General features: G+C 38.4%; 4 protein-coding genes across 4 annotated transcripts; 3 read left to right on the forward strand and 1 right to left on the reverse strand.

Annotated features, from left to right (window-relative positions):
• Positions 1 to 13412: 13412 nt before the first annotated feature.
• On the forward strand, positions 13413 to 42338 carry LOC139730728 (uncharacterized). Its single transcript, XM_071641593.1, has 8 exons — positions 13413 to 13689; positions 25660 to 25719; positions 27658 to 27930; positions 29006 to 29149; positions 30548 to 30647; positions 34669 to 34815; positions 37782 to 37843; positions 38710 to 42338. The coding sequence occupies exons 1-8, from the start codon at positions 13483 to 13485 to the stop codon at positions 39232 to 39234; spliced, it is 1518 nt and encodes a 505-aa protein (XP_071497694.1). The 5' UTR covers positions 13413 to 13482; the 3' UTR covers positions 39235 to 42338.
• Positions 42339 to 49881: 7543 nt separating this feature from the next.
• On the forward strand, positions 49882 to 60741 carry LOC139730729 (myosin regulatory light chain 12B-like). The gene is made up of 6 exons (XM_071641594.1): positions 49882 to 49969; positions 54900 to 55004; positions 55605 to 55680; positions 56483 to 56584; positions 57308 to 57386; positions 58464 to 60741. The coding sequence occupies exons 1-6, from the start codon at positions 49967 to 49969 to the stop codon at positions 58630 to 58632; spliced, it is 534 nt and encodes a 177-aa protein (XP_071497695.1). The 5' UTR covers positions 49882 to 49966; the 3' UTR covers positions 58633 to 60741.
• Positions 60742 to 86067: 25326 nt separating this feature from the next.
• Positions 86068 to 95479, forward strand: LOC139730721 (vesicular integral-membrane protein VIP36-like). The gene is made up of 8 exons (XM_071641588.1): positions 86068 to 86325; positions 89070 to 89185; positions 90451 to 90565; positions 91734 to 91816; positions 92154 to 92315; positions 92905 to 93019; positions 93667 to 93780; positions 95316 to 95479. The coding sequence occupies exons 1-8, from the start codon at positions 86202 to 86204 to the stop codon at positions 95477 to 95479; spliced, it is 993 nt and encodes a 330-aa protein (XP_071497689.1). The 5' UTR covers positions 86068 to 86201.
• An 8335-nt stretch (positions 95480 to 103814) lies between these two features.
• On the reverse strand, positions 103815 to 117710 carry LOC139730722 (BLOC-1-related complex subunit 7-like). Its single transcript, XM_071641589.1, has 5 exons — positions 117608 to 117710; positions 115695 to 115757; positions 115238 to 115281; positions 105223 to 105243; positions 103815 to 104161 (listed from the first exon to the last, which is right to left on the reverse strand). The coding sequence occupies exons 1-5, from the start codon at positions 117698 to 117700 to the stop codon at positions 104110 to 104112; spliced, it is 273 nt and encodes a 90-aa protein (XP_071497690.1). The 5' UTR covers positions 117701 to 117710; the 3' UTR covers positions 103815 to 104109.
• Between the last annotated feature and the right edge of the window lie 3108 nt (positions 117711 to 120818).

Genomic DNA, 120818 nt, shown 5'->3' on the forward strand with positions numbered 1-120818 from the left:
AAAAGGTTTCAGAAATGTGAGCGGTCAATTACTTCAGAAATGAAGCTCACGTGTCTTCAGTGATGGCAGTGACCTCAAATACCGTATGTCCCCCCCCCCCCAAAAAAAAAAAAAAAAAAAAAATTACAACGGGACCCTCCGCAATGATATCTTTAAAAATATCGAATCAATCTAAATACAAATTCAGGGTATGAAAACTGTACCTCATTGCCCACATCTTACAGGAAACCCCATTCGATTTGCTTCAGTGGTCAAAGAGAAATGAGGAATTTTATAGAAGATGTCAGGAATTTCTTCCCTCCAAGTTCTGTCTATTGTATTCACACACAGAATCATCGAAGTATACTAAACTTGGAAGAATCAAACTCATGACATGCTTTACAACAATCCCCATTTCTCTGTGACCGCTTAACCAAATCGAATGGGGTTTACTGCAAAATAGAGCTAAAATTTTATATTTTAAGACCCTGGAGTAGCATTTAGACAATTTAATCATATTGTGTGTTATCAATGCGAAAATCTAATTGTATTTCTTCTTTTTTTTGGGGGGGGGGGGGACATACTGTATAATATTCATGTTTGGGTTAGTTGTGCAGCCTAGCTTGCATAAAATTATGTGCAACATTATCAAATTTGCACTGGACAAAATTTGTACGCTTAAACATGGAAAGTGGGGAGAGGAGTACCATATTTTGGGTTGATGCTTTATAGTATGTGAACAGGCATATGGCAAAGTCCCTTGAACTGGATGAAAGGGTGAAAGATACTAACCAGAAAACAACAGGCCCACCTCATCAGGTGTACGTCACAAGTCAAACAACTCAAGAGTCGTACAGCCCATGAGTTACGCAGCTCATGAGTCATACATCCTGTGACCTAAACACTAGATGAACAAGGTCCATGAGCTCGACATCAAATATAATAGGCCCACAAGCTGTGCGGTCCTCGAGCTCGACACTCGAGGAAAACTTGGCACACGGTACGAGATTAATGTATGTATTTCAGATAGCTTAATCTATTCAGTGTATAGGTCTTGTGGACTCCCCCCCCCCCCCCCCCCCATGTGTCGAACTCTTATGGGCCTGGTTTGCCTAAACTTATAGTGTCAAGCTCATGGGCATGGTTCCGATGAATGACTCATGGTCCTGAAGCATATACAGTGACGTCATGGACCATTTGGAGAGATACTGTGAGGCCTAACATGCACTCCACATTAGTAATCCTGTGTCTTGCTATTGTCATCCACTTAAGTTTAGGTCATTAAGTCAGGCAACTTGGGGCATTTTTTGTAATGACATCTTTAAGTACCTCACTTCCAAATAGGAGTGGAACTACTATACTACTAAGGGCTATCGAAAGCCGTTTAAACAGGGGAAAGTTAATAAACGCAGCCTGGTCAGAGGCTGCGTTTATCAACTTTCCCCTGTTTAAACGGCTTCCGATAGAGGCTGCGTCTATTAACTTTCCCCTGTTTAAACGGCTTTCGATAGCACTTTCCAAAGCCCTTTAGAAACGGCTTTCAAAATAGTTGCGTTTATCAACTCTCTTCGCGAACACGATTTTTTAACTGGCCTGTCAATGCACAGCTACATTGCGCTATTCGACCCGAGGAGAAGTACAAGTACTGAAGTACAAGACTACAAAGCCGTTTCAAAACAGCTTTGCGTTTATCAACTTCCAAAAGGCTTTTACAAACAGGTTTCTGAAAACCTGTTTAGGAAACCTGTTTGGATAGCCACAAATTTGGGGCTTTCGAAAAGGCTTTCCTAAAGGGCTTTCAAAACAGCTTTGCGTTTATCAACTCGTAAAAATTCCTTGAAAGCTGTTTGGATAACCTGTTTCTGCCGAGAAAAGGAGTTGATAAACGCACCCTATGATGGGTGCATTGCGCATAGAGTATACAGGATGCTTGAGATGATAAGAAAGCTTCTTTTTGACTCGCGGTATAGGCTACAATCCTGTCACTGGCAAAGGTTCTGAATTATCGGATCGTGCTCAGTCTGCACACAGTGAGCTGAACACCATATCAAGTATACGTGTGCAATGATTGTGTGTAAGGATACGGGAAAATGCATGGAGAAATCAAAATACATATGTACATGTTTATGTATTTTACGTGGAATCAGTTCCCGTCTGTTGTCTTCATCAATCTTGCAGTGTTGTTGATTATTATTTTCCCTCTCCATCACAAGTATAATATGGAACGTGTTGATTATTTCACGTGAAGTTGTGATGTCGGAAAATGCGAGGCTGTATTGCAGGTGGCCTATTGCAGGTGGCCTTCAATTTGTTTTTCACATTATATTGACATGTTTAACAGACTGTAACTAACCAAGATGCCTCTTGAAATGTTTTGAAAAACTGCTTGATTTCACACGAGCGGATGATTATCAGTTGTCTTTCTGCTATCATCGTGTGTGAAACAAAGTATTGTTCCTCTTCAAAATTAATCTGCAATTACTGTTGGTGCTTTATATTCCAACCCACCTCCAGTCTAGACATCCCCGTAGGCGTTGTGGTGTAGAGCGGGATCTGAACATCTCTCGTGAAGCGAGACTTCTCTTTTCTTTTCTTTCCTTTTCGCCACTAACAATGTGAAACAAAGTATTGTTTCTCTTCAAAAGATAGCGTGCCAATTAATCTGTACTTAGGTTGATGCTCTAAACAAGACATTCCAACCCACCTCCAGCTTAGATATCCGTAGGCATTGTGGTGTAGACATGGTAGAGCGAGACCTTTCTTTCTTTTCCCCAATAACAACTTAGTTTAGCAGGAAGCATAGAAGCATTCTTACGTACTGTTTACATTTCCCATCGCATGCTTTGAACATCGGAATTTTCACGTACACATATTCCCTAGAATTTTGCCAAGAACTTTTCAACACAATACATGTTCAAAAGAAACCATTTGGTTCATACATAATTTGATTCATTCATTTCATTCATTTCATTCATTTTATTTTACCACGGATAAAAAGCCCAATCAGCAAATATGCTGTTTTTCAATGGGGCCGTGAATCAGTGTACACAAATCATATTAACATGATAAGAAATGATTTAAGTAAAAACAAACAAAAACATCAACATTTGTTGCACTTCATCCACAAAAGTAAAGTTTAACATGATAACTTACATAACACAAATCTACACAATAATCACAGAATGAACATAGATATAACAAACTATGTATCACCGTCCCACCCTCCCAAAATTATGTATATACCCCCCCCCCCCCAACATCCAAAACATTTACAATTTATACCTAAAAATTCATTAAAACATCAATATGGAATTATATGCAGTACTTCAAAAAAAAAATATATATGACTTATCTGTCATGTCATTCTAAACAATTTCTTATTTTTTTCTTGAAAATAGATATGAATCTTATACTTTTGAGATCAGTAGTTAGATTATTCCAGGCCACTGCCCCCCTGTATCCTAATCGTCTTTTCCCATAGTTTGTTTTGGCTCGAGGAACACAGATGCTGTATTTAAAGGGGCTTACTTATCACCGTCCACGTACTCGAACAGTTTTCGCTATTAAAGGACAAGTTCACCTTCATAAACATGAGGATTGAGAGAATGTAGCAATATTGGTAGAACACATCATTGAAAGTTTGAGGAAAATCAGACAATCCGTTCAAAAGTTATGAATTTTTGAAATTTTTGAGCAGTACCCGCTGGATGAGAAGACTACTGCAGTGTATGAATAACTTAGATATCACATGCGTACAACAATATAAGGAAAATATAAAGAGAATTTCACAAAATTCCATCTTTTGAAAAAAGTACACATTCCCCTGACTCGTTACCGACAAATGTTATGGGTAATATTATTCCCCCTGCCTTTAGAAAGAGGCAAGTCAAGTGCTCTTTTATTATGCGAAAAAAGTGAAAATATGTTGAATTTTCTTTTACATTTTCTTTATACTGTTGTACGCATATGACTCACAAGCTGCAGTAGTCTCCTCATCCAGCGGTTCCAACACAAAAATTTAAAAGATTCATAACTTTTGCATCGATTGTCCAATTTTCCTCAAACTTTCACTGATGTGTTCTACTAATATTGTTGCATTTTCTCAATCCTTATGTTTATGAAGGTGAACTTGTCCTTTAAAGATACAAGTATGTTTACAAGACTGCAAACAGTAGAATGATTTGCCCCTTAACAAATAAGACTACATCTCTTGAAATGTCTTCAAACGTAAATTAAAGTCATTCCTCTTGAACGATTTCTCTCTTATATATACACACATATTGAAGAGTTTGTTCGCAAAAACCGATAAGTCCATATTTGCCAAGTGGAGATATTTGCGATTAAAGGTCAAGAAAAATAAAGAGAACAATAAGAAAATTTTTGCTTCTTTTGAACATAACTTCAAAAATGTAGATACCTTCATATGTAGTGACCAATATATCATTTAAAAGGTATTATTTTGTACTTTGTGACAGAGACCGTACTTCAAAAACTTCAAACATGGACTTATCGGTTTCTGCGAACACACTCTCATCATATATATATATATATATATATATATGAAGACAACGTCATTATTGTGTAAGTTCCCAAAAGCTCCTTACGACTTTCTCTGAGCCGGCGACCACATTATTGTACAAATACATAGATACTGGATTTGTCATCACATTTACAGCTTGCCACTCTAACTGATTTCTCGGCTCAAACGTTTTTTTTTTTTATAATAAGTAATCTGCTAACAAACTTCCTTTCCCTAAAGCATTTCATTGGCTCAATCTTATATTGGGGTGTGGTGTTCACTAGAAATGAATTCTTTATTGGTGGGGCTAAGACCCCCCCCCCCCCCCCCGGCACCTCCCCTTAGCCCCACCGTCGGTACGGGACCAAGCAAAAATTTGCAAGTGTAAAAAGCCCTTTAGAGGGATAAATTCTGGCGGGAGGGCGACCTTCCAGCTCAGAGGATCATTTATGTTTGGGGATCAGAGGGTAAGAACACGCCATCATGTCATTCCCCGTAATTTGGTGTGGGACTTTGGGGATGAAGAGCCATTGGAACTGACCACTAGCGGGGAAAGTAGCCAATGTCTAACTTATAAATTCCTATGACCATAAACTTTTCTTGGGAGAAGGGGTTTCGACAAAAAATAGCTGATAGGAAGATAAACGGTTTCATAAACTCCAAGAAGGAGAAAATACTGAGCATATTGACGTCACAGAGTGACTAGGAAAACGAATGCAGTGTTCTGTTTTCTTTTACTCTCTATCCTATTATATTCTATTCTATTCTGTTCTATTCTATTCTTTATTTTATGTGCTAGTAGCCACCTGGGCTACGTTGTAAAACAGATGTTTGTGTTGTACATCCTCTAAAGATCACCAGAGGTCAAAGGTAGAGCCCTGTCTGTGCTCTTTGGAATATGAAGACAATTTCATTGTAAAACAGATATGCATGTTTTGCACATCTTAACCATGTTTATCATTAACTAATAACATAACAGATCAATATTATGGTATTTTGAGGTCATTGACCTCTAAAGGTCATAAGGGGTCAAAGGTAGAAACCTGTCAATGCCCTGTGGAAACGGAAGATTTGTAGTACAAATGCATTATTTAGTGCAGCGTAACCAAGATCTAGGCTTATCATTCACAAATGCCTCCAAACATCAATATTCTGATATTTAAAGTTCATTGACCTCTGGAGGTCATCAGAGGTCAAATCAAACTTAGCTCCCGATCTTAAGATGAATCTTATGGTATGTACTAACACTGGAGAAAGTTTCATGCTTTAGTCAAATTTTGCACAATTGTCATGATTTTGAGGGCTTAACTGCTCTACTATCGGGCTTGTTGCGTGTAGGGATTTTTCAGCATATACGGGACAATTTCTGAGGGCGGACAAGGATTTCGGCGAATCAGTGCATGTGTCTTACTGGCTGGACGCGTTCTACTTAAATTCTACTTGCGAGTTTACTGTGTGACCCTTGTACCAGTCGCGTTCTGTGGACCTCTCCGGGCATCCCCGCGACTCGCCCGGAAAAAAATTTTTGGTCATGCTCAAAACTTGGCTGGGGTTAAATCGGACTTGCGTGCGCACCTCCGGGCAACTACAGGCGAGATACGCGCTGGGTACTGTCAAGTGCGGACCAACTGCGGAGAGCTCCGGGTAGCAAATTCGTTTCCCCGCAAGTCAAGCCTCAAAACTTCCCCAGATGCGGTATGACAAGGCCTTGAGCATGCTTAAAACTTGTTCCGAGTGAGTCATGGGGGTCGCTCGCAGAGGTACACGCAGAACACCAGTATGAGACCCTTACCAGCAGCACCTCGCAGGCAACTTCAACGCAAGTACATCTCAGTACCTGTAAGTCGCTCCTAACAGAAAACGGATCGGTTTCAAAGCTCTCACGCAGGTCACACGGAATACACGCAAGTAGAAGGTAAGTAGTACGTGTCTAATAAGTATAAGAAACAGGTGCGAAACTCGCAAACATTCTTGTCCGCCCGCGGAAAATTCTCCTATGTGTGGAAAATCCCTCCTCGAAACAAGCCCGGTTAGCTTGCCCGGAAAGGTGTGACACGGCCTACATGTGAAAGTGCGTGCCAGCGTGCGTTTGCCGACTTTTTTTTTTTTTTTTTTTTTTTTTTTTTTGGGGGGGGGGGGGGGGGGTCAGTTTAGTTTATAGAAAGAAGAGACAAAACACTTTATATATTTACTTTCTCGGGGTTAGGTTTAAATAAGGCCCATTGTCTTCTCATTAACCCCTTCACTCATTGACAACTTTGGCTGTTTTGTTTGCTTGTTTGTTTGTTTGTTTTGTCACATTGTCATGTTATACTTGTCATATTGTTGTCACATCTTTATGTACGCATGTTTTATTAAGTAAAAATAAATGAAATGAAATGATCATTATATTCAACATCGGCTGTGGCTGCGATAACGCTCTGTATAGTAAAGGTTGTGATAAAAAATAAATGTCCTATCTCGGTCTGCCCCATGCAGTCATGATATAGGCCTACAATGTGACGTGTTATTATGAGTGAATCATTAAAGGCATTTTATACCATTTGCAGGTGAAACAAAAATCCAGCTTTAGTGCTTCAATATAGTTCTAAAATGTGAGTATAGGGATAGATATAATAATAATGATAATAACAACCAATATTAAATATAGCGCTTTTTCTGAACAGATGCAAAGCGCTTCAACAATAAAATACATTGTAACAAAATACAAGAAATCAACAATATTTACCAAACAAAACAAAACAGAGAAAGGACAAAGCAAAACAAATAATAATGACTTCAAACTTGTCAGATCACGAGCAGTGGAATTAAGTAAGAGCTACACTGAAAGAGGTCTTTACCAATGTAAAATTTTGAATCATTGATAATCAATGTTATGTATCGTTAGATATACAAAATGTGAACAATAGTTATAATAAAATTGTTTCTAGACTAAACCGTCTATACAGTAGATGGTTTTATGAGAAAAATAGTGATATCTCCTTATATTTCAGGTCTCATTGCAAATTTTTTATGTGGTGGGATGTTTTGTGATACATCTGACCAACACATATGCATCAAATGTGATAACTCGAACATTTTTTAAATCACTGCTCCCAATGGTATAAACAATACCTTTAAAAACATACGTCATAATGCACTGACGTACAAATAACAATTAGTTATCGGGTATTATATTTCAAAGCTATAAACACCATAATGTTATGAAGAGAGACAGAGAGAGAGAGAGAGAGAGAGAGAGAGAGAGAGAGAGGTATAATAGGCGGTATATCGGAGAAAGGAGAGGGGCATGCAGGAGAAAGCAAACAAGCATATAATAATTTGATAAAAAGTATTGTGAGATGTTTATCAACGCCCACAGACAAGTTACTGAAGTGTTTTGATTAGAGCTTCCGAGATCTTCCCATATCAGTGATTTGCATAATCTGAATGTACGATGTATTCGAATTCATGCGGTGGTGGCGTCAGTCCCACAGTTTCTCCTATATGCACGTGTATGACAGTGTTCTCAATCGACGGCGCCACTTGTATTGCTTTGAGGCAGCAAACGAGCAGCGTATAAATGCACTGCACAACGATGGCAATAGCAACAGCAACAACCATGAACAGATGACAGGCAACGAGCAGTATCCTACACCGCTGTTTTCGAGCTTCTCCTGATGTCCTGGAATGCTTTGTATACCTATATCTAAAGTGCGCGACAAAAAAAAAAAAAAAAATCACCTCATCATGCTAACCTTGTATATGAATCATTTGAGTTACTGGCTACATATAGCTCTATTTCATATGACGAAACAGAGAATGTGAATTATACAGCATGAATAACCTCATGCAGCTATGAGGAATTTTGGTTATAATTTCCCTATAGGCATTGATAGGGGGAAAAAAGAAGAAGAAAGAGATGAGTGTGAATATGATATAGACCGTGTTTATCTTATATGTCTCTGGTATGTTGCCCGCATGTGGCATTCATGCCCAAATGTTGACTTTATACCCTTTACAGTGAAAATGGATGCAACAAAATGTAATAAAATGGATTTTTTACCGAAGTTAAAAAACAAACAAACAAACAGAAAGGATTGTCGATGCAGTAACCGTTTCAACGTTAAAGGCATGATTTACCATTTGCAGATGAAACAAAAACCCAGTGTTTCAAAATAGTTCTAAAATGTGAGTTAGGGATAGAAACAACCAATGTAAAAATTTGAATCACTATAATGTTAAATATATTTGTTAAATATACAAAATGTGAACAATAGTTATGATAAAAATGTTTCTAGACCAAACCGTCTACAGTTATGGTTTGAGAAATATAGTGATATCCCCTTACATTTTAAGCGTTATTGCAAAATTTTTACATGGTAGGATGTTTTGTGATATAACCGATCTGTACACATATATGCATCAAATGTGATATGATATATATCTTAAATCACTGCTCCCAAAGGTAAACTGAAAATAGGCTGTTATATATAGGTTTGATAAGTAAGGTTTGCATCATTCATTATCATTACGCGGGTTTCCTCGGGCGTTTGGATGCAACACAATGTTGGTTCTTTAATTTAATTTCAACACGTGTAACCCCCCCCCCCCTCCCCAAGTCACGTTTTGATTGTCACTGACTGTAACGAAATCATTTGTTTTTGTTTCGTTACTTTAATGTCAATGTTCTTTTTATTGGTTGGAAGAGGTTGCCAGGACGTGGCAACTTGCCACCTCCTTATAGCCAGCAAGTTGCAGCCTACAAGCTCAGCTTTTTAGCATTCCTCCCCATTTCCAACATTTTCCTATACCTACAAGTTTTCTGTAAATTTATCCTTTACTTTGTATGATGAAATTTATGCACTGTATTCAATTTTTGTAATATATTTATATGTTTCTGTTGGAAATGAAAAATAAATGAATGAATGAATGAATGAAAGTTCCCTTGAATTGTTCGTATAATGGTGTACGTCTTATCCTCTGTCTGCTCGAATTTCGACTTCTAATGCCATCCAAGTTGCACCTCGATTATTCATTGGTAAATAGAACCAGGGAGGTGTCACCTCCCTGGTAGAACCTACTCTCTAAAAAAAATCGAGTGAAAATGTTCACTCTAAAAAGAGTGAATACAAAAAAGAGTGAATTTCGAGTGAAATTGGAGTGAATTTTGAGTGAAAATGCTCATTTTCACTCATTTTGGAGTGACGTCAGGGATCACTCGAAGATTTTGGAGTGATCCCTGACGTCACTCCAAAATGAGTGAAAATGAGCATTTTCACTCAAAATTCACTCAAATTTCACTCGAAATTCACTCTTTTTTGTATTCACTCTTTTAAGAGTGAAAATTTTCACTCGATTTTTTTTAGAGAGTAGCAAGCCAGTGGCGTATCGGGGGGGGGGGGGGGGGGGGGCAAGGGGGGCACGTGCCCCGGGCGCCACTCCTTGGGGCGCCAAAAACGGAAAAAAAAAACGGGGGAAAAAAAACAAAAGAAGAAGAAAGAAAGAAAGAAAAAACTCCCCCTGACGGGGGGAGGGAGAATGGGGGGGGGGGGGGGGGTGGGCAGAAAACCAAATCAAACAAGATAAAAACAAAATATGATGATGACGCGGACAAAATGACTATGTTTATTGTGTTCACACAAGAAGTCCATGTTTTGTAAGCTGAAATACACAAATTTTCGGTTCGTTCGCTGCGCTCGCTCGCCAAAATTTATATATAAAAAAAGAAGATAAGAACAAAACGTGATGACAACGCGGACAAAATGACAATGTCTATCGTGTTCACACATATCATTTTATATTCAGCAGGCAAAATGTTACACGGAGCAGCGGCTGCAATTTCTTTCGTTCTGAAGCGATCGCCGATTGGATCAAAAGAGGGCGCCAACGGTTTCGAACATGGAAGTGCCCGGGTGGGGCGATGGGGCGAAGGGGGAAAAAAAATGCATACTCTATAGGGCTCACACCCATAAAATATTTCCCCATAGGGATGTGTGTTAAAAATCAAATTTCAAAAAATTCTGTAAAATAGCTGGGAGAAATGAGGTGTTTCAGCTTCACTAACCTGGATAAGTTAGATATACCCTTTCATCCATCAAATTCTCAGGGTGGATAATTCAGTTCAAATTCTGTCCAGAGGTCCGCAAAGCCAGACTACGAGTTCTTGTCACTCAAAAAATCACCCATTTTCCGTACACGTACCCAATGAAATATAGTCCCATCAAATTCCACCAGAAAAGCTTTCATCTTCCAACCAAAATGCAATTGTAGAGGAATGATTACTCAATATCTACACCTATTCAGTTTTTTGCCAAACTACATCATTGATTTTTAATTAATTTTTTCTTCATTTATTTTGGTATCTTTGGTACGAATTTGTGAAGGGGTCTGGGGCATTCCATTGTATTTACGGGTGTGAGCCCTATATACGCTTATTTTTCCTCCTGTCCTCCTAGCCTTTCTCTTCCCTCTTCATTGTAATTTCAATGCAATATTTTAAATTTGTTTGTATTAAATGTATGTATTTTATGTACATATATGGTATAAAACTCATGTTAAGTCATTTCATTATTTATATTCTTCATTTATGCACCTTTATCTTTATGTATGGCCGAAAACAAATTTTATGTATATTTCATACATGACAATAAATTATCTTGAATCTTGACCATGCATAAACGCCACGAGTATGAAAGATGCAGAAAACTATAATTGAATCATCAGCTGGGTATGATCATAATTACCACTTTGGCCCGGGGAAGTCCACTGCAGGAGTGAACGCATAACTAAAAATAACTGTAGCAAAGTAACGAAGTCGATTTAAAGAATTTTATTTTCAGAGAGAGGTAGGTCACCCGCTGTCCTTTGAGTCTACATGGCCATAAACAACTGACCAAGGACCCCTACTAGCATTTTAAAACATGTATTTACCTTTTCGTATGGAAAAAAAAGGGGGAAAAATAAGAAAAGGAAAGGAAATTTATAGAGCAGTGTTTGATGGCGTAAACATTCTAAAGAGAACGGAAAACGCCACTAAACAGAAAACAACAACAACTACTACTACAACTCAAGATGACAGTAAGTCCAGAGGGGGCAAACAATGAATGGCCATTGCTGGATTGTTTGCTTCGTTGTGCATGCGCGAGTCAGGAGTGCATGCGATCATTGCATGCTGTGGACCGACCCATCGATAGTCGGTATCGATAGTCACAGATTAGCCTCTTCCCAGTCGAGTAGAGGATTTTTTTCGTTCGTTCTTTTTTCTTTCTTTCTTCCTTTTAATTCTTCCTTTCTTTCTTTCTTTCTCTCTTTTTGTCGAAGTTGATTTTCTTACCCTCCTTAAAAGTGGACATGAGTAAAAAAAAAAAAAAAAAGCAAAAAACGAAGATTATGATATGCAATGATTGTGCCCAAATACCTATACGCAACTTTAAATGAGGCAAAAAACATGTGTGAGTGACTAAAGTATAAGAGACTGGGAAAAATATAAGTATGTTCTTTATAGGTGTGATTATACCCTTTTAGAAATCACAGTTGCATCGAGTGCAGATGGAAATCCTATCAAGTTATCATGAATCAAAAGTAATTCAGATTCAGATTCGAATTCTTCTTTATTGATCCATGATAGGACACATAGAAATTTTGCTTCCATTGACACTTGTACAATGCAAACACATCACTGCAACTTGTTTCTATGATTGACAGTTACTGAACGTTATGAACATCACATCAACTAAAAATGTCCCTATGATCAATGTGCCTCAACTATGCACAAACCCACTCAAACCGATCAATAAATCACCCAAATACCCTTTCGACCCCATTCCTCACTCAGATTGTGTTACGTGCAGTTAATTGTGATTGAAGCGACGTATTCCAGAGGTTTCTCAAAAGAATTCCAATGTTCTGTCTCAGCTATGCACATGTGTGCAAAAGTAATACCTCCCAAGCAAAAAAATATCGGCCATATACAAGAATTAATAAATAAATGAATGAATAAATAAATAAATAAATAAACAATTAATCATCATCACATGAATTACTCTCTAGACAGTATTTGTTTATCATTTCAAAAGCTTGATTGATCGTCAGCTTTATATCACTTTTGTCCTTGCCCCCCTTTTCATGTCAGGTGCAAACTATACCAACGGTATTCTAACATGGAATCTCCAAAATGCCATTATATAGGCCCATATTTTTATATAATGTTTCCTTCGGTTTATGCATGACGCGTCGGCAACGAAATGACATATCAGTACAATTCTACAAAACGAAAGTTACTCTTTTTTTACGCTGACCTCGATATTCCTGCACGAACAGCGTTTTCCTTTAAAAATGATTTTTATCTCTAGAGGTGTAAAGATTTGTCTTCCAAATCAAGTCAAGGTGCAAAGTGTGGAGAGCCTTACCCTTCGAGAGAAGGGCCTCAAGTCCAAGAAATGAAATAACTCACGCACGGCCCTGGGAGACGAGTCCAAGGGTCGATCTTGGATGATCGTTGTTTGCGCGAACCGAAGGGACCATCTCATTCAACATAAAGGTTAATTTTCTACCTAGTCATTAAATACATATGATACTTTCGAAATAAGAGACGCTAACTGAGTTTACATTCTTCAATATAATAATGGTAATAAAACTGATTTGAAATTCTTGATGTTAAAGCGCATTTTTGCTTAATACAAAAATACAGTATGAATTTCGATAGTATTTTATACCCTCTATTATAATGGAACGGCCAACAGGGCACGATTTTCAAAACGGGTTAAAGGCTAATTTGCATAGAAAGTGCATCTCATTATCTTCGTGCTCTGTTGCTCGTTCGTGTTTTCGATCGCCAGGCGCATGCTAAGGCGCTGTGCATGGCATTGCCAAGATATGTAACAGCTGATTGTCAACGTCCAGTAGTTATACTGTAACCTGTAAACAGTTACACAGCACAGAGTGGGGAACTACTTGTAACTTGTGAAGTATGTGAAGTGTTGCAGCTCCTGAAATACGTGAAAATGAGGCTGGAAGAGTCATCAAGGTTTTGCATGATTTCAGTCTTATTCATTTTGGACGTTATTTCACATTCTGAAGCAAGAATCTTTTACCAGAATGTCACCCTGATGTACGGACTAGGAGATGCGAGTGTCGAATCTCTGCGATCGGAAGGGTTTGGCTTCGCGAACATCGGAACTTTGGAGTTCCATGTTTCGTGCCCATTGCAGGTTGGTAAAATTGTGTGACATTGTATGTTATGTGAAGAAGAAACTATGACTAATATCTCAATACCTCTGAAAATGTAACTTTCTTAGGATGACTTAATTGTTGCAAATATTTTCGCATCATATGGACTAACGGTGAGACAGTGACTTGAAACCAAAATAACTTCAAGATTTGGCTGTGGGGGCAGTTGCCTGTGTAAGAAACTGAGTGTGATCGACCAGTGCCCCTATCGGATTTGGGCATATTGTGGTCAATGTGGACATCAATATTTCTGCATTTCTAACCTCAAGTTAGAAATGCATTTTGATCAGACTTTTCCCACACAATCACATGAAATTGACAGCTTTTCAATTGTCTGATATATTCTTTATAGGCTTTACCTTGAAGGCTTTGGTTGGTGATATTGGTTGGAAGCTTGTGCGTTGCAGTGCCAGTAGCGCCCTGCGTACGATCCTACCTTGTCTCAGTTAACTTGATTTAGAGCTGCCAGCCTTGAGGCTGTCTACTAAAAATCTTGCATTCCCGTGGTTTCACAGGCCATACACAGTTTTGAACTCAAAATTACTCTGGCTGATATTTGGTGGTTACACTAACTAAGATTATCACATTTCATTACGTACGTGCAGAAGTTCTATTCACCTTCTCTACAGGGCCAGGGTCATGACAATCCAACTTTGGTCAAATAATATCTAGATTCATTGACCGAAAAATTGGTCTGTACACGTATGTCGGGGATATGTTCCGTGGAGACTGTATCTGGCTTTAAGGAATCCCTGCATGTCTACAGAGGAGAGCTGTAATTTGTGTAAATGTCAAAAAAATGATTTTAAAAAACTTCTCCAGACAGACAGATTTTTCTGTCTACCAGATACACAGCCTGTTGCCTCACAGCATATTGCAATAGATACACAGATACAGGCTGCATGTAAAAATCACAAACAATGGGTTAATATTTTGCTCCCTATTATTGTGTTACTGTGTATGGATATCAGGAATAATAATATGCGCATTTAACAAAATGTGGATGCCTGGCATTGCTAGCCCTGTCGCTGTACACAAGTGTTGCACGGGTCGGGGTAGCCTGACCAGACACTGTGCTGCGCACAGGCAGCGCTGTCGCTTCGCGACAGCGCTGCGTGTAGTTAGGGTCGGGGTAGCCTGGCACATGCACTTGTTCTTAATTCACAGGGAGTAGTACAATTTACAGTAAGTGAGTTGTGATAACTACTGGCTGTTATTTAGGGGATACCTGTTCTAGTGTTTCTGCATGAATTCAGCATTATTATGGTAATAAAACAAATTTTGTCATTATATGGCCGGAATTGGTTTGTAATATGGCAACATTGAGAATCTACATGCAATGTACAGTACCATTTTTAAAAACTAAAATATCAATAAGTGTGGCTACCTCAACTTGGAGGAGTAAAATGTCATATGCTCTGATTTACATGTATATTGCATGTTTCCAGGTTGGCATGCTTGTACAGTGACGGATGTTTAAACTGCGCATTACTTGAATATGAGACCGTTCTGAAGCAAATAATTTTCACACAACAATTATACCAGGTATAATGTACAATGTACTCTTTAATGAATTCCACAAGGATCGGAACAATCATCCCCCAGCGTTCCCACTGATTCCCAGTCCCACTGATCAGTTACTAGCCATCCCCTTTAAGGCTTCAAATGTGAATCAGTTAAAATCGTTTCTTGAGAAACACTAGAACAGGTATCCCCTAAATAACAGCCAGTAGTTATACCTGTAGGGGCAAATAAGCACTGCTTTGTGTACAATGTACGTCCATGTAAATCAAAGTAAGTTGTAGATCACCTAATCAAGCACATGACACAATGCATTCAGTAGAAAAGGATGAATAGGGTCTAGCAGTATGAATGCTTGTAATTTCCAGAGAGACCTTCTTCATGAAGCATTTTCCACAATGTTGATAGAGCAGTGATATAAAGTTGGCCTACATATGTGATGCATCATCATACACACACACACACACACACACACACACATGTAATGTCGGGAAAATAATTTTCTGGTTTTGTGCAGATATGAATTCGCCAGATGCTAAGCTTTAGCACATATCGGTTCTATGCTTCATTACATTGTACAAGGAAAATATTTACAAAGATGTTATGTTTATTTACAGTGTAGTTACAGTAGTTGTACATGTCCTGTATCGTACATTTGTAGCTCCTATAAGAACTCTGTCTCTCGGGTTGCAAATATCAATAGTTTGTAGACTAATGTTTTTGGACAGAGTGGAAAATTGGCAGAGATTTTTTGTTGTTGTTGGGGGGGGGGGGATGTGATCAGTGACACACAATTGGATGATTATATTAGTGTTTTCATGTCGGTGTTACGTGTAGATTTCTAAGGTACAAGCCCTTCTCACTAAGCTTTAAATTGCTATATCTATAGTAAAATCTTCAGTGTGACTCTTATTTTGTCATTACAGGGGTAATACTGAATTTTCCTTTTTAACTCTTTGCAGCTCAGGCCTTTTGTGTTTTTTTCTTCATTTCATTTTTTTATTTTTTTTATTTTTTTAAGGACTCCAGACAAGAGAGATGGATCTGGTAGATCCACTGAATAGTGAAAGGAAATTCATAAGCCATGCAGGTCCTTCCTGTTTTGATCAGTCATCTAGCTGTATCTCAACTTAACCTCATGGCATCCTGATGTTATCAAGGAGCTACAGTAGTGTACCAGGGTTTTCTTATTGTAAACGTAATTGCCATTGAGTTAACACTTGAGGAACATGCAGCCCACTTCAATCTGTAGTACCAGACTCAGCTGTATTTTTTTTTAAAACAGTGTTTACAGTGTATATGAACTCTCCTACAGTTTTTAAGTATTTCCAGGATAGTGATTACTTTGAAACATTCTTTGCTTGCGAAGGTGGTGCTGAAACTGAGGATACTTTCGGGAATGCTCCCCCACCTGTACCATTTGCATGGTGTGCATCCAAAGAAATTCACTTATGTGTTTGTTATCTGATTGTGCATGTTCAAGCCCAGAATATCTTTCAGCAAGACAGAATTTACAAAGTACATGTACAATGTATTACGAGTTTGTTTCAATTAAAGTGAAAACTAAGTTTCGGTAAGTGCTTGAGAACCCGTCTAGCACCATTTCATCTTTGCTTGCAATATATCGAAAGAGTCCACGAAGAAACTTACCTGGCTGACGCGGTTTGCCAGAATGATGAGTCGGTTTGGAGTATTTTGAGAAAAATGATAATAGTAGGAAAACCGACTTTTATTCCAGAAGGCTCCAGACTAACTCGGTCTCGGGAAAAATTCGACCCTACTTCAGACAATTCACACGCAGTATGTGATCGCCACATACTGGCCACTGCATAATACCAAATGAGGCCTAACTGAATGGACAGGAAAGTGCGTGCTAACGTAATCCTGTACAAAACAAAACAAAAATGACAGCGCGCGTTCCTCAGTTGCTGAGACGCGCGGTCTTTGGAGTTTTTGTTGTTGTTTATCAAGTGCCTTTGGTTGTTTTAGAGGTGCTTGATAGGCGCACACTAATTTTGCATGCGCGCAAAAGAGGTTTTTGATGCGCGCGTTGTAACAACTCGTACTATTACTGCGAGTAGCCAGAACACGAAGCGCTAGTTTATACAGGCCGCTCCCATAGGACAACACTGTACAATCAGAGGGACAACCATACACCTCATCCCGCCGTCAAAGCGAAGCCGAGTAATCCCCGAGTCCGAGTTTAGCCTGACCCCGTTCGGGTAAGTTCTGAGACTGAACCTTTTTGGTTAATATTTCGCATTTTCGTCATTACCCATCGAATATCTTGTAATAACATCGTTATCCTGCACATTTCCTAAGCATACGTTCACATTTGGGAGCAAAATTTGACAACTTTTGCAGGCGTACCAGAACTTTGTTTGGGCTTTAATCATGTCTTCAATGCAGAAGGGTTCAAAAAGTTTGCATACCATTTGTACTACCATGGTACTGTACAATTGTATATCTCCTGATAGCTGTAATAGGCATCAAAATCTTATACATGTACAATGTACAGTATGTGACACATTTTTATTGGCAAAGCTGCCAACCCTTGAAAGATACTTTGTATGTGTCAGTAAATATGTGTATCATATTGCTTTGTGGTTTGCAGCAGTCCTGTTTGTGGTTTGAGTCAGCTGTTCATGTTGGATGAGGCTGTATCAAAAACAAACATTTCGGGAAAGCCCCTTTTAGGGAAATTTAGGCCTATGTGTACCCCAAACTTGTACTTTCACAATTGTACACTCACTGTATGTTGATACAGTGAATGCAGAAATACAAGTGTTCAACACATCTGTGAAGATTCAGGGTAATTGGGTATATTAAATCTATTCATATCTAAAAATCCATGTGGCATCGTCATTAGATTGGAAGTTTAAAACAATTTGTGATGTCATGATATTGCAATATCTTATAAAGAAAATAGAAGCACTCCTTGGACTACGTAGAGTACAAACAAATTTAGACCCCGTTTACAGTGGGAGGCTCGGCCACGGCCGAGCTGCGGCCGAGCTCACCTTCATTCAGTGTAAACACGCAAAAGGCCAAATGCGGGGCCAAAATTGGCCGCGCATTTGGCCATGCTCTGGAGGTGGTCTCGGCCGCGGCTGAACCCGGCCTTTTCTCAGTGTAAACGCAAACTGGGCCAAATGCGCGGCCAATTATAGTCTGGCTTCCAAATCCTCTGCCTGTACTATTTCGCTATTCAGGATATTAACCCCCTCAACGTTGAAAACTAGTATAGTTTAAGGTGGTTTTGTCCTGCAAAGGATTTTTCCTTTGGCATAGACCTTTGCCCGAACGGCGACTTCGTCGCCACGGAATCCAGTTGGCAAAGGGTCTTAAAACCAGACTATACCAAATTGCGTTTGTTTACAAGCAGAGCCCCACTACGACAAAATATTGAAAGGTTTGAATTAAAAGCGCAGCCGAGCCCGGCAGTGTAAACGGACAAAATTGCGGGGCTAGGCCCCACAATTGAGGCTGGGCTCGGCCGCAGCTCGGCCCAGCCCTGCACTATGGGATCTTAAACATCATTGCAATTGCAACTTGAGTTTATTGGTTTTTGGCAGTCCCTTCTACTTGTATGCCTCAGGTAAGACTAAGATCAAGGGAATAATGGGGGATTTTTTTTTTCTCTCCCTCTTTGCAACTTGCATTATGCTTTTCTTTTTCTGAACTGAAATTAAAGTTTTAGGTACATGTATTCCCATTTGTACACCATACATTGTACAAGTGTATCTTGTGAAGAGAGTACGAGTCTGCAGAGGAAAAAAAAATACCTTGCACATTGTAGATGATATAGGGCCTACTGTACATTGTACGGTAACAGTCTTATTCTAGCATTCGCAAGCAAGTTGATGGCACTGTGTTTTAGTTGTATCATCTCCAGATTGCAGCTGTTTGTGATTCAAAGGTTTTTTGTTTTTTCTTTTTTTCCCTCCCATCAATTTAACTGTCTGTAATTCTTCTTGGCTTTATGGCAGTATACAACTACATACATGTTTGTACATCGTACATGTCACTACCAGTTATACATGTAGATCAGAGTAACTCACATTGTAACTTTAGATGTTTATGTTTGTATACGACACATGCTGTATAAAAGGAGGTTGTTCTGGTAGCCCTGGTTGTCTTGTGTGTGTATGGCAGCATTTTTTTTTTCTTTTTGTTTAAGATGAAGAGAATCCACTTCAAATGCATCATTAGAATGATAAATTCTAGTGATCCACACTTGAGTCATATTGTTCAAATAACGCATACTCTGCATATGTGAAAGTGGTCTAAGTCAGATTCAGTTTCTCTGACGAGTTTTTTCCAATGGATTGTATGCATTAAATCCACTATTTACCATTTGTATATTAAAAAAAAAAACACCTTTAGTGTTTCAAAATAGTTTAAACTTTGAGTAAGGGAGAGAAGCAACCAATGTAAAAATAGTAATCAGCATAATCATTGAAGTATTGTTTTTAATGCTCATTGGACAATAAATCTATTAAAGTTTATTATTAATACATGTGTATTTTTGCCTTTATTGTGAATTTTTTTATATGGTAGGATGTTTTGTGATACAACTGAACTATTCATGCATCAAATGTGATAACTCGAACATTTCTTAATCACTGCTCCAAATGGTAAACAGTGGCTTAAAATAATATCTTGATGAAAAACATGTCTGGCTTGAAATCGTGGAATGAATGTGTGAGGACAATGTAAAAAAAATGGTATCACCTCTTCATGATGACAATGGATAAGGGAAAAAACAACTTGTCAGTTTTAAACAAAATACAGTAACATGTACAGCTGAGTACATGTAACTCTTCAGAAGGTCAAATAAATGACACTGATCAAACTTGGCAAAATAATCCCATTTTTATATTTGTCATGATAAAAAACAACTTTTTACTATGGTACGTGTAGTAGTATTTCAAAGGGATGGTGCAGTTTTGGTTGAGTTAAGGGATTCATATTTTAAGTTTTTGTGAGATAACTGGAAACCATTTATTGAATATGAAGTAGTGCAATTCTAAGAAGAATTGAAAGTTATTTGAGGAAAAGTGGTCTTGGAATGGCTGAGATATCCAAAAACAAAGTAAAAGAGAGTGGCCCTAATAAAAGGTGGGTCCTACCTGTTATCAGAACCTCTTTCAAAAGCAATTTTCAGGAAATAAACTTTGAATTCCTCTTGGAATTGTATACTTTAACAAACCTGAAGCCCTATCTCAACCAAAACTTTATCATCCCTTTAAGCACTGCTTGTTGTGTGGACTGTCCTACAATGTAATTCTCTGATATATATTAATATATATATATATATATATATATATATATATATATATATATATATATATATATACATGTGTATATATATATATATATATATATATACATGTGTATATATATATATATATATATATATAATTTTTTTTTTTAAAGTAGATCTGCACAAACAAGGTCTACCAGTACTGAACAAATCTTAAAACATAGTACGTATGTAGGCTGAAATGGTACTGTAGCTCATTTATATCTGAGCTTTTAGCAAACATTGCAAAATACTCCACTTCATTGCATTGGTCTAGACCTACAGTATGTTGCTGTAGCGTTGCATGGACAGCCAAAGATGAGAAGGGGGACTGCAATGGCTGTTTGGCAGCTTAGAGAGAGATTTTTTGCTCACACTTTTGTAATTGGCATATGGCACTGACTAATCAGATTTGCTGATGAGCGAACAAAAGTGAGAAGTACATGTAGTTGTCCATCATAGGTTAGGATGTGCCTACAAGTACAATTGAGTAGGGAAGAAATAACAAGGAGAAAGGAAGACGTTACACTCTCTTGGTCTACAGTGTAATGTCTAGCAATTTAATTGCCGTTTCCTTTCTCCACTTACATCGTACTTCTCAATACAAATGAATTCAAGAAGATTTGTTTTCAAGTATTGTGTAGTGTATGAAACATACAAGAAAAATGAGGGATTCCCTGCAAGTAATATTGCAGTCACATGACTGACAATGTACGAAGTACAATGTATATGCAGGCTTTAATGCAGCTTTTTCAGAGTCCCCATTTAATACAGAATGAGTATGTAAACGATACCGGTATGTGACTTTATAACTTGAAATGCTATTGTAACTACAAATTGTATGTACAGTATTCTACATTTGTCGGAGGGATTTGCTTTCAAAATCCTTAAGAGTGCTGGGATTTTATTGCAGTTAATATACATCCAATTACGTGTAAGACCCCGTTTACAGTGAGCGAAAAGGCGGGGCTCTGCCGCGGCCGAGCCCGGTCTTCATTTCAGTGTAAACGCGCACAAGGCCAAATGCGGGGCCAAAATTGGCCGCGCATTTGGCCACGCTCTGGAGGTGGTCTCGGCCGCGGCCGGACCACGGCCGATCGCAAGCCTGGCCTTTTCTCAGTGTAAATGCAAACTGGGCCAAATGCGGTACCAAATTTAGTCTGGCTTCCAGACCCTCTGTCCGTACCTTTTCGCTATTCAGGATATTAACACCCTCAACGTCGAAACTAGTATAGGATAGTTTAAGGTGGTTTTGTCCTGCAAAGGATTTTTCCTTCGGCAAAGGCGGCGACTTCATCGCCACCGCGGAGTCCGGTTGGCAAAGGGTCTGGAAACCAGACTATACCAAATTGCGTTTGTTTACAAGCAGAGTGCTACTATGACAAAATATTGAAAAGTTTGAATTAAAAGCCTGGGCTGTAAATGGGGCCTAACTGCTGTACATTAAAATGTATGTTAATTTATCCCCTGAGCTGCTCCCTTTCTGGAGTATTGTAGCATGCAATCACTTGAGTAAAAATTTTGTGTTTGTCTGTATTTTGTTTGAGGTACTTTGAACTATTTAATTTGTTTGTTTTGATACCTGGGTGGTTTGCCCTTGTGACCAAGTCTTTTGCAACTGTCTGTTGCATTTTTCTGTTTGTGTGCAACTTGTCTTGTTATGGATCACTTGTTATAGTCTACCGGTATAATATGATTTTGGAAGGAAATCAAAATTCGACTTGGCACTACAGGGGAAACTCGGTATAACAAACACTGCTATAACGAGATATCGGTTATTACGAGAAAATTTTTCCGGTCCCAAATTTCCTTCCACACAAGTCTATGTAAAATGCTACTCTTATAGCGAGATCGGCTATAACGAAATAACTGCTATAACGAGATAAATTTTGTGATTTCCAAACAAAGAAAAACATAGCCAATCAAACCTGTTATAGCGAGGTAAAGCAAAATGTCTTCGGGTAAAGCTTTACTTCGCCTGTGCTATCATGTTCCGAGATTGTAAAGCTCGATGCGCCAAAAACTGTCTTGTACACACATATTTTCTTCAGTTCACTCTACAGCTAGCACCGCATGTTGTACGTGTATACATGTGTGTGTGTGTGTGTGCGCACACTAATACATGCAGAAAATGTGGTGGGACAGCCGTATACATGACATCATCATGACGTTTAGCAAGTGTGAGGCAATCTGATGCTGTGATTGGCTTTCTACGTAGGGAATTCCCCATCTTCACACACACGCAGTCATTATGTACATGCAGAATGTGTCACACACAGCATTGTGCAGATCATATTCAAGCTTTCCACACACAACACACACCCATACCATAACCACATACCAATCCACAGACGATCTTCACACAATCGCAAGCTATATAGATTTACAAATTCAGACATCTACAATTAATAAGAAAAACACATATCGGATTTCATTGGCGAAAAAACATCTTCTTACCCATAAAGGTGAGTAATTACCTCACATACATTACCAAGTTATCAGTATTGATTGAAAGATGATGGGTAGTCCCACATGTGCAAATTAATGTCTTTATGTTATGCTTTCTTTTATGCCTACTGATATAACGAGATATCGGCTATAACGAGGAAAACGACTCGGTCCCGACCTTCTCGTTATATCGAGTTTCCACTGTATTACAACTGCAATTCACAGAGCTACCAAGTCTCACGCATGGCACCCATTTTTCTCACTCATCGGGCGAAGTCTTCAACTTGGGCCTATAATAAGGAGCATAGCTTAAAAGATTATAGTGATAGTTGAAATTGAAGGTAAATTTCTCTTTTGTCTTCCGAAATAAGTAAAAAATAGTCACTTAAGTATGCACCTGATCGCACCATTAAGAGCTAAAAATTGAAAAAGCCCCCTACTGTGCAAAGCCACAGGGGGAAAACCCCTCCAACACCCTCGCTCGCGCGCACATTCGAGCGCCGAGATGCCGAGTCATGAAAATCTCACTCATAAAAATCTTTTGAACTTGGCATCCCTGAATTCATAAACATCCCTGGTATCAAGAAATAAACAATGTCAGAAGATAGTGAAATACATACAGGTATGATGCAGGGATGCCAAGTTCAAAAAAAATTGTATGAGTGAGATTTTCATGACTCGGCATCTCGGCATGCGAATGTGCGCTCGAGCGAGGGTGTGGGAGGGGTTCCCCCCCCCCCTCCCCCCCGTGGCCTCCCACGGTAGGGAGCTTTTTCAATTTTTAGCTCTTAATGGTGCGATCAGATGCATACTTAAGTGACTATTTTTTACTTATTTTGAAAGACAAAAGGGAAATATACCTTCATTTGCAACCATCACTTTAATCTTTTGAGCTATGCTTATTATTATAGGCCCAAGTTGCAGACTTCGCCCGATGCGTGAGAAAAATAGGTGCCATGTGTGAGATCGTGAGATGTCCCCTAAATGCTTGAGTCTCACGCAGAATTCGTGAGACTTGGTAGCTCTGATGATGTATGAATGTGTAGGCCTACATACCATGTATGTCTCTTAAACGAGTGCACGATGTACAATGTACAGCATGTACAAATGTGTAGATCAAATTCAAACATGAATGGTGATCTTTAGAAAGGCATTGTTTCCTTGAATTTTTTATGAGTGAACTTCATCAAATTCAAAAAGCATGTCACACAATTTACAATGTGTGACTAATGTACAAACAAGCAATGTGCACCGATGGAGGTCCCATTTTGCTGTTAGATTATTTTGTAGCTGCTCATGCATCCCATGTGACAATGTTGTTATATCATTTGACATCCTCATGGAATCACTGTTGTCTTGTGCTAGGCATACAATGTATTGGTTCAAACACTAAAGGTCAGCTTTGGTATTATTCTTTGAACTATCAACAATGCTAGTTGTCCGGTTGACCAAACTTTGACCCATTCAATTCATTGCAGTTTCATTGATTGAAACATTGAAGCACTTCAGGTACATACAGTAGACAAGAACAATGGATCTTAAGGTCACTTTGACTATATAGACATCAACACAGTATGCAGTATCAACAGACTAGCATTACATGGGCTTTTCGGATATTTAGAATTGTGCTAAGTAGGCCTACATGCTGCCAGCTGATATACATGTATGGTATCAATTGGGGTTTCGGTTAACCGGCAGGACCATAAGTGCATGTACTTTACATATTGTACATTGTACATGTACACATGTAGATTCATGCGTAATTTCTGCGACATACAACATTTGTATCTGTAACATCAGACAGAACAAGATATTTTGTTGTTAGAATAAGACATACACTTACATTGTTACACAGTGAAGTTATTGAGTTTCCAAACTTTGCTTAGTAAAATTGAATAATAAAAAATAAAGCAGGGATAATTAATGTACACGTACATGGACAAATACAGTGTAGGTCAAGCTCACATGCAATAAGGGGATGATGTCACTGTCATTCAAATTCCCTGTTTACATACACTCAAATCTTTACCAATTAAGTTCCCTTTTTTGTCTAGTAAAACGAAAATGCATTTTCATTGTTTTGCTGCAATTTAGTATTGATAGAAAATGATATCATGTTTAGACGGAAGATTGAATTGTGTACTGTAGATTATAAATTTCCTGTTCACAGTCATGGTTCTTTATCATACATTGTGTATTCTTTTCACAAATATGGGTTTAAAAGTAACACGTCAGGTGTCAAAAACAAACACTTCATCCACCATGCTCACCTGGCTGCAACTATGTGTATATTGTACATGCTTTGGCAGAAAAGTGAAACTAAGTAAAATTTTGTAACTCTACATCTACACTTATCTTTCTGATTTTCTGTCTGATTTTAATGAGACATTATCATTCATTAATTTTACTGTTTGTGAAGTCAAGCAGAACATGCGTGACTATTTACTATAATCCAAAAAAGTCTAGAAAGGCAATGTTTTAAGGTTTGTTAGTACATGTATTTGTACTCATTCACTGATTCATTTTATTTGTTCAACAGGCCGGTGTACTTGGTACACTGCATTTACTGGTATCGTAAAGCATGAATACACAAAGTGCTGGCAATACCATTCTGAGAATGTTTTCATATGTTGAAGGAAAACCTCAATGAAGTGTTGTAATTTTATTCTGTCTGTAGGTTGGTGGTGTGAGACCTGATCTGTGGCTTCTTGCTTGTACTTCACAGGAGTGGAGAGATGTAAGTCACACTCTTATCCTATCTGTATAATTTAATGTGTGATAGGGCCTATTACACCATACACATACATGTATGTATGTGACTATCTGTGAAATAGATAAGGATACATGTGAGTTTAAAGGACAAGTTCACCTTCATAGACATGTGGGTTGAGTGAATGCAGCAATATTAGCAGAACACATCAGTGAGAGTTTGAGCAAAATCGGACAATCCGTTAAAAAGTTATGAATTTTTAAAGTTTCTACTCAGTCATAGCTGGATGAAAAGACTACTATAGCTTGTGATGTCACATGAGTACAACGACATAAAGAAAGAGAAAATTCAACATATTTCCATTTTTCTCGCATAACTAAAGAACACTTGACTTCTCTCTTTCAGAAGGCAGGGGGAATAATATTACCCTTAACATACATCAGTAGCAAGTTGCAGAAATGTGCACTTTATTCAAAAAGTAAAGTTTTGCAAAATTCTCTTTTTACTTTCCTTATATAGTTGTACGCATGTGACATCATACAATTGAGTAGTCTTCTCTTCCAGCAGTGACTGCGCAGATACTTACAATATTCGTAACTTTTGAACGGATTGTCCGATTTTCCTCAAACTTTCACTGATGTGTTCTACTAATACTGCTGCATTCTCTTAATCCTTATGCATGAAGGTGAACTTGTCCTTTAAGTACAAAATGCAGTGTACAGATGTAGGCCTACACTGTATCTGGTTTATGCATTACTGTCATGTTTTGAGTAGCTCTTCTTTTGTAGACAGATTGCTTGTTTGTCTGTAGTAAACCTCACAAAGCTTGACTATCACTGTCTAACATCATAAACTGTCTACTGTGTGTTGTTAGATCATAAAGTTTTATGTGTTTTGATGAACACTCACAGATTGAGGTTTACATTCTGTATGTTTGAGGTCATGGTGAAATAATATCCAGAAAGAAATACCCCATATTTGTTATGCATCAGGCATTTTGGCTCTAAAGATAATCTCAAATTACATTGTACAACACCCCCCCCCCCCAAAAAAAAAAAAGAAAAAGAAAAAAAGAGAGAGAGAAAGATAAGAGATTTAACAGTGCAATGACTTTGAAGCTGTGTTTCAGGACATATCTCTGTTCAAATTTGAAAATGATATCATGATTGTGTACACAGTGTACGTGCCTCCATGTACATGTAGCAGCATTGCGAGCATGGTACACATGTATGTATATTCCCATTTGTCCTGTAGCTCACAAATTCTTGCATTATACATATATTTCATACTTTCTCTTTCTCAATATTGCTGTGTTTCTTTGCTCTTTGTTTTTAGTATACTTGTACTCTTTAATGCATCTTCTGTTTTCCGACATATTTTCACTTTTCTAGCGTAATGAAAGAGTATGTGACCCACCTCTTTCAGAAAGCAAGTGGGGAATAATGTTACACTTACAATGTAGTTAACATACAAATGTACAATACAGTGTATGTCAGTAACAAGTCAAAAGAGTGTGTATTTCTCATGAGAAATCAAATTCGGTAGAATTCTCTTTATATTTTTAGTATATCATTTCATGTACATGAAGCCACATCCTGTACATAAGTCTACTCATCCAGGGATGGCTAGCTGCAAAGAAACTTTAAAATTGCTTAACTTTTGAATGGATTGTCAGACTTTTGTCAGACTTTAACTGCTATTGCTGCATCCACCCAATGCACATGTATATTTGGATTTATTTTCCTTTTAATTATAAGGAGTTTTCATGGTCAAAATGTAACAATGTTTGCAAATATTAGGCCTACAACTTTATCAAAGTGCAACGTCACCTGGTAAGTTTAACCCTTTGCCTAATCCAGCAAGATTTGCTATGATTTTATTAGGGGGGGAAGGGAAGAGATGTGAGGTATGTCTAATTGAAGATGGTTTGTCATAATGTTTTCATATCCTTTTATGCAATATTAGGCACAAGAGCTGAAGACCAGTCGACTCAATCCTGTTTGTGAGTCGCTGCAGAACAGCCGAATGGCCTTTAGCCAGCCGCCCAGATTCTGCAAAAGCTACCAGGTCAGGTGTTCAGACCCACTCCAGGCTCAAACCAACGCACAGTGTGCTGCGTGGAAGGCCAGGGCGCTGTTTCCAGAGAAGGATTACCTCAAGTTCATGCTGTTACAATGTCCTGGCAGGGGAGAATACAACGGTACTCTGCCCCTGAAGCAGGGTGATGAGTCTTGTCGAGTAAGTCTGACATGGGTTTCATGTACTGCTATGAATGACTCTTTTAAGTCAGCTTTTGGCAGTGTGGCATCTCCTCCATCTCCTCCTTACGATTACAACACGCAGAAATGCCATACTTTTTGATGAGATTACAAATGACATCAAGCATATACACTGTATCTCTCTATCACTCACTGAGATGAAAAAAAACAAACAAACAAAAAAGGAGACAAGTCATGACTTGTCTTGAATTGGTATATAAAAGTTTAGCATAATCTGTGAAGATAAATTTGTAGCTTTATATATTAAAGCACAGTATCTTTTGATGGAGTGATTATATTTTGTTGTGTCATCAAAGATTTCCTGTTTTTTTCTGTGTGTGATGTGATTCAGAGTTGTTATAAGATGTTTGAAAATTACCCATGCAGGATCCCCTCTCATTGCCACTAATGAAAAGAAAAAAGCAATTGCTGTTAGGTTTAGTTTCCTACTCTTCCCATTTTTCGAAACTATTTCATGCCAAGATGTCACTTGGTTAGAAAATGCTGTGTAAGAAAAACAGACATACTGTACCTATAAGGAGTATAGAACTTTAATGTCTTGCTCCTTCGGCCTAGTTCAGTTCACACACACGCATACACAAACACACACAAAAAGGACCAAAATTTGATGCATGCCGTAACATTATGGTGTGATTATGAATTACAGCGTTTATGTTGTTACATGCCTCAATAAACTGTCGGTGTCGGTCATTTTTTGTTCAGAGATCCCTGGAATATTGTGTCAGTGAGGATTATACCCCCTTTTGAAAAGTGTTGATTCTGCTTCTTTTGGAGTGCAAGCTTTAGGCACACAAAGGTACAATGGGCTGCAACTAGGCATTGTAAATATATAAATATGTGGCCATTGTTGACTGGCGTCAAGCCCATGAATGTTTGGTGTGCCAGATAAATCAAAATACTGGTAGTTAAAGCATCACACAACAACTTCTAAGCACCGCCAGTCTAGCAGTCATGGTTTATGGTCACATGTGAATGGAAATGCAATCTAATCAGCAAAGATGGATAAGTTTGGTTGTCGTTGTTGTTTTTTCCAGGTAAACCTAACACTTATGAACAACAATGGTCACAGCCACTTGAGCCAAGGGGAGGAGCCGCTCCTTCTTATCCATAAAGTTCTTATAGTTGTGTGGGGAAGTCTTCTGTTCCTTTGGATCATCAACTGGATCAAGTATTACTGGGTATGTGCTGATTGAAGGAAATTATGTCACTGTTGTTACAGATTTGAGATTCTGCACCAGTCTTGCTTGTTAGATTGATTTCCATGGGTGCATAGCTGTATACATGTAAAAGAGGTATTATGACATTTTGGAAAGTGTTTTGAATAAAAGTAAAAAGACATTGATGCAAGATATGTTTAAAAATGTCACTCTTAAAGGGGAAGGCTAGTAAGCGATCAGTGGGAATCAGTGGGAATGCTGAGGGATGATTGTTCCAATCCTTGTGGGATTCATTTAAGAGTACATTATATATCTAATGTTGTGTGAAAATTATTTGCTTCAGAACGGTCTCATATTCAAGTAATAAGCAGATTAATGCCCCGTCACTGACCAGGCACGCTAACCTGGAAACATTAAACTGCACATTACTTGAATATGAGACCATTCTGAAGCAAATAATTGTCACACAATAATAGATATATAATGTACTCTTAAATGAATCCCACAAGGATTGGAACAATCATCCTCCAGCATTCCCACTGATTCCCACTGATCAGTTACTACCCATCCCCTTTAATCTTCCGCAATGTGAGCAAATAATCCGTCTTGCTCTACCACACCAAACTATGACAGCTCCTGCACAGTTCTTATTTGCTTTACACATAGAAAAAGCAGAGTATCATATTGTGTGGAATCTTTTGAAAGACACACAATCAATGCTAATATATCTTCTAGAATTATGAAGATTATGCTTTTGTTCCTTGTGCATTCAATGCCATAATTTGCCGGGAAGTCTAATGTGAGCAATGTTACAGTCACTGATCAACTCTGTCAGTCCTTGTGGCATACCATGTGAAATGACTTGTGGATATTCACATTGCCATTAACTTTTTTGCTGTTCTTGCTCTGTTTGATGTTATTTTAGTATGTTGTATTTGAGACAACTTTATCCTTTGTGCCATTTGTATGAAAGAAATAAGTAAAAACTAAGCAACAGGGTGTTACATCTCTTATGTCACATAAATCAAATCTGAAAATGTCTTTCACTATTAAATGCATGCTCTTGAAAAAATACTCATGAACATTTCTGACTTTTATTCAGGTTAATATCACTTCTTTCAGTTTATATTTAGCAATCTATTGCATATTTCTTAGTTGTCAGATCCAGTGATTTCAGCTGAAGTTTATGCACCTTTAGACAAAGTTTTTGATTCCAATCATTTGCAATCCTGCAGAGGATACTGTCTTCCTCATATTTCACTGAAGTTAGTACAGAGTATGTACATTCATTGCCATTGTATTTCAGTGTTGTAACAAGGATGAAACTAGCAACCATGCAACTGACCAGGCCAGGATCAGTGCTCTCATTGTACACACAGTATTTGATATGAATCACTCATTCTCTTTCATCTCCAACAGTACTCGAATGCTCTTCACAAAATTCTTTTCGTGGCGCCGTCGCTCAAGTTCTTCATGATCATCATCCTCATCATCAGATGGGAATATATCAATGCAACAGGTTTGTATGATACAGAAGTTTAGAGAGAGAATTACTTGGGTAATAAGGTGGATATTTTTGCTTTTGATGGGAGAACGATATGTAAACAGTAGGTCGTAGAAATTAGAATAGTCGGGTGAGATGTCAACTCAGATACTGTACGATTGTATGGAAACAGCAGAAATAATCTTATGGGGTATGTCAAAGTCACTTTCATGATCATGTGACTGTGTTATAATTTAAGAAACATCATAGCTGTTTTCATTGTGCTTATTAGAATCATAGAAGTAGTTTTGATTGAATGACAAACTTCACAAGCTTTTAGGAGGTTGTTTTCCAAGAGATCACTTTGCTTTTGGCATAACAATGGTACAACCTGTAATCATTGTTTTGTGTGATATAAGTTTACATAACCAAGGCTACTTAGATTATGAGATATGCTGATCTATTTACAGACCAAGGATACAGTGAACTCTGTGTGTGTGTGGCTAAAAAGAAAAGAGACATTTCCTTGTGAAATGTGCATGAACAGATTGCATGACACGAGTACTTGCACTATTTAACTTCCAGAAGTTAGGGCACTTTGTATGTGGCCAAATATATAGAGCAGTCGAAGTCACTTTACATTGGCCCTGTGGCTGTTCCAGTGTGTGCGTATCAGACAGATGCATTTACCCCTGAAACCTTTGCCCCCCCCCTTTTTGTCCCCGCCGAACGAGTTCGAGCAGGGGACTATGAAACGGGCTCCGTACGTGTGTGTGTCCGTGTGTCCGTCCGTCCGTCCGTCCGTCCGTCCGTGTGTCCGTCCGTCCGTCCGTGTGTCCGTGTGTGCGTCCGTGTGTGATCAAAATCTTCAATTTGCTACTTCTCTGTCATTTATGAGCCAATTTTGATTCTGTTTGCTTTATATGATAGCACTACATGGGAGCTTTGAAACTTCTACACAGAATTTCAGTCGTGACCTTTGACCTTGACCTTTGACCTATATTGTACATTTTGCTACAAAATGCTACTCCTTCGCCATTTCTAACCCGATTTCGATTCCGTTTGCTTTATATGATGGCACTAGGTGAGGGCTTCAAAACTTCTACACAGAATTTTGACCTTTGACTTCTTTGACCTTGATTTTTGACCTATATTGTACATTTTGCTACAAAATGCTACTCCTTCGCCATTTCTAACCCGATTTCGATTCTGTTTGCTTTATGTGATGGCACTAGGTGAGGGCTTCAAAACTTCTACACAGAATTTTGACCTTTGCCTTCTTTGACCTTTGACCTTGATTTTTGACCTATATTGTACATTTTGCTACAAAATGCTACTCCTTCGCCATTTCTAACCCGATTTCGATTCCGTTTGCTTTATGTGATGGCACTAGGTGAGGGCTTCAAAACTTCTACACAGAATTTTGACCTTTGCCTTCTTTGACCTTTGACCTTGATTTTTGACCTGTATTGTACATTTTGCTACAAAATGCTACTCCTTCGCCATTTCTAACCCGATTTCGATTCCGTTTGCTTTATGTGATGGCACTAGGTGAGGGCTTCAAAACTTCTACACAGAATTTTGACCTTTGCCTTCTTTGACCTTTGACCTTGATTTTTGACCTGTATTGTACATTTTGCTACAAAATGCTACTCCTTCGCCATTTCTAACCCGATTTCGATTCCGTTTGCTTTATGTGATGGCACTAGGTGAGGGCTTCAAAACTTTACACAGAATTTTGACCTTTGACTTCTTTGACCTTTGACCTTGATTTTTGACCTGTATTGTACATTGGCTATAAAATGCTACTCCTTCGCCATTTCTAACCCGATTTCGATTCCGTTTGCTTTATGTGATGGCACTAGGTGAGGGCTTCAAAACTTTTACACAGAATTTTGACCTTTGACTTCTTTGACCTTTGACCTTGATTTTTTACCTATATTGCACATTTTGCTACAAAATGCTACTTCCGGCGGGGACATATATTACGCACCGCGTAATTTCTACTTTTCCTTGTTTTTTAATGTATCCCACATGTGGAAATGTTTTGCATGGCATATGATACAGTAATGGTCAGATCAGGCCTCTTGTTACTGAATACTGTTTTTCCACATATATATGCCTGTGTGAATTATTGCATAAGCAAACAAATGCAATTAACGTAGTGATGCATGCTATTGCAGTGTATTATAAAAGGTAACTGTCAAGCCTGCCATCAATGATGGACATGTGCATTTCCTATATCATATAGACAACACATCCTGGACATAAAGTACAATGTCTGGTTTACAGGTCACTAACTTTTAAAGCACTGTAGACACGAAAGTGACCATTTCCCCTGCTGCTGGAACTCGCAAGCTCTAAACTATGTATCAAGTATCAAAAGTACTCTACAGTGCCTTGGATCTTAGACTAGCCTCATGATCCATGTATGATAGAAGCGAGAGTGCTTCAGGGCTACTCTCGTCTCACTGCTCTTCCTGTCAGTCAAAGAAAGAAAAATAAGGCGTTGGTGTCATGTATCGGATAATTGGATTGCCGCACAGACTTCCAGATTTAGTGGTTACAAGGTGACAGACCACAATAGCTGCTACCGTACTTGATAAAGGACAGGTCAAGTGAATGTTTTGTTTTGTTGGAAGAGTGAGATATGTAGCCATGACAGAGCGTCTGTGTGACATTGATTAACAGGTGTCACTTTGTATTGCTTTGTAAAAGAGTGTGATTTTTTTTAAATGGGGGAGGTGGGGGGGGGGATACCAGACATTAAAAAAATATGCTGAAATGAGCCCAAAATGCTTGCCTAATTTACATGCACAGTTATTACCCATATATCAAGTTGTAGCACACGATTAGGGAAATACTCCAACTTTGTCCAAACCACTTTGACATGGCATGGTTGGGGGGGGGGGGGGGGGGGGTCAAAACACTTGTTTCATATTTGGGTCTGTACCTGCAGTTAGTGTGTAATAATGTGAAATTTTCCAATTCTAACATGGACAAGAATATTGTTGTGCAATGGCATTTTAGAGAAATAAAACATGATTTGTTGATTTGTGGAGAAAACCACAAGAAACCAGTTTTTGAGCAAATTTGTACTGTAAACAAGAGAAATGAGAGTATATGAGGACTAGTCTTGTCATATGAAGGATGCTTAGTACGGGAGATCAGGGAACATTGAATCTGGTACCAAAATGATACATTCTAAATGAGCATGATATCAGTGCTTTTGAGCACTTAGCCTACTTGACGGATCATGTTAATTCAACAGTCAGCTAGCGGGAAAAGCATGATCATACTATTGTGGAAGTGAAGCACCACCTCCTGTTTACAGTTGTGTAATTGACTGTCCAGTTGGTCTTTTAATGAAAATGTACATAAGATTCACTACATCTTGAGTAGAATAGAAGAATTGATTTTAATTATGAGCGAAAATGGGGAGAAAAACAAGATGGTGTGCTGTACACAGAGTGTGTGAGTTCACAGCAGAGTTTTTTTCTTTTAATTTCTTACAGTGAATAATCTTTGGTTTCAATTCCTGTGAAGTGATGTTATCAGTTTGTCTCATTTCTTTGTTTGATTTTTGCCACAGGAGCTGTAAATTTTGCTAAGACTTGTTTCAGTGTGATTTATGACACAGTCTGTAAACAAGCCATTCATGAATCTATGTATGCATGTACACATATCAAGGGGGTGGGGGAGGGGATGTCAGAGTGGGCTAAATTGTAACTTCCTCTTGTTGGTTTTGCTTCTGCAGTCAAAGAAATATTTCTTTGCTGGTTCTTGTTACTGAACTTTCTGTAATCCTAGAACTGATTCCGAAGGTTTCCTGAAAACGTAGGCATCTCTTAAATGTCATGACGAGGGAATTCTGTTATAGTCTCTCGAATTTGGGAATCATTTTCCCTACTGAGCTGTGTTTAGCACACACAAGTAACTCCACAAGTGCTCTTTGGAATCCCCCTTATTTTGATATTGGAATGTTGACAGTTCTGAGATCCTTCTGTATCTGAAGCATATAATCCTAATTCTTTCTCTCATACTGTTGTTATCTTAGGGAGGGATTGCAAAGTGTTCGAGATCAGCTCCTACGTGGTGCGCAGTGCCGAACAGGCAATGCTGTTTATGGCCATGATGCTGGCCTCAGAGGGCTGGTGTGTAGTGAGACCAAAGATCAGGAACATCAGACATGCGCTCCTGCCAGGTAAGTGACATTCAAGATCATCAAAGGTCCCCCCATGTCAACTCTTTCCTTTTTTGTATTGTGGAGGAACATGACTGAATAAGGTCATAATTTTTTGCACAAGTTATTTTTCATGCTCGGTTTGCTGAGATGAAGCTCAGAGGTCTTTAATTTCTTGGACAGTCACGAAAATTGCGTAAGCACCTCAAACAGCTTACTGCTGCCACGACGTTTAATGGCTGTGGCAGCACATACTACAGTAAAAGGTAACTGGTACGCATTCCTACAGCAAATTTACTCTTGCTACACAACTAGAGAATGTGACAAAAACTACAAATAACATGGCTGTTATACCCCTACAATACGCCAACCTTTGAGATCAAAGATGTAAAAGGATATTTTGAATAACTGGTAAAATATGAAAAAATTTCACACTTTAATTTTTGCGCTAGTTTTGTGTCTCGTGAAAATTCAAACTTTTAGCGTATTTCAATGACACACTGTTATTTCAGTGCAATAGAGATACGAGTGTCTATGTGGCAGATTATTGCCTGCTTTGTGTGCTTGAGAGTTGTTGCTGTTCAAAGGTGAGAGCCACTTCATCCTACAGGAGCAAATAGAAGAGTCATTATGAGCCACTGAGGACGTGACTGAAAAAGAACAAACAAACGAAAATGGTTGCGTACAAAACATTGGGGGAATACTCCACAAATAATGTCATGGTTTTGCATGTTTGACTAAGAGACGCGGGTAATCTGGAATGTTGAATTTATCTTCTTAGAGGTACGCCTACTAGCTTTCCAAGCATAATGTGATCTTATCCATCTTTGATTTATCTTGCGATAAGTGCTTGAAGGACAAGTTCACCTTAAAGGACAAGTTCACCTAAAAGGACAAGTTCGCTATTTATGTTTCCCTCATATTGTTCTACGCTTGTGACATCATAAACTGTAGTATTCTTCTCATCCAGCAGTGACTATGTAGAAAATGCAAAAATTCATAACTTTAGAACAGATTGGCTGATTTTCCTCAAACCTTCACTGATGCATTCTGCTATTGAATAATGCTGCATTCACTCCATCCACATGTATAACTAGAAAAGCACTCTGAGAGCGCAGACCTCCGCCAAGCATGCAAATCATTTTCACCACTGATCTTGTTCTTCCATAGAGATATTTCCACCCCTGCTGTGCTGAAAATCGCTGATTTCCCAATATAGAAGCCTTTGTTACGTCATAAACCCTCAGCTGCACAGCGCACCTCACCCCAGCAGAAACTAGAGCATGCACTTTAGTGCGCGCATGCAAACCTCAAATACGCGCAGCCTGAACTCACAAGTTCACTGACCCTCCCTGCCAAAATATCAAAAATCCTTCATAAATTCCCAAAAAATTCTTGGATCACTACCAAAAGTTAATCATTTGTTACTTGTGTCATTCTCAACCTTTCCTGCAAGTTTCATCCCAATCCGTTGTGTACTTTTTGAGTTATTTTGCGCACAGACAAACGAACGAACGAACGAACAAACAAACCAACGGTAACAAAAACATAACCTCCTCCCTTGGCGGAGGTAATAAGGTGAACTTGTCCTTTAGAGCATACACTTGCCCCATGATTCTACTGAGAGTGTTGTAAAATGATCACATGAGTATAACAATGAAAGAAGGAGAATGCATTACATAGTGCTGATATGTGTTGTATGCACTGTATATATTTGTATACTCCTACTGGTGATATTAATCATTTCTACTTTTATGCCTCTGCCAACGAAGTGGCCGGAGGCATTATGTTTTCGGGTCGTCCGTCCGTCTGTCCGTCCGTACGTCCGTCCCGTTTTGTTTTTGTCGATATCTCAAGAACTGTGTGGTGGTTTTACATCAAACTTGGTATGAGGGTATATCCTGGGGGGATAATACTTTGTTTGGATTTTAGGGTCACTGGGTCAAAGGTCAAAGGTCAAAGGTCACAGGTTATTTTGTGAAAAAAAAAGGTTGAAATTTCATGTTTTTCTCCATATCTCGCAAATGGTTCAAGGCACAAATGTATCTTCATGGAACTTAGTATATATGCATGTACCGATAGGCAGTGATTATCTAGGGAAGTTGCGGGTCATGTGTCAAAGGTCAGGGGGTCAAAGGTCAAGGTCAACTCCTCAAAATATCACTACTTTCCTTATATCTATGCAGTGCCTGAAGGATTTTTTAAAACTTGATGTATGCATGTATTTCCCAATATATATTCTGTGGGAAGTTTCTTGCCAAAAGGTCAAAGGTCAAAGGTCAAGTGAAAGTGCTAAATGGCACTTTTTCCTCCATATCTCGAAAGTAACTCAAGGTATCATCATGAAACTTAAATATTTATGCATGTTCTACCTAACAGTGATTCTCTTTGGAACTGTAGGGTCAAAGGTCAAAGGCCAGGTTTAGATAATACTATTTTACTATTTGATACTGAAATTATACTTTTTCTCAATACCTTGAAAATTACTCAATGCATAAACTTATAAAAGGGTCAAAAGTCAAGTAAAAATCATCAGTTCCCCAAATACCTGCACTCTTGACGTTTTAATCATTCATCCAATTGAACCTAATTCTAGGAAAGTGAACATTCAGCACATTTATGGCAAACCTGTCATTTTGATATTTTGCCAATTGTGTGAAACTGTCATCACACATTGTCAAGACATTGTACTTTAGACTTATTAGGAGAACCATGCATTATGGCGGAGGCATACCAGTCGCCGTAGCGACATTTCTAGTTATTGATAACCCCTGTGAGGCATCAGAAACTCAAACTTCTAACCTGCACAGTTGACATTTCAAGTGGCTGTGTGTTTGGCATTTCTTTTGAGAGATATTAATCAATGTCAATATCATGCATTGCACAGTAGTCAAGTGTTGAGAAAGAGACAGTAAATATTTGCACTGATACATTATAGATTGAATGGAGCAATGCACACCTCTTATCACTTTTTGTTTCCTCTGCAGTATTGTTTCTTGCCTTCCTTGGATCTGTGATCTGTGTTGTGTGGGTCCACAGTTACTTCATGGTAAGTCCCACCTTCAAGCTTTAAAGTATGTTGCTGATCCCCACCCCCCAAAAAGAAGAGATACTAATGATAATAAAAACCATCTTCAAACAGCCTTTGTCTACCTACAAAGCACCACCAACAACAGCAAGTTTATCAAGATGTTGAAATCATTAAAATGATAGATAATACAGAGGGTAGACATTGCACTTTATATCGATAGATATTGTTAAATCTTTTGAAGAGGGTAAGAGGATTTAAAGGATGAGATGTGATGTTGGATGAGTGTTGTCATCTTCATAAATAATGCTCAGAAAGTAAGGGGTAATCACTTTGACAATTCAAAGCTGCATGCTGATATACCTCTCTTGAGATTGAGGTAGCAATGTAGAAATAAGAGTTTACATTGCCTGTAATACACTTGAATTTCAAATGATTTTAAAGGGACTGTACTGGTTGAGGTGAGGATTCAGTATGTAACGTTTTGCAAGATATTTAGAAACCATGCTATGAAATGTTGAAGAGCGTACAATTCTAAGGGGAGTCAAAAGTTTATTTAATGAAAATCGGTTTTGAAATGACCGAGATATCTTAAAACAAGGTAAAACAAAGAGATCCTAATAAAAGTTGTGGCGTGTCAATTTTATTAGGATTGCTTTTTTATCTCAGCCATTTTAAGGCCAATTTTCATCAAATAAACATTGAATCCTTCTTGAAATTACATGCTCTTTCATATTGCATAACAGGTTTCTCATTATCTCACCAAAAAATGTTATAAACCTGAATCCTCACCTCAACCAGTACTGCACAGTCCCTTTAAGGGTAAGGAATAAAACAGTTTTCCTCCTCACTGTGGCACTATTCTTTATTATTCTCTTCTCCTTCAGGCATTTGCTGTTTGCAGTATTGTTTTTGTCATCTACCGTGCTCTCAAATGGTGCTCCTACAATGTGGAACTAATCAACAGACAGATGCTGATCACGACGACCATCATGAGGCAGAAAGAAATCACGTTTAGGGACGGGATGGGCTTCAAGGAGCAGTGCATCAAGAAGAGGGACATTTTCCTCCGGCTCAGACTCGTTTGCGCCGTCTACACCATGGTGTTTGCCATCGTCACGACGATGGCGACGTTCCTCTCGGAGTACGCCTGGGTGAGGGAGATCACGTTTGAGGTGCCGGAAATCCTGGTTTTCACGGCGCTTGGCATCATCTTCAGACTGCGGGACTTCAGTGCCTATGAAAACATAGAGATCATCATCCCGCAAGAGAAATCCTCCGTGATGTTCCTCCCCTATCCAGACATGCACTGGCCGAAAAGACAAAAAATCATGATGGCCATCCCCATTGACCCACCAGCCCAGAGTGATGCTACCAAGGAGGAGGAGAAGGCACTGCTTAAGGCAGGCTGAACAAGCGCTGGTGTCGCTTCTCCGTAAATATCCATGTTCTGCGGCCAGACATGGACTGTTCACCCTGGCCGGAGAACTTGCCACTGTTTGTACAAGCATGAGCTACCGTACTTATGAGTAGGTCTACGCAAGACAGTATGTAGAAGTACAGGTCAGGTTCAGCCCAGAGGGAAGGATATAGGGCAAGAGAAATATAGCCTTAGTACTAGAACTCAAACTTCCCCTGTATTATGACTGTCTGGTCATTTGAATATTAAGAGATGAGTTCAGGCTGTCTGCAGATGTTGTGATAAGAATTATTTCTTGAAGCCTTACGAGATGAACAGGTTTAAGAAGTTCTGCAAGGGAGAACTTATCCATCTCATCTTAGATACACTGGGCCTGACTTGCATCAGTCAAACACAGTATTTGTGTATTATCACAGAGCAAGTAACGTGATTAAAGAGGAATACTTTAGTCCGTAGCTTGGCCCCCAGCTTAACGCCCTGTGTGCCACATCATGCAGTGCAAGTAATAAGTGTTCAACCAGGTCATCAGAGTCGTGACTTACACTAGCGGAGCAGCAGAATCAAACTGAAAGTCAGGCTAAGTGCATAGGGCATGGCATGGAGAACAGTGGGTGGGTTGAGCTTGGGAAACAGTACTCTCTTAAATAGGGGGAAATCTCTACCAAAGTATTTGCAGTCAGTATAGAAGTTCTTTTTTGTAAAAAAAAACAAACTGTCCAGTGGAATAGATGTACAGGTGCCAGATGATTATCTTCTGGTTCGTTTCAGGTTGATGCTGCTCAGGTTAAGTCCTCTGTGTGAAATCGAGGGGTTGTGCAAATAAAAAGAAAGACACAGACTATTTTAATGAGTATTTTTGTAGAGGTTTATGGTGAGGGAGATATTTTGCAAAAGTTGCGCTTTTTTACCACCAAAGGTGTTTTTGAAAATGTTCATAATTGAATAGCTTTCAAACAAAAATGGTATTGCACTAGAGATGATGATGCAAAAGCACTGCATATTTTTTGTATTTTGTATTTTGTTGACTCCATTTTCTGAAACTGAGTGTGCCCTGATTAATGAAATAAGTGTTTTCAAATGGCTGGGTTTCCTTCAACCAGTATTTCTAAGAAAAAACAAACCAAAGTTTACATCTTGCATATGCAGTCAACATTACATGAGTCAGAGAAATTGGGCATCTGCCAAAGTTGTAATTTTTTATCACTGTTTTGTGCAGTGGCAAAATTTAGGACCCTGAAGCAGCATCAGTTATGGCAGGTCTCTTGATTCCTGTGTGGTTGACTCGGGCAAATTCAACGTTATGTCAAGCATGTCACAAGTTGATATTTGGAACCTGGAAGCAACATCCCGGGGGTCCAGGAAGTTTCGTTGCACTTTGCATGCATGGATTGTGCCTAGCTGTGTCCAAAGTAATCTCCTCATGATAAATTTTTGAGGAACGTCACTTGCAAAGGAAACAGTGAAATCTTCATACATCCCTTGATATCACCTCTGGTAGGGTTATGATACTTTTTTTTTGTGTGTGTGTAATAGATTTCATATTATTAACCTCAAGCATAGGTCTTCTAGAGCCAAAATTATGTGCTTTTTTTCTGCATATATACTTGAAAAATATGCACCAAAGAGGAAAATGGAGCAAACCAGTGAAAAAAAAAAAAAAACACCCTGGTAACCTATGCAAATACATTGTAGCATGTAGTAACTGCCACATAGTTGATTATAAGTGCAAGAATCCCCGTTGGGCTTTAGATTCTTTACCTGTAGTAATCCTCCCAATTGCAGAAATACAATGCAATGATGAAATGATCTTATCCTTAAACCAGTTTGCTCTTATACAATACAATAGTTTATTTATTTGCTCTTGATTGAAAGCTTGAATTTGCTGTACTACAGATGAAATTAATGAACAAAAAGCTGCTGCTATAAGGTGTAAACCATCAATGCAATTCTGCCTGAGAGTTACAACACTCGTTTGTAGTATGTATGTACTCTCGTATAATTTTCCTAGAGACTGCAAGGAAAATAGTGTAGGGACCTTACTTATTGTACCATACTGCCGAAGGAATGTAACAGATTTTTTTTTTTCTCTGATAATTTTGGAAGCAGTGTATTCTGTAGGGCTTATTGTGGAGTTGTCAGATTCTTGTAAGCAAGCAAGATAGGCAATGGAGAAAGCAATCTCATTATGTAGGCGCTTTTTGTAGAAACCCCCTTCAGAAGCTGTTGGTCGTAGTTGAACAAACAAACAAAAATGCTGGACATGGTTTAACCATCTAGTTGAACATACAGCAGTAGGAGAAATATGTTACCGCAGCAGGATGAAGAATGCTGGTATTCGTCAAGAAATATAAACATTTAGTGAGCTGATGTTGTATCTCAAGCCAAATCATTGCATGTTTAATGTCTTTCCTTGTTGATGATTATTTGCAGTATGTACTTCTGTATCATTTGTATAGCTTGGTGCATTTAGCTTCCTGGCGTGTTTATTGTTCATCGATGTATTATAGCACAAGTACTTTTGTTTCTATACTACTAGTATTAATGCATGTATGTGATTTGAATGATAGCATTAGTAATGGTGTTTACACAGCTCATGGCAGATGCATAGGACTCACTTGAGGAATATGAATCTATTTTATGTGTGTGTGTGTGTGTGTGTGCGCACATGTGTGTGTGTAATCACAAATTTTGCCAGCATTACTATGTACATCGTTCAAGTAGAGTGTTCTGAATTCATCGTTTACTAATCACACTGGTTAAGCTGTGGTATGTTATGATGTTATCCACTGCGAAGTTATTGATGGCTGCCCATCTCATAGTTTCTTCAGAGATCTTTATTGATTCAAGTTAAGAGCAAAATGCACTGTGACAACCATCCTGTGTTGATTTATTTACTCGAACAGGATGCAATGTCTAAGTAAGCAGTTGTACATGTATATCAGTTTGTAAATTTAACCTACAAGGCAACTACACTACACCTACTCATGTAGTAAATCGTGGTTTGTTTGCCATGTTGCCTTTTGTGGAACAATAACTAAAAAAAAAAAACAACAACAAACAAACAAACATGCAAACAAACAAGGTATGCTGATGAGCTTAAGGGCAATTCCGCGGTTAGTAACGTTACATTTAAAGAAATTTAGATATTTATTTTTACTGCTGAATCACCATTTATTCATTTCAAGTCAAAATCATGTTAAAACATGTTCATCCTCCCCAGGTCTATGATATAGAAAAGAATGAGCACAATCCAATAAATATTAAAATTGCTATGGCAACTAAAAGGGCTGGTTAGTAATGTTACGAAAAAAGGACATGACAAAAAAAAATCAATGTCTTGTAACAAAAAGTGTGCAAAATTTCAAGTTACTTCAAACAAAGTGTTGCATTAATTTCAATTATGGCATCATGACAAATGTTCACGCAAATATTTTTAGCAGTTCGACTGATAATTCATTAGCTAGACCCCCAAATGCATGGTTAGTAACGTTACGGTTAGTAACGTTACATTTGTCCGGAGTAATTCCGCAGGTCATTTCACCCTTCTGTAATTGACAAAATGTCACATGACTTCTGGAGTATTTAAATGTATTCATCTTTTACCTTTTAGCAAAAATTTGAGGAAAAAATTTCAAAGCAACCCACTGTAATTTGCATTTAAGTGAATTTCAGCATCCCCAGTCCCACATGTACATTTTAAATGATGGTTTTAGATCTCGCAAAATCAATAAATACGAAAAATAAATTCTACTGAATTTGAAAGACCTTAGTGATTGGTGAACATCCATGGCATTAGTTGATACCTAAATTAAAGAGTAAGATAAAGAGGCACATTTCTTTTATCCATGTCATGTCCACCTAACTGCGGAATTGCCCTCAAGGATATAAAGTTGCATGAGTTTCCGTTATGGTTCATTGCATGTGTGTAGACAAAGTGCAGTATTGTGAGTGTAAGTGAGAAAGGCAAGTGAGACATTTCCACTTCATTCTGGACCCCCCTTTGCTTTTTTCTCCATGCTATCAAAGCCTATCAAATGTTGAATGCTCATTTTGGAAAAAGCATTATTCCCCAAAGTGTGTTTTTGCTTTAATGGATTTCTGAAGCAGTATGGAAATTGGTTAGAACAAAGCATGGACTTTCTTCTTCTTCTTCTTTCCTGAATAAATGGACTGCCATGGTAATCTGAAATCATGTAAAGTTAAATAGTTAAACAATATCTACTAGTTCTGCAATGTTCAGTATTAATAGATTTCACAGAGTTTTGGAATTCTTGTTAACTGTAAACTGCCTAAAAGAGGATTTTGACAATTCTAAGAATCCAGGTACTCGGTGATAACAGGAGAGAAATGAATTGTTCAGATAAGAGTGACAAGTTTGAAGACATATTGTGCGTAGGCATCAAAGAGATGTCTTTTACAGTATAAGTATGCATGCCAGAAAACACTGCTTTAATCCACATAATTATTTCATTTGTTGCAAACACATGTTAAGAATGGTTGCCCTTATGAAATGATCAGTATCCTGAGAGCCTTGTCAAAGTCATTAATGCTGGTAAAGTCATTTTGTTGTCATGTCAGATGTGTGCAGTTATTTTATTAGCAACAATTTTAAAAGACTTTGGAGATATCTTGCTTGTGTGCATGTATGTATTATGAGTTGTCCTAATTGAGAAATCTTTATGAGGATGTTTTTCGTAATTGTGCTATTCTGTTTCAATGCAATATCTGTTAAATGATCACATACTGGAAGTAAGAGCACAATACTATTTCAGAGTTGTCTGTTATCCGTAAGACTGAACTGTTGCATTTATTCTTTTATTTGGCCAGCTCAGCATTTATTCAGTAAGCGAGAAACATTCCCTGTGGTCATTGTGATTTTGGTGTAATAGGGAATGTGGGTTTGAATTGATTGAATTGAATTGAAGAATAACAATGATGACAATTTGCAACTGTAAACTCTTATGCTGGAATAGTTTTCATCAGGTTTATGACAACTTTTTTTTTTAAAACCTGATCATAAAATTTTGTTCTTTTTTTGTTTGTTCAAATACAAACTTCATGTGTATGTGATCATGAAGTTTATTATCTCATGCAGCTGTTTAGTTAATGATTTTCCTCGAATATGTATGTGCACATGTAAAATGTAATATGCCTCTAAACATTTATGCTGTTGTAAGTTGCAACTCATAAGCAGATGTTTTTGTTCATATCAGTAACACGAAAAGTTATCACCAGTGATGTACAGTAAATGTACATATGAAATTGAAGCATAAAAGATAGTCATGTAAAATGCTATTACTCTGTCTTGTATTCATTATGAATGAATATTAAAATGTGCCTATTTTATGAAATCTGAATAGTGTTGATTTTATTTCCTCGACTTCACCTTGGTTGTGTCTTCAGCAATTAGTTAGTCCTGGTACGAGATAAAATTTGTGTTGACTACCTCTGTCACCAAGACTTTGATGTTGTCTAGCTGCATGCTGGAGTAATCAGGACATAGCTTATCTAACAACCATGATAACAAATCAAGCTCTGTATTATTCCTGCAGGGAGCTTCATTCACCTTCAGATAGCATAAATGAATACAGCTTATGTTTTTGCATATGCCATGGTGCTTTTGTGGTTGTGTGTTTGTGTATGAGTGTACCTATGCATGCTGGCATAGAGAGATACAGCCTGTATTGTGCAAAGCTATAGTGCATAGATTAGGAAAGACCAAAAAACAAACAAACAAACGAACGAACAAACAAACAAACAAACAAACAAACAACAACAACAACAACAACACGAAACAAAGACAAACAAAAGCATAAAAAATGGAGCTGTTGTGACTTCCTGGGCTTATTTATTTATCTCTCTCTCTCTCTTTTTTCTTTTTTCTTTTTGAGGGGTGGTTCTTCATTACATATAAGGATATAGATTGACAAAGGAGCTGTAGGACTAATAAAGTTTCTCTTTCAATTTTAAAAAGATGTTGACAGAAGTCCTGTGAGATACAACAGATTTATGTTTGCCATATTAATGGAAATGATTATCCACTGATAACGTGGATGAACTCTCACTCTTGTTCAAGGTACAAGAATAATCTCTTGCAGTTGGGACATGGGGAATCTTCGAGCATAGGAATGTAAGCAATAAAGCAACGATAATCCCTCCGGTTTAATGATCTGCTTTATTCACATTAAAGGAAAATTCCGTCCTGATTATATGCTGTTTTGTATGAAAACAAAACTCAGAGAAGTAGATCACTAAATATTTGGTGGAAAAATATCAGAGACACACATAACAAAGTGATTAAATGTGAAAGTTTAGAGAGTAACAGACAAATTGGAAACTGTGTGTTCTAGGTATTGAGCAGCTCTCCCTTCAATTTGAGCACCAAAATTCGCAAGTTTTCGTCAGACCTGCTCTTGGTAAATTAACCAGAGTACACCGTATATGTTTTTGCATTTCCTCCTCAACGGATAAGTTCTGTCCGTGCCTAATCTTTTTTTTTCTTTCTGAGAAAAAAAATAAGTGAAATTTTGTGGCCAAAACAAATGGAAAGCTGCTATGCACCTACAGAGCACATAGAGTTGTATCTTGTTTTCTGTTACTGCCATTTTGTTCGTTTGGTTTTGCTCCACCTATTGTACGTCATTCCACACACACACACACACACACACACACACAAAGAATTAGCGTCATCAAATGGTTATTACACTGAAACCATGTTATCATTAACTGTATAATCTGGCCTCTGCCTATCAAATAAAGCGAACATTACATCGAATTGTAGTTGCTACCGTAAATAATAAGAAAAAACGTAGGCCGAAATTTCAAATTGGCAAAAACTTAGAGGAAACCCAAACCCAGATACATTGTTTCAATGTGGATTAAGTGAAAGCTCCAACAGCAGTAAAACACATCAATGAAAGCTTGAGGAAAATCGGGCAGTCAATTAAAAAATGAGTTTTTAAAGTTTCGGTGCCGTCATCGCTGGGTAAGGATACAACTACAGTTCATGGCTTCATTTTGGACACTATACAATATAACGAAAATATAGGGGATTCCATAAAATCAAAATTTTCTTTCATACTAAGAAGTACACATTCCATCGACTTGTTAATGTGACATATGTTAAAGGTTAATATCATTTTCCCTGCTTTCTAAAAGAGGTAAGTCATTATGGTGGAAAAGTGAAAATATGGTGAATTTTATTGACGTTTTCTTTATATTGTGGTCCATAATGACGTCATGAAGTGCAATAGTCTTCTTATCCAGCGATGACGGCACCAAAACTTTAAAAATCTATAATATTAGAATCGACTGCTCAATTTTCCTTAACACTCACTGATGTGTCTGCTAATATTACCGCTTTTACTCAATCCACACGCAGTGACATTTGGGATTTAGTTTCCTTATATAAATGGGAATGAAACCCAAATAAATGTGTGGATTGAATGAATGAATTAATATTAGTAGAAGATGGAAGTTTGAGGAAAACCGCACAACCCGTCGAAAAGTTATGAACAAGTTTGGGTGCAGTCATTGCTGGATGAAAAGACTGCTACATACGTCACGAATATACAACGATATGAAGAAATGACAATTCCCCAAAATTCATTTTTAAGATTTTGATTTAAAGTTTTTAGACGTTCCCTCAACGTATTGCTGACATAGGCCTATGTTAAGAGTGACATTCCTCCTTTTCCTTCTACTTTCTGAAAGAGGAGAGACAGATGCTCTTTCATTGTGATAGAAAAATGAAAATATATTTAATTTTCTTTATAGTTTCATTGTATCATTGTCCATGCGTGACGCCATAAAGTGTTGAAGTCTGCTCATCCAGCGATTCATAGCTTTTGAACGGATTGTCCGATTTTAATCAAACTTCGCTGATGCGTTCTATTGATATTGCTGCATTCCTCAATTCTGGTTATTTGGGTTTCATTCTCCTTTAAGTTGACTGTTTGCTTGATGTTGCCATTGCGCTATAACAACTTTGAGTGATGACGTGCATGGATTACAAAAAAAAAAACAAACAAACAAACCCGACAACAGCGATTACTTCCCTTTAACAATGTATCCTCAATTTGTTCTTTGTGTGTGTGTGTGTTTGTGTGTGTGTGTGTGTATGTGTGTGTATGTGTGTGTGTATTATATATATATATGTGTGTGTGTGTGTGTGTGTGTGTGTGTGTGTATGTCAAATAAAAAAGGTGTGTGTATATGTGTTTATCAGCAACACTCTTGCTTAACCCTCTGTGTGCCAAGTTTATTTGCTGTCCATAGGTTTGTGTGGGAAATGTGTACACATTTGACTCATCTATAGATACACAAACAGCGAAGCATATTGGACTCTGGAAACGTATCATAATAATATCCGTACCAGTTCACCGTGTACGAGTATAAAATTATATAGCTGTCGAGTTTCTTTTTAATTTTACTTTGCTTTGCCCCCCCCCCCCAAGTAATTAGCATTAGTAGACTCTATAAGAGTTTTGTTTTGATTTTGTTTCACTTTGCGCCCCCCCCCCCCCCCCTCCCAAGTAGATGAGACAAACAGCATGCCCCACCATTGAAAGGAAGCGCCGTGGTATCCTGGTAACCTGGTCTGGTGTGAAGGATGTGACATAGACATGGATGGATCGTTGACGTCATGCAGAGTATTTTTGTGGAATCTCCTTTCCTCAAGATATCATAGGACTATAAATAATTATTTCGTTTTGTTTTGTCTGGTCATGCTTTTTTTTAAATTGGGACGGTCTGTTAGGAATCGCATTTTGCACATAATATATGCATGAATTTGATTTCTCCTCCTTTATGTTAATAGACAGACGATCATCTACACAAAGTAACCACAAAATATGCAATGTACATGTCTATTATATATATATCATATATATATATATATATATATATATATATATATGTATATATATGTCAAAATGAGAGGATGATTTTGCTGATGAAAATGATTATTGTGAATGTAATCATCACTTAAACAGTATGGAGATTGAGAGAATGATGCAGATATATCACAGTACATTTTGTAGCAACACAGTACAGTCATTCTATATGATGATGATAAGTAACAATAAAAACGTTAATAATGTGCAATAGCACATGGGTCGCGAGGTCCCCCACCCCAAACTTTATTTCCTTTAAACTTCTCTCTCTCTCTCTCTCTCTCTCTCTCTCTATCTCTCTCTCTCTCTCTCTCTCTCTCTATATATATATATATATATATATATATATGTATATATATATAATTATATATATATATATATATATATATATATATATATATATCCTATATCCATCTATCTATCTGTCTATCTATCTATCTATCTATCTATCTATCTCTTTGGTCTATAAGTCTCCTTTCTCCAAATGGAATAAAAACATTCCTGGAGCCCTTATAATGATAACACCGATACATGGCAACGGTATGATGATAGTATGATTGGTGATTGATGATGACATGGTGATAGTATAGTTGCACTGTTTGTCAGATGGAAAATAAAAATGAAATTGAAACAGAAAATAGAAAAAAAATAAGAAAGATTGGTTGTCCATCGGTAATTCATTGCACTGTCATGACTGTCTTGTGCTTGGTGTATCAAAAATCAAAGTCCTCAAGCAGATAAGAAAGATGACAAACAAAATCCATTCGCGAACAATTTCAAGGTCCCTTAATAGAGGAACGAGAATAGTCTGGACTCTTACAAGACGTACATTTTACTTTCCGGTGACTAATTTCTATATTTCTAGATTAAAACAGCACAATAATTTAGTACATATCCTATGGTATAGATCAGCTCCATCCTAATTCGGTCTTCGGTCTCATTCTCCTGTTTCTAGTCGTGCTCCTGTAACATGTGGGAAAATTTCGTGGTGTCATAAAATCATGTGAAATCTTAAAATTTCATAACTTTCAAAGATACCATCAGCTCTGCTGTCATTAATATATCGTCAAAATGTCCTTGTCATTATATTTCCACCGTCATTGCAATGAATGTACGTCTGCCACACAAGAGGAAATGATATACACGTCGCCAAGTATGATACCGAAAACACCGGATTCCAAATTTGGAGGGTCACTCATTCAGTCAGGGTGTACCTATCTTCGATGGACGAAATGACATTCAGCAATCACAATAGATGACCGCGGCCATCCCATTCTTCATTATGTTTGCTATACGCCGACATCGTTCTCATCAACCTCGTCGTTAAACAGACTGTCCGCTATCAGCGCATAGCACCTCCTCTCCATCTTACCACCGCAAACTTCTCAGCGCCTGATACAGTATGCAGTAGTCAGTACCATCTCGCCCGATTCGCCTTATATGGTTTGGGCCGGTGACAATGCTCATCTAGGCCTACCATGTCGATTTGGGATAACTCGTCACATTTCCAGTGAAGGAAGTCATATTATTGCAATTTAAGATAATCTCTTACATATCTCAATTATACATCACACACGATTGCTGCCGTGTTCATTATCTCTAAATATTACCACGATATTGGCAGATTTATAATAAATTTATTCATCGATAACACATCCCTGAGTGTATGTGGGTGTTACCTACGCCTAGAATGGACGAGTCCAGAGGACCAAAGTTTTTGTGACGCTCCTTGCCCCGTGCGCACCTTTCACTCCGTCACGGATCTCCGATTGGTAAGGCGCTCAGCTAGTTCGTTCTCCTGCTCGGAATAAAACAGCCCAAGAAACCAAAATGGTAAGTTTTGCTCCACAGTGTTATTAGAATCATTCTTTGTTCATGCATGTTTATAAGTTCCGTGTGCCCCTCTCCGTTATTTCCAAAGAAAACTGGATGGATTTATGATGAATGGTTATAGACGAACATTATTTGTCTGACTTTTTTTTAGACAGTTGACAAAATTCACCATAATTGTTTCAGCCATTTTATTTTTACATTTTCTCAATTGTGAATTCAAAATATGTATGAATTATATTTCTGAACACGGCAGAGCTGCCACAGTTATACGAAAACATTGATTCATGGCGGTTGAATAGGTGATAATCACTCGAAGTAATCTAATGACTAACAATAATTGGAGAGACAGCCATCAATTTTAGCCGCATTTACATCCTACACCACTGAACTTGACTATGTTAACAATAATTATTCGATTCGTCATATTGATATAGTGCAAAACAAAATATTTCAATGATAGGCAAACAGCTTTGATATGCGCATAAATCTATGTCAAAGTCCAACCATTCTGACGTCATCTGCTTTTCAAGCGATGGCCATTGCGATTCTGCTTTGTGCCAAGGGTGTATAGGAACCTACGTGGTGATTAAAGGCCTTGTTCCAAATCCGATAGAGCACCAGGCCCCTACCTAGCGCTCATGGCACAAACAGGATTCTTTGTTACAATTATATCTTAATGTTCGGTTCGGGTTTTTCTTTTTAACTAACGATGTCACTTATATCCGTGCATCATGTCAATATCAAATATGAATATCACGAATATCATGCCCTATTCTAGCCTAAATAATATTGCTTATGTTCATACAGAAAACAATAAGCCAGAATGATGCATTAAAGTGTACTGAAAAGAAAATCTGTAAGAATGACGTATTTTATTTGCGATAAAGTACAGAACATTTGATAATGGCAATCGTCAAATTTTATTTGCCACAGAACGTCTCAAATTTTACTCTCAAAATCTGGCAATGATTTTCCATGAATACATACCTTTTGCTGAAAGACACTACGGATCAGTAGGAAATGATAGATATGTTCTTGACCGGAGACTAACCCATGTGCGCTGTGCGCTCACAATAGCCACATTCCATACTTCCATATTCAGGCACACCGAGTGTTGGAATGTGAGGTATGCGAGTCGCGCTGTACCAGACTTGTCACAGGCCTAGACTCCCCCGTGTCACTTTCATCTGCCGCTTGCCAATTAGTCACGATATGGAATATACATTTACATTGCATTTGGTGCCCATTAATGCCACATGCTGCTAGAAAATGCATTCCAAGCCCTATTTTTGTGGCCGAAACCTCAGGTTTTGAAATTACAATCTACTTAAAGTCAGCGCCAGAACGAAACTACAGAGATATATTATTCACCTTCGTGCGACCGCACTGCGCTTTCTCAATTATGATATTCTCAATTTTTGATATTCAATCCTTTTTTATTGTACTCTTCGATGTTTACTAGAAACCTTTTCCCTACTAAACATAAACCCAGTCTCTAGAATTTTCAAGGGCATCCTCTTGCAATACTTTGCGTTAGATGAAAAAAGAAATTATAAGCATATCCTAATGGTAACAGGTCACTGCGTGCATATGTTCATAATTACCACATTCCATGATTTCAACCCTATCATATAACATTATTCATGATGACGATCAAAATGAACTGGTGCCATCAGATATTCTTATTCAAGTCTTCTGCAACATTTGAAACTGCTGTTCTGTTTTCGTTCACTCTGCTTAGTTTCGTCCCACATTAACCACGTAATGTGATTGATAATCAAATTCGATTAAACGAATCAATTACAATTATAATAATTTCTTCCTCTCTCTTTCTCTTTTTTCTCCCATTCTCTGTCTACTATTGGTGTGTCACTGTGCGTGCGAGGGTGTATTTCCGCGCATTTTCCTTTGGACACTTAACTAGAACTCACACCACTCAATATTTTCTGTTTGATCATTCGAAAGTCTCTCTTCTTTTTTTCTTTGTCCATAATATATTTATCATCTAATATTGAGAAATCTGAAGACTGGCAAAGACTTTAGAACGCTATATACTATGCTGTGCTTGAATTGCATAGTATTACAGAACTGATTTTTTAACCTCTTCCTATCATGATAATATACAACTTATAATAAAGAATTTCTTATTTTTTCGTGACGATTGTTTTCAATCTGCTAGAGTTGTGATGCTCATATCTGTTTGTTTGATGTTTTTTCATTTTTAAAAAAATTTTTTTAATGAATTCCCTTGAAGCATTGAACGCAGATTATTTGAGATGCAGGTTGAAAACACATTGGCTAGATGATCATTTTGTAACACACGAATTTCTGTTTTCACTTCTTCACTAATGAATTTTGCGAAAGATGTGCAGCTGCCGTTGTTAGCCTGGTTGCAGATTGCTGTAATCAAGGACATATTTTCTTTCTTGATGAATTTGTATATCTATTCAAACGAAGTTATGTGTGTATTCATATCAATATACTGTTGGAAACGTAATTATAAAAACAGATTTTATATTCTACCCAATATCGACCACGAATGATAGGAATATTAAAGATTTTGACGTTAAAAAGAAAAGAAGACATTTTGATCTCACAACTTCCAATGACTTCCTGATTTTTTTCTCTTTATGTAAAGGATTAATCAATCCTTTATGTAAGGATTAATCAATTGTTTGTCAAACAGTTGCGATAAGAACAACTCGACCCAAGACTTCACTAATTCAAATTAGGGACTAATCTGTTTATTTGACATATTATTTTAGTCTTTACTTCTTCTTACTTCTTCTTTTCTGTTTCCCCCTGCCACATTAAGTTTCATAACGATGCTAATTTGATTTTCCTCATATTATCAAAACACCCCCTCCTGATGTGTTCTTAAGTAGCTATGTAGACTGTTGTTGAACTACTCCAAAATAGAGCTTTATTCCCATCTTGATGCTGATATTGCTTTGTTAACATGGTTTATAGAGTTACTGTACAACCAGTACATATTAATTCACTTGAGCGTTCATCTAACGCCATCACTATGTCATTAGGTCTGTCTATAGGCCACAGGTCAGAGTGTACACCTTAAAGGGATCCGGTCCGCACCCTTGTCAATGAATCTTACACCAAACTCATCCTTGGGCGAGTCCATTATTTTGGTCTTCTTGCTTTTGTCTTTGTCTTCTACCTCTTTTTTTTTCTTCTTTTTCTTCTTCTTCTTCTTTTTTTGTTAGTTAATACCGCATTACACACTCATTCTCTATATGCGTGTCCATCTATCAATTAGTTTTGAAAGATTATCGTAACGCAATAGAGCACACAAGTTTGCTAGTCTTGTTTGGTTAATCTTTTGATAATGGTTTTTCATCCCTCCTTTTTTGAAGTACCTCAACAAATCTTCGACACGTCATGGATTGTCTCTTTTCCTATTTTTCCCGTGTTCCTGACAACATTGCCAAGACTTTTCTCAAATATTGACCAGCATGCATGCCGTGCGTGTGCGTGTGATCAGCCTCTTTGCGTCAACAAAGGGGGGAGGGGGTGCGACGTTCTCGAAATTACAAAAAAAAAAAGAACTACGTAGAAGCATGACGGAACCACTGTATTTGTAATCATTACTAACTTTAAAATGAAAGACTCCAAATCAAGTGTGCTCTAAATGATACTGACACAACAAATCGTTTAGTTTTCCTGCTAGTGCATGTATATTCGATCAAGAAACGCATTTTTAAGCACAATAATCCAGATTTTCGAACAACGGTTTAAGTGACTTTTAACGTACAATGCAGACTGATGTGATTTGGTTTAGTCTTGTTTTTTTTTTTCCACCTGAGTGTAACTGTGCTTACTGAGCTTTACAATAATGTTGAAATGAATAAAGATACTAAAAGCACAGAAAACATTTAGTTTCATTTCATTTTTTGATTTCTGCAATTTTTTGAAGAACAAAATTATATAACATGGAAAATGAAATAAACACATTTATGATGAAATAAAGCATACATTTTTATTTCGTGATACGAATCATGATAATGTAATACAGACTTATTTATACAGGCTTTTACAGGCGGATAATCAATGCGCGATATAAATATTGTAATTTCTATTACGGAATGTACGGCAAGGAATTACAAGCTTTTCTTGAAGCTCGTCGTGCGATATCTTGGTCAAAATGATGATATCGAGGCATGTTATCATTATCACCAAACTGACAGACCGTTCACTTATACGGGTTGCCTGGAATAGTATGCTCTAAAGTAATTTGGGGATGAAATAATTATCTTTAAGTGGCAGAGACAACCATGACGAGATATAGGGATTTTGTATGCAGAGCAAGACCATCATGAATTTGGGAAGCTTTTCGCTGAGTCTGTTGTTAAACCATTTTCACAATTTAGGCCTATATCTTTGTCGAAGAACATTTCGCCGGACAAAATTAATACCACAGCATCCGTCAATCTTCGCAATACGCCCATGGTGACTTTTATCATTGTGCGCACATTCTGTGATAACTACCACATGAGATATAGAGAGAAAGAAAGAGGGTAACTATGGCAACATAATATGATAACTTATGCTACCATAACTATGGTCACAACTACAAACACACACACACACACACACACACACACACACACACACATCTGTATAGGCATAATACAGTCATATTCAATATTCATTTTCCACACGCAAATCATTCTGAGAAAACAATGACACAAGTTGACTGTCAAAATCTGCCAAAAGGCTCAATTTATGCGACATAAAATGGATCACTCAGAAAATCATATACTAGTACGCGCATTCCTATAAGTGTCACTGATTGGCCATACTAGTAGTTGCCACTTGGTTCTTTGGCTTTTGATTCTGGCGCTAGTTATCAATGTTTCATTTTGTAAACGCTCTATACGATGGATAATTTTTCTATGTTTCTGTTCCCTCACAGGCAAGCAAAAAGAAGGGAGGATCCAAGACCAAGAAGCGCGCCCAGCGTGCGACCTCAAACGTGTTCGCCATGTTTGACCAATCTCAGATCCAGGAATTCAAAGAGGTAATAATCCATACTTGTCTTATCTTATGTGGCGCTACGATTGGACAAAAAAATTATGAGCCTTCATCTTACCAATGGAACGAATATTGATGTATGTGCTAAGTCTCGAAGGGAAATGAAATTAGTTTTGACGCTTTACCGTAGATTTATTTTTCACGACGATAATAGCAATAGCAATGGAATTTCAAAAACAGTAGGCCAAATAGACTGTTTGTGGTTATAGAAAAGCCTATTCTTTCCTGGTCAATATTGCCATCAGAGAAGATGAAAACACCCCCATCCCCATTCATCCTCTTGAAAACAACTTTCTATACCAAACAACATTCAAAGCTATTATTTTGTACGCGTGGTTTTGATGAAATAGCAATTCAAACTTTTAAAGTGTGACTTGTGCTCCGAAGACGTTTTTGTGAAAGATCTAATATCAATCAAATATTAATGTTTCTAGTACGCGTGTACAAAACGAGATGGAATATTCAGGTGTATTCGACTCTGAAGTGTATGCCCAGTAATATACATTACGAATTGTTAAATATTATTAGCGTCGCGCCGTTGTCCTTATGCACTCTGAATCTATTCTCAATCTCTCACACTCGGCAGGCTTTCACGCTGATCGATCAGAACCGTGACGGTTTCATCGATAAGGAAGATCTGCACGACATGTTGGCTTCCATGGGTAAGTTCTTAAGTCAGTCTGGCCCTATACCTCCTTCCCTATACTTGATATCTCTTATTTCTTAATGCAACACAAACATAAAGAAACCATTAAAAAAGAACACACAAGGAATCATAGCCAAACAAAAATAAATAAGGTTTGCTGTTGCCACAAACTTTACGTTCACAAAATAATGTTCGTTCAAATTTTAGATGATACCACTTTCAAATTTTACGCACAGAAATTTAATAGGAGTCACCATTTCAAAGTCAATTGACAGTTTCTGCAATTTATTACAATTTATGGATGTTTCTTTTCTAATAGCCTGTATAGTAACCAAACATTTCATTCACACCCTCCCCCCCCCCCCCCCACCCCATTAAATTTCGCCTAGCTGCAGCTAGGTCGGGCAAGCCTTCGGCAAGGTAGTGGTTGTTAAGGGCAACCTCTGTGAACAAAACATGCGTAAAATCTGAATATATTACAGAACCGGTCTACTCATCAGTCAGTGTGTATATCATATATAGCGATGTGTCTGTATACCACACTGATCACGTTTCGATTAGAAGAGGCGGTGATGTCATATTCTCCAAACCCGTCTTTTGGCTTGCATACAGAAAAATGTGAAATGAATCATTGTTTCTGGATATTTCATTTGTACCTTATTTTATTACTTCTATACGTCAAAAACAGACGAAAATTTGTGAATATCTTTATTTCATATCACAGGTCAGTTTGATGAACCCATTTGAACGTTGTGTCGATTTGCACTTTAAGATGACGTCATACAGTGTACTATCTCTTGCCTTCTTCGTTGCTCTAGGTAAGAACCCCGGCGACAAAGAGCTGGATGAGATGATGGCTGATGCTCCAGGTCCAATCAACTTCACCATGTTCCTCACATTATTTGGTGAAAGGTTAAACGGTGAGTTGCGGAAACCATCAAGGCATTCTATACATGATTCCTTGAATGCGGGTGTACCTGACCAAACAACAGATCTGTGATGGGCCCAGTTTTATCAAAAGATTGTAAATTCCCTTACTAAAATACACAGGCTGCCATAGACTTATGATAGAAATCGACAGCGTCAATTATAACTCTTCATAAAACCATTTTGGAGTGTTTATTGCATTTAAACTATGTCGACTTTGGTTGACTCTTTCTGTACCATGCAGGGCTTTTGAACGGTGTGTACAATACTAAGGAATTTTCTGAAATCGGTGGTTAAAGCACACGAAGGGTTAAATGAAGGGTTTAATGAACATTTTAACCCTTTCCTGCATGAGGGATTTTCAATTTTACTTAATTCCCTCAATAACCCCTTTTTGTAGGACCTTAAATGTCAACATTTTGCCATATAAATAACTGTGCAGTCCAGATAATTCATGTACGGCGTGATGAACGGTGGACGTCTGGAAGTCAACAAGTGTTACTACCCCGATGATCCATAGGGGATCTCAAAATGTGTTAAATTACCGAGTTTTGCAGGTTAGTGCTCATTTATATACCACCTAGACCAAAATACGATAAATCACAAAACTTTGATTCGGGGCATAGGGATGACTTTCGGACTCACGATTATGTAATACAGTTAAGTATGTACATGCAGTAAAGTCATTATCTTTTGTTATTATCAATCTTGTGCAGGTACGGATCCGGAAGAAACTATATTAAATGCGTTCAAGTTGTTCGACGAAGAACAGACAGGAGTCCTACACGAAGACTAGTAAGTACAAAGTTTATTCATTCTTTTTTTTTAAAAGTATTATATACTTTGAACATCATAACCTTGAACCTCATAAACTATTTTGTACATTCCTTGAACATCATAACCTTGAACATCATAAACTATTTTCCTTGAACATCATAAACTATTTTGTACATTCCGTAGAGTTTATTATTATCTCGACATACCGATTTTCACTTGTGTTTCGTCATCTTTCGTAATTAGCATGTCGTACTAAACGCTTATATTGTTTCTTTGGAACCTACATCCTACAAGCATTGCTTTTTAGTAGGTTCCTCATATTTACACATCATTTTATTACATGTCCTTATACATTTGTGAAATTATGTCTAAAATTGAATGTTGTGTTATACATATTTTTACTCCGAAATCAAATGGAATATGAAGCCTGAATATGGAATGTGGAATATGGAACTTGAATAAAAAAAATTTAAAAAAAATATACCAACAGCAGGTTGTATAATCCTATAGCAAATGTTTCCAGCACTTTTCATTTTGCTTTGTGTTATCACTCGTTCCATGCTAGAGTTCATGACTTGCGTTTGTTTCCTGGACATACACGTACTAGGTTTTACTTGCCTGATTACGTCAAAGTTGAGTTATACTGAAAAGTACTATAACGTAATTATGTTCTTCAACATCATATCATTACCCTGAACTATTTCGTCGTTGTCAAGGTCACTGAATGTCATCAAATTCTCCATATAGATGGCCCGGTCCTTTTTGTAGAATATTAGTATTGATTGTATCTCAGCCGACTGTTCCCTGCAGTTGAATCGTAATGAAGTGTATTTTCTTATTGTTACAGCAAGCTTTTGCGATTGACGTGAAAAGTCTGACATCGGCACAGCATTTATAACTCAAGTGCAATCGGCCATTAACGCTTACACACGTACAAACACGCATAAAAACAAGCACACACAGACAGTCAGGCAAATGCATACACTACTTCCTATGTCCACATTATCTGTCTCTCTCAACGATGGCTCCTATATAATTTCCACAAACCTCCTAACCGTGCACATATATTTCTTCGTGCGTTTGTGTCTGCTCCAGTCTGAAAGACATCCTGATGTCGATGGGAGACCACTTCACGCTGGAAGAGGTCGAGCTGGCCTACAAGGGCGCCCCCATCGACGACGAGGGCAACCTCAACTACGGCGCCTTCGTCCGAATCATCAAGCACGGTACCAAGGACGAGGACCTGGTCAAGGGAGGCAGCTAAATTCGTCGCTCGTCGTCGATCGGGGAACGACCACTCTCTTCCCACGCAGCAGCCGATGTTTGATCCAACCTACCAAGCAATCCGTCATCCCACCTGTCGAGCGCTGGCGCCCAATGCTCTTGGAATTTTCCAATGCATCCGGGACACTTTTGCGGAGGTTCAGGACTGACTAGTTATCTCTTCTTTGTCTTCAATTTCTGATGATCGAGAGAGATAGGAGAAGAGACCGTATGGGAAAACAGAAATAGTTATTCCATTCGTGGTTGATATGAGTTAGAATGTCATACAACTTTATGGAAATTTATCAAGACAAAATGGCGTCATCCTTACATCTTGCTATGAAAACAAATCCAAACCGCTTTCACAAAGTCAATCAGAAACTGATCGTTTTCCATTGTATACATGCCTTCTTTTTAGTAATTTGTTGGATCAAAGTTGGTTATGCTGCGTGAGGATTGAGTGAGTTGGGAGAGGTGGATTTTATGTGAAGGGGGTTCTGTTCTTTGCAAAAATTTCGCTGCGTTTTCGATGCACGTTCATCTAGCTTCATCAACCATTTCACTTGCTGAATTAACCACGACTGCACGTGGTCAAGAGGCCAAGTCCACTGTTCCACGCTATTTAAATGTGGAAGCAAACATGAATGACTGGAAGTCGGTCTGACGTGTACCTTATAGCTTGTCACGTCAAGAGTAGTTGGTGTTATCAGTCATTGGATTAAAGATATCGAGAAACGAGCGCTGCGAGTACAAAGTGTTGCAGGTACAAAATGGACGATTGTTACACCACACCAGATTATAACACTGGTGGTTTGGGTTTTCCAGCTTATACTTGGTTCAAAAGCATGAATCCTCTTTGAAAGTCATTGATTAGAATGAAAACTTGCGTGCAGTTTAAACAACACATGATTTTATACTTTGTTTCTTTGCCAACTATCAAAAAGGAACACTTTCTTTCTAGCTACATCGCCAGTGCGAATGCTTATTTGAGTTTGAATGAACGATGCGAATGCTTCCATCATTGTTTACTGGTAGGATACTTGTAGCATGAACAAAAACAGGTCAATAGTAACATTATCTATCATTTTAGTTATTCATTTCTTTCTGAATGGAACACGCCAATATGATTTTATATCTATTCAGATTGTTTAAATATTGAGAACTTTATTACAACTACTCTTTCCTGCGAAAACAACAGGCCAATCGGGTTCTTTACGTGAACGTGAAAGATGGTGATGTCATATCGTACTATGTCTAGTGGGTGCGTTGGATAGTTGGTGTGTGAGGTGGAATTTTTTTCTATTCTATGATTATTTATGGCAGTTTTCTTTAGTGGGACGTATATTTTGTAAATGTCATTATGGTTTATGTATAAATGTTAACAAAATTATTGTACATTTCATTCAAATAAAAATGAAGTTAAAACGTCAGATCCAACATTATTCTCAAAGACACATTTATCGCTCAACGACTCCTGTGGTCAATATTGTCTTGCAGACAGCAAACACTGATCTAGAATACCTCACAGCAAACAAGTGCCTTTCCTTCAAGCACACAACATTTGAATAATAAATACGTTGGATGAAGTTTTCATGCCAATGTATCTCGTATGTTTTTGTTGTGTAATTGTCTTTAATTTCCGTTGCATATTATATACAATATATCACATGAAATATGAAACGTTGATGGTGTTGGTAGATGTTTGGAGATTTGGCAATTTCGCCGACGACGCTGATATCCTAACTCAAAGTAATGCTTTTATACGTGATTTGTAATCTAAAGAAGTTCACATCACTCTTTTATAATCCTTTACCATATATTGCTTATCTATCAAAAACATATCTAAATTGTGACAAATCTGGCTAATTTTTGTCATTTGCTCCCCTGATGACGGATTTGGCTCACATTATATCGTTACCTCGTAGCAATCAGCGGATAGTAAAACGTACATCAGTTCTTACCGTATCTTTCATTTCGGCATTCCTCTTAATCTCCCATAATTTAAAACGAAGAACATTCTTTAAAAAAATGACGTGTGCTTTGTCAATACGTGTAACCATTCTTCACACATAAAAAGGACAGAAACGCAGACAAAACAAAAACAAAAACAAAAAACGAACAACAACTTCGAACTCTCGTCCACATGCCTTGCACGGATCGAAGTGTTATCATTGTCTTATGAGAAAAAAAAAATCTGTCGGTTTGATCTATGTCTGTATAATTTATTCATTCATTTTTCTCTCGTCTCTAGATTTCGCTCTGAAATCCCTCCTACTGTTGCTAATTCTTTCAATAGACTTTGTGCAATCGGCAGAGAAGGTATATATCGTACCGGACTCCCAAACACTAAGCATAGCACACAGGCCGGAAATGCAATGTAAAGTGAAAAAAGCGTTGGTAGCTGATAGATTTGTTTGTTTTTTTCGAATTTTATTTCTTGGTGTGCTCGTGTGTTTGTGTGTCGAAAGTCACACCATTTTATTATTTTTTTCCTATTATTCATCGTTCATTGCCTTCATCGTTTTCATTGTGACTCTTATGCATTCATTGTTGCTCAACCAAAAAGGAAACTACCTTTTGAATAAAGGATTAAAAAAATAATAAAAGTGTAACCAAGTTTTGAAGTGCAGACGAGTTGCCTAATGGTCTGTTGTGTTTTCCAAACAATATTCTATGTCAATAAATGCATCAAAAAGAGAAAGACAAAGCTGAAGTTTCATCGAATGAACTCCCCGAAATCTTATGATTATGGAATTCGAGATTACCGTTACAGAACCAATGATTAAGGAATTATGATAACTCCTTGCAATGACCGAATGTGGGTAGATGTTCGAAAGGACATCTAAAACCCAGCTTCACGCCTTTAAGTTACTCAAAGGTGGTATCCTATTTGGAAACATAAACCTATACGTATACATGCCGAACAATGGGTCACACACAATAGGTCAAGATAATACAACAATGGGCGGAACAGAACACTACACAGCGATTTCTGTATCAAATTTCGGAAAGTGCATTATTAGTCCATGGGCCAGGCCAGATATTGGTACCACCTAAGGTGGCAAAACCTTTTTGGTGTCATTTTGTTTGTCGGTCATAGATGTGCTTATCAAGCTATGATAGCATTTCCAAATGAGTAGCTTAGTCATAATAAATGAATTTTAAACCAATTTGGTCTCGTTGTTATATCCCTATACTTCTGAATCGAGACTAACCGCTATACAAAGAAGAGCACTGTTTTCTGTATGTTCACAGGTGTTCTGTTGTAAACGCGGTGTGCTTAGTCTTTATTCAAGGCAGCGAAGGGAATATCCAAAGGTTCTGATGTTCACAGCGCTTAGTCTTTATTCAAGACTGCGAAGGGAATATCCACAGCTTATGATACAGTGTATATCCCTTTATCTAAAAACAACAACAACAACAAAGCAATTCTTCGTGAATTTTACCGTATTTTTAAATTATTTATCATTTTCCGGAGAAAACGCTACGGTGAAAACGCTAACACCACGCCAATGTCACTTTATTTCCATCCAACAATGAAAGATAATGCAAAAACAATGTACCGGTACAATACATTACATTATAATGAATAATATTGTAAATGAACAGAGTGATTTTTGTTTAAAACTGATGGATTTGTTGAGAGGGTAGGATATAAAAACAGTATAGCTAATGCCTTTTATTAGGAACTTTAGATATGATAACGGTACATTTGTATATATAGATAAAGACTAAGCGCACCGCGTGACAGCTGTGGACATCATAACCCTTTGGATATTCCCTTCGCTGCCTTGAATAAAGACTAAGAGAACCGCATTTACAACAGAACACCTGTGGACATACAGAAAACAGTGCTCTTCTTTGTATAGCGGTTAGTCTCGATTCAGAAGTATAGGGATATAAAAACGAGACCAAATTGGTTAAAAATTCATTCATTATGACTAAGCTACTCATTTGGAAATGCTATCATAGCTTGATAAGCATATCTATGCCCGACAAACAAAATGACACCAAAAAGGTTTTGCCACCTCAGGTGGTACCAATAACCCATTTTTCGGGTCTTGGCCCATGGACTATATGCCACGGAAAATACTTGGTCATGCTCACTGTGAGCATCATTATTTAGTGATTACATCTTCTTGAAGTTTGCATGATTGCCCATTGAACGTATTATGTGTGCATGCAACAGAGTGGGCAATCCTGCAATGTGCGTGCTTGTCGCCGCGTGTTCGCTTGGACGTGAAAGTGTGGGTGATGCTCGTTATTCCAAAAATGAAGTAAAGTTCGTTACTCCGAAAGTTCGTTATGCCGAAACACACAAGTCCGTGTACCTAGCAGTTCGTTAATCCGAAAATGAAGAAGGGTGCGTTCATCCGAATATTTGTGGCGCTATTTCGAAGGTTCGTTATTTTTAATTCCGAAAATGAAATAAGTACGGTTCGTTATTCTGAAGGTTTGTTAATCCGATAATGAAGAGAAGGCGCGTCCTAGCGAACCTTCGGAATTACAAACCATATTTCATTTTCGGATTATCTTAACGAAACTTCGGAGTAAAATCTCTCTCCTTTTTTTTTGTAATTCCGGATCAACGAACCATCGGAGTAACGAATTGTAACCGTACGTGTACAAGTTCGTGGGTTTGTGCATACGTCTGTGTGTTTGTGTTTCTGGGTGTGTGTGTATCTGTGTGTGCGTGTTTGTTTGTGTGTTAGTCTCATTGGTGACACGCGCATGCGAGATGCGGAAAAAAAGCACAAACGAATTTTGGTGATTTAATATCTAATAAGATGGGCAATTTCAAAAAGGTGATGTAAATCCACTTACAGGCAAAACAGCAAGAACAACAAGCAAAAATAAGGTACAATAAAGCTCTTTTGCATACTACATTGTATTATATTACGCGAGATTTTGATACAGTCATAAGCGTCACCGCCCCAATATCGATATTATGGGTTTTGATTCGATTAAAGATGTGCTAAAATTATTACTGCATTGGGGTGAAAGTTCTATTTGATGTCAGACAAAATGCTAAAATAGAAAATGAAAGATTAGTCACTTAAAAAAACACCACATCAAACCAGACGAAATGTTTTGTACAACAACCCATACACGTCATGCACGTCAGATTGTAGGCGTATAGACTATTCTCTTCTTCAAGAGGCAGAAATGGGTTATTCGAGGTGTCTAGAAAACTGATATCTTAATGATTTCATTTATTGTTTACTAACGGAAGCAAGTCTTCAAAATTCAAATAGTTCATAATCTTCATGCACACTGCCCCACTCAAAAGGCTACCTCTGTTATCAACATAATATTTACGACGTCATCAAAGAGGCTAAATGCGCCATCATCGCTTGTCTCGACGTCCTCGTCATTGACGGCAGTATCGCGCCCTTCGGAAGAGAAAGGTCAGAGGCGGTGTCATCGGCGGCGTCGAGAGAAAAATCTGTTAATTCTGACACTGTTAAGGTGTCGTCATCGTCATCGCTGTCGAAGTCCTCGTCATCTGAGGACGAGCGTATAAGAGTTCTGATAGTCCATCTATTCTATTTATGGACAAGTCACGTTCTTCCTCGTCACTGCCTTTGGCACCATGAGTTTCCCATTCAAACTTTTCAAAAAGAGTGACAAATATAGGACCTTGCACCATATAGCTCAGACTATCGACACTCCATACACGGGGAAACGTCGATAGACGAAACGTCGTTGATAGAACCCCAACAGAATGTTGCACAACTTCCATCACATCTTGGCGAGAAGCACGATATATCGTAGGCTGGTAATGTCAGACAAATACAAACAAAGCTCTTTTGCTTTAACTTACCGCAACAGCTGTTGATAAATTTTTCAACTGATGTCGACCACTATTAAACATTTCCCCCAAAGTAAACTCCAACCTTTCAAGACGCCTGATGTGTCAAAGTGGCTTTGAAAAAGACCTTGCACTTAACCTATCTTAACTTGCGGGAAGGGAACAAGCCATTACATTACAATCCGAAAATGAAATAAGTTTGTTCAGTCCGAAAATTAGAAGAAGGAGCGAACCAACGAACTCTCTTTTGGTTGCATATTAACGAACTTTCGAATAACGACTCCCCTTTTTTCATATTTGGATTAACGAACCGTCGGAATAATGAACCGTATTCCATTTTGAACCTTCAGAATAATGAACCTTATCTCATTTTTAGATTAATAAACCTTCGCAATAACGAACCTTCGGAATAATGAACCTCACTACAAATTCGGATTAACGAACCTTCGATATAAGGATCCTTATTTCATTTTCTGATCAACAAACATTCGGAATAATGTACCTTACCTCATTTTCGGTTAAACGAACTTTCGGATTAATTCGAAATTACCTATAACGAACCTTCAGAATAGCGGACTGTAACGGGTTTGAAGAAGTATAATGATTCAAACCTGGCGCAAATGAAATAAAAGCAAACAAACAAACACCCACCAAAAAAACAAAACAAAAACGAGTAACAGAAATATACCGATTAAATATTCACATTGCTTGATACCCAACCCCCATCAAGTAAAAAGCCATTTCATCAACCTGCCCTGCACCTTTGCTGTTAAACAGGTGCATAGAATTAAAAATATATTTGTAAACCTCTGTAGACAACTTAGTAGCAGTATTTTGAATCTTTTGTTTGCACACACCTTGAGGTAATACAGAGCCCTACACCCGATCCCGCGATATGCAGTAGTATCTAAAGAGTTCAAGGAGATGGATTAGCGTTTTCTCGGAAAACGCGTGACGTCATTATATTTTTGCGAAATGTCGCAGCTGTTAGACTGCTCTATTGTTTGTTTTGTTACGCGTTGATATTGTGCCCGAGCAGATAATCTGTGGCATGCATTGACTGAGATCTCAGTGTGCAAAGTGGCGGGTTTAACAAGAAGAATCTATTATTATGTGCAGAAGACATGCGGATGTTTACTTGCATGGAGTAGGTTCTCTACGGTCCGGCTCTTTCACAGCCATTCAGGAACCGCAGACGAAATGACTGTCTTTCCCCCTCTCTCCGTCGTGATTTAGGATATTTGACCCCAAATGTCAGTAACAGCAGACATGCAGTAAAAATACCTGTGTCATTATGTGTACCAACAAATGAGCTCTGTGGCTTTGGGGTCATGAAAATCATCTCCATCAGTGCGGGATTCTGCATTTTTCCTAATACCGAACAAGTTCGTCGAGTATTGATGTCCTGTGCGTGATTTGAACGGTTTGACGACTTCCACGCACGATACATCGCAATTTCCTCTTGTACTGAATAGTGTTGACGGTGAAATTTTGTAGTGCTTTGTTAGACGGGCATTAAAGATTCTTTTCGTCGAAGAGCTTCTATTGAACGATGCAATCGCAGTTTCACTGGTGTGTTTTCGCCACTCTTGTCGTGCTAGCGTTGATTCCGATTTCTCCAAGCAGCGGAGAGATTCCAGTTCAGCAACGAGGTGAGTGAGACAAGCGAGAGCTGAGGTGATCGAGTAAGGTATGATCTTATCCGTGTACTCCTTAACACGAACGACAGAAGATAACAAAGTCAGTCTTTCCCCTGAGCAGTTTTCATGGCTGTTGATATCTCTATTTTGTGACATATAGAACTTTGAGCATTTGTTGCATCCTGGATGGCTTAATTGCCACTCGGAATGAGGAGGGTCCGCGCCGATATTAATGTACCCTTCTGTGCGCTCTCTGATCTTTTCAACACTGTTTAAAGGGTGTGTACAGTTCTGGTCGAGGTGAAGATTTAGCTTTTAACGTTTTGGAGATATTCAGAAACCACTCTATGAGATGTCAAAGAGCATGCGGTTCTAAAGGGTATTAAAAGTTTATTCGATGAAAATCGGTTTTGAAATGGCTGAGATATCGAAAAACAAGGTGAAACAAAGAGATACTAATAAAGTTGGGGCATGTCGCCTTTTATTTTTAGCACTTTTTGGGATATCTCATTCATTTGAAAACCAATTTTCATCAAATAAACGTTGAATTCTTCTTAAAATTACATGCTCTTTCATATTTCATGAGGCTTTTCATTATTTCACTTAGGAATGTTCAAAACATGAATCCCTACCACAACCAGTACTGTACAGTCCCTTTAATGTCTAGTGATTTTGCCTGATAATGTTTTGAATTGTCAATGTAATTGGTATAAGATGACGTCGCCCACTCTCACCTCAATGTTGGTGCGTTTCCTTGGATAATACCCGTTATATTATTATGTTGAACATACCCAATGAAGAACTAATGGTATCAACAATAATAGAATGATATCAGTGTTATCAATACACACTTGAGAGTGCCTCAAGCTATACGTGGGTTCGATATAATAATATGACCTCGACAGCGTTATGATCAGCACCGTGACGCAAAGTATAGATCTTTGATTTGAATCAAAAGGTATATAATGGTGGGATTCAAATTCTGCCCTGCTGATGAGCGTCCATGCCTGGACAAGATACATATTTGCCTATATGTCCCCTTTTACCCATCAGGCGTGCAAATGGGTAGATTGCAATCCTTAAATACATGGAAAGAGCAGCATCTACGATAAAGGGGTCAGAGTCTGGATAATAAGACCATATTAATATCATTATTGAAAAAAACTACTTATCGGAATGTCAGTGACTACTCTGCTATTCACAGTCATGGTATACATGTATTTTGACTGAACTCCTTCAATCAACAGATGGTGAATGTGTCACGTGCGACGAAAATGACCAGTGGGCCGAGAAGGTTCGTCAAATGGAGCACAGAGCAGCTTATCTGGACAAACAGGTACGTGGATATACTTTGAATGTGATACAGTGGACTCCCGTTATGACGAAGTCCTCGGGACCGCCAGTTTTCTTTCGTTATATCGAAATTTTGTCATAACTGAAAAAAAAAAAAAAAACATAGAACGGATAATGTCTAGCGGCCTGAATTTTTAATTCGTTGTAATCGGAATTTCGTTATAACCGTGTTCGTTATGTAGGGGGTGGGCCGAAATGTGGGGGATGAGAGAGAGAGATGGAGAAGGCAGGATTGATGTGAAGACGGTGTGTGTGGGTATGTGTGTCTATGAAGGAGACATGGTTATACGGCACGTGGGTTCGGGTGGGAGGTCGTGCAGTCAATAAAGACAAACACTCGACAGGAGTCCTGTGAACAGCAAGCAGAGAGGTCTTTTTTATTGACTCATAATATAGTCATAACACAATTACAGCTCCTAAAATGCACTTTAGGAGAACCCATGAAACACTATGTGCACATCATCAAATCCGCACATGTTTAACACCAAAACAACTCATTCATAATAACACACAGATACCAAGTGAGTTTTCTTGTCTCTGTAGCTATAAAAATCCACAATGGGGTATCAACAATAATCTTATAACTAATGGAAGCATCTGCCATCAACAGCTGAATGTAACCTAAAAACTCATTGTGTTATTTCACTAGACACAACTGTTTAAAGACATATATGCATACAGTACCATAAAAGAGGCACAGTATTAAAATACGTCCCAACATTACTACCGAGTCTTCTCGTCTTTCATAACCTCCCACGTTAAGGATCGAACTGCATGCAATGTATTGTGAGAATTATCACATGACATAAGAAGTATATGATATGATACGTCAGATATATAATTATGGTACTATATCCAAATGTACCCTGGCTTAATCCAATAATTATTATATTCATGCACGTCTAAAACAATTGGAATCCTTAAAAGAAAGAATGTCTCATCTTGGACACCTCTATCAAACTCCTTCTTTACCATAACCTCTACACAACACAAATATTACCATCGACACTAAGTACACACACCTCTAACCCGCTCATTGTAGCCTATAATTAAGCGAGATAATTAATTCACATCACTTCTTACACTGAGACCCTCCTACTACAAAAGTTATGCTGTAGCACTATAACTGCAACCTACACAACCATCACAAATCATTAAGGAATGCAATACAAAGGTTCCCTCTATTAATTAAAACCTCGGCTGCATTACTGTACAACCCTTATTGAACAACATTGTGCCTTTACTACACTGCACATCTCTTTTGATCAACTTTGATTCTTCTCACCTCTATCACCATAAATGCATTACCAAAATGTAGTATAGGTAAATAACTTCCATCAAAACCCATCAACTCAGCATCTTATCACACTATTATAGGCGCCCCATACTACACAGCACCATGTAATACCAAAGTACACAGATCACGCTAAATGCCCTATACTGTTACACAGCGCTACATAATACACTGTTCAATACCGTAATTGGTCACGTACACAAACCTACGCAGGCCTGCAGCCCTTGCATTGTACTACTGCACTACGAATACATTGTGCGTACAAGACTACGGCAGCCGCAATTAACTACATACGCCCGTACACACAACACACGTCCGTAGACCGACTTAACACAGGTACGTACATACATAGGTTACCGTGCATTCAGTGCCACTGAACAAAATCACCATCAACCAGAGACAAATGGAATGGCTTCATGTAAATTATGACAAACACTCTCACTCCACATAATATGCCTGTTTGGTCCCTGAAACTCTTCATAACAATTACCAATAATGATAATACAGCACCATAACATCTAAGCACTGAAATTCTTGTGTAATTTGCAACATTCTCATTTCCATCAACTCACCTGTGAACAGCAAGCAGAGAGGTGCCTGCCACATGGGGGCGCCCCTCCGTTGCTGATGTCTCTGCATAATTAGCATATCCCCACAACTCTTCCCCGCTTAAAGGTCATCGTCCCTGATGACCATATTATGTAAGTATATATGTACGTACACATACATGTACTTTATGGGATAACTATGGATGCGAAGTTACTCCACTTGTAAGTAGCTCATATATTCAACACTTCAAGAAAACAATGCTGGTTCCTACAATAAAGGAACATTGTTAAACCAACTGAACATAAGCTAAATGCTTTAACCTTGAGCTTTCACAATAACTACATCCATCTGGTTTCATGGAGTCCCACTTTATGTATACCACAGTGATCCTATAATTTGAACGCGCACAAATTTGCATTCATAAGTCCTAACCACACTCTGGACTTCGGCAGCCACAACAAAATTCATAACAAATGCAATAACTACGCGTTAAAACTGTTATCCAAACTGGATAAACTTTACAAACGAATAAAACTTCTTAGGGAGATCAACTCCTCCCCAAAGTCTGCCATCTTTGAGCGACCCTTGAAGCTGTTCGCATCCGGGACTGATGCTGTCAAATATACGACTGCGCACCACGGTGAGCTCCCTGCTTCACTTCCCCGCTTAAGCTCAGATCACGTGGGAAGCGTCCATTCCTTCCGAACAGGAGGTTTGCTAACAGTACAGCGCTTACACTTGGCGCACCATTGTTTCACCGACTTCTCCATCCCATGCCAGAAGAACCTGTTTCCTACCAGCCGGTAGGTACGTCTGAACCCGAAATGCCCTGCCTCGTCATGAAACCGGGTGATAGCCTCCTCTTGAATGCTCTGCGGGGCAATGACCTGCAGGTGCTCTGTACCATCATTCGGGCGGCGCCTTCTCCGCAAAAGAACACCATCTCGGATGACGAGCCTCTTCCAGTCTCGCAGGAGAGCCAGACTTCCTGGTAAACAGCTGCCCTTCTCCTGACGCGAGGGTGGTGTACCCCTTGACACAAAGGAGCGCACTTGACTGACAAGATCATCCCTCTCTTGTACCCCCTGAAGATACTCAGCTGAGAACTCAGGCATGCACGCTTCTCCACCTAGACGTCTCTCCTCAACGCAGGTACTCAAATCAACTGGTATATCTGTTCCTTGAGAGACTAAGTCAAACTGGGCACGGATTGTGTCACTACTCACAATCATCTGTCCTTTTCCCTCAGGAGGATCCAGACGGGAGAGGGCATCGGGAGCTTGGTTCTGCTTACCGGGCCTGTGTCTCTGCCTGATCGGTGGTGCACCACCAGTCTCTATGCGATGAGTGATACGGTCAGTGTAACCAAAGTCCATGTCACCATGAGAAAAGGCATCATGATGCTTTTCAAGAAGGCCTTGTAGCTTGCCACACTGCTCCTCCCTCTGCCGGGTATGAATAGCTTGTAGTGCCTCTTGCCATACTGGCTCTGGGGTGGGCCAGAGTATCTTGTTCATGTGTTCCTGCCCGACACCTACTATCTGACTCCAAACCTCCTGCAGTACGTTCATTCCTAGTATCCCTTGCACGGAACTCTGACCACGCCTCATGGCCATGTCGTCTTTCAAGACCAAGACAATCCTGGCTGCGATCAGATGTCCCAAGACACTAACATCGACCTCAAAATACCCCACATATGGGATATCATCCCCACTTGCGGAGACCAAGGAGAAGGACACTGGAACGTCCTTCATCTGGATACCCGCCGGTTCTAACTTCTCTCTAAAGTACGTCTCTCCTATGGTAGTTACTTGGGAGCCGGGATCCAGGAGACAGGGCACGGTGATACCCCCAAACTCAACGTCAACAGAATAACACTCTCCAATGGCCCTGGACACGAACCCGTCATCTCCTCTAGTACCGTTGGGGACCACCTCCACCTCTGACATACGTCCAACCGGGGCACCTGATCCATGTGGTCCTGCGGAGGGACCCCCTTGCTTGGTGGTTCCACCACCTGCATGATCTGGCGGACTCTCCCTCTTCTGGGTATTTGGGGTATGGGATGCCTGGGGGACTTCCTGTCTACTGGAATCGGGATGATGTCCAGGCATGTCTTGCCTTTGTGAACTTCCCCTCTGCTCTGCAAAATCAGGATGACCCCAATACCCATCTGGTCCTCCCTGGAGGTAGGTCATTCCTGCTCTCGGGGGAAAATCCTGGCCTCTACTAACTCTGCCATTGGTCCAATGTGGATTGGGAGAGTAATTCCTGTTCCTGTACAACTCGTTGAAATGAGGCACACCAGGCTGTGGAAATCCATGCTGCCAACTTTGATCAGCAGCCTGAAACTGTGTTCTACCGTAGTCTCTAGTGGGACAGTCTCTGGCAAAGTGTCCTAAACTCCCACATGAAAAGCAGGCACCTCTCTGCCGTCTGACCTGAGAGTTCCATGTTCGCGCAGCCGGTGGTGCAGAGGGGGCAGTAGGCATCGCATCTCGGACGGCTCGTACTATCTTGTCACCCATCTCCTGAATTGTCAAGAGGACGTCTGACGGTTGAACTGGGTGTTCCCCCTGTCGAGCCCACACAGCAGCCTGACGTGCACCCTCATGGCCTTGCGTGCGACACTCCTCTTGCCCTGACCTACGGATGGCAAACTCACGTAAGACCCTGAAGTTTGTGTTACCATCCCGCTCATACCGATCCCTGCAAGCGCTTCGCAGGACAGGGTCCTCTAATCCTTCGATGAACTGTTCGACTAAAATCCCGTTGGGGTCAGCGTATAGTTTGGCCTCACGACCGCTCAGATTGTTGAACCTTCGTTCTAGATCTACCGCAAAATCACGAAGTGGTTCCCCTCTCCTCTGCTTTCGCTCCAGGAAAAGCCGCTGCAGCTCACCAAGATTTTGCACACCTGCGTACGAATCTCTCAGAAATTGCAATATTTCCTCCGCTTGCTTTCCCTCTTTGATCAGGGCTCTCACCTCCACCTTTGGCACTCCTCGAATGTAGTCTAGCAAGTAAGAAGCCCTTTCCTCTTCCGGTACCCCATAGCGGGTGAAGGCTGACTTCATGCCAGAAATAAACTCCTCCGCATCTCCTGCCTTCCCGTCGAACACCGGTATTTTCCTCTCGGGCGCCATCACCAGTTTGGGGGGCCTCATCGTCAGTTCCCTGATCTGCGTCTTCAGGTCCGACAGCTCCTGGTCTACGCCATTTTGATCTGCCGCTGGAGTGGAGGGCGAGTACACCATACTGTCGTCCCAGCCATCAGGTGGCGGCCGGATATGTCCCTGTATGGCAACTGTCCTTCTCTTCCTTCCATCCTCTGCCATGTAGACCAGGCCATTTGCACGAGGATGTACCGCTTGTAACACTTCCAGCAAGAGATGACCTTCCTTCTCCAAAGGATATTCTGTGACATCCCCTGGGCTGTCTTCAATCTGCAAAAATAACATCTTTGCCATATCCTGAATAAATATCAATGTATCACAAATATCCCAAGCCAGACAGCTTTCGCTTAAACCATGTGCTCACAAGCTAAAACAATGCAAGCAATGTCTCAATATCCACTCACATTGCAGGGAAAAAACTACTAAGGCATCAGTGTGTATGTAGGAACACACCTCAAAAACACTATTGAAGTCAGCATATACAAGTAAATGCCAAATATCTCTGAAATACAATTAAAGTTCCCAAAAGATTATACAGTCCTTTCTGAGAAGGATAAGTAATAAGGGAAACCAGCTCTATAACCAAATCCTAATGGGTGGTGTCCAACAGTAGCACTCCACTGAATGGAAAGGACAACAATAATACACCTTGAAAAAGCTGTTCCAATACACTTGTATAATCCTAATGAGTGGTGTCCAACAGTAACACTCCACTGAATGGAAAGGACAATAATAATACACCTTGAAAAAGCTGTTCCAATACACTTGTATAATCCTAATGAGTGGTGTCCAACAGTAACACTCCACTGAATGGAAAGGACAATAATAATACACCTTGAAAAAGCTGTTCCAATCCACTTGTATCGCTGATTGCATTTAAATACAGACACAAATACCCACATCAAAGCAGTACAACACTACCTCATGACCTACTGCAGTAATACACAATGTATCAAAAAATAGCAAACCTGCCCAAAACATGACAGGCCTAACTTCAATAGCCCTTCACAGTATAATCACTACAGTCAGTCCCACATTCATAAAAAATCCCCTGTGTATACTTGCAGTGTCTGCAAAACTCTGTATACTCCGTATCAATACCGTCACAAATAGTTTAAATCTCAGGACTGACACTTCAAAACTGAGTCCTTCAACCAATTACCTATTTCCCCTTGCCCTTAAATCCGGTAATAACTCTATCCACACATGATAGGACAAAACTGTATGTAAATCACACAAAAACGTCTACTACCTCAGCAGGTTACAACAACCTCAAATCGCATCATGTCCTTTCTCCATGAAAGGTGGTAAAAACTACCTAAACAGGTTATCTACCAGTCCAAACAGGGATAATATCAATTACATCATCCCTTTTAGTATCTACTAAAATGTCAGACTGCACCAGTTCAAGTTCACATCCGTCTACTCGAAATCGCCTGTCTGCCGCTACTTAATCCACTGCAGCTGAACTTCGAGTCCTCTACATCACCACCTCGTCATCCGCAAGCAGTCCTGCAGCTACCTGGAACCATCTTCTGTCCATCTCTAGATCCCCTTCACCACCAGTTCTTCCTGTCTACCCGTCCTAGACGCCCTGGAGCACATCACCACCCAATCTTCAGAAAGGATTCCACTGGAACTCCCTCTTTATGTCCTATACTTCCCGCTGCATCTTTCACCAAGCCGTCTCGGAGCATCCAGGCCGCATTAACTCAGCCCAAGTCCTCTCAGTAGTGACATCCGACTATGCTGTATCCTCCCATCCCATCCTCGTCGCCAGTTGTAGGGGGTGGGCCGAAATGTGGGGGATGAGAGAGAGAGATGGAGAAGGCAGGATTGATGTGAAGACGGTGTGTGTGGGTATGTGTGTCTATGAAGGAGACATGGTTATACGGCACGTGGGTTCGGGTGGGAGGTCGTGCAGTCAATAAAGACAAACACTCGACAGGAGTCCTGTGAACAGCAAGCAGAGAGGTCTTTTTTATTGACTCATAATATAGTCATAACACAATTACAGCTCCTAAAATGCACTTTAGGAGAACCCATGAAACACTATGTGCACATCATCAAATCCGCACATGTTTAACACCAAAACAACTCATTCATAATAACACACAGATACCAAGTGAGTTTTCTTGTCTCTGTAGCTATAAAAATCCACAATGGGGTATCAACAATAATCTTATAACTAATGGAAGCATCTGCCATCAACAGCTGAATGTAACCTAAAAACTCATTGTGTTATTTCACTAGACACAACTGTTTAAAGACATATATGCATACAGTACCATAAAAGAGGCACAGTATTAAAATACGTCCCAACATTACTACCGAGTCTTCTCGTCTTTCATAACCTCCCACGTTAAGGATCGAACTGCATGCAATGTATTGTGAGAATTATCACATGACATAAGAAGTATATGATATGATACGTCAGATATATAATTATGGTACTATATCCAAATGTACCCTGGCTTAATCCAATAATTATTATATTCATGCACGTCTAAAACAATTGGAATCCTTAAAAGAAAGAATGTCTCATCTTGGACACCTCTATCAAACTCCTTCTTTACCATAACCTCTACACAACACAAATATTACCATCGACACTAAGTACACACACCTCTAACCCGCTCATTGTAGCCTATAATTAAGCGAGATAATTAATTCACATCACTTCTTACACTGAGACCCTCCTACTACAAAAGTTATGCTGTAGCACTATAACTGCAACCTACACAACCATCACAAATCATTAAGGAATGCAATACAAAGGTTCCCTCTATTAATTAAAACCTCGGCTGCATTACTGTACAACCCTTATTGAACAACATTGTGCCTTTACTACACTGCACATCTCTTTTGATCAACTTTGATTCTTCTCACCTCTATCACCATAAATGCATTACCAAAATGTAGTATAGGTAAATAACTTCCATCAAAACCCATCAACTCAGCATCTTATCACACTATTATAGGCGCCCCATACTACACAGCACCATGTAATACCAAAGTACACAGATCACGCTAAATGCCCTATACTGTTACACAGCGCTACATAATACACTGTTCAATACCGTAATTGGTCACGTACACAAACCTACGCAGGCCTGCAGCCCTTGCATTGTACTACTGCACTACGAATACATTGTGCGTACAAGACTACGGCAGCCGCAATTAACTACATACGCCCGTACACACAACACACGTCCGTAGACCGACTTAACACAGGTACGTACATACATAGGTTACCGTGCATTCAGTGCCACTGAACAAAATCACCATCAACCAGAGACAAATGGAATGGCTTCATGTAAATTATGACAAACACTCTCACTCCACATAATATGCCTGTTTGGTCCCTGAAACTCTTCATAACAATTACCAATAATGATAATACAGCACCATAACATCTAAGCACTGAAATTCTTGTGTAATTTGCAACATTCTCATTTCCATCAACTCACCTGTGAACAGCAAGCAGAGAGGTGCCTGCCACATGGGGGCGCCCCTCCGTTGCTGATGTCTCTGCATAATTAGCATATCCCCACAACTATAATGGGAGTGCACTTAAAACATGATACAGGCAAGTGGTGAACAATTACAAGAGTTGCGTATCACAATTGTTTTCAAATGTACTACTCTCTAAAAAAATCGAGTGAAAATATTCACTCTAAAAAGAGTGAATACAAAAAAGAGTAAATTTCGAGTGAAATTGGAGTGAATTTTGAGTGAAAATGTTCATTTTCACTCATTTTGGAGTGACGTCAGGGATCACTCCAAAATCTTCGAGTGATCCCTGACGTCACTCCAAAATGAGTGAAAATGAGCATTTTCACTCAAAATTCACTCCAATTTCACTCGAAATTCACTCTTTTTTGTATTCACTCTTTTTAGAGTGAAAATTTTCACTCGATTTTTTTTAGAGAGTCTACAAACAACCTTGCCACAACCGTTGTCTAAGAATGAAGGGAATTTGTCTTTCGGGGAGAGCGTATATAGTTACAAAGGTTTCATTTATAGTTGTTACTACTGGTGAATGAGATCCTGTTTTGCTTGATCAGATTCTGAATTATTACCAACACCAGTGAAAATGAAGGAAGTGACCTTTGATTTTAACTTGGTGTTCATAACAGGTTGAGCATGCGATCTTATTAACGGAGAGTATATAACGGCTGCAATGAAAAAAACCTTTGTAACTATTTTCTAACTTGTTACAAGCATTTGGACCAGCTTACTAAAATGCATTCAAATCTATGGATGATATTTCTCTGAGGGCCTGATAACCATACCATCAGTATGTCCATGCTCAATCCATTTGAATTCTCGGGACCCAGCTTGCATGAATGCATTGGTTGTTGCTCTGTCGGTTAAATTTTCTCGTCAGGAACAACCTTTGTTAATGTATGCATATGCATGGGATTTGCATACAGTAAACTGGTTCATCGAAGTTTTCTTCGATTGTTTGGAATGCCCTGTGCATAAATTTGTATATACATGTGCCAAATTGGGCAAGTCGTCGACAAGTCTTGGAGTTGTCAAAGTTGCATTATCAAGAAGTGTATGTGTCAGATTCGAATAGGCCCTAATAGATTAAAAGTATGTGGAGATGGATTAATAATTAACAAAGAGATGCTGGTATATTCAAATTATATGCATGCCTTTAACACAAAATATTTGCTCCGGACAGCTATAGAAGACTTACACGAGATTTCCCGGATTTGGCAAGAACTTGTACATGGAAATGGGGATGCTGTGTTATATATATATTGCTCGTTACAAGGTGCTTGCCCAGGGGAGAGATCACAAAGTTGACAACATTTGTAGACAGAAGTCTATGTCACAGAGACATAATTTATGATAATAAATCTAGTACTGACAGGAAAACAAAAAGAGATTAGTATCTTGAAGACAGGTAACGATAAAATTGTTTTCAAAAGGTACACTAATGTATCAATAATAAATGATTGTAAATCTGATCAAACGAAGAATGATGACTTGGATTCGGACATTCAATAGTAAATAGACAACTTTAAGAGTGCTTTCAGTTTTACGTATAACTTTTCTCTTGGGACCGAGTTGAAAGCTATTCCATTCTCCTATTCAATTCTTGAAATGCATCTTGTATATCTATTCATTAGTCGTTGCTATTAATCATGACTGGCCGCGGGCAAGCGTTCGCGTTGTCGTGCCTAAAATGTTGAGAGACGTTTGTAAATTGTTTTATTGAATATGGACATTGTCATACTTAATCGAAGAAATTTAACAGTAGCTTTAAAAACAAGACAAATATAGGCCTAAATGGTCAATTGATAATCAAAGAGAACGTTTAGCTTCTCACAATGAATCGATTACGGCCGGTAACGTGCCCAGTCATAAGAATTATTTTGTAATATTTTGATATACGTTTGAAATGTCACGCTGCAAGCAACGCAATTAAATATTGAATTGTAATCAATGATGGATGATGAAATCAAAATAAAATATTGTTTGAAACAAAAAAAAACGTACATCTGAACACTTTAGAGTCTTGAATCTTGACTCTTGATTACCATACGTTTTACAGCAGTTACCCCGAGCACTTCGACATTAACAAACTTTGTATTGTCAGTAGACATGAGTATCATCCTTCCTTTCATCTTTTTAAAAATCTTTTTATCTTTATATTTTTCTATTTCAGATGGATCGCTTCGACAAGTCACTCACTGCTCTCGAAGACTGTGACTGCATCGGAAGATGAAGAGGCGGCCTATAGGGGGCGTCCTCCATCTGTGTGTCACCATAGACACCACAGCAAGCAGAGTCTGGTCCATTCTCCCTGATGCAGAAGCGGGGTACTGGTTGTTGCTGCAGATTTTTTTTTTCCGCGATAGTCTAAAAGGCAGCATCTATTATAATGCAAGAAGCATCCCTGAGAGCATGATCATTCAGCTAGTTCTCTCATCATTTTATCAAGTTCATGTCATCTAATTCGACCAATGAATCAGAGGTCACAAAAAAAGGTCACAAAATATCAGAAAAATCGAACGCAAAAATGTCATTGTGGTTGATATGAACTATATTGGGCTCTATTTCGAACGAAATTCAGCGTAAACACAAGGTCTCAGAAAAGACGTTCACAACGAGAGGCCACACAGAATGAATGCTTGATATATTCGACCTTTCAGCCCCGTCTTTATGTCTTGTGCAAGTAAAGAGAATTGTATATTCGTACACATCTACCATGAATGGCTTTTGATGAAGGAGAAGAAAACCGCAACGTTAGATTTAATAAGTCAGAATCACAATTTTGCAGTCAGTCGTACGCCAATATTGTTCATATTCATTTCTTTATCCTTATTTATGAGAACATGATAGGTTTAGGTATGTCAGAGCGCATAATCGTCAGTTGAATGCTAGTTTCAACATGACGTATACAGCCCAATATTCAGAAGTTTACCATAGAGTGAATGAAATATCGACACTGCATGCCATCGAAGAAGCCGCATCAGTGTTCATGGGTAGTCTCAGCAAGGAGGTAGTGATACATGGCGCGCTTATTTCGTGCGAACCATTGAATTTGACCACACAAAAGAAAATGCAGTCCTTATAAACCGACAGAACGTGATGACACTGGTAATCTGATCCCATGGGAATCACCAGCTGAATTGACATTCCATGAGATACGGAATAGTCCAATCAGAAGAGTAAATATTTACAATGTATATTCAATTCCGTCTAAGCTACCCATAAAGAGTGACGTATATCATGTCAAGGTATAATCGCTTTAACCCTTTGTTTTAGTACAAGATGCTGGAAATTGATTTTTTTTAAAAAAAATAATGAAATATATGTATGTGGCACCTTGCATAGCTCAAGGAGGTACAAGGCGAGCTCCCCTACAGTACCTCCTTGATTAGACGCAATTAATCACGTATTCATTGGCTTATATAGGTGTGAGGAAGGTTTTAGGGGCATAGTTTATTACTTTAACTGACTCCTCTCGCCCAGTCTGATGCTATGCATTGTACCACCATGCTATCAGGGTGCGCATTGCTTATCGATGTAAATATCGAGAACAAGAAGTGCCAAATATTAGCATTACTTTTTATACAATTATACAATTGCCTTTTTAGTGAGAAACTTGAAAAGAGACAGGTATAGTGGAATCATTTTCCTCGGATTTTTATCGTGATTTTGCTTGTCTGTTTGTTCTTTCTTTCTGTGTTTATGTGCATGTAAATGTGTGTGCGTGTCTCCGTGAGTGTGTATGTGTGTGTGTGTGTTGGATTGCAGCTAGTGTAGTACATGTACCATATCGTTACATACACCCTATTTTCGCACTGTTCACACTGTGCCTTCAGTCCAATTTGCAAAACTAAAACTGATGTATAGGGATTATTGTGTATTTATGTTACTTGCAGAATTCGAAGTATATTAGGGGTGATAACGGTTTAAGATTTTGATCGGTCCTCATGGCATTGCTATTGTTTCGAATATGTTGAAATCATGATTTCGTGAAATAAATGGCGACACAAAGTGCATTATGAACGCTTTGTATGAGTGATATTGTGTTGTGACATTTTGTGATTAAACTTTCTTCTTTCACTATTGATGATGAGTGTATACACATTTCCAAACGGTTGCTTGAATATTTTACGTCTCTTTTTTTTTCTACCGACGACTAAGACAGCGAGGTTTAAATGGGAAGTCCAGACGGTTTTCATAATTTCACATCGTCATGTAGAGTACAATATTAATGAATCGACAGTTCCATATAGATTTGTGGAATTTATGGTCCTTGAGGAGAGAAACCACTACTCTGAGAAACTCAAAACAAATTAGACTGATTTTAAAGATGACAGGAGGATCACGTAATAATTATATCATACAGAAATGTAGCAATCAAAGAGAATAGAAGCTCTTTATAATGCTCTTTGGTGGCAATGTACATCCACTACAAATACCACTTGCGTAAGAAGTTCACCTGCGTAGAATTTAGGCATGCTTTCTTCTTTTGTTCTGCTTCCATGAGCACCTACGTACATCATGCATTCGTAATGGTGAAGCTGCTTTGTCATCATCCTTGGTCACTGTGATTTGTTATGAGTTTATGAAAACATTCTTATTCCTCATCCTAATCACTATAAATTCTGTAATTCCGTATACCCAGTATAACCGATTTATAAAAGTTCAAATGCAAACGTCTGAAAATCATATATGAACACTCGTACTGAGTTCTCCTTGATCACGACAACAGTGGCAATACAAAAATACACTATAAGTACACAATATTATGGTTTCATCTTACCTTTTCCTCTGCTAGTATTCTATACAGGATGACCCATGGTACTGATAGACTGCTAGCGCTGCTGTTAATAAAAAGGATGCCGATAATGTTGACACGTCTTAATTCTGTTACTAGGGGGGCCTAGTTGCTAGAACATACCTATGATAACAATCACCCAATGTTCAGGTGCTTTTTTTTAATACTAGGCAGACCTATTTATGCTCTGCGTTCTCACGTATACAGAACGTTTATTTTACAAACTCTAAATTATAGATAATAATATAATGATAATAATATTATATCAATTTATAAAGCGCAAAACCTATGGACATATTCTTCTGCGCTGCAAAAGCTTCTGATGTGCTTGATGATAATGAACAGTTAAATGAAAAGATGTCTTTTGATTCGTGACTTAAAAACTGCTACAGTTGGGGATTTCCTGATGTGGGATACCCGTTACCTTTTACCACAAGGAGACAAACTTTTTATCGTAAAGCATAAGCAAGACTCCAGAAACACAAATTAGAAATAGTGCTGCTTAATTCAAATGGTAAAAAGTGAAAATTCGTTAAGACGAGCGTGTTTTCTGTCCCCAAAACACAAATTAGAAATAGTGCTGCTTAATTCAAATGGTAAAAAGTGAAAATTCGTTAAGACGAGCGTGTTTTCTGTCCCCAACTACAATCAGAGCTTCAGCATTCTGTATTATACTTGCAGGAAAATAGAAACAAATCAGCGTTACAGACTCTGGTGAACAGCAACATTAGAGTCTGCTGTACACCAAATCGAATTCTGACCGAGAAATCCAGTGACATATTGACAAACAAAACATAACCATGGTCCTGGTAGTCATGAACAAATATTCTTTGTCACGGGGATTATAATATTATTGTTATCAGTGACAAAGAAATCGGTTCAAAAGTCGAAGAATCGATGGACAAAATGATGAGAAGTAATCACGCTGTCATTTCCAGTCTCTAGGAGCTTCTCTCTACGAACACTCATCGATGTTCCTCTCACACTGAGGACTATAATTGCAGTCTATAATGTTCGGAATAATCATGTATACGATATCTGGTATGTGTTTGTTTGTTGTTTGCCATTTTCTTCTCTGTTGGCATGTTTGAACATGTATATCTATCTTTTCATTTTTTTTAAGCGCCATGAGCACCGAAAGGTGGACCTGTGCTCCACACAAGTATAGCCACTATTATTATTATCATTATCATTATTATTATTATTATCATTACTATTGTTGTTGTTGTTATTATTATTATTATTATTGTCTCTATATTCACAAGATATCTCTTGGAGATCAATATCATGTCAAGTTCCATCCTGGAACCTTGGACTTCTAGTACTTTTCTCAGGATTCGCGCCGTCCCCTGTGCAGCAATGCTGCTTTTTGGAGCGTTTGCACTCGGTCGGGCACACTCACATCGTCCAAGTGCCGTCAACAATAGGGATCACCTTCGTTTTCATATTTCACAGGCGGCGAAGTTCTCTGGCAAGGTCCTGGTACTTTTCTATCTTTTCCTTCTCCCTCTCGGCTACTCTGCTGTCTCCCGGTACCGCGACATCGACGACCGTGCACATCTGTTGAGCCCTATCTACGACGATGATATCCGGACGCATATGCTGGATGATATTGTCAGTTTGAACGTCGAAATCCCACAGGATTTTCACTTGGTCATTTTCCGAAACTTTCTGTGGTTCGTGCATATACCATTTGCTCTCACATGGTATTTAATTTTTTGTGCAAAGCTCCCAGTGAACGACTTGTGCCAGTTTGTCATGTCGTCTTTTGTACTCTTTTTGCGCCAGTTTACTACAGCCACATACGATATGTTGCACTGTCTCGTCACTCTCTTTCTCGGCATATCCTGCATGCGGCATCCACATCTCTCTTCTGTATCTTGGCTTTTAGAGCATTCGTTGGCAGTGCTTGCTCTTGAGCAGCAATGATCAGTCCTTCTGTCTCCTTCAGTTCTCCTTTCTTCAGTCATATAACCATGTGTCATTACTGCTGATGTTCTCCGTCTCTCTGCAGAACTGCCCGTGTAGCTGCTTTTCTCTCCACTTTGCGGATCTTTCTGTTCGTTTCTGGCTTTTGAACGTAAGTGGATCAATGGCGTTTACAGAACGGCTCGAAGGAGTTTTTCCTCACTGCTGTTGATGTAATTGTTGAGGTTGATTTGCTCCATTTCGACGCAATCTGATGCACTCACGATACCTCGGCCTCCTTCTTTCCTTGGCGGGTACAACCTGTCGACATCAGCACTCATCTGGTGGGTTTTGTAGATCGAGAGCATCTTTCTTGTCTTCCGATCCATAGCGGCCAGTTCCGCCTTCGTCCATTCCACCACTCCTCCTGTGTATCTCAAAACTGCTACCGCCCAGGTGTTTAGAGCTGTGATCACGTGTCCACCATATAAGTGTGATTTTAGTACACTTTTTATTCGTGAGGAGTACTCCTTCGTCACAGACACTTTAATAGCATTGTTCGAGACAGCATCGGATTCCAACACACCGAGGTATTCGTAATTCTCTCCTTCCTCCAAACTCTATAATATTCTTCCATCAGGAAGTGATATTCCTGCACTCTTCACTCGTCTCCCTCTCTTCATAACCAGGGCAGAGCACTTGTTGATGCCGAAGTCCATGCCGATGTCTTTGCTGATCAGACGAACCGTTTGAACTAGCTTGTGGCACTGCTTCTCGTCTTCGCAAAAGAGCTTCAGGTCGTCCATGAACAGCAGATGATTGAGAGAGCCATGATTTCCTCAGAGGTCATAACCGGCCGATACATTTCGCAGAACACGTGTAAGTGGGATGAGTGATATAACGAAGAGGAGAGGTGACAGTGAGTCCCCTTGAAATATTCCTCGTTGTATTCTCACCTGACCAAGATCTTTGCCATTCGATGTGAGGGTTGTGCACCATGCCTTCATAGAATTTGTCAGTAAAGCTCGGACGTTATCTGCAAGTCCAAAAATCTGCAAGCAGTCATCAATCCACGAGTGAGGCACCATATCATAAGCCTTCTTATAATCGATCCAGGCTACACACAGGTTGGTCCTTCTTCTCTTGGATTTTTTCATCACCATTTTGTCAATTAGTAGTTGGTCTTTAGTTCCTCTGCACCCTCGCCGCCCACCTTTTTGTTCAACAGGGAACAAGTCCTTCCCTTCAATGAAGCTATAGATCTCATTCGCTATGATGCCAGTCATTAACTTCCATATTCATATCATGTTTAAGCAAGTTATGGGTCTGTATCATAGTTGGAGGCAACATTACCTTTGGATTTGTCCTTCATGATGAGGACCGTCCTGCCTGTGGTCATCCAGTTGGGAACCTCCCCGCTCTCTAGGGCAAGCTGTAGTTGTTTTGCTATTCTCTCATGGACTGCCGTGAAATGTTTGATCCAAAATCCATGCACTGCGCCTGGCCCTGTTACTTTCCAGTTCGGCATTTTGCTCAGTTGTTTCTTCTCTTTTTGTGTGTCAATGAAGATGTTTTCTTGTTTCTCGACATGTTTGAGCTGTCTCCTGACATCTGTTAGCCATTGTGCATCCTTCTTGTGTTCAACTGGATTACCCCAAATCTTACCCCAGAATTGCTGATATTCGACTGGGTCTGGATATTCCTCCTGGTGATTTCTAGTGCCACGCAATTCCTCATATAATCTCTTCTGGTTCGTCTTGAAGAGCTTGTTCTGTCTCAATAATTGTGTTACACGTTGCTGGTATCTTTTTACCTTTGCAGCCTTCGCCGTCACACGCTGTTTGAGCTCTTCAATGACGACAGTCCTCCCTTTTTCTTTTACGTTGTACCTTTTCTCAATTTGAGATAGTCCTCTGATTTTCTTACCGCGCCTCTTTTCGCTCTCAGTTAGTTTACTTATGGCAGCCCTCATCTCCGTTATTTGTCCCTCCAGTCGTCTTTTCCACCATGGCTCAGATTTATCAACCTCCTGCTTAGAATGCACTTTAAATCAAAGATCTTCAGTTACAACTTTGGCTACAGCATAAAGTAGAGCGTTTGTGTCTGTTATGCATGTGGTATCGATGGTGTCCAATACTTCGTTAACGTCCCTAACATGTCCCATCAGCTTGCGTTTGTCCACTGAATTGAGGGCTGGCAGCTTTCCTCTTTGGGAATCAGTCATATATTCCAATATTCTCGACCTTATTGTTGTTTTTTCTTCAGAGAGTTCGAATTCAATTCGTGATGCTTCCGTATCTTCCCCCATCTGTTCATTGTCCTCGTCACCAGCGTGGAACGTGGTATTTGGGGTACAGTTATCATTCGTGGTCTATCATTCTGCAATGTATCGTCTTTAGTATTTCTCTGCTCCACCTCTCTCTTTATCTCCTCCAACTCGACTTCAGAGCCATCGATTTACTCTTATAGCTCTGACTTGATCAGCTAATCTCTGCTCTGATATTGCAAAGAGTTCTTCCTCGTCCCAAAAGCGCTTCATGCGCTGACGATAACCTCTCTTTCTTGGCTCACTTTTGAAGTAACACTTCATTACAACTTTGTTGGTTGTTCTACTCCACTTTCGTCTCTGCACATTGTCAATCATTTTCTCATGTTGATCATGGCCAGTGTTTTGGTTACGTCCAGGAGACGCCTGACCATCCACGTCTCTCCTGACGGGTGAGAGACGGTTCATAGAGCCAGACTCATATCCACCGTTAGATGAATTTTCTTTTACAGTCTTTATATCCATCACTGTTATCGAGTGAGATTAAATAGGTGTGGACTCACCTAACTCAGGCATGAACTGGGGTCCATTCTCTCCGTAGACAGGATACAGTAGGCAACTTTCAGCACTCTGATGCTTCGAGATTCGTGTGATTATATCACAAGATATCACTTTTTGTTACTTGTAATCGTTGATTGTGAATCAGCGATAATAATCATAATAATAACAATTATAATAATAATAATAATAATAATAATAATAATTATTATTATTATTACTATTATCATTTTTATCATTATTATTATTATTATAATTATTATTATTAGTAGTAGTATTATGTCTCGTCATCTTGAAGGTAAAAGCCATCGTCATTGTGCGTTTGATTTGAGCAGATACTACAGATTAGCTCAGGGTCTGCAGTTCAAATATGCCTTGCTTGATCTTTACGCTGTTTTATCAAAATTATAGAGAATGGGGAGATAATGAATAACTGACCTCTCGGCTAAGCAAGGGCAACACGGATGATGCAACGCACTATTGCTCTGCTGCCAGCTACGACATCGCTAGCCGAGCAACAGGGTGGTGGTGCGTGGATATCCGATCTGTGGATTGCGGTGACTGCACGTACACGTACACAGTCCTGCTACGCGATGTGCTGATGCGAACTTTCTCGATCTGAGCCGCTGGAGTAACGAACACGCAACTATACATAGACAATACAGAAACTTGTACGCGTGGGACTAGTGAAACCTGAGCAAGCACCATGGAAGGACACTGGATTCTGTTCTTTTTAGCGTTATATTTCGCAAACTTCCTGATGGTACTCGGAGAAAATAATCCATCAGACTTTGTGAAAAGGGAGCATTCACTTCTCCGACCATATACAGGTAATATGCTTGTGTACACTTGTGTTTCTGATGATAATAGGTCTGACAAGTACTAGCCGCAGGGTGGGAAGTGCCAGCGTGGCGTTGGGGCATTGATCGCCCGGTGCAGCCCGTGCGTACCGGGTGTCGCCCTCCGATCGCGATCAGTGTGTGCAGTGCAGTGCTAGTGGTATGCGGGCGTTGCGACTAGAATCGGGAGGGTCGAACTTGATTTGTTGTATAACACTTTTCGCACCTTGAAGTGCTCTCGATGAAGGATTCTCCTCAAATGATGCTCTGGATTTGTAGTAAATGGAAATCTATGGTAAAATGAAATGGAGAAACAACCTTTCAATGAGTTTCATAAGTATGGAATTCTAAATTCAGCTCAAGGCCTCGCACTCCACAGCAGGCTTAGTTCACGGTATCACTGGTATCAGTAACGAGTGAGTAGGGCATGCCGATAGTAATTTATTTATTTATTTTATTTTTTTAGATAGTAAAGCAGCCTTTACCAATAATGTAATCCTGGCCCAGCACAAATGTTTAAAGACCTAAGAAGGAGGAGAATTATCAGGGAGGGTACGCAGAGTAGGACATCATTGAAAGCAAATAAATTAATTTGCGTTTGTGTTTACCAGACAGTTGAGGCTGAGCTATTGATAGATGTAACTTACGACAAAGACAAAGTCTTTTTTTTTTTGACTCTCATTTCAAACTTTTGATATTTTCAGAGTGATTTTTAAATTTTATTTTAACAGAATGCTCATTAACTGATTTCTCAACAAAGACTTCCTGACACAGTGCTTATTTGTCAAATATACCAAATGGGCAAACTGTCAACATGGTAAAGTGGGAGTTATACCTTCTTTACGGGAATAGATACTTACCGACTACGCCAACGGCCTGATGCGCTTGATGCCCACAGATTTTCCAGGAGTTCGAGAGTGTACATCCGTGGGAAACCTCAGTCCAGTCATCAAGCGTCAAGTCATGGTCATGGGGGTCAATAGTCACCTGACAGGGTTGAATGTGTCAGTCATGTGACCCCGCAGTCTGGCTAAAGTCACAGTCCGGGTCTGGTTAAGGTCGTAAGGTACAGTAGAAAGGAGGGGGAAGTCAAGGCTGACTGTCCCCAAAACCCATTCCCACTACAATGGTCAATCAAAGTCCAGCCAGTTTGAGCTCAAAATCATGACACTGTCTCGGGCATGTGAAGAAGACATTACTACTGACGGAGCATGCAGCAGACATCATGTCATTTTAAATGTCAATACCTTGTTGTTTGATTTGGAGTTAGATATTTTGTCAACTTTCTTTGAGTTTTATTAGTGCTTAATGCAGAATGCGATGTGACAAACAATAAGCAAGCATGAGGGGTAAGTGTGGTAGAAAACAGCACAAAGCAGAAATTGCCTCCACTATCAGTGTCAGAAACACCACACCTCAAACCCTCATCCAGTTGCTGAACAGGGTTTGATGAGAGCAGTGCACCCTAAGAGTAAAAGTGGCCTAGGGAGAAGTGTTTGCAGATTAGCCAATTACATGTACAAGGAGATGATTCATAGCAGATGAATCAAAATAGGAAGTTTGTTTTTTTTTTTTTGTTTTTTTTTTTGCTAATGTAGTTTTGTAGTCTCTGCATGTGCACCTTTTTCATAATTATTATTACCCATGATTTGATAATAGTGTGTTGCTGTTCTGATTGGAGCAGCCTACATATCAACATGATATTTGAACCAGATATTCGACCCAATGTGAAGTACCCAGTAATATATATTTGCATCACTACGTTAGGTGTGTGTTATTCATACACGGCCCTGTCGCTGTACACAAGTGTGCTTTGCATGACATCTGGTTGGGCTAGGTGTGTGTTAAACAGAAAGATCTCTGTGTGGGGGAGTTAAATTATAACATTTAACAGTAGCCTGTGTTAGACACCGCTCTGTGTGTGTGTGTGTGGGGGGGGGGGGGGGGGAATGCTTAACCACTGTCCCTTTGGATGTAAAAAGTGATGTAATGTACCGTACCCTCCTTGATTACGTCTTATATTGATATTCACAGTGCTAGATTGGCAAATTTAAACTTACATAGTAAAATTAACATCATAAATATGGTGTGCTCTCCAGCTGTTTGAAATACGGTAGCTAAGATCTGGGTAGTAATTTCATGGGAAAAGGCGCAGCTACCAGCTCATCGATACACTAGTAACACACTAATAGCACAGTGATAACTGATCTCCGGCGAATCCATCCATTAGCCAATCACACTGGTTTCCATGCTGGAGCATCCCCCCTACAGTAATGCATATCAGAGCCTTCAGTCTGTATAGGAGAGGGATTCTGTGAAGCCAGACGTAATCTTCGTGTAACATATAGCTCCCGATAAATACTGACCCATACTGACTGATCTTCCGGTCTAGGTGAGTGTTGGAAAAATCCATTTGCATCAGGGTTTTAACTCAAGGCCAGGGTAAGGAAAATTTCCTCAACCTGAATATCCCAGTCATGTGAGAACAAGATCATTTTTAGCTACCGATAATCCACTTGCGTTAATTTGTTAGCCAAGCCTGACATGCCTCAGTTGTAGTACAGTTATCAATCTCCTAGCTTCAATACCTCTCAATGGAGCAAACAATTGTGGTTGCCGTCACAATCTATATAAAACTGATTGGAAAATATCTTTGAGTTTGTCAGCTGATTAGTGTTTGTTTTTTTCTCACTGTCACTGTATTCCCTGTCACTGTCACCGTATTTCCATTGTAGGAGCTGGTGCCAGTATTCCAATGTGGGACATCATGGGGAGTACAATGATCACCAACAGCTACATCAGACTGACCCCAGATCATCAGAGCATGAGTGGAGCCATCTGGAATAAAGTGGTAAGGCAAAGTTTGCTACCCCCACCCACTATGTTTGTGTTTGATCCGAGTATTTTTTTTAAGTGGATGACTGTGTTGATTCTCCCTTCTTCACCTCATATTAGAATGACAATTCTAAAATGTTATTACCATTATAGTATAGCTTTGCATCCACTTCATATGTTTATATGATATATGTGACCCGCTACAACAAAAGGATCCGAAAGTCAGGGAGGTCGATTTTCGAAAAATGACATGATGTTATTCCTGTACTCTTCCGCTTTGATTTCATATATACCACGATTCATAAAAGTACTCGATTAAGGAGATATCACCGATTTTATGAGATTATGTGGTCTAAGAAATCAGCGTTTCGAGAAAACCACCTTCAAAGTTTTCCTTCTGACACAATGGTGATCAAGGGGAGGTAAGACAGTTTTCACCTGTTGACAGAAGTTGACAGAATAGAAGGTATGCTCCTAGCAACCTCCACGATGTTCATTCAAGCTTAGCGCCAGTGGTCTCTGCACGACCACTCAGTAACTAGGATGCCACGCACTGACCAATAAGATTGCTCCCTCGTTGCTAGGACGGAGTCTATCTGAGGCGCTAAATCCAAATCTTCGGACATGTTTTTGTTCCGTTGAAGTCGAAAAAAATCATAGCCCAGAAAAACGCTAATTTCTTGCCTTTCCTTTGGTCATTTAGCTTCAAAATTTTGGCAGATGATAGACAAAAAGAGACTACAAAATTATGCCCCAAACAGAAATTTGATGGTTTTGACCGATTTGGCTGATCTGAATTCAAACTAGATTTCCTCGGCTCAGCCTTCAGCGCCTGTAGGATCTTTTTGTTGTGGCGGGTCACATATGTCCTTGTAGCTGATACTGAATGGTATGAAAATATTTGGTGAATATATTTCACATACCAACATGAGGAACTTATTCTATTGTAGTGGGTGTTCCAAAGTATTATGAGACACAAATGACAAATACAATCATATTCTCCTGTATAGATTGATATTGTTTAGTTCTACATTTATAAGAATTTTACTCAGCTAGTGTGTGTTTGTTTTTGGTGTTCTTTTTCAAGAGGATCTAAATCATTGCATTCATTTCTTCACCTTTCTTGGAAGGAGTTGTATTTTTTTTTTCATAGATCAAGGTTATGCACCAATCTAATTATGGATATTAAGTTCAAGCCAAGCTGAAATGATCTTTCTATAACTATTAAAGAATTTGTCAGTCTGGAAACTGTCAGTGTTGTATTTCTGGTCTTGTTTTCAGCCAAATAAGTCTCCCAACTGGGAGTTGCATCTTCACTTCAGTGTTCATGGCCAAGGGAAGACGTTATTCGGAGATGGCTTTGCAATCTGGTACACAAAGGATCGCATGAAACCAGGTATGCACAGAGATAGAGACAAATGTAGTGTTTAGATTTCTTTTGTTTTCACTACATGTGTTATGGGTCAAGAACTTTGGTGTGTATAGTTTTGTTTTGTTTTTTTCTTATCTGACAGATGTGCAATGTGTAAACATATATCACAGCTACTTTCAGCTGAAAAAAATCCAATGACTTCAAAACAGGACATTTGAGAAGTATTTTATAGGGTTGATATTCTGTAAACAACATTTCACTGAATGCAAATTCTGTAACATAGAATAACATGTGATATCGATATCACTGGCCCCTGCCTGCGCCAAGTTGTAACCATGTGCGTGTGTGTGTGATTATATAGCTAGTCTACACTCTGCTGTACATTGTAAGTATGTGCATGCTGCCAATGCTTTACTTTTATCAGAGCATTGGACCTGATTAGAAGCAATATGCATTGAACATATGTGTTTCATAAAACTGCGCAAACAGATGAATGTTGTGTATGGAATATATTTATATTCCCTAGCCTGGTAATCTTTCGTACTTCTATTCTCTAAAACAGGTTATCATCATGGATAGAGGGACACATATTAGAGAGTGATACAAAAACATTATGTCAACTGATTTTGTCATTGTCTCCATGAAAGAGACATGAGAGGAATTTTAACTTTAATACCTCAGATGTGTGTTGATTCAGTGAATGTAGAAATATTTGTGATGGCACAGTAGCATCTTTTCACTTTGTTCTTTTTAATACAACAATACTCTGTGTATGTTGCCATTCTTCAGTCCACAAATTCCAACAGTCGATATTCAAAATCCTGATTATCGTGCATACATGTAACTTGACAGATATACATGTATGGTAATACCATGTACAAGCTTTATGTGGATGCTCGAATGGGTGCTGAAATGAACTTCTTATCAAATTGTGCAAAATATGTGTAGGTTTTTCCTCATTCCCATGTTTGTTGACTTTTAAATGCAAAGTTACATGCAGGTAAGATAATCAGTTGTGAATTCCAGCACTCGTCTTTGTGCTGTGCATTCTTCTTTATGCATAGATGTAAAGTAAAGTATTTTCTGCCCATTTGAAAACTTAATGCTAGCCTTGGTATTCTTTCTGAAGCATGACTGAGTTTCATTTGGAAACTGAAATGAATTAACTTTTCTCCCCGTCTGTGTTTCCCAGGTCCTGTGTTTGGAAACATGGATTATTTTACTGGTCTTGCAATCTTCTTTGATACATATAGCAACCACAATGGACCACACAATGTGAGTACTTACTAAATGGATTCAGTATACTTTATGTACATTCTGTGTTCACACATGAATGTAATCCTACTTTTTGGAAATTGGTGCCTAAGATATTACATTGTGACATTGTTTTATATTCAATAAAGGAATATTAGAAAATACATGTATGTTTTAAAAAACAGATATGAAAGTAAGAGGGATTTTAACACTAATATAACAATCAAATAAATGCAATACTATTTAGTCTTAATCAAAATGCTTATTTGCTTTTTCAGATACATAGTTTGATAAAAAAAGTATCTTCTATGACAGGTTATAAACTCCATCTTTCTTTCTTTCTCCATTTTTCCCATAGCATGCTCATCCATACATCTCAGCCCAGATCAACAATGGCACCCTGCACTACGATCACGACCGAGACGGCACCCACACTGAGCTGGCTGGCTGCCATGCCCCCTTCAGGAATAAAGAGCATGACACCCATGTTGCCCTGAGATATTTCAAGAACAGACTAACAGTATGTAACTTGAGATAAAAAACTATTTCAGTTGAGTGAGTTCTGGAAAATAAAAGGGGTGTTTCCACATTCCAGATGAGTATAAATGATTTGTGTACTTACAAATTTTTATCGTAAAACAAGAAACAATTGCGACATGAAACTGTTGCGAATTTCTGCTTGAATCCAGTGCAGTGTGTTGACAAAAAATTTTATGTGCATTTTCCTTCCTGAACCTTTGCTCGCAAAATATGCAAAAGTTTCATTCATGCGAAAAATTTCTAGTTTTACAATATTTTGAAGTTTGTAGCATTTTTAACATCAAAGTGCTACTGGTATGTATTATACACTTTGTGAAAGATGAATTCTTGATCAAATGGGAAATTTGAATTTTATGTTGAACAGGTGAATACTCGATATTGTCCTATATATAGATATTTGTCCACTGAATGTTTTAGTTGGATATTCCGCAAAATATAGACTGGAGATCATACGATTGTTGCCATAAGGTAGACTGTCAAAACGACAAACAAACATGAATGATTCTCTTTGCTTTATGTCACCATAGCAACAAGCTATCTCGTATTTATCTGAATCTCCTTCCATATAGCTCATGATGGACATAACAGGCTCAGGCAAGTGGCAGCACTGTGTAGACACTGACAAAATTGTCCTCCCCACTGGATACTACTTTGGAGCTTCTGCAGCTACGGGACAGTTAGCAGGTAATGCCCTGAATATGATTTGACTTGATTTGAATGAACTTTATTTTCACTTGATTTGATGCAAGTTTTATTTTGATGTCAGATAGGAATGATTGATTTGATTTTACTTGGTTTTATAGGATTCTTTTTTTTTTTATAGTACATTTGAATGGAGTTCAATTACAATTTACTGTAAATGTTTCTATATTTCAATGAATTGGAAACTCAGTCAGATATTGAAAGGATTCCCAACGTGGTTTTGAAATGCTTTTTGACAACTGTCACGCAAATTTCCAGTCGATGTATCCCATTCTTTGTTGTAGCATCAATATGATCGGTATGGTGAAATATCGAGAGGGGTTAAATTTATCTTTTTCTTTGATTAATTTTGGCAGAGGTTTTGTTTTCCTGTGCTGATTTATTACAAAGAAACAAATAATTTGAAACCCTTGATGGCATATTTAGATATCAAACTGTAGGACAGTACACATGCCCCCCCCCCCCCACAAAAAAAGAAAAAGAAAAAGAAAAGAAACAGAAAAGATTGAGGTCAGTCAAATGTATGATGTAATTTCACTTTCTGTAATCATATCATTTGTTTAAAAAAAACAACATCCTGATATTGATATTCATAGAATTGACAATATATGTTTTTATTGCGCACATAGATAACCATGACATCAATTCGATAAAAGTCTACCAACTTGAGGTGGAAGATGAAGACAAAGACACAGACTACAGCAAGCTCCAGCCCTCTGCTGCCTTTTTCAGTCCCCCCAGAGGTGAGCAGCACACTCCCTCAATAGTGCCTCCTTCCTCAGGAGGGTACTATAAAACGAGGAATGTTCGTGTGCATTTTAATTTCGCGAATTTCGCGAGCGCCAAGATTTGCGAAATTAAAATGCCCGCGAAAGTTCTTGTGTACACTATATGCATTGAACACCAGTGGCAATTCGCGAAAATTTCATGCCACAAAAAAGGTCATCGACTCCAATTTGCGAAAATTTTATGCTGCGAATATATCATGTTTTACAGTAACCAAAGCATTTCGTTTGCAGTTTGTCCATCTCTCGGGACTTCAGAACATACCTATTTGTCTGAACTTGGTGTTCGGTGTTTAATCTCAATCTGCACTATTAACTTCCAGGATTTTCAGCTGTCGAGGCTACAGCTTTCATAAGCGAACTAACCCGTCTTCACCTTGATCACCAGACGATCAATAAGCAAGATCAAAAGTTCAGCAGTTGAAGTTTCAATACAGATGAGCTTCTACTCTAAACTCTAATATAACTGGATGTTGTAAAACCACTGCTGAAAATTGCTCAATTTTAGGATTATGTGTATATTTATCTTCAAGTTATTGAAATTTTTTCAAACCAAAAAATGAAAACATTTAAAGATGTAACTGCACAATAGTAATGTAATTTATCAACCCTCTCCTCTAAATGACAATATTGCAATTCTACTATTGCAAGTAAATTTGATGGAAAAAATTGCTTTTGAATTTCATGTAAATAGGAAATTTAATGAAGATTAATTTGTGTGCAGGTTAGTGAGACACTAGTGTTGCTGTGAATTACATCATCGCTTCATTTAGTGTGTGTGTATATAGGGGTTACTTCTAATACTTCTGTGACAATGGAACTTTGAATATTCTATTTAGCTCGGATGTGATGAAACCTCTGCTGTTCAGTTTGATGCGATTCTATTGCTGAAAGCTTACTTGAACATGTTAAATTTCTCTTTAAAAAGAGAAAATGACATACCAGTTTAATTGTCCTTGTTGACTTTCTTTAGTCTTACATGGACTGGGCATGTAGGGCATAGTATTATACATGTGGAAATGAAACCTGATACTGTATAACTTGCACCTTATTCAGTTGGTGAATAATTTGTAGCTTGTCTTTTGTGGGGAGAGACTAAAAGATTATTATTAAGACTTTATTGAAAGCCTCTTAAAACATGTGATTTTTTAGTGTGCTACAATTTGTAACTACCAGGCATAGAAAAAAAAAAGATAAAAGAAAGATAGAAACCTTTTCGAACTACAATACAGTGGAACCTTGTACATAAAGGAGTCGGATATAACAAAACACTCAAATAACATGTGATTTTGCAGGTCCTAACTCCTTACATTTTTTAGTATTTGCACCCTGATATAATGAGAAACCTGTTAGAAAAAGGTAATTGTCATGTTTTTTAGGTCCTTTTTATAACAAGGTTTCTCCGTTACTTTTCAGTATTGTTAGCGACTAGAGTAGTACTGCAGTGGAAGGCTGTTTAAAGTTCCACGCTATTTTCATTGCATCTTGTGCAGATCACGTCGACGACCCGCAGGGGGCATTCCGAAACGTGACCCTCAGCTGGAAAAAGATGTTCCTCATTGTTTTCTGCATCATACTTGGCATCGCCATCTGTATCATCGTCGGCGTGGTGGTGTTCCAGAAGAAACAGGACTACCAGAGGAAACGGTTCTATTAGATAACAAGGATAGATAAAGCCGGCCTATGGCAGTCACACAATTTGGATGTTGGGTGGGATTGGGGGGGGGGGGGGGGGGGGGGGGCATGGGAGGGAGGTATTCCGTGGTATGTTACACTTCAACTGACTTTTTCAGTCCATGCTGGCTATGTATGTTTGTGACATACCATGTGAGTGGAGATGGTAAAAAAATGCGGAAGTGCAGGCACAACCATGTCATCTCATGTTTGTTTACAAGTAAGGACGGAGGTGTCTTTATTTGTGAAAATCTAACACAAGTTGATCAGTTTTGTGAACAGCTGTGTTGTTTGTGTTCCTTTTGTGTCTCTATCTTCAAAGCAAAGGTTTGAGATCATATAACATTTTTTTTTTTTTTTTTGTAGCTTGGGTCCAGCGGAAAGTGGATGTGAGCTGTGAGCACACCGGTATTTTGCTTTGGGGGTGTGGGTGAATATCAACAACAGTGACATCAAACTTTGGTCTGTGTCACTGCTTCCAACGTAACAGAGTGTTTGTGTGTGTGTGTTTCAAGAAGTGTGCATCTTTTTTCTTCTTTTTTTGTCTCAGCGCACTCTAGTCACGGGGTTACCATGCTACAAGAGCGTACACACTTTTCTGATCGACAAAGCTCAATAAGAGCCAGTCGAGTTCAGTGGCAAATCTGAGATGGAATCTTTGATGCACGGTTATAGTTGCAAGTGAATGCTGTAAGTGGTCTGTTCTGGGTTGTTAAGATTTCCAGGGTTGTTTGCAGCCATATCATATTGATGTTGATGGTTTACAAAATACGTGAACCACTTTCTGACTAACCCACCGTCTAACTCAATAGACTAGCAATGTGCAACAGAGAAATTCCTCCTTTGGATTAAAATGTGTCTGCAATCTTGAGCATTTTGAGCAGTTTTAACCTCCTAATGTTTTTACAGCATTCTTGTTCTCCAAATTTGCCAATCCATGATGCGTGATGTGTGAAACAGTGTGTCACATGTACAGTCAACCCTGCTGAAGTCATCCTCGTAGAAGTCGAATAATCGCCTAAGTCGAAGGTCTTTTCAAGTCCTGTTCTCTTAATGTTCAATTGATTTTCATCACTCATAACTTGAATTTCTCTAAGTCAAAGCTGTATATTCAGTCCAAATAGATTTGCCTGTAGGCAAGGTTGACTGTATACATCATGTATATATTGATGTAATATGCCTGTGCCTTTGCCATGAAATCAAACTGATACTGTACATTGTATAAACAATGTTGCTAAAATTATGTGACCATAGTATTGTATAGATTTTTTTTTCTCCAGTGCATTTTATTGTGCACATGATCATCTCCAAGGAGTTCTCATCAATGCCAAACAAGATTCTTTCTTGTTAAAAATCAGTTGCGTGGCAACTGAAATTCATATCTAGACCAGAAAATTTGTGCCAAACTGACCATGGAATACCCAACCACGACTGTTAATATTCTTGATGAGCGACACACTGTGAACATTTTAACCGAAAAGTGTGGACCAACGTGTGATGAGCCAAGCTCAGTCAGGTAAGAATGAAATGCCAGTCCTAACACAGGCTTATGCAATAATATGTCACTATTTCACATACTGCCCAGAGTTAAAGGTGCATAGTCCCGGTAGTGTAGAGGGCGCTGTTGTTGATACTGCCGATCACCGTTAGCATTGATACGAAGATTACTGAAGTTGAGCTGTCATCAAGAGTAAAGTGCGTAGGTGTTGCTAAGTAATGTTGCCTTCGTTGTCTTCTCTGTGCATCGCGCAGTCTGTAGTAATGCCAGGGTGCGTGCATATGCGCTTGTTATTATGACATCACAAAAGAAGTTTGCTAAAGCTGTCATCCCCCTCAGCCGAATCATGAGCTGAACTGTGATCCAGCCTCTGACTACAGTGAATCGGACCTCCTCGGACTCGGGGAAGTGGGCCAAAGCGTAAGCGCCAAAGAGGAGTCGATAGCGTAGGTCTCTATAGGAAACTTGCGCTGTGCACCCACATACGCATTTGACTAAAACACCGGGACCATGCACCTTTAACTTTGTGGGTTGGATAGCCTGTAAAAAAAAAGGAAATTAAAAAAAAAGAAGAAAAACAAATGCTCACACAAATGCATCGCATTTCCCCCTCCAACTTTCTTGCACTTGTTGAGAAATTTGATTTTGTTGCTCTTGTGTGAAATAAATTTGCATGCTTTTTTTTTTACTGGAGAGTTTCCTATGTCTGATTATTTTGTTAAAGAAAATGTAAAAGAACAAAAAAAGAGTGAGGTGGTGTTCACAGGATTGTTGGTTCTATCTTATAGTGTGACACTTTGCCTGACAGGCAGAAGAATCTTTGCAAAAATAAGTTTTATGACTATCTCTTATAAACACAGAAATATTTTAGGGACATAAATCAGGCTGCTTTATTTCTTAGAATACATTTGATATTGAAAATGGATATAAAGTGAACTATAAAGCATTCTAGTTTTTGAATGGCCTGGTTTTGTATCAAAGGTATCTTCTTATACACAGTATATATGTGTAGACTGGGCTGTGATTGACCATTTTGATATGATCACACATGACAGTTGGTGGCACACTATTTATACTGTCTTTTGGAAACTTGTGTCACCTATATGGTCATGAAGGGAAGCTGTTCATTGTCTCCTGAAACACTTTGTGTCGATGGATCATTATTCAGCTGATCTTGTTAATCAAACATCTCAAAATGCACTGTATATTGTGTCACTTTTTTAGACAAGTATTAAATAAGAGAAACTTTCCAGTGATTGAAGAATTTAAGGTTACTTTAAATATATCCTGTGAGAAATGTTCCAGAAGGATCAATTTAGTCCCAAAAAAAAAAAAACAAATCTTGAAGATGTATTTTTCATACCTCACTGTTTAAAGAAGAAAAAAAAAATCCAAAACAAAAAAAGGTAATTAAGTTATTTCACGAGTAAACATTACTACATATAAATACATGTACTATCAAGTATATTAGTTTCATTAGGCTTGGACCAAGTATTAGGGTTGTTTTTCAGGATTTTGATGTGTATGAAGTGGCCCATCAGTGTCTGGCTCAATGGACTTACTGGTCATGATCGCTTCCATGTTACCACAAATTGGCTGATAGATACCACTGAAGTGTAGTCTATGTAGTTTAAGCACTGTGGCTTACTTAACTGTGCTTATCTGTTTGTTTGTATTCTTCCTCATGCTTTTTTTTGTTGTTTAATATGGTTGTGATTATGTTCTCAATTTTTGGACATGATTCAGATCACTGTTACTGTTTGCATGGATTATTAGATGTTGTGGTAAACCTTTTTTCTTCTCAATTTTTTCTTTGATATTATTATCTTATTTTTTTTTTTCAATATGATGCAAGAAGCAAGTGTATTTTGTTGTATATTGTACTGAACTTAATTTCTTTAATCCGAGGGTCTGTTGAATATCTTGAAGAAGATGGCACCAGTGTACAACCTGATGGTGAAAGCAAAAAGAGATATTTTGAATGTCTAGACATTGTTTACTTCTATTTTTTTTATTTTTTGGTACAGTAGCAAGTATGTTCCATGTGTTTTAGTGTGTATTGCAAGTGACTGGTTCATATATGTGTCAAATAGCCAGAAAACCAGTACATTAGTGTGGTGCATTGTAGCTGACCTAAAAATCTTCTAAAATTTGTCTACAGTGCTGTGAAGTTATGTCACTATTACAGCAACTGAAATTGGGGTGCATGACTGATGTGGATTTTGTTTACAATTGCATTTTGTGGGCACATTGGGGTAACGGTAAATGCTGAATGGAACAGGCCTACATCCATGTCTGTTACATTGTATCTCTGTTCAACACAGTCTGTCTTCCATTTAAAGATACCATAGGTTGGTGATGTGGCAACCAAAAGTGTTTCCATCTTAAGAGCACTCAATAGAACCAGATGCCAGTGAATGTAGGGGGATTTCTGATAAACTTAAATTAAGTATGAGACCACTGACAATGCTTTTCTGAAAAAGTAAAAACAAAAACCTTATTGTAATCAAAATAACTAAACAATTCTAGAAGTTACCAGACACCGTGCCCTATATGTATCCTGAACAGTGTCCTGGAGGAAACATAGTTGTACAGTATTGTTTTTTTCAAGATAGCAGGAAAACAATGCAAGTAGCCCGACCTTGATTGCTCTTTCATGGAGTGTATGACCGACACATGCCTAGTATTAGGTCAACATAAGTTTTTCCTGCTGTAAGTACAAAATTAATGTTTGGAATAAATTTAAAAAGAGATAGTACTCCTCTCCCCCTTCTTTTTGTGCACAACATGCAAGTCACACTGAAATTGAAAACACATTTTTGTTTCTTTTTTTGTGATTGTATGAAATTGGTAATGCTATACAGTTTTGTATGGTGAATGTGCTAAATGTAAAGATTATTTTCATTTTATTGCCTGCCAAGTCAGTACTTTTGGGGTGGCGTGGGAGGACATCAATTGTTTCCAGTGCATTTTGACTGGAAACAAAAATGCAGTGTTCCTAGTGTTTATATGATCTGGGCCCCATTTCGTTAAAAGATGTTAGGAGAGTAACTCTTGCTGGAATGACAACTTCCAGTATCAACAGCCAATCAGGAACCTGGATTCTTGACGTTATTATGACAATTGTCATTTGAGCAAGAGTTGTCATCATATCAACTTTTTTATGAAATGGGGCCCTGGTCAACACAAGACTTGTTGGTCTATTCAAAGTGCTCTCATCCAAACATATCTTGTGTAATTTCACAATCGTCTTCACACTGATGTTTTTACAATATTGTTTTCTTTTTTGTGTGATTTCATGGATTCAAAAACATGTGGTGTGTATACTGTTTTGGATTGTTTGTGAGTGCATGTTGTGCCATCAAATACTTGCCTTTTATATTCATAGGAACAAGAATTACTGTCATCTCACATGTTTGTTTTCTGTTTGGGTGTTGTTGTTTTTTTCTCATCTGCAGAAACATTGTATGTTGTATTCTGGAATTTGTTTAGTTCTGAGATTTTCAAGCATATGGCAAAGTTGGTCAGTATTATTCTAATTCAAAATGTAACACAATATAATTGCAGCTTAAAACATCTTATCTCGGCAGTAGCAAAGAAGTACATGTATTATTATTATGTAATGTTCATGTACTAGTACCATTGGCACTGTATTTCGTTGGTTTTACATAGTTTCAGTTCTTTTTCTCTCATCTTCTAGTAATATGCCCTGAAATTTTCCCCCAAAAGATGAAGTGTGAGCATGGCCCTTAAAAAAAACAGCAGTATGAAGTGATCATTTAATACAGTGCACTCCCGTTACAACGAACACGGTTATAACGAAATTTCGTTAGAACGAAGTAAATCTTCTGGTCCCAAAATTATCACCATTAAAGTCTATGGTACAAAATTCGCTTATAACGAACACGGTTATAGCGAAATTTCCGTTATAACGAAGTCTTTTCCGAGCGCCACAGACAAAGAAAAACAAAAGAAATGTGCTCCGTTATAACGAAATGCGGACCGCTTTCAAAAATACGTAGCGGAACAAGGCATTTACATCGTCTCTGCATGGGCAAACGCGTCACATCACTGTGTTTGCTTGGTGTGTCACGCAGGGGAACTTGCGTTATTGTAATACAATAATCTGAAATTGATGAACTGTTTGTTTTAATGTTCATATATCTTTCCAGTGTATGACGAGTATTCAACAAACAGAATGTCATATATGCGTGGCTTCCTTGTTTTCGTTATATATATTGTATTTGTTCGGTTACAACGAAATTTCGTTATAACGAAAAAAAACTGCTGGTCCCGAGCATTTCGTTGTAACGGGAGTGCACTGTACAACTGTAGTTGAAAGTATGTGGCTCTAAAGGAAGCTTCCAATTACTCAAATTTATTGGTGAATAAGGGTATTAAATGTACTGTATATTCAATGTACAGGAATTTATCTGTAAGAGAATGCATCCTTAACATAGAATGTGATATTGAAGGAAATGTGGGAGACAAGTTTGTACATGATCCATTTGGGGAAATTGTAGATAATGTAGTACGTAACATAGTAGACTTTTTTTTTTTTCTTTATAAAATTTTTGTTGAATAATTTCACTTGTAAGAAGCGATAATGTGCACTCTTGTGGACAGAAAGGGAGGAATGCAAAGTTTTCACAGATAACTTGCTGTATACAGTACATGAATGAATTTAATACACTGCTTATTACTTTAGACAATGTACACTCCTGCCAGAAAGCTGCCACAACCATTCACAGTGACAAAAGTACACACACGCTATTTTCTATGATGTAGTGCAATTTTGCATAGGGCCCTCTGTTGCTACACCGCTGTATGACACAGTACGAAATTATCAGACCAGGTACAGCAACTTTAGTTTGCGTAGCACAAAACCAGAACCATTCCAAGCAAAGTTTAATATGTAATCCAATTATATTTGTTAGTGTATCATCGGACTTGCCATGAAGAACTGGTGTTCTTAGATGTGCACCTCCCTGTAGCTGGTACATTATTGCACAGTAAGTGACATCCTATTCTACCACATTTTCCACTTGGGAATACTGTACTGAAGTCCATTCACATCTTCACTCATCAAATGAATGCTCCATCTTGAATAATTTTCATCCTAGCTGTCATACATCTACGTGATTTAATCAGTATCGTAATACATGTATGTCGTTGACCGAAAAATCAGTCTGTATCTTGACGATGGGGATGTTTCACGGAGACTATGCCTGCTTCACGGAAACCCTCCTTGCTACGGAGGAGGGCCTGGAAGTATAAAAATTATGTACTCCTCTGGACAGATGGATTTTTCTGTCTTACGTATGTCGCTACATGTACAGAGTATGTCATGTGTATTAGGTATTTGTATGCGGTGCATCTTTTCATATTTGGAAGAATTGACCTTGTTCAAGTATTTTATATGGAACAGAAGTTTAGGATAAAATCTGTTTGAATACTGTATCTTGCTATTTTCATTATATCTTAAGAAAATAACACTGAAACTGCAAGCCAACTCTCTCCAAATATTAATTCAAAGAAAATGATTCACATGCATGTAATGACAATGTAGAGGAAGGTCTGTAAAACAAGGAAAGTGATACAGCACAACTACACATACTTTTCTAGATTTATCAACTTTTATGTGCATATCAAAACTTTTACAGACTAAACTGTATAAACTGCAATGTATTGTTATGTGTGATGTACAAAAGAATAAAATGAATCATACAAAATAGACATTTCTTTGCTTACAACTCTGCTTCTTCTCTTCCTTATACGTGTACATGTTATCACAAATTGCTGTATCAGAGAGAAAGAAAGAGAGAGGGGATGATAAAGGATACTCTTCAGTCATGGGAAAAAAAAATCCCACTGCCACTCAGTTGCCAGTAATGCTGACAGTGCTAAGTTCACTCTGTTAAAATGACCCATACCGGTACCCAGCAGCACACGATTGCACAAGTACATAAAAAGCAGAAAATACATGGCTTCACTTTCACACTAATACATTTTTGGGGAAGCAAAATGAATGATAGCAACCCCTCGTGGTTCATCTACTGGTATTCAGAGATATGCCCAGACCAGGCACACATGCCTTAAAAAGAAGCAGATCAGGATTTCCTAAGAAATTTCAGCAGTCATATTAGTGGGGTTGGGTAGTTCTGAGGAGCAAAATTCAGCAGATGTTGATCTTCCTATGGCATTTTACACCTTGCTAGCAAAGATATGCAATATGTGTGCAACTTGTATACATGTCCATGACAAATCGGTGGTACTTTAAAGTTTTGATTTTGCAACTGAACTGTAGGGGGAAAAATCCCTGAATGGGAAAAGCCACTTCAGAACTACCCTTGTGAATATACCGAGTGAAAATAAATGGGCTCTACGGATCTGTGCCAATATTCTAAATGAGTCTGGCTAGCATTAGCACACAAAGTTCCAAATTATAGTTGTAGGAACCTACTTATCTTGTACAAATATGCACTAACTCTTGGCACAGAATGTCATAACAAACCATACACTTCTTAACATCTTTCAACACTTTGACATTCAAATTCTCTCCTGCAACTCCATATTAAAGATCTACACATGCAAATCACATCCATGGCCTACGTACATCTATTGCGGTACTCGTGGTTATGACAAAGTTGCCTAAAAGTGTAAAATGATAGCTGCCTAGATACTATGCACGTGTGGTTGTGGTTCATGCTTCAGCTATTAAACTTAATACTCGTGAACAAACACAGCAATGAGTTTCACATCAACCAACAGCCTTACAACAATATACAGTGTATGTACATGTACTTGTGGTGCAACAGTTCAAGAGATAGGCATAACTGGGGGTGCCAATGCCTAATAAATTACAGAATGCATCACAAAGGAATGCATCTTAAGCCTTTGTGCACTTTGAGTGCCGATTGGCAAAGAAAATCCCAGTGTCTTAGACACAGACTGTCCAAGGTCAGAAAGGGTTGAACGGCATTATTTCCAAATCATCCTTAGTTTGCCAGAGAGGCAAATATGCACTCCTACATGCATGATGGTGATGCTGCTGGCATTTTGTCTCGTTGACTCTGAGATGATTTTTCCATAGAAACCTCAGGTGACTGTTGTTGTCATCTCTGGAGGGTACTGAGTTGGTCTTGAATGTTGTCCATCACCTCAACACTGTGACGAAGGGGTCAGTCCAAAATAAAAACAAAGTATACACAAACCATGAGTAAAGCCCCTGAAGGGTGCAATAAGTCACTACATTGTTCATATTACATTATGCTGTCATTTTGCTTCAGCAGGAGAAGTACAATTTGTTACAGACAGCTCCCTTCCCTGCTGGTAGTTACATTTAAAACTCAGCTGTGGTGGCCTAGAAATTGTTGTACGCGTACAGTCAACCTTACTTAAGTTGACTTCGCATATGTTGAATAATCGCCTCAAAGTCAAAGGTCTTTTCGAGTCCTCTTTATATTCTATCAATTTTAATCCCTCATAAGTCATATTTTCTCTAAGTCGAAGCTATTTCTTCAGTCCAAATATATTCAACTTAGGCAAGGTTGACTGTATTTGTGCAGAATTCAAAATTGTCTCTCTCACATCATTGGCAACACACTGCACTTGTTATGGTGCTTTAGTTATTGCCAACTGGTATGTTAATACAGACTCATCTATACTGTCTTAAAATGTACTCCACTCAGTATCATAAGCACAAGTACAGTGGACTCCCATTATAATGAAGTCCTCGGGACCGGCACTTTTCTTTCGTTATATCGGAATTTTGTTATAACCGAACAAATAAACAATAGAAATACATAGAGTGGATGACATTGCAGCCCAAATTTTCACTTCGTTATAACCGGAATTTCGTCATAACCGTGTTCGTTATAACGGGAGTGCACTGTACGATAAATCATCACTTATTTTGGTTATGTGCATAACATGAAATCCAACACAACATTGTAATATCAAAAAATGATCTATAATAAAAACACACAGCCCAGGCTACTTATTCATTTATTGGTGCAATATTCACTTATTTTTTCTTTAATTTGTCTGTCTTTATTATCTTTTTCGTTTTCCTCATAGTAATTCTTTAATAAACTGATGGCATTGTGATGACTTTTTCAAATACATACATGTCTGATGAGCAAAAGATGTATAATTCACAAAATGAATGGCTCAAATAGCTGCTCTGGCCAAAGACAATACAAGTGTAAAATATGGGTCTAACTTACTTTCTCTCTATTGCCTCTGCCCTGAAAAGCAAGGGGGAAAAAGAAATAAAAGTATGATAACTTTAATTGTAGTTATGCATGAAAGTACAACACTACTACGTGAACAATGTATTACTATTTGCAGACACATGCCAGGTAGAGTGGAATTACAGCACATGACACTCTGAACACATGCAACTTTCTTCTTCTTTTTTAACACTGTTCATCAGAGCTTGTGAGTAGTTTACACATCTACTAGCCCAAATTCTAAGTTCACTAGACCACAGAAACATCCATATACACAGCAGTCTGTAAAGTCCCCTCTGCATACATTGTTTTAAAGCATTATACTGTACTCTGAATGTTTTGATGAATTTAACAGCAGAGAAATGTAACAGGTGCTGTACACTGGAAGTATGGCAGAGTATGGTTGGATAAATTCTTACTGCCATGAATTTATACTGATGGATATCTAACATCACTGGTTTTAAATTCTTTGTCAAAATTCATCTGCCTGCCAAAATCAAGCCAGCTTGGCTGGACACAGCTTTTAATACATGTACTTGTCTATTCAAAAGCTCTCGCACTATATGAATGACCTTGCATTATATTCTGTATCAGGGTGGTCCATGAGGGGTTTTAGCATGTCGCTGCAACATGCTAAAATTCTTGTGCAACATCCTTAAAAGCCAGCAACATGCTATGCAACATCCTCAAGAATTTGCAACAAGCTCAAAGTAAAAGTATTCAAAAATGTGCAAAACATGTGCATAACATAAGAAACATCAAACTACCTGGTACTTAATAGATATTTGTGTGCAAAACATGAGAGAGAACAGTGAATGTAAGCAGCACAAAGAGAGATACATGGGTAATTCCATGGGGTTGGGACTGAAATTGTGACATACAAGTTGAAAATTCAAGTTGGGTAAATTGAAATTTCCTTTTTCCCCCTGATTTGTTACTCCCATTCTTCAACATATTCCACTAGAAATCTGTTTATTACTTCGCACACTTTCAGTCAGCATGGGTAAACAGGTATGGCAAAATACCTATGTTACACGGACTTCATTTGTTGACATCCTTCATCATTTTGTGTTCTGAAATGATAACAATGAACACATCCACGTTTTTTTCATCCATAGCACATCAACATGTTATTTAACAGGCACATGAGATCATTATTAGTAAGATTGTATGTTCTGATGTCAACTGCAAGCCACTTTTATTAACATGTTTTTTTCTACAAACCATTAACAATTTCAATCAAAGGTTTAACTTTTTCATCAAGAGTGACACAATGACAATATTCTTAAAAGCACCACAATTGAAGCAAGTGATTTGTATGGGTATTCAAGTGAAAACATGATTTTATTGTTATAATCAGGGGTTTTCAGACAACAACCTCGCCCACGGTGTACTACCTATGTTACACGGACAGTATGTCCTTGTAACATAGGTACACTACGACATATCAACTGATTTCCTTTATTGTGGTGTGAGATGTTAAAACCTACACATATAGACTTTATGTATGTTCCCACAAATAACACTACTGTAACAGTTCTTTGGAATTATATCTACTGCACACCTGTGGAACAATACCTATGTTACACAGACTTCAATTCTTTGTAACTCTGATATGAAAGAAGGCAGACTTAATCAGAAGAAGAAGAAGAAAGTGAAGCTTTACACAATTTGACCTAATATACACTAACAACATCATCAACTAGTTGTCAACTAACTAAGAAAACTAATAAAGAGAAATCAGACAAGTCTTCTTGTCTTCTCCATGTTCTTTGTTTGAAATTAATTTCTGCTCTTTTGTCCAATGTCCATTTAGCCCTCAATTTTTGTTTTTTTCTTCTGTCCATTTTCCCTCTGTGCATTTTTCTTCTTGTCTAGTTTGTTACATTCGCTCTTCTTGGGTGTTGCTTTGTCGGCTTCCTCTCTGTTTGTGGAGTGCTGTGGATGTGTCCTTTTCACTCTTTCATGTAGTTTAACACGTAGCGGTGGTAGAGGAGGAGCCATGGCAGATTCATCAACAAACTGAACAAAAGGTGTAAAGAGAAATAGAATAAAAAAATTAAAAGAAAAATTTTTGTCGGGGTTGACTATATATTCCTTGGTTTGGTTTGGTTTTATTTCCCATCATAAAAAGCATACAATGAAATAACTTTACAAATATACAGAGTTTACAGAAATGCAATGTTATACAAACTATACAAACAAAAGAAAATGAACATCATTAAACAGTACGAGTGAGAGTTTACAAACACAGAACCTAAGCAATAATAACAAAGACAAAGTGATAGATGAGATAGTGGAAAACGGCTGGAAAACCCATATTCAGCGACACTGTTGTAGAGTCACTGGTCTTCCATGGGGACCAGAAGAAGAAGAAAAAGAAGAAGAAGAAGAAGAAAAAGAAGAAGAAAAAAAATATAGAAAAAAAAGTGGGAGGAAACGGGGTAATATCGTCTTGTAATAACAATAATGATATTCAATATTATCTTCTTATTCAAATTAAAAATCAATAATTATACAGATTGATACATAAACATCATACATGAAAAATCTTTGAATTGTTCATAAAATAGACACCATTGAGTCTTATTCAGTCTAATTGTTTAACAATAATCGCTTAAATGTTACAATTGTTGGGCAGTTACGAATACAAATGGGAAGACTATTATGCAACTTTATACCTCTATAAAAAAAATGTGCGTTTACAACTATTTGTTCGAGGTTTTGGTAAAGGAAGATTGTTGTATCGAAAATTATAGGGTTTATCAACATATGATATATTTTCTTGCAAATAACTGGGTGTTAAATTGTTCAAAACTTTAATCATCATAATTTGAACGTGACGAATTTGACGAGATTTCAGAATTTCCCACTGTAATATTTCATGCATGGATGATACGGAAAAATGAGATTGTGGCTTAATCTTTAAAATAATTCTTCCTGCTCTATTTTGAAGTTTTTGTATTTGATTAAGAAGTTGCCCACGTGATGATTGAAATATAATATCTGCATAATCTAGATGAGGTAAAATAACCGTTCGATATATCAAATTTAAATATTTTCTACTGATAAATTGTCGTAAACGACGAAGAAATGAAATCATGCGACCCACCTTTTGACACAAATGATCAATATGAACATCCCATTTGAGTTCAGCATCGATATAAAGGCCCAAATATTTCACACTCTGTACTTGATTTATCACATGGCCTTTTATGCTAAGATCCAATCTATTATACCTTTTAATCATATGACGGTTCCCAATAAGCATACTCACAGTTTTTTCATAATTGATTTTAAGTTTATTTTTGGAAATCCACTTGTCAAGTTTCAGAAGCTCATATCGCAAAATTGATTGTACTGTACGCGGGTCTTTATGAGAAACATATAAAACTGTGTCGTCCGCATACAAATGTACGCTACATAAGTCAAACACAGAAGGTAAATCATTGATAAATATAATGAATAGCAAGGGACCTAAGATAGATCCTTGAGGCACCCCCAGCCCAATGGGTAATTCTTCAGAAAAACAATTCCCTATACTAGTAACAATCCTCCGATCCGAGAGATAGCTTTCAAACCATTTAAGCGAGGTGCTACTGATCCCTATTCTATGCATTGTATTGAGAAGGCATTTCACATTGACCAGGTCGAAAGCCTTTTGAAGATCGACAAATACGGCACCTGTATACATTCCTTCATCCATGGCTTTTAACCACGTATCCGTGACCTTAATCAGTGCTGTGGAAGTAGAATGATTCGGACGAAAACCCGATTGTTCTATTGTGAGTATATTATTCTGACTCAAATGCTGAATCAACTGTTTTTGTATGACTCTCTCAAGGATTTTGGATAAACATGACAATATAGAAATTGGTCGGTAATTATTTGGAATCGATCTGTCACCCTTTTTATGTAAAGGAATAATTTTACCAACCTTCCATTTCTTGGGAACGATACCAAGGGTTATGGATTTATTAATCAAAAATGTTATAGGTTTAACAATTTCATTCTGAGAAATTTTCAAAATATGTACAGATATACCATCTAAGCCTTCAGATTTCTTATCTTTTAATAATTGTATTTCTTTTAAAATATCATCTTCGCTAACAGTACACAGTTTGAAAAGATTTTTGACACAGGTATCAGTAATTGAATTACAATTTTCAGGCTCATTCTCAGATGAATCAGAGATCAGTCCAGTCGCAACATTAGCAAAATGGTGGTTAAACTGATTTGCCATGCTCTGGCACTGACTGGGTGGAGGCTGGGAATTGGAACCTTCCTTTGGTAATAATGAAGCCAGTATTTTCCAAGACTTGCTGGCGTTTTGTTCCTTGGTTAAGTGTTCAGTATAATAGCTTCTTTTCGATTTTTTAATCAAGGAGGTTACTTTGTTTTTCAGAACACGGTACATTTTCCAGTCATTTTCGTTTTGGGACTTAAAAGCTTTTCGTTTGGCTAAGTCTCTTTTTTTCATGAGAACAAAAATCGAATCATTAAGCCATGGGGATTTATTTGCACGCACTCTCTTAGTTTTAAGAGGCATATGCTTGTTAACAACGTGAAACAAAAGCTTTTCGAAATTTGCAGTAGCTTGATCGATGTCATTCTCCCCCTCAACCTCAATCCAATTCATTTGAGATAGATCAGACATGAACATTTCAATGTCAACACCTTTCGATTTTCTGTAAGTGATATAATTTACGCCTGATTGAGTTTGATGGGCTTTCCATACAAGGTAGCTCATTGAGTGGTCGCTTACACCATTGTGTATAACACCAGAAGACTTTATCATTTCTATACTGTTCGTTAACATATGATCGATAAGCGATGCAGATTCATTAGTGATTCGGGTACATTCAGTAGTGTTAACAAAATTCAGAGAGTATATATCATTTATCCGTATATATCGTTTAGTAGTACAATCACTAGCCTTCTTTTGAATGTCAAGATTTATATCGCCCATGATAATGAGGTGACACTCAAGACTTTCTGTGAATTCCAAAAAACGTTCATATTGGTCAAGAAGATCACTTTTAGAGTTTGGAGGCCGATACCAGTTGACAATCACAATAGGTTTTGACTTTTTAGAACGAATAATCAAAACAATTGCTTCCAGTCCTGACATAGGAGAGTCTTCTATGATTTCGAATTCTAAACTCTCATGGATGTAAAATGATACCCCACCTCCAGATCTGTTACGATCTTTTCTAACTATATTGTAATGAGGAATTTCTATTTCACGATCATATATTGACTCATCAAGTCTTGTTTCATTTAAAGCAAAAACGTGTATATCATTACAGCACAAAATTGAACGTATTTCATCAATATGTTTGACAAGACTTACAACGTTCAATTGAACAAACTTCAAACCTTTGCCTGTAAAATTTGAATATACCAGATTTGGTTTAGGGGGGGTTTGAACATCGGTGTCTAACAATTTGGGGCTACATAATTGATCAATTTGGCTGTCATTACAAATGTCTGTATCAGAAAATGGTAGATGTTGCATAATACACCGAGGACATTCCCAGCCAATAAACTGATGAGATATATCATTGTACAAATTTATTGGTACATTACTACAAGAAATATGAACCCATTGATCACATGATGTGCATAGAAGACCTTTTTGATTTGCTTTTACAGCAAGATTACATAAGACACAAGGATATTGTGTAACCATAATAATTTGCCAGTTCAAATTCAAGACGAATGTAGATAAAAAAAAGGCAAAAAAAAAGTAGGAAAAAGAAAAAGAAAAGAAATATCAAAGAAACTACTTAATTGACATAAAAATTGCACAAATTAAAGTTTTAAATAATGCGCGTGATACAAACTTGAAAATCACATGTTCCGTGAAGTGTCGATATAATATGAATGAAGTTATCTGACTCATATAAGCAATACATCAAAATAATATAGCCACATAACTGGTGAATGCATGCGTCTTGAACTGCGGCCATTATCTAAAACAACTTATCTATCACAGGAAATTTGACGCAGCATTTAACATGAAAACTTGAGAAAGACTACGAAGTAGCACTGAACGAATGGCCGTGACACTGGTAAAAACAGGAGAAAGCAGGAAAATGGCTCTGCATTGGTCAAGACATAATAGAACATTGGAACTACAGACAGGTCAAGACCTACCAAAAGATGCCAAGAAGAGATAAAGCAGCCACGATTGCATAAAACTGGTCAAGGCATACTACAACACGCAGGTCATTAGGACCCCACTGTAAGCAGGCCAAAACATTGTAACAACTGGATTATAGACTTTAGTAGAGAGGTAGATGCTATGTATAGAACACAAATACAAAAGAAAAGCCAAAATGCTTGCCATACAAACGGACGCTCAAGCCCTCTAGGCTAATTAACCTCAATATAGTAATTGCATTGGAAGACATGCTTGTACAAGAGTGGCATTTGACAGATTACACAAGAAGACCATCTGGTCTTGGGCAAGCAAGATTTTAACAATACGGCACCAGCTCTATACAAAACATGACAGAGAGACGTTTCCTTTCAGCCATTGTTAGGAGTTCTTAACTTTTTGAGGTCGGTTTTGGACACGAAGGTAAGACGTCGGTCGTCTTGTGTACGTACATGAATTCGACCATCTTGTGTCCAAATGTGTTTCATTGCTTGTTTGAAGTTTGATTTGATTTCCCAGAAGAGGTCCCCTCTCATCTTCGTCAAGCTCTCCTGAATGAAAATCGGGACTCCATCCAGATTCCTCAGCTTCTTCCGCGACTGATATATACGATCACGCACTGCATAATTCGTGAATTTCACAATGATTCCTCTTACTTTCCCCTTCTTGGCTCCTAGTCTGTGGGATCGGTCAATGTCGTTTTCCCCAAGCTTAACATCCAGCTTGTCAGAGCACAGATTCTTGACGAGAGTATCCGTCCTTTCGTTGTCCTTTTCTTCAATCCCATGAATAATCAAACAATTTCGCCGGGAATATTGTTCAGCTTCATCCTGTTTTTCTTTCATTCTGTCGATCTCCTTCTCGAGCTTTTCGATCTTGTCATCCCTCTCTGCTAGATCAAACTCAAACCGCTCCTTGATATTGTCAGTTACTTTCCGCGTAATGACGGTGGTGATTTCCTCAATCAATGAGTCTTTTACTTTACTTATGAGAGTGTCAAGAAGTTGACGATTGTCTTCAATTGCCTTAGACACCTCTTCACGAATATCTCTGGCAAGGTCACTGGCGGCAGCGTCCTCAGTCTGTCCCCGTTTCGACCTCATAGTGTCGTCGCAGGTGAAACCATATAATCGAAGTACATGGGACTAAGCCGATTTCATGGGGTGCGCTGCCAGGTGTTGAGATATGCAAATCACTCAAACAAAATGTATATTTCGACAGTATAAGAGTGAGAAATATATGAGTATTACCGTCAGTATAAGTCAACAGAAGCAGGAATGACTTTGGAGTCCTTTATCGATGCATTTTTCAGAGTTAACACTTCATGGAAACGATGAAATAGAGAGCAGAGTTCAAACGCGTCCGATCATGCCGAGCATGATGTATCTGTGTGTTTATGAATGGAATTAAATAATTTTAACAATTTTGCTTACATTTCTACCTCTTGGTATACCCATTAGCTAGAGTTCCATGTGTACCTCCCACCAAAATTGAAAAAAAAAAATGGGTTATGCTTAAAATGATGTAAATATTAATAATAATAATATAGCATGTAAAACATAGGAAAATATCATTTTCATACTCTATGCTAAAAACTTGTTTTCAGATGCAATCTACACTGTAGGAAGGGCAGGTCGCTGCCCCCAGTGTCCTACAATTATGTAGCTAAGGTTAGGGCTAGGGTCAGGGTTACGGTTACGGTTATGGTCCTTTCAATAGACTCCCAAAATAATACTAGGCCCTATTTTATATTCATCCCCCATCGAAATTGTCGCCCTCTTTTTGAATGATAGTGTAGAGCAATAATAGTCCAATTTTGATTGGGGTTCATAATTTTATTGAAGCCTTTCCTACCCACTACCCACCCAAACTGAATAGGACACTGGCATTTTAGCTTTGAGACTTCACACGTGGGTGAACATGGAATGGAAATGGTGAATCCTTGTGAAATGTTAACAACTTCATCAGAGCATCTAACAGGTCAGTGAAATCTTGGATGGAAAACATTGACATTTTCGAAGTAAATCTGTTAAAGAGAAAGAATTTCACAGCTCCTAGTTCCCTCAATATCACCAGCAAAATAAGGCAAACTCTATTTCTCTAGTTCAGATGCAGTCTGGACATCTACGTTTTCCAACTAGTATATAGTGATTAATACTAACTCTAGCACGTCTACCTTGGTAGATACCTAATGACAAAAGGGTCCAAAAATTCACAATAATCGGGAGGTAAAACAATTTTATATTGCAGTGAAGATACACTGATATACTTTTGTATGGTTTTCTAAGAGAGGAATATATGCTCCTTTTGCAGAGACCGGCATGGACGGAAAATTTGGCAATCAAAATTATGAACATGAACCTGTAACAAATATCTCAGTATGTGGGACTACAGTATCATCGTCCACAGTATTTTTGGCCAGTTCAGAGGTTTAGATGTCGTTTTTTTTACTCTAATAGAGTTACAGAATATGACAAATGTTATTATTTTCGTAAAATAGCGTAAAAGCTTACCAATTGACATCAGAAACATTAAAACTCCTGTACCTACGTTACATGGACAACGGCAGAAAAACAGATCTTGCGCTGTCCAGGTAGGTGTATATTGGCTGTGAGTAGTTTTTCTGCCATTTGGGGAGGACTGCCAGTGACATGAATACGATTGCTGAAGTCAGTAGCTCTTCTTTTTATCGCGAGACGCGTCTTTCCTTACCTACGTTACACGAAGAGGCTGGACATCGCACTGAAGTACAGTGATATGTTCCGTATTTTCTCGTTTATTTGGAGGATTTTGATGCTAATTTTTGGATAAGAATACTCCTGAAATATAAATCTCATTATAGAAATAAAGTTTCTAATCATGTTATGATTGGAAGTGTATGTAAAACCATGCTATACCTATGTTACAACAAAAATTGCCATGGACATCGTTTGTAACATAGGTATGAGGTTGCTTGAAGATGCTCTGGTGTTCTTATTTTGTTACAAATGTTTATGTGCCTTATAGTCTTTGTAGAAGTCACCTTGCCTCTCTTAATTATGATAGGCATAATGCTGAAAGGTTGTAAATTCCTCTTTTACATTGCCATGAAAATGGCATATATTTATGTCACAACATAAACCACAAAAAACCATGGGACATCATTAGTGAAACAGTCATAGACAAAATACATTTGTACACAGGCTTGTTTTTTTTTCATCAAATAATTCTTCACACATTTCTCTCCAAGAATAACTGCAAACCACGGACAATTATTTGATAAATTTTTCAGAATTATGACTTTTATTACCTACACAACATGAAAATCTAGAGAAGACCCAACCCCATGGAATGACCCACATGTAAGCAGCAAAATATTGCGTACTACGTACTCATTGTGTGCACTCCGCGCATATTCAATTTCTGCAATATTCTCTATTCTGAGCTTGCAACATGCTCAAATTTCAAGTTGTGGACCACCCTGCTGTATAAATATATCTACAACTGTGAAGAATATCTGGTGGAGTCAAATTACATGTATATTTGAATCATATGCCATATTCTGAACCTTCAATATGTACAAGATTGCATTTCTTTTTTCAGCATACTCATGGATATATATCACACTCAAAAGCAATTATTTACTAATTGATATTAAATATGCATATATGCACCAATTCCAATATTTTCATTTATCTACTTATTAAAAAAAAAGAGTAATTCACTGTATTCTGTGTAAAATACATCGTACTGATTGTACACTAAATGTGGAAGTTACAAGCCCAAATGCATGTACTATGTTAAAGCCTGATTATGATGAACACATGTCATAGCTTCAATTGCATCTTGCATCATGGTTTTACTCACTGGAATCTTAGATGTGAGGCAAGTATTTCCATTTTCTTGAGTGTCTGTTAGAATAAAAAACAAAAAAAAAAAACAAACAAAATCACACACACACATGTAATATCTTGTTTTGAGAAACCAAGACAAAATACCAGTATCCAGATATCTTTACCTTCAACTTTCTCTCTTTATTGGACATGAAGAGAAAAATACACAAAAATTGCAATTTATATTAACAAAAATATATGTCAGTCTATAAACACATACAAACAAGTAAATCTTATTTCTGAATATTTAGCATCATGAAAATACATATATTTGACCTTTGTAATTATGATGTACACAGAAAGGAGAATCCCCCACAATTTCCACAATGTTCAGCATATTTTCCCTGTGTATTGATATGTTGATTTTCTTGAACACTCCTCACAATATACGGTAGAGTTAATCAATGCAAGAATGGACATAAGAATCTTACCTGCAGTGAACTTTCCACAGTCCCCTCCTGTGAGGCGAAGCTCTTCGCTGCATGCAACAACATCTATGAGGAGAAAATAATGCACATCAGTTAATCAAGAGTGTGATGATAATCCATAAAAAATTAAATTGCAATTTGGTTTAAAAAACTCTTTTGAAAATGTGTGGTCTTATTTGAATGTCTTGACAACATATGGAGACTAAAAAACAATAAAACCAAAGGAAGAAGTTACTGGAATTGCTGGAAAACGTCATCTGAAACACAGCATCTTGACCTTCAACCATCCTAGTATAGCCTGAGCTCAATGATTTTATCATCCAACAAGCAAATTAACTTGCAAAGCTTTCTTCTGCAAGAGCTTGTGGAAGTACTGACAAGGAAGGTCTTCAGTTGTTTGACTGAAGATGCAATCACAGGTACGCTTGCAGAATACACAAACACACACAAACACACACACACACAATTTGTGATTATTTTTTAAGTGAAGGAGGCAGGACAGACAGAGGAAGAACAAAGAAGCAATTAACATGCTGATGCACCCACTCTCACACAAAAACACCACACCCATACCACAAGGCACAACAGTGGTCAAATTTTGCTATGCACGCGTACTTGACTTCCATACAAAAAAAAAAAAAAAAACTAAATAAGTGACATTCATAAAGATAGGCCGTTATGGATTATGTTTTCATCAAGAACAAACAACAGACATTGACTGCAGCACAGTTGATAATTCTCTGCTTTGCATATTATGAAATGAGGCATTCCAGGGGTCATAAAGTCTTTGCAAAAGTTTTAGCAAAACACCTTCACAAATGAGTTTTAAATTTTCTTAAGCTTATTTTCTTCATTCTAATCTCTAGAAGTTCTATCAACGATGTCCATTTTTTTTGTTTTTGTTTTCGAGTGGTCTTCTGCCGAGTATTAATATGGTACAATGTAATATGTATACAAGGTAGGATACGGTATCCCTTATTCATCATTTAAGAAGTACAATAGCATTTCAAGTTCAACATGCCTCAAAATGGGTAACTTCTGGAACACACCACTGCCTTGGAAGGGAATACATCAAATACAAAATGAACATTAAAGATAAATTTCTACAACTTTACTTAGAGTCTACTTCAAATTCAACTTTTTATACTGGATCGGAATGATGATGAGACTGTCTGTATCAAAGTGTATGACTGACTATGTCTATGACAGGGCCTCAATCATCGATCATGCTTGGATTATTCATTCAAATCTTAGTATCGGCTTACAACAAAACATTTAGGCCTCAAACATTAGTTGAATTGGAGCCTCTTTAATATGTTTACAACACCATGTACGGGTATATGGCACACATGTCACATAATGAATCTATGTCTCCATTCCATCACATTAAACCTTTGCTTTGGCTTTGCAGTTCCGTTCATTGCCATTGCCATTTATTGGCACAATAATCCAGCGCAATACTCAGACAGACTACTACACAGTCACAGATGAGAATGATTCGAAATGCATTTCATATTTTTATCTATTTTGGTAGTGAGTGATTCTGTGCTGTGTAGTCTGTGTATGAGATATAATATATAACATTTTAGATTGGAGAACTAGGTACAAGTTCAGTAATATATCACAGAATTATTAAACACGCGAGTGTACTCTGTAGCATAGCAGACTCTGTCTCATAATATCATACAATTTGTATTCAGTGAGCACACATACGGTAATTACGGGTGCCATACACTCGCTCTGCAGCTCTGGCCTGCCTGCTTGGACCCGGGACCGGGTATAAAAATCAGCTCGTCAGCTCGCTCGTCTGGCACTACAGTGCCAGTGGTGGCAGTGTCTGTCTTGTCTGGAGTTGCAGGTAACTGTGAGTGTAAAGTAATTGAAGAAAATGATACCATAGGACTCCTAGGTCTTACCTCGTTCGATTTTGAACTTCTAAGCACTTGACGAGCGAGAGAACCCAAGTCTGCGACATTTTCTTGAATTTTCTGTGGTAGCCTCGGGTCCATGTTGTGTGGTTGCATGGCCATTTCTGAATAAATTAAAACCATACCATGTACACGGCACGCAGTACAGTGCGCACTCGTACTCTCTGATGAAAACTAGCGATCAATTTATCTATTGCCAATTTTACAATCTTAATTGATTGTTAGGGCCATCTTTTAAACAAAAATATGCAACAAGAGATATAAAAAACCTATAATCTGAACAATAATGTTTAATTGTATAACAAGTAATTTTAATTTTAATAAAGCGTAAATGACCAGATAATGAGATATTTTGTCCAACATACACAACACAAAATTACTAGTATCCAATGCAATGTGTACAAAAACTTGGTCTATAATTTCAGCGTCTGTAGCATTTGTTTTCAAACAGGAAAAATCTGCTGCCACAAGTTCGCTGTGACTGAAAATAGGCCTAAAACAGTGACTTAAATAGGGGTGAAATAAATTCTCCTATGCGTCCTGATTGACGTTAACTAAATGTAAGCCCAACAGTCATTTAAGCAGTAGTTTTTGGAAACTATAGTATCTAGAGGAGAGAAAATCCAGGGTTCTTTGTGTCACGGCTGTGATCACGATGATGATGGACACATGTTCAGCGGTTGTTTCAAACGGAAGCCCGGCCGCCGGTCGCCTGACGGGAGGGAAGCGGCGCGGTGATTGCTTGCACTCCGGCAGTTATAATGGACACTACTTCGAAAATGGTGGAGGCGACAATCGTGACAGCATCATTGCTTGCGACACTTTTAGTGATTTAGAGTCGGTAAGTGCATAGTTCACTGAAACATTCGTGACATATCCAGTATGCTGTTATAGTGTTAATGATCAACATCGAACATGTAACACGTTTACACAGCCCTGTATTAACAGTAACCAATGTGGTAACATGTGTACTGTAATGACTGTTGTGTTTTGTTAGCTGTATAAACTGCGACCAGCAGCCCCAGGCCCAATGCGTAGCAAAATCAGTCCGGGAAACCAGCTCATGAGGACCGCTCCCGCGTACGAGGACTGCCCCGCCTCATGAGGACCGCCCCCACGCCTCATGAGGCCAGGGGGGGGGGGGGGGGGGGGAACGCCTCATGAGGCCCCCTACCCTGGTCCCTAGTCACTTCTATTCATCTCACATCTGATGTATAAATTGTCGCAACTTTGCACTGTGATTTTTTGTTACACACACATGTCCACTATCCATGATGAAAAGAAGAAAAAATCCTATCTGTTTTTTTTTTCAAAAATCGAGTTTTAATCAACCGATGCAGAGCGCCCATTAAAACACGTGTGTTTTAATGGGCGCTCTGCATCGGTTGATTAAAACTCGATTTTTGAAAAAAAAAACAGATAGGATTTTTTCTTCTTTTCATCATGGATAGTGGACGTGTGTGTAACAAAAAATCACCGTGCAAAGTTGCGACAATTTATACGTCAGATGTGAGATGAATAGAAATGAATAGGGGGCCTCATGAGGTGTTCCCCCCGGGCCTCATGAGGCATGGGGGCGGTCCTCATGAGGCGTGGGGCGGTCCTCATGAGGCGGGGCAGTCCTCGTACGCGGGAGCGGTCCTCATGAGCGGGTTTCCCGGACTGAAATGCCATATTAACCTTAGGGAGCTTTAGATTTTGACGCGTGGACGTTTGAGACGACGCTTGCGCTGGACGTTCTCCCCTTCCTGCGTCGTGCTGAAAAGTAGCTTTAGATTACGCTGGGACGCAACGTATAAAAAATAAAGTCACGCCCCTACAACGGTGCATGAAGTAGTTCTCGACTCTACGTTGTAAACTGTGCGGACGTAAAAATAGCCCAGTAAGCGTAGTGAAAAACTCAGGCGACGCAAGCTAAAAATAGATCGACTTGACGCGCGCTCCTGCGCATGCTCACAACATGTTTTTTCCCTCTGAACGTCTGCGCGTCAAAATCTAAAGGGACAAAGCTCCCTAATGGCCCATTACGCTATACCCGCGCTACGCTTTGGGGCTGCTGGTCGCAGTCACCCTAGCTGTTGCTGTATACTATTAGTGTAAGTGTATAAAGTAAGAAAGAGTAAATTTAAAGTCGTGATGTCCGCACGTCTGGTCGGGCTAAATTTGCCATGTACACTGTACAGCCATCAGGTTAACACAGTCAAAATGTTAAAGGGACTGTACAGTACTGGTTGAGGTGAGGGATTCATGTTTTGAACATTCCTAAGTGAGATAATGAGAAACCTCTCATAAAATATGAAAGAGCATGTAATTTTAAGAAGGATTCAACATTTATTTGATGAAAATTGGTTTTCAAATGGCTGAGATATCCAAAAAAGTGATATAATAAAAGGCGACAGGCCACAACTTTATTAGGATCTCTTTGTTTCACCTTGTTTTTGGATATCTCGGCCATTTCAAAACCGATTTTCATCAAATAAACTTTTGATACCCCTTAGAATTGCATGCTCTTTGACATCTCATAGAGTGGTTTCTGAATATCTTGCAAAACGTTAAAAGCTAAATCCTCGCCTCGACCATCGACCAGAACTGTACACATTCTTTAAATTTCTAGACCCTAGGCCCTTTCACCCTACTTCTATTAGTTCCACTTCCCATGCTTCCACTACTACTACTACTACTACTACTACTAGAAATCAGTACTTGAATCTAGTAGTAGTAGTAGTAACTACCAGCAGTAGATGTCTATCACTATCAGATAGGTTTGTTGTTGTTGTTGTTGTTGTTGTTGTTGTTGTTGTTTTTTTTGTGGTCAATCTGGAAAAATGCATGTCACAGCCACAGCACAGCCACACTAGCCCACAGGTATATGTGTAGGTGATTGTGAGGTAGGTACACAAATGAATTTGTAAAATTACTAATACTACTAACTCAAATTGGTGTTGGGCATTGGATTAGGTTTTATATGGGAAGGGCCTATTATTACTCCAAAGATTTGGATGTATTTAAAATGAAGTAAAGTTCAAAACCTGCACCAAGGACCAGGTTCGAGCTCACATGCCAAAATTTCATCTGCGCACAAAAATCTATGAGGTTTCACCAATTGTTCACATGTCTAGCTGGCGGTCAAATTTTGGACAGCATTGTGGTCGAATTATGGGCGGCTAACTTTAAAGTAAAGAAAAAGTTGATGAAGGAC

The sequence above is a fragment of the Diadema antillarum genome, unplaced genomic scaffold (genome assembly GCF_040938485.1).
Source record: "Diadema antillarum isolate AM-2024a unplaced genomic scaffold, OU_Dant_1.0 seq00000330_RagTag, whole genome shotgun sequence".
NCBI classification, from domain to species: domain Eukaryota; kingdom Metazoa; phylum Echinodermata; class Echinoidea; order Diadematoida; family Diadematidae; genus Diadema; species Diadema antillarum.

Excerpts from the sequence above, each read along its gene's own strand:
- LOC139730728 (XM_071641593.1), top strand. The coding sequence starts at position 13,483 with ATGAGGCTGGAAGAGTCATCAAGGTTTTGCATGATTTCAGTCTTATTC. Across the intron at positions 25,720-27,657 it reads CTTCACAGGAGTGGAGAGAT|GCACAAGAGCTGAAGACCAG; the intron begins GTAAGTCACACT and ends ATGCAATATTAG. Across the intron at positions 30,648-34,668 it reads GGAATATATCAATGCAACAG|GGAGGGATTGCAAAGTGTTC; the intron begins GTTTGTATGATA and ends TTGTTATCTTAG.
- LOC139730722 (XM_071641589.1), bottom strand. The coding sequence starts at position 117,700 with ATGGACCCGAGGCTACCACAGAAAATTCAAGAAAATGTCGCAGACTTG. Across the intron at positions 115,758-117,607 it reads GAAGTTCAAAATCGAACGAG|ATGTTGTTGCATGCAGCGAA; the intron begins GTAAGACCTAGG and ends TTCTCCTCATAG. Across the intron at positions 104,162-105,222 it reads GCAGAGGCAATAGAGAGAAA|TGTTGAGGTGATGGACAACA; the intron begins GTAAGTTAGACC and ends CCTTCGTCACAG.
- LOC139730721 (XM_071641588.1), top strand. The coding sequence starts at position 86,202 with ATGGAAGGACACTGGATTCTGTTCTTTTTAGCGTTATATTTCGCAAAC. Across the intron at positions 91,817-92,153 it reads ACCACAATGGACCACACAAT|CATGCTCATCCATACATCTC; the intron begins GTGAGTACTTAC and ends TTTTTCCCATAG. Across the intron at positions 93,781-95,315 it reads CTTTTTCAGTCCCCCCAGAG|ATCACGTCGACGACCCGCAG; the intron begins GTGAGCAGCACA and ends CATCTTGTGCAG.
- LOC139730729 (XM_071641594.1), top strand. Across the intron at positions 56,585-57,307 it reads ATTTGGTGAAAGGTTAAACG|GTACGGATCCGGAAGAAACT; the intron begins GTGAGTTGCGGA and ends AATCTTGTGCAG. Across the intron at positions 57,387-58,463 it reads GGAGTCCTACACGAAGACTA|TCTGAAAGACATCCTGATGT; the intron begins GTAAGTACAAAG and ends TGTCTGCTCCAG.